Source organism: Theropithecus gelada, chromosome 20 (genome assembly GCF_003255815.1).
Source record: "Theropithecus gelada isolate Dixy chromosome 20, Tgel_1.0, whole genome shotgun sequence".
In the NCBI taxonomy this organism is placed as follows: Eukaryota; Metazoa; Chordata; class Mammalia; order Primates; family Cercopithecidae; genus Theropithecus; species Theropithecus gelada.
The window spans coordinates 8,388,090-8,532,268 of record NC_037688.1 but is presented as its reverse complement, the minus strand read 5'-3'; the positions used below and the strand labels follow the sequence as shown (position 1 = coordinate 8,532,268).

General features: G+C 43.1%; 2 protein-coding genes and 1 long non-coding RNA gene across 7 annotated transcripts; all 3 read right to left on the bottom strand.

Annotated features, from left to right (window-relative positions):
• Positions 1 to 25,277: 25,277 nt before the first annotated feature.
• LOC112613698 lies at positions 25,278 to 26,225 on the bottom strand. The gene is made up of 2 exons (XR_003117000.1): positions 26,090 to 26,225; positions 25,278 to 25,490 (listed from the first exon to the last, which is right to left on the bottom strand). It is a non-coding gene; the product is annotated as an uncharacterized LOC112613698 (long non-coding RNA).
• An 8,795-nt stretch (positions 26,226 to 35,020) lies between these two features.
• On the bottom strand, positions 35,021 to 91,896 carry CYLD (CYLD lysine 63 deubiquitinase). Of its 4 annotated transcripts, XM_025370734.1 has the most exons (19): positions 91,825 to 91,896; positions 91,106 to 91,185; positions 83,653 to 84,279; positions 81,636 to 81,938; positions 79,026 to 79,131; positions 58,091 to 58,099; positions 56,978 to 57,076; positions 55,319 to 55,435; positions 53,223 to 53,602; positions 51,849 to 52,014; positions 50,789 to 50,930; positions 48,480 to 48,602; positions 45,981 to 46,072; positions 45,078 to 45,144; positions 41,258 to 41,390; positions 40,245 to 40,353; positions 39,322 to 39,440; positions 38,546 to 38,762; positions 35,021 to 36,610 (listed from the first exon to the last, which is right to left on the bottom strand). In XM_025370734.1, the coding sequence occupies exons 3-19, from the start codon at positions 84,154 to 84,156 to the stop codon at positions 36,426 to 36,428; spliced, it is 2,871 nt and encodes a 956-aa protein (XP_025226519.1). In that variant the 5' UTR covers positions 84,157 to 84,279; positions 91,106 to 91,185; positions 91,825 to 91,896; the 3' UTR covers positions 35,021 to 36,425. The 4 variants fall into 4 exon arrangements, with proteins under 4 accessions (XP_025226519.1, XP_025226521.1, XP_025226522.1 ...); XM_025370736.1 differs by lacking the exon at positions 58,091 to 58,099; XM_025370737.1 differs by lacking the exon at positions 58,091 to 58,099 and having other exon boundaries at positions 36,044 to 36,610; positions 91,733 to 91,833.
• A 9,295-nt stretch (positions 91,897 to 101,191) lies between these two features.
• On the bottom strand, positions 101,192 to 140,369 carry NOD2 (nucleotide binding oligomerization domain containing 2). Of its 2 annotated transcripts, none has more exons than XM_025370862.1 (12): positions 136,506 to 136,679; positions 133,867 to 134,333; positions 125,682 to 125,787; positions 121,277 to 123,092; positions 117,615 to 117,698; positions 117,308 to 117,391; positions 114,277 to 114,360; positions 111,626 to 111,709; positions 110,900 to 110,983; positions 108,701 to 108,784; positions 104,355 to 104,438; positions 101,192 to 102,523 (listed from the first exon to the last, which is right to left on the bottom strand). In XM_025370862.1, the coding sequence occupies exons 1-12, from the start codon at positions 136,588 to 136,590 to the stop codon at positions 102,451 to 102,453; spliced, it is 3,135 nt and encodes a 1,044-aa protein (XP_025226647.1). In that variant the 5' UTR covers positions 136,591 to 136,679; the 3' UTR covers positions 101,192 to 102,450. The 2 variants fall into 2 exon arrangements, with proteins under 2 accessions (XP_025226647.1, XP_025226648.1); XM_025370863.1 differs by lacking the exon at positions 136,506 to 136,679 and adding an exon at positions 140,312 to 140,369 and having other exon boundaries at positions 101,198 to 102,523.
• Between the last annotated feature and the right edge of the window lie 3,810 nt (positions 140,370 to 144,179).

The window sequence follows — 144,179 nt, the reverse complement described above, 5'->3', positions numbered from 1 at the left end:
TCAACTGTGTGAGGCCTGCCTAGGAATGGGAAATGGGAACGTTTCTAAGTAAAAGATTCTGCAGGTACTAGTGGACATGCCCTGGCAGGACTGGGAGGGCATGCCCAGGAGTGGATCCTGGGGATGCTGGGTCAAGGTGGACAGAATTTATCACTGAATAAGGGAACATTTGTTGACAAGGGAGCGCTCTCCTTTGACATGGAATTTAACACCCTGGCGAGGCTTCCAAGGATGGGTCTAATACATAGCTGGGATGGCTCTTAGAATCTTGGAAAAAGCTCACATTGGCCCTCATTAAATGAAGCTGAGATGCCAGAGCTCTCACTGCAGATGATGGACGAAAGGATCAACCAAGTGGTAGCTGAATTGCAGTTCCTATGCCAAAGGAGGTCTGTTTACTACAGCAGAGTAACACAACCTTGGCTATGTGGCTATTTATTTCTGATCTGCCAAACGTGTTCTTTCCAATACTATGTTTGTTTCCTGGGGCTGCCATAACAAATTACCACAAAGTTAATGACTTAAAACAACAGAAATTTATTCTCTTACAGTTCTAGAGGCCAGCAGTCTGAAGTCAAGGGGTCAGCAGGCTGCCTCTGGAGGCTCTAGGGAAGAGTCCTTCCTCTCCTGGTGGCTGCCGACTGCCCTTGGCATTTCTTGGCTTGTAGACACATCACTCCAATCTCTGTCCTCTCCTGTATGTATTCCTCTCTCTTCTCTTATAAGAAAATTTATAATTGGATTTAGGGCCTACCCTAATTCAAGATGATCTTATCTTGAGACCCTTTATTTAATTATATCTGCCAAGACCTTCATTCCAAATAAGTCCACAGTTCTAGGTTCCAGGTGGGCATATCTTTTCTTTGGTGGGGTGGGGGGAGGTGCATCATTTAACCCCCTATACGTGCCCATCACAAATGAGGATCAGAAACTGTTTGCATCTATATCCAATGGATAATAGCATACATCGATAATCTTGCCCTGGACTATGGTAGTTCTGATTTCTGCCATAATGTAGTCCATAATGTGACCTAGGCCATCTGGACACTTCACAAATAACCTGAAATTACTTCTCTGTATCAGTGATATGTTAATTGGATCAGATGAGCAAGAAGAGACAAGTCATCAGGATGCCTGGGTAAGATACATGCTGTCCAAAGGATGGGAAGTAAGAAATCCCAGGCATAGATCAGCAAAGTTTCTAGGGTCCAGTGGTCTGCAGCAGTGGAGCATCTCTGTATTATGTGATTCTTGCATTGCTGCAAAGAAATAGCTGAGCCTAGGTCATTTACAAAGAAAAGAGGTATAATTGGCTCATGGTTCTGCAGGCTGTACAGGAAGCATGGTGCTAGCATCTGCTCTGCTTCTGGGGAGGCCTCAGGAAGCTTACAATCATGGCAGAAGAAGGGGGAGCAGGCATATCACATGGCCAGAGCAGGGAGGAAGAGAGAGAGAGAAGGTGCCACAGACTTTTAAACAATCATATCTCGGGAGAATTCACTCACTGTCACCAAGACAGCACCAAGGGGATGGTGCTAAACCATTCATGAGAAATATGCTCCCATGATCCACCAGGCCCCACCTCCGACATTAGAAATCTCTAATTTCTAATTTGACGTGAGATTTGGGTGGGCACATGCATCCAAACAATATCAATCCCCTCCAAAATAAAGTAAAGTTATTGTTCTGTGCAACTCTTACCACTAAGGAAAAAACCCCAGTGCTTGGTAGACCAGTCTGAATTGAAGGATGCATACTCCCACACTTGGGAATACCTCTCTTGCCCATTCAATGACTTATGAGGAAAGATGCCAGTCTTAAGTGAGGCTCAAAGCAAGAGAGGGCTCTGCAGCAGGTCTAGGTTGTGCTACAAGTCCTGTAGCTTGGACCATGTGACTCCATAGACCCCCTGGTACTGGCATTAGAAAAGAAGTAAGATCTCGAATTAATAACTTCAGCCTCCACCTTAGGAAACTAGAAAAATGTGGTTCACGCCTGTAGTCTCAACACTTTGGGAGGTTGAGGCAGGTGGATCACAAGGTCAGGAGTTTGAGACCAGCCTGGCCAATATGGTGAAGCCTGTTTCTACTAAAACTACAAAAATTAGCCAGGTATGGTGACATGCACCTGTAATCCCAGCTATTGGGAGGCTGAGGCAGGAAAATCACTTGAACACAGGAAGTAGAGGTTGCAGTGAGCTGATATCGCACGACTGAGCACCAGTGGGGGTGACAGAAAAAAACTCTGCCCAAAAAAAAAAAAAAAAAAAGGAAGAAGAAGAAAAGAAAGAGGAGAGAAAGAAAGAAGGAAAGAAGGAGAGAAAGAAAGAAGGAAGGAAAGAAAGAGAGAGAGAGAAAGAAAGAAAGAGAGAGAGAGAGAAGAGAAAGAGAAAGAAAGAAAGAAAGAAAGAAAGAAAGAAAGAAAGAAAGAAAGAAAAGGAAGGAAGGAAGGAAGGAAGGAAGGAAGGAAGGAAGGAAGGAAGGAAGGAAGGAAGGAAGGAAGGAAGGAAGGAAGGGAGAAAGCGAGCAAAGTAAACCAAAATGGAAGAAAGCAAATAAAAATTAGGACAGAAATCAATAAGATAAAACATAGGAAAATAGGAAAAATCAATAAAGCAAAAACCTGGTTCTTTGAAAAGATCAATAAAATCAACAAACCTTTAGACAGAGTGATCAAGATAGAAGAGAGAAAACACAAATTGCCAATATTAGGAAAGAAAGCAGGTACACAATGATAGACCCTATGGAAATTAAAATGTTAAAGAGGTAATACTAAGGGTGACTTTGCCAACAAATTTGACAATTTAGATGAAATGGAAAAAAGCCTTAAAAGAGACAAACTACCAGTGTTTATCTGACAAGAAATAGCTTTTCATATAACTTTTAAAGAAATTTGATTCATTGTTTAAAACCTTCTCACAAACAAAACTTCAAGCTCAGATGGTCTCACTGGTGAAATCTACCAAACTTTCAATGAAGAAACACTACTTTTCTATAAAGTAGAAGAGAAGGTAATACTTTTCAACTCATTTTGAGGTCAATATTGCCCTGATATCAAAACCAGACAAAGATACCACAAGAAAACTACAGACAACGTCACGCATGAACATAGACTCAAAAATGTTTATTAAAACATAGCAAATAAAACTCAGCAATATATAGAAAGGATACTACATCATGACTAAGTGGGGTTTATCCCAGAAATACAAGGTTGGATTAACATCCAAAAATGTGTAAATTCGCCACATCAATAGGCTGGGAAGAAAATGAAATGATCATCTCAAAAGATCTAATAATAGAGATTCAAAAAATTCTCATTATCTGTCCGGTGAGGACCTGGTTAATATTTTAAAAGGTCAAAAACTAAAGAAAAAAATTCCCATTTTCACCACTTCTGTTCAACATCGTACTAAAGGTTCTAGTCAGTGTAATAAGGAAAACAAAAGAAATAAAAAATACGTGTATTCAAAAAGAAGAAATAAAACTGTCTTTATTTATAATCAATATGATCATATACATTTAAAGAAATCTATGTGAGTTTAGCATGGTCACAAGTTGCAAGATCACTATACAAAAATCAATGACATTTCTGCATACTAGAAACGAACAATTGAATATTTAAATTTTTAAAAATTACAGTTGCTTCAAAAAGCATGAAATAATTATGGATAAACCTAATGATATGTATGTGGGATTTATATGCTGAAAACTATAAAACATTGCTGAAAAAAAATTTTATAAAAGACCAAAATAAATGCAGATAAACCAGGTTCATGGATAAAAAAACTCAGTATTGTTAAAATGTCAATCCTCCCTGTGATAATTAATTCTAGGTGTCAACTTGGAGGATGTTTTTGGATGAGATTAACATTTAAATGGGTAGAGTTTGATAAGTGGATTGCATTTCTTCATGGGGGTGGATCTCATTCAATCAGTTGGAGCCCTAATAGAACAAAAAGTTCGACCTACCCTAGCAAGAAGGAATTCTGCAGCAGACTGCCTCCAGACCTCATCTGCACCAACAGCCCTCTTGGGTCTCAGCCTGCCAGACCACACTTCAAATTTGCAATTTCCAGCCTCCATAATCATGTGAGCCAATTCCTTATAATAAATATAAAGATATATGTTATACACACACACACACACACACATCCTATTGGTTCTGTTTCTCTGGAAAACCTTGACTAATACACTCCCCAAATATTTCTGTACATCCAATGTAATCCCAGTCCAAATTCTAGCTAGCTTTTTGTGGACATTGTCAAGCTGATTCTAAATTTACATAAAACAATGAATGACCTAGAATAGCCAAAACAATTTCAAAAAAGAACAGCAAAGCTAGAGGATTCATGCTATCTAATTGCAGATGAGATGGTGTAGTGTTTGCATAATGAAAGTCATATAGATCAATGGAATGGAATGAAAAGTCCAGAAATAGAACCACACCTCCATGATCAATTTATTTTTGACAAAGTACCAAGGCAATTGAATGGGGAAATATTGTATTTTCAATAATAGTGCTAGAAAATGGGGCATCCATTTCAAAAGAAATGGAACCTTAACCCTTTTGTTGCAGCATATACAGAAAGTAACTTGAAATGGTTACTTAAATGTAAGTAACTAAATGTAAGAACTAAAGATTTAAAACTTCTAGGAGAAAATATACGTGACCTGGGTTTTGACCAGTAATTCCTGGATAGAAAACAACAAGCGTAAGTCATAAAAAAGTTGATAAATTGGACCTCATAAAAATGTAAAACTGTGCTCTCCAAAAGATATTAAGAAAAATGAAAAAACAAGTCACAAATTGAGAGCAAATGTTTGCAAAACACATATCTGATAATTGTATGCATTCTCAATGGAGGCAATACCATTGAGGGGGCAAAAATTTGTTCTTGGGGGCTAAAAATTTTAGATATCATAATGATATGTGTACCTGCAAAGGATCATGGTATATAAATAGATATGTGGTATGTCTGTTATATTAAATTTCATAGAGGATGGAGGGAAACATTAGGAAAAAGTGTCTAAAAAGGCTCTTGAGGGGCAACATTTTAAAATATAATGAGAAAGTCTGGATAAAGAAAGGGCTTGTATCTAGAATAATATATAGAACTCTTGGCCGGGCGCGGTGGCTCAAGCCTGTAATCCCAGCACTTTGGGAGGCCGAGACGGGCGGATCACGAGGTCAGGAGATCAAGACCATCCTGGCTAACACGGTGAAACCCTGTCTCTACTAAAAAATACAAAAAACTAGCCGGGCGAGGTGGCAGGGGCCTGTAGTCCCAGCTACTCGGGAGGCTGAGGCAGGAGAATGGCGTAAACTCGGGCGGCGGAGCTTGCAGTGAGCTGAGATCCGGCCACTGCACTCCAGCTTGGGCGACAGAGCGAGACTCCGTCTCAAAAAAAAAACAAAAAACAAAAAACAAAAAAAAAAGAACTCTTTACCATGCAAAAAGACAAAGAATTTGATTTAAAAATTAGGCAAAAATATGAACAGATACTACACCAAGAAAGATGTAGGAATGGCAAATAAACCCATGAAAAGATGCTCAACACTGTTAGTCATTAAAGAAATGTAAATGAAAACCACAGTGAGATATTATAACACACATACTAAAATAGCTAAAATGAAAAAGACCGACAATATTAGCTGTGGTAAGAATGTGAAGCAACTGGAACTCTCTTGGAAACCATTTTGCCAGTCTTTGGTAAAGTGATGCATACCCTGACCTCATGGCCCAGTGGTTCCACTTCCAGGCTTTTACCAGGAGGAATGAAAACCTGTGTCCACACAAAGTTCTGTGGTCAAATGTTCATGACAGCATTATTTATATTAGCTTACAGTAGAAATAACCCCCAAACCCATTAATTAATGGATATGATGAAATACTGCTTAGCAATAAAAAGAATGAACTACTGATCTATGCAACAATATGAATAAATCTCAAAAACATTATGGTAAGTAAAAGAAGCCAGACCCAATTTGTATGATTTCATGAATATGATGTTCAGGAAAAGGCAAGACTGTAAGAACAGAAATCAAATCAGTGGTTGCCAAGGACTGTGGGTGAAGAAAGGGGACTGAACAAAAAAGGGACAAGAGGAACTTTTCTTGCTTGCAGGAGATGTTTTATCTCTCAATTGTGGCTGTTACATGGCTATATATATTGTTAAAACTCATTGAACTGTACACATTTAAAAAGCGATTTTTACTGTATGTGAATTACACCTTAATAAACCTGAAAAAATACAACTTTTAAGGCATTCTAGCTACCTGCAAGGCTCTAAGCTGACCCTATTCTCATGAAGCTTATGTGATTTAGTGATTTATCCTGCATATGGTTCCAAGACCAGGACTGAAAGCAATGAATGGGGAATGGATGGGAAAGCAGAAGTGGGCTCAGCGCAGGAGTCCTCCTAACGGCCACTGCGAACTGACTCGTTCTCCCTCCCCACCCGGAGCGTACTGACCACTAAGGCTGAGAAGTTGCTCTTCCCCCTTTTTCCTCAAAGTGTGATCTCCAGACCAGCAGGACCAGCAGGACCAGCACAGCCTGGGGGGCTTCATCAATGCAGCCTTGCACACCCCACCTCAGGCCAGATGACTCCGAATCTGCATTTTCAATCAGACCCCCCAATTGTTCCCATGATATTTTCCCCAGATGTGTTCCTATATATATAAAACCCCCTCCCCAACTCCCCAGATACACTCTCATCATTCAAATCAAAGGTTGAGAAGCTCTGGTCTAGTCACAAACTCACTTCTGTCCCCACCCGCCATTTGAGTTGGAAGTTGACCAATATCAATTGTATATGTTCCCAGACCCATGTGATGCCAGCGTTTCTTACTGAGTTTCTGTGGCTTTTTAAAAAACTTTATATTCAGGGGTACATGTGCAGGTTTGTTACAGAGCATATTGCATAATTCTGGGGTTCAGGCTTCTATTGAACCCATCACTGAAACAATGAACATAGTATCCAATAGGCAGTTTTTCAACCCTTGCCCTCTTCCCTCTCTCTCCACTTTTGGAGACCCCAGTATCTATTGTTCCCTTCTTTGTGTCCATGTATACCCATTTTTGAGCTCCCACTTATAAGTGAGAACATGTAGTATTTGATTTTTTGTTTCTTCATTAATTCACTTAGGACAATAACCTCCAGCTGCATCCATGTTGCTGCAAAGGACATGAATTCATTTTCAATGGTTGTAAAGTATTCGAAGGTGTATATGTACCACATTTTTTAAATCCAATCCACCGTTGATGGGTGCCTAGGTTGACTCTATAACTATGCTATTGTGAATAGTGCTACAATAAACATACAAGTGCAGATATCATTTTGATAAAATGATTTCTTTTCCATTGGGTAGATATTCACAGGTAGTATTTATTGGGTCAAATGCTAGTTCTATTTTTAGTTCTTTGGAATTTCTATAGCATTAATTAAATAATATTCAACCAATGAAATATGAACATTTTTAAAACTAATTTGAATGTTTGTAAAAGATTCCATAATGGTAATTTGCTTTTAAAATGTTGTGTTCCCTAATGAAAGCAGTAGACAAAAAAATATTGTCATGGAAATAGAGATGAACAAGACAAGTATAAATGTTAGGAGAAAATGTCATAGAAATCCAGGCTTATGTATTCAGATTGCTTCACATGTGTCTTTGTCACTCAGGCTTTAAAATGCCGGAATTGGATGTAGCCAACCTGCATTGCAGATGTGATTTACAAAGGAAGACAACACTGAGTTGTAATTGCTATAGAACTCACCTCCACCCCAGGTCTTCCAAGGGGATTTAATAGTAGAATTTCAGGGTCTGCAATGGGCACAAAGGAGCTATTTGGAATCAGATGGGCAAGGACTCAGACCCAACTGGTCTTGGGGCACCCTGCAGTACCCCTCACAACCACCAACCCTGACCTGAACAACAGCCTCATTTTGGGGGTTCTCAGACTTCACAGCTCCTGTCACCCTTTTTTTTCCTTTCTTTTTATTTTTAGAGACAGCATCTCACTCTGTTGCCCAGGCTGGAGTGTAGTAACACAGTCACAGCTCATTGCCTCCCTGGACTCAAGCGATCCTGCTGCCTCAGCGTCCCAAGTAGCTGGGACTGCAGGTGTGCACCACCATGTGCAGTTAATTTTTTATTTTATTTTATTTTGTTTTATTTTATTTTATTTTATTTTATTTAGAGATGGAAGTCTCACTATGTTGCCCAGGCTTCAGAACTCCTGGCCTCAAGTGATCCTCCTGCCTCGGCCTCCCAAAGTGCTGGTATTACAGGCATGAGCTTCTGCACGCAGCCCTCTCCTTCCTTTTTCCCCAAACCCCCATTATTCTCCTTCCCGCCAGTGCCCACTCTGCCCCACTCCCTCTCCCTCCTCCAAAAGCTATCTTCCTTTGCCCTCTCAAGATCTGACAGGGCAGACAGCAAACCTGGAGGATACCTGGAGAAGACAGCACATGGGGCTTGAGAAGCTGTGAAGGGCACAAAAACACACCATCGTTTTTGAACCCCTGCTGTGGACCTCACAGTTCTGTCTCACCCCGAGTCTTTTAATCAGTGTGTTCACTACTGTGAGGTCAATAAAAATGGTGACCCAGTGTGTTCGTTTCCTTGGATTGCTGTAACAAATGACCACAAACTTAGTGGCTTAAAACAACAGAAATGTATTCTCTTACATTTCTGGAGGCCAGAAACCTGAAATCAAGGCATTGGCAAGACCACACTCCTTCTGAGGCTTGGCGGGAAAATCTGTTGTCACAGTCGGTAGTTAGTCAGATATGAGCAGAGCAGGAGAGGGTCACCCCCACCAGGAGTGTCAGGCGACCATCAGGTGATGGTCAGATGGTTACTAAGCTGTCTCTCTAAAATAATAATTGGTGACAGCCGGCACCAGGGAAAGGCTGTCTCCCAATAGACAGAAACACCTGAAACTGGTGATCAGCGGCTTCCCAATAAGATCTCAGGAGTGGGCGAGTTGGCTCAAGCATGAGCACTCAGATGCAAAATGGCAGAGTTTACCTGGTATATGACCTTCTAGGAACACGCCTCAACTAAGCATGCACACAACTTCAGTAAACACACACACACGCGGCCCCTCCCAAGTGCTGTCAGGCCACTGCACGCGCGGACAGCCCACCCTAGTGGAAGAATCAGGGGAGAAGGGACACAAGACCCCGGAAGTATGAAACCCTAAGTCAAAGGTCAAATCACACACTTGACTCTCTACCCACCCGCGTGACCCTCTTCCAAGTGTACTTTACTTCCTTTCATTCCTGCCCTAAAACTTTTTAATAAACTTTCACTCCTGCTCTAAAATTTGCCTTGGTCTCTCACTCTGCCTTATGCCCCTCAGTTGAATTCTTTCTTCAGAGGAGGCAAGAAATGAGGCTGCTACAGATCCATATGGATTTGCTGCCAGTAACACACTTTGATGCTACGTGACTCGGACAGGTTCCCTAAGTGCTAACGGTTCCTGTTTCTCTGGCTCCTGATGCCTGCTGGCAGCCCTGGGCGTCCCTTGGCTGGCAGACTCAGCGCTCCCATCTTTGTCTCCATTTCATATCGGTTTCTCTCCTGTGTGTCTCCTTTTCTTTTCTTTAATTTTTATTTATTTATTTACTTTGAGATGGAGTTTCGTTCTTGTTGCCCAGGCTGGAGTGCAATGGCGCTATCTCAGCTCACTGCAACCTTCGCCTCCTGGGTTCAAGTGATTCTCCTGCCTCCCCCTCCCAAGTAGCTGGGATGACAGGCACCCACCACCATGCCCAGCTAATTTTTGTAATTTTAGTAGAGATGGGGTTTCACCATGTTGGCCAGGCAAGTCTTGAACTCCTGACCTTAGGTGATCCACCTGCCTCATCCGCCAAAATGCTGGGATTACAGGTGTGAGCCATCGCGCCTGGCCTGTGTGCCTCCTTTTCTGTCTTATCAGGATACTCGTCATTGGCTTTAGGGCCCTAATCCAGGTGTAACATCACCTTGAGGCCCTAGTCTTAACCACATCTGCAAAAATCCTTATTCCAGATAAGACCACTTCTTAGGTTCAGAATATCTTTGGGGAGGCTGCTGTTGAATCTTATCCAGGCTCTACTTTTGGAGAATGGCTTGGAGGGATCAGCTCCTCCCTCCTGGTTTACCTCCCCTCCCTCCCGTAAGTAACCAATCAGAAAAAATCTCCATGTGATACTAGAACCCAGAGCTCAAATTATTAGAAAGCCAAAAACTGAATTTCCCATTTCTTAAGAGCAGGGAAGGCCTTGTCTTAGGAAAATACAACTGCTAGGTCTCCACTCTCTGAAGGAGAGGGTAATTTATATGTATCTGGGGAAGGTCCACCCTCCCCTCAAACCACTCCAGGAATAGGCCAAAACCCTCCTTCAAAGGGAAAGCAGGCTGATTGGTCCTTTTCAGGATGACATAAATTCTCATTCTCTGCACAGGTAATTTGCAGGATACAATGAATGAGACAAGTGGGGTGAGTACTAAGGACTGAGCGTAAGGGGCTGGGGGCAGGGGGTTGGTCCTCCTTCCCATTTCCACCAGCCCATCCCCCTTACTTTGATGTAAATAATTGGGCTTTTCTGACTCCTGGGCAAAGTTATGCAAACCCATCTCCAAGTCTCTTTCTTCTAGTGAGGACCCTTCCTACAGGGAAAATTTCAGAACCAGTGCATTGGTGCATGTGGAAGGAGAGATATTCTTTGCTTGGATAATCAGAGAAGGCTATACAGAGGGAGAAAGTAGACACCTGAACTGGGCTTTAAGAGCATTCCTAAGCAGAGGAAACAGAATTGAACCAAGCAAGACAGAAGCAACACATAACAGAGCAAGGTACAGGTCAGACACAATAAACAGATTTGTAGTAGGTACCAGGAGCGCTGTGTTTAGAAGGATTGTGAGGTCACAGCCAGGCTCCATGCAAAAGTTCGATGATCAGTTAATGATGTCTGCTGTGAGAGCGGTGATATACAAGTCATCCCTGACCTAGGGTGTCAGCAGAGTTCGATGTCACGGAGGAGAAAGCGAGATAACTATAACTCATTTGGACAAATAAAGTCGATTCCTAAAGCCACCTGTTATAGGTTAACTTGTTTCCCCTCCAAAAAAAATATGTTAGAGTCCTATTCCCCAGTCCCCTAGGTGTGACCTTGTTCGGACATATGGTCTTTACAGAAGTACTCAAGTTAGAACAAGCATATTAGGATGGGCCCTAATCCAACATGACTGATGTCCTTATAAAAAGGGAACATTTGGACAGAGAGACAGAGGCATTGACAGAAAGTCTCGTAAAGAGACACAGAGAGAAGACAGCCATCTGCAGACCCAGGAGAGAGGCCTGGACCAGTTCCTTTCCTGATAGCCCTCAGAAGGAACCAGCCTGGGAGGCAGCATACGTGGACCCCGATGGCCTTCCCTTTATGCTAAGGGTGGCAAACTTAATTATCTCTGGTGTCCAGGCCCTAGGAGGCAGCCAGGCGGGGACTGTGGAAAATGGCAGAGCTCAGGACTGATTGTGGGGGTCCTCTCCTGCCCCTGGATGCCCTTGTAGATAACAGCACCTGATGTGCCAACTCCTCCAGTTTTTCAGGAAAGGCTGGAGATTCAGATTTTGTGTGAAATCTTCCATTTTTCTAAACACTGGTTTAATTAGAGTTCTCCAGAGAAACGGAACCAATAGAATATACATGTGTGTGTTTCCGTATACAGAGAGAGAGTGGGAGAGACAGACAGACAGACAGACAGAGAGGGGTTTATTATGCGCAACTGGCTCCTTCTAGTAGGGAGCCTGAGGAGCCCCTCGATCTGCCATCTGCAAGCCCTTTGGGCTTGGACTTGAACTACACCAGCGGCTGTCCTGGGAGAGCAGGTGGAGTCAGTCCCAGTCTGAGGGCAGGAGAAGATGAGAACGAGATGTCCCAGCTCAAGCTGTGAGGCCAGAAAAAAGTGGGGATGGATTTCTTCTCTTTTTAAAATTCTATTCAGGCCCTCAAAAGATCGGATACCCCTCACCCACAACTGCTTAACTGAGTTCACGGATTCAAACGCTAATCTTGCCCAAAACACCCTCACAGACACACCCAGAAGCAGTGTTTAATCTGGGGACCCACTCAAGTTGACACGTGAAATTAACCACCATGGCTGGCGACTTTTCACAAGTTTTTGCAAACATCATGCAGGCAGGCCTTGAGTTTGCAGCCTCCGCTCTATGACGCACAAAGCAGGGAAAAGGCTATGGTTCGCAATCTCTATTGCTTCTCCTAGAAGGGGTAGAACTTCCTTGGAAACACAGACCAACCCATTCTAGCCCTTGAGGGAATGGTGTACCTTCAGGGGCGGGAGTGCGGCCCCTGAGGGTGCACTCTGAGCCACTGGTCTAGTTCAAGCCCAAGCCCAAAGGGCTTGCAGATGGCAGATTGTGGGACTTTTCAGGCAGACTGAGCTTGCAGTTCGCACCCACCAGAGTCTTCTCAACTCTCTGATGCACTCCCTGTTATATCCTCCATGGCTCCTGTTCCCTCCCTCACAGGTAACCACATGTCAGAACCCAGCCCTTGCTGTATCTGGAATAAGCTGATCAAAGTGCCCTTTCTTTGCCAGAGACACTGATCAATACAGGGCTGTGAAGTGCCTGGCACACTCAGGGGCCACTTATAACAGATAGGACTCCTCTCCCTGAGGCCCCTACTATCCCTCAGCTGTCCACCTGCCCACCGAGATCCCTCCCACACACCCCAGAAACCTCTTGCAAAGCAACATCGTGTTTCCTCCAGCAGCAGGTGTGGGGTGTAGGAGGATTCGGGTTTGATAAAGAAATGCTGGCCAGGCACTGTGGCTCACGCCTATAATCCCAGCGGGTACCTGTAATCCCAGCCTCTGGGAGGCTGAGGCATGAGAATTGCTTGAACCTGGGAGGTGGAGGTTGCAGTGAGCCGAGATCACGCCCCTGCACTCCAGCCTGGGTGACAAAGTGAGACTCTGCCTAAAAAGAAATGCTCTTTCCCCCAATGACCACTTGGCATGTGGGCAGATTTTCAGGACAGCCCAGAGTGAGTTTACTACAAAAAGCACCTGGAAAAGCCATTTCAGAGGAGGAGGGGGAAGAAGAGGAAGCAGCAGCTACAACCTGGAAACAGTCTAAATGGATAAATAAGTGATAGCACAACCAAGCAATAAAACAAAGCAACTACTTACAAAAGTGAATACACCTTTATGATATGCTAGTATTGATCGGCAGTCTCCGAATTGTGTGATTCAATGCATAAAGCCAGTCACGGAACCAACTGTAGAGACTGCACATGCAAGGCCAGGCGCAGTGGCTCATGCCTATAATCCCAGCAGTTTAGGAGGTCGAAGTAGGTGGATCACCTGAAGTCAGGAGTTTGAGATCAGCCTGGCCAACATGGAGAAACCTCGGCTCTACTAAAAATACAAAAATTAGCTGGGTGTGGTGGTGTGTGCCTGTAATCCCAGCTACTCCGGAGGCTGAGGCAAAAGAATCGCTTCAATGGGGGAGGTGGAGGTTGCAGTGAGCTGAGATTGCTGCACTCCAGCCTGGGCGACAGAGCAAGACTCTGTCTCAAAAACAAAAAACGAAAAAATGAGAGTGCACGTGCATCCTCAGAACAGGGGTGGGGTGTGCATTTGTTTGCCTATGTCTATACATGAAAAAACTATTTCTGGAAGGAAATAAGAAACTCAAAAAAAAGGTTCAACTCTAGGGACAGGAATTAGGAATTGGAAGGCACAGGGAGGAAGGAGATTGGCTTTTCACCTCTACACTGTGTGAGAGCTTTTTTTTTTAACTATATGGTTATATTAGGGTTTTTTAATAAACATTTTTGTTTATTAACATTTTCTAGGTTGGACACGGGTCCAACCTAGAAAATTAGCATTGGCACAATCCAGCAGGGCACAGTGGCTCACACCTGTAATCCCAGTACTTTGGGAGGCCAAGGCACGTGATCACCTGAGGTCAGGAGTTCGAGACCAGCCTGGTCAACATGGGGAAACCCCATCTCTACTAAAAATACAAAAATTAGCCAGGCATGGTGGCACGTGCCTGTAATCCCAGCTACTGGGGAGGCTGAGGCAGGAGTATTGCTTGAACCCAGGAGGCGGAGGTTGCAGTGAGCCGAGATATCGTGCCACTGCACTCCAGCCTGGGCGACAGAGGGAGACTCCATCTCAGAAAGAAAGAAAGAGAGAGAGAGAGAAGAAAGAAAGAGAGAGAGAGAGAGAGAGAAAAGAAAGAAAGAAAAGGAAGGAAGGAAGGAAGGAAGGAAGGAAGGAAGGAAGGAAGGAAGGAAGGAAGGAAGAAAGAAAGAAAGAAAGAAAGAAAGAAAGAAAGAAAGAAAGAAAGAAAGAAAGAAAGAAAGAAAGAAAGAAAGAAAGAAAGAAAGAAAGAAAGAAAGAAAGAAAGAAAGAGAGAGAGAGATTGGCACAATCCTATTAACTAAGCTATTGCCGAGACCAGCTCAGTCGGGGAGACCCTAACCCAGCAGGGCTAGAGGAATTAAAGACACACACACAGAAATATAGAGGTATGAAAGGGGAAATCAGGGGTCTCACAGCCTTCAGAGCTGACAGCCCCAAACAGATTTACCCACGTATTTATTAACAGCAAACTAGTCATTAGCAGTGTTTCTATAGATATTAAATTAACTAAAAGTATCCCATATTATGGGAAACAAAGGGATGGGAGGAATTAAATGAATAGGTTGGGCTTAGTTCACTGCAGCAGGAACACGCCCTTAAGACACAGATCGCTCATGCTAATTGTTTGTGACTTAAGAATGCCTTTAAGTGGTTTTCCGCCCTGGGCGGGCCAGGTGTTCCCTGCCCTCATTCCCCTAAACCCAAAACCTTCCAGCTTGTGCGTTAGGGCCATTATGAACATGTTACAGTGCTGCGGAGATTTTTTTTTTTATGGCTAGTCTTGGGGCCAGTTTATGGCCAGACTTTGGGGGGCTTGCTCCCAACGGCTACAGGCTTTATTGAGATTTCACCCGTTTTTATGCAAAGGCCCTTTTTCTGCTCCAGGATCTCACAGGCATTTAGTCATCATGGCTTCAGTCTGTGCGTTTCTGAATCTTTCCATGTTTTTCGTGTCCTTGACACTTGGGAAGGAAAATCAGAGGAAAGGAGCCTGTCCTCCAGTTGCACCCCAACTCTGGCTGTGCTACCTTGGGCAAGCTGTGTCCCACTCTGGGCCTGCGTTTTGTCATCGGTGAGGAAGGGCTCCAGAAGCCGCTGCCCTACCTTCCTCAGGGATGGATACCTAAGAGCTTTGAAAACTGCTGAGCTCAGGGAACATGAGGTTGCATCCCGCTGATCCTCAAAGCTTTATTCCCTGTGCGGGGAATCTGAGTGCCTTTCCCAGCCTGGGCACCTCGGTCTGTTTAAGGACCCCTCTTACAGGCTTCAGCAGGCTTAAAAGATCCCAGCCTGCTGACCACCTCCATTCCAAGGTGCCAAGCAGAAGCTAGGTAAAGGGAGAGATCCCCACCTCCTGCCGCTAATCCAGGGTGACAGAAGCAAGGGGAACAGAGGAGAGGAGGGGCTTCCCCAGTGCACTTCATGAGCCTGCTCCCATCATGCCTTTCCCCTGAGCAGGGCTGTGGCTGGGGACTCATTTCACAGTCCTGGAAACCGAGGCCACAGTGATGCTCCCAAGGTAACACAGTGAAAACGTTTCCCATCGAGGACTTACCGCAGGTCCGGATGTCGGGCGGGAATTCCACCCTATGCACCACCCCATCCAGGGACCACCCTTCTGGGCTGGGGAATAAGCAGGGGCCACTAGAATGAACCAGCTCTTTCCTCTCCCCGACGTCTGCTCCTCCTGCCCAGATTTGGTTCTCTAGGGAGTTAGCCCAGAGGATCCATTCGGCCTCCCTCTGGAAATCCAAACCTTTCCTCGAGGCCCCCATGCTGTTTCCTGCAGGGATCTCGGCTGACCAGGCAAAGGCTTCAGAAAGGGTTTTGGATTCTCTTGGACCTGAGTCTTTTTGTTTATTGATTGACTGATTTTTAGAGACAGGGTCTTGCTCTGTCACCCAGGCTGGGGTGCAGTGGCACAATCACAGCTCGCTGTAGCCTCCAACTCCCAGGCTCAGGCGATCCTCCTGCCTTAGCCTCCCCACTAGCTAAGGCCACAGTTAATTTGTTGTTTTGGTTTTTTGTCTTTTGTTGTGTAGAGACAGGGTCTCACTCAGTATGTTACCCAGGCTGGTCTCGAACTCCTGGACTCAAGTAATACTCCCACTTCAGCCTCCCGAAGTGCTGGGATTACAGGCGTGAGCCATTGCACCCAGCTTGGACCTGAGTTTGAATCCTATCTCCTTCACTGCTTAGCCAAGACATCTTGGATGAGCTATTTCCTTTATAAAATGGAAGTACCAAGCCCCATCTCTCAGGAATGTCTCAAAAATTGGCTGAATGTGTGTAAAACACTTGGTGTTTGGTAAATGTTCTGTAAACAGTAGCTGACATTCCCCAAGTAGCTCAGTATCAGTCCTTCATCCTTCATGCCTTCATTCATTCAGCAGGTCTTCATGGCACTCCATCAGGGCTCAGAATCCGAGACCCAGGGCTAAGGAAGTGACACAGGGTTGCTCTCATGGGGCTTGAAGCCTGGTGTTGGAATTACACGGATGGAAAACGACAGCTGGGAAGGGTACTCATGTTGTCCTGGCAGCTCATCCTTGGGAGGTTGATGGAGAATGAGGGTGAGGGAAGGCTTCCCCGAGGCAGTGATGCCTGAGCAAAACCCAAGGGATGGTGAGGGATTGTCAGAGACGTATGAACCAGAGCAACTCCATCTTGAATAGGGGCTAGGTAAAATAGGGCTGAAATCCACTGGGCTGCATTCTCAGATGGTAAGGCATTCTAAGCCACAGGATGAGGCAGGAGATCAGCACAAGATACAGGTCATAAAGATCTTGCTGATAAAACAGTTTGCGGTAAAGAAGTCAGCCAAAACCCACCAAATCCAAGATGGCGCTGAGAGTAACCTCTGATCGTCCTCACTGCTACACTCCCTCCAGGGCCAAGACAGTTTACAAACGCCATGGCAACCTCAGCAAGTCACCCTATATGGTCTAGAAAGAGGAGGCATGAATAATCCACCCCTTGTTTAGCATATCATCAAGAAATAACTATAAAAATGGGCAGCTAGCAGCCCTTGGAGCTACTCTGTCTATGGAGTAGCCATTATTTCATTCCTTTACTTTCTTAAAAATCTTGCTTCCACTTTACTCTGTGGACTTGCCCCGAATTCTTTCTTGTGTGAGATCCAAGAATACTCCCTTGGGTCTGGATCAGGACCCCCTTCTTGTAACAGGATGAGTAGGGGTGGACGGGGCAGACGGGCGGCTTCCTAGTTCCGAGAGGAAGGCCAGAGCACTAGAGCCTGAGAGAGTGGGGACAGGGCAGGGAGGGAATGTGGACTAGGTGAGCATCCAGAGAGGTGAATGAGGAAGCTAAGAGGCATTGGGTTTAGGTTGGGGAAACAAAGACCATCCAGAGGGGAGCAGCCAGGGGCTCAGGTCTGGAACATTCTACCCCATTCACACCAGCTGCCAGAGGGGAGTCCCCGTGCTCCCTATTCATTACCTGACATAACTAATTGCCTGGTGACATTTCCCATATTATAGACAAATGTGACTTATGGGCCCAGCTGTTCCCCTTCTCATCACCAGGAATCGGTTGATAAATATGTTTATTCGAGGTCAGCCTGGCCTCATCCATTAGAAATATTGTTTTTCTAAACATTACATTGATTTAATTTAACTCTGATCAATTTAAAATGGTTCTGACAATTAACAAAAGCTTCAAATATGACCTTAAAGTAATAGGATTCATTAGCTATGTTTAGGATTAAACTTACCCTAATAGGGCAATTTTTCTTCCGAGGGTATTTGGTAAGCGACTGGTGGTCAGTCAAAATGAAATCAATTATTATAAATTATACAGTTAAAGTTGATTATGTATCCCCTGCTAATTTGTATAAATAAGGGCCTCTGACAATGGGAGTAATTTATTAATAACTATCTCTACCCCAGCCCGGTATCACACTTCATGTTACAGCTGCCAGGGCATCTATAACCCATGAAGTATTATTTTCCAGGGCTGCTCACGATGTATGCTAATTACACCCATAATTAATTGGAACAGTTATAGTTAAAGACACAATGCTGACGCCCTTTGCCCTATTATTCATGATAGTCAACTCATTCAAAAGGCAAGCTAATCAAAAATTCATATGCTAGCTCGGGCGCCCCGAAAGGAAGGCGATCGCACTGCAGAGGGTGCCTGCCACATGACAGCTGGCGTGTGGGGAGGGGCGGGTGTAGTCAGAATTCAAGCCCTGCACCTTTCTGGGGTTCCTGCCCTGCCACCACCCACCAATCCCCCAGATGGAAGGTATATAGAGCAGGATGTCTAGGCCAGAGCTCAAAGAGCTGGTCCATATGTTACAGGACGGGGGCCCCAATCCAGACCCCAAGAAAGGGTTCTTGGATCTAGCACAAGAAGGAATTTGAGGTGAATCCATAGAATAAAGTGAAAGCAAGTTTATTAGGAAAGTAAAGGCATAAAAGAATGACTACTTCAAAGGCAGAGCAGCATCACGGGCCGCTTGGCTGAGTACACTTCTAGTTATTTCTTGATCATATGCTAAACAAGGGGTAGATTATTCATGAGTTTTCCAGGAAAGGGGCAGAGATTTCCCTGAACCGAGGGTTCCTCCTCTTTTTAGACCATATGGGTAGCTTCTAGATGTTGCCATGGCATCTGTAAACTGTCATGGTGCTGGTGGGAGTGTCTTTAACATGCTAATGCATTATAATTAGTGCATAATGAGCAATGAGGACAACCAGAGGTCACTTTGGTTGCCATCTTGGTTTAGGTGGGTTTTGGCCAGCTCCTTTGCCACACACCGTTTTATCTGCAGGGTCTTTGTGACCTGTATTTTGTGCCGACCTCTTATCTCATCCTGTGACTTAGAGTGCCTTAACCTCCTGGGAATGCAGCCCAGTAGGTCTCAGCCTCATTTTACCCAGCTCCTATTCAACATAGAGCTTCTCTGGCTTAAACGCGTCTGGCACATACAGAGTTTTAAAAAAAAAAATTGCCAGATTTTTACAGATTGGGAACTTTCACTTCTCTTAGAAATTTCTGACTTGGTCTGAAAAATCAGAATATACTGGCCCGCTTCTTTCCTTTACCACATCAGCTCTCTGCCAACACTCCAACCCTCTCCCTTCCCTAAGGTACCTGCCTGGCCCCTGTAGACAAGTGGGCTTGAGAATCCCAGTCTAGCACACCTCATTTTACGGACAGAGGGACTGAGGCTCACAGACAGACAGTCTTGCCCAGGAGCACGGAGTGACCAGAGTCCGGTAGCTTGGGTGTGGCTGGTTTCACAAAGCACCCAGCTTGACCTGGTGGCCCCCCGGGAGGTGGATCAGCTCCTGAGTGGGCACTTCCCCTGCCTGGCTCTGGCCAAGGCCTGGGGGAAATAGACTGCCCATAGTGAAGCTAAGCTCAAGGCTCAGGGGCTCCCAGACAGTGGGGATGAAAATGAGCCAACACCATGCGTTGGAGTTTGCCATGGAAAGCAACAGGCTGACCTGGGTAACTCCAGATGCTCCAGATGTGGGTGAAGGAAATTCTTCTGTGGCATGCCAAGGAAAAAGGGGACTGGAAAAGCCTTCCCGCCCAAAATAGCATGGTGCAAAAAGCACCCAACTTGGAAATGCCCATGTAAAATGACCGGTGGCTGCACAGCTTCCTGAGAATCATTCAGTCTCCCAACAAACATGGAGGGGGGCCACAGTTGGGGCCCCCTGTGCTGGTTGCTGATGAGACAGGGACAATGTGGCTTTCACCCTCTGGGGCCCCACTGCTGAGCCAACAGATGAGTCTAAAGCACTGCACAAATGCAAGGACTCCTGGAGGGGTGTGGGGACCGTGGGCACCTCGGGATCCCCTAGCAGTGAGCTGAGACTTCATCTCTACCCAGGCAAGTGCCTGGGAATATGGCGTTTATATAGGGACAGGCTTGAATTCTTCCTGAGTGTGTCAACCTGAGGCAGGAGGTGGCAGGTTGGCGAGGAGGGAGAGGTGGGGATGGTCAGGCCTAAGGCCTGGAAGAGCACTGGGGAGCTGCTAAGGGACAGGGTAGAATCAGGAACTAGAGCCCTCTTGGCTTCAGAGCGTGCGGCTGAGGCCACTAGCCCTGCCAGACTGTGGAATCCTCACAGCCCAGGAAGCCCAAGGAAGGCTGGTGTTTGAGTCACTTAGGGAAGGCCTGGTGCGCATGACAGGAAGAGACTCCTCTCCACCCAGGAAAGCCTGCAGAGCTCAGACCAAGCGCCAGCCCCAGGTGCTGGGCCTCCTTAGTCAGAGCCTCGGGCTGCTCTACAATGTCCCAAGGTGAAATGGCCCCCGTGAACACAGACTTCCCATGCTGGGGTTCTACTCCAGCTCTGCCTCTAACTCTGCCCCTGGGTGCAGCCCTGCCTCACTAGACAACAGCCTTTAAAGTTGGAAAACTTTAGAAAATTCTCCAACTTTAAAAAGAAAGGTTGAACTGGGCCTGGGAGGCTGAGATGGGAGGGTTGCTTGAGCCCAGGTGTTCCAGCCTGGGCAACATAGTGAGACAGACCCTGTTGCTAATGAACTAAACAAAGAAAGAAAAAGAGAGAGAGAAAGAAGGGGTGGACCCATCTCAATGGCTCCGGTGACTGAGGTCCCTGATGCTAATGGTAGTCCAGACTAGCTTTCTACACTGCTTTCTGGGCCAACTTTCAGTCTCTTTCTCCACATGGAGTGCATGGCACAATCTCAGCTCGCTGGAAGCTCCGCCTCCCGGGTTCACGCCATTCTCCTGCCTCAGCCTCCAAAGTAACTGGGACTACAGGTGCCTGACACTACGCCTGGCTAATTTTTTGTATTTTTAGTACAGACGGGGTTTCACCGTGTTAGCCAGGATGGTCTCGATCTCCTGACCTCGTGATCCACCCGCCTCAGCCTCCCAAAGTGCTGGGATTACAGGCATGAGCCACCACACCCAACTGAACCTGGGTTTTATCAAAAAAAGGAAGGAACATGCAGGCACATGCACCTTGAGCTGGAGGTGACTACTCCAAGTCACTGAACTTCAACACTAAAAGAAAGTTTGTCAGGTCCTGGTGTGGTTGCTCATGCCTGTAATAGAGCTTCGGGACACCCAGGCAGGAGGATCACTTGAGGTCAGGAATTCAGCACCAGGCTAGGCAACATAACAAGATCCCCAACTCTACAAAATTTTCTAAAATTGGCTGGGCATGGTGGTGCATGCCTGTAGTCCCAGATACTTGGAAGGGTGAGGCAGGAGGATCGCTTGAGTCCAGGAGTTTGAGACTAGCCTGGGCAACATAGTAAGACCTTGGTCTCATAAAAAATAAATTCATGAATGTGTCAAAACTCATCTAACTGTTTACTTAAAAAATGTGTGTGTTACTGTATGTAAATTATACCTCAGTGGAGTTGGTTAAAAAATAATAATAAAAGAAGGAAGGAGTGTACACTTTGGAAAAGGCTGTAGCTGTCTCTCCTAAAGCTAAAATCCACCAACTCAAGAAGGAGCACAGTGGTGTCATGTGTAGTAGCCCCGAACTGTCAGCAATGCCCCTTTCCATCAGCAGGAGAACCATAAATAAACGATGGTGTATTTACATAAGAGAGCACATAGCTATGAAGTAGAATCGCGGACATATACAACAGACACAGCCCACAGGATGCACACAGCATGACGTCAGACACTACCTGAAGTGTGCACGATCCATGACTCTCCTTAAATAAGTTCAAAACCTGATAACAGGGATCTACAATGACGGAAATCAAAATAGTGGTGATCACTGGTGCAGGGAAGTAACTTGACTTGCAGGAGCAGAAGGAGCGTTGGAGGTGCTGGGAAGGGTCCCCAGGCTGACCTGATGTATGGCTGCAAAGGCGTGTGGAAATGTAAATTTCCATGAGCCCTATACAGGGGCCCAGTGCCCTTTAGGATAACAAGATGCATCTCAATAACAAAGAAAGAAAGGAAAAGGGAGCAGCCCATGCTTCCCCAGGGTCATCCAGGGTCTAGATTCTGGGCCTCCCCTGGCAGCGCCCCTCCCCACCGGCACTGCGGCTCTGTGCATAGCCCTGGACATGGGCAGAATGTGATAGAACTGGAGCTGCGCCCACAGCAGATAGGCTGGCAGGGGTGAAGGGGCTACCAGGGGCTGGAGGAAATAAAATTTAAGCTGAGCACAAGGCCGCCCTCCCAGGCAGGGTACATGGCATGCTGTCTTGGCACTCTGGGTTAGAGAATGGGTACCAAACACAGGCCACATCAAAGAGCAGCAGGCCCTTACCTGACTGAACAGTGGGAACCCTGCCAACTGCTCCCTAGCTGAGGGGACAGTGCCGAGGCCCAGCAGAGCCTTGCAGCCACCTCCAGAGAGACCGCAGAAGCAGGCAGGAGCTGAGGGAATCATCTTGGACCAACCTGCCCTCCTCCCACTCCTCATTTTTAGAGTCAATGCCAGGCCAGTAGAGGCAGGTGGCCTTGACTTCAAGTCCCACTGGCTCTGCCTGAGCCTCAGCTTTCTCATCAGATAATTGGGAATGAGGTTCTCACAAGAATAAGAGAGCATATATCGGAAGTACCTAACACAGGGCCCAATGTTCACCAAGTGGGGAAACTGAGGCCCAGAGAGCAGACACACCACACTCCAGGTAGGCCAGGCACAGTGGCTCATGCCTGTAATCCCAAGACTTTGGGAGGTGGAGCTGGGAGGATTGCTTGATCAATTTCTTCCTCATCCCCTGCTCTGGGGTCTCCAGAACGCAGTCCCTCCCACAGTTGCTCTTCGTCTTAGCCCAAACCATCTCCTCTCTCCCACCTCCTCTGTCCACACAGCATGTTCCAGGCACGCGCCACTCTCCACAGCACCCTATGTTCAAGGTGTCCCTCTGTCCCGGAACCCCTATCATCTGAGGCTGGGAAAGGGTGATGGCATTTACCTATAGGGCAAGGGGGCTCCCCATGGTCACTCCTAGCTGCTGCTTTCGTCCTGCGGGACAGTCCCACAGCATAGGTCTGATTCGCAAGTAACCCCAGTGAGATCATCGAGCTCCTTTAGCCCTAGTTTCTCCAGCTGTGAAATAATACTCTCCGTTCTGTCTACTCAGAGGGTGGGACAATGGGTGTGAAAAGATTTTCTAGGCGGCTACCTGGAGGGCTGAACATAGAGCAGAGGGCGATGCTGGCTGAGTCTGATTTTTATACCAACTGGACAGAATATAGTCTTCCTCTTTCTTCCTCGCCTCCTGGCTCAGCTGCCTCAGTCTCCCGAGTGTGACCCTGACATTTATGCCATATACTATCCTCTACAGGACCCCCACCACACGGAATGCTCCTCCTGATCTGGAGATGGCTTCTGTTTTGATCGAAACCGTTGGTGCACCCCAAAGCCCCCCACTGCCACGCCCACCCCTTTGATGTGGTGAGCTCTTGGCAGCCTCACCCTCCATGCCAGCTGCAATGCACTCCCTCCAGGGACCCATGAAAGCCTCTGATCTCCAGGGGCCCAGCCACAGCCCTCCCAGACAGTCTTTTTCTTCCCAGGATGGCCAGGTCTCTTTTCAACACTGGTGGAAGTCCACGTGGGTCTTTATCATGCAGATCACCTCGGAGGTGACCATTCCACACTCCCAAACACCTCAACAGTATTTGATTGACAGCCCACACCCTTTCTGGTGTCCGTTCTCTCCTACTGATTAATGGCCCCTTCCTGACCATCCTCCCTACACATCCTGCCATTCAGTCAACCACAGGTTTTAATTTAGATAATACTGACAAGAAAAAAACACAAACATGAAAGTTATCTGCACTCACTGTCACCTCAGGAATCAGCGTATTCCCTGCAGACAAACTTTTCAGTACCTGCACAATTATTTATGTATGTATTTATTTATTTATTGAGACAGGGTCTCCCTCTGTCACCCAGGCTGGAGTCCAGTGGCGCAATCTCAGCTCACTGCAACATCTGCCTTCTGGGTTTAAGCAATTCTCCTGCCTCAGCCTCCTGAGTAGCTGCGATTACAGGCATGCCACCACAGCCCAGCTAATTTATTTATTTTTAGTAGAGACGGGGTTTCACCATATTGGTCCGGCTGGTCTCAAACTCCTGGCCCCAGGTAATCCGCCCACCTCAGCCTCCCAAGGTGCTGGGATTACAGGGATGAACCACCATGCCCAGCCACAAATTTTTGTATACACGAAATTAGATCTATTATGATACATAGGTTTTTAATAATCCACTTTTTTCACCTAATCTATTGTGAAATTTTGCTCATGTCCTTAAAAATATTACATTCCAGAAGAATCATTAATGACTGCACATGGTTAATGGTTACGCTATAGTCTAGCTGTACCATCATTTGTACGGTCCTGCACATTTAACTTTTTCAAGTGTGGCCCCCCTTATAAGCAGTGCTGCTTGGAGTCTGATGGCTAATCTTGGGCACATCTGTGATCATGATTGCCTTAGAAAAATTTCCTAGCAACAGAATTGCTGGGCATGAGGTACGCAAAACATGAAGGCTTTTGAAAAACAAGCACCTACATGACTCACAATTTGTGCAAAATTGGTTAGGGGTAGCAGGTAGAGAAAAAACCAAAGCAAGAGGAATCAGCATTCTGAGGAGGGGTCTCTGCATACACCAGACCCAGACACCACGGAAGTGCCACATGGGGCAGGGGCTTCCAAAGCCCTGAGCCGCCCTGAACGTCAGAGCTGGAAGGGACAGCGCAGACTCTAATACAATTCTCTGTATTAGGAATGGGGAAACTGAGGCTCAGAGAGGCACCACCCAGGAAGGGGGTGACCTCAGTACTGGAATCTTTCCAACACAGCTGTGTGCTTTGTTTGAAGTGAGCCCTGCTCTGGGAGAAGAGCCCGAGGTGGCAGGTTGAGCGTGGGTATGAAAGTGTAAACCATTTTCCCTCACCTCCCAAGCAGAGGTGGATGGGAGGGCGTGAGGAATGCAGAGGAGGCCTCCAGCCGGCCTCACACAGGTAACAGCAGCAGTAGTGACCCATTTGAGCCCCCATGGTGTGCCAGGTGCTGGTCTCAGGACTTTGGGTCTGTTATCACTGAATCCACACATAAAATGAGCGACAGGGGCACTGTGGCTTTGTGAGAGATGCTCGCTCTCATTTGCACAGAAAGGAGTTCATGCAAGTCTTTTTATTATTATTACATGTCACCGCAACAGGGTCTTGCAGTGGGGGAGAGAGACTGGACTCAACTCCCCACTTATGCAAGTCTTAATCTAAGTGGAATCTCTTCTCTGGATTTCTAGAGTGGCGGGTGAGCGGGGCGGGAAGCCTCTTCTCCATAATGGCAGTGGTTCTCACACTTCAGCGTGTGCCCGATTCTCTTGGTGGGGAAAGGGGGAAGTATTCAAAATGCACATTCCAGGGCCCTCCCTGAGATCTTGATGCTGTAGGTTTTGCACAGGGCCTCCAAGACCAAATTCTCTTTTTTAGAGACAGAGTCTTGCTCTGTCGCCCAGGCTGAAGTGCAGTGGTGTGATCATAGCTCACTACAGCCTCCAATTCCTGGGCTCAAGTGATGCTTACGCCTCAGCCTCCCAAGTAGCTAGGACTACAGGCGTGCGTCATTACACCTGTCTAGTTTTTATTGTTATTATTATTTTTTGTAGAGACAAGGTCTTGCTGTGTTGCCCAGGCTGGTCTTAAACTCCTGGCCCCAAGCCCTGCCCGCCTCAGCCTCTCAAAGTGCTGGAATTACAGGTGAGCGCCACCACGCCCAGCCAGAGCCTGCATTCTTAAAGGCCCCTGGATGACTACCACGCAGGCTGGTCCAAAGACCCCTCCCTCTCTGGGAAGCACTGAAGACAGTGCGGTTGGTTTTCATACTAGGATCCTGACAAAGTAACCTGTACTAAAGTTAGCACAGTAGATATGAGGCTTACACCGAGAAAGGGTCGCTAATAAAGGGAGGGGACATCAGACCGACATTCCCCCAGTAAAGCCACAGATTTGTAATTCATTCATTCCTTTGCAGATTTCAGGACCTCACAACAGACCTTACGACATTCTCCCACTAGATGGCGCTAGCTCATTTTAAACCCCGTTTGTAGAAGATGCCTGAAAGCTCAAGCCAGAGGGAGCCGCAGATACAGAGAAAGGGCAAGACAGAGCCCATTATGAGAGAGGACAGCCCCAAACAGAAATGGCCAACTTAACTGAGCAGCTGTCCCGAAATGACTCAGAGGAAACTTAATCCGTCTTGGATGTAGTGTGTAATCTAGTGTGTTGCCCCGACTGCCACATTGGCTTTCAAAAATCCCTGCTGCCTCCCAAGGCTGGGTTCTGGTTGCCGCTCGGAGTTCGGGAGCTGAGATCTGGGACAGCGCCATAACCAGTAATGACCACAAGATGGTGCTGCTGCACTCAGGAGGACAAGATGCCTGAGAAAATCTCAATCTCAGAAAACCATCTAAAGACTCAAGAGTGTGCCTTAAAATAGGATCGTGGAGGGAGATGAGAGGCAGAAAGAGACCTGCTGATTAGACTTGCACCCTGTCTCTCAAGTTCATGTTTACGATGTTAGTACTAATGCTGCTGCTGCTGCTGCCACTGGTGGCTGCTGTTTACTGAGGGGCTACGGAGTGCCAGGCACTGTGATAAGCACTTTCCGTGCATGGTTTCATTCAAAGTTCATCAAAGCCCGAGGAGGGGAGTTCTACGATGTCTCCACTTCTGAGAGGAAGCATTATGTGGGGAACTAGAGACGGAGATGTCTTGTGCTTTCTCGAAAGAAATGGGGACAGTGATCTAATTCTGAGCACAAGGACAATAGTGAGTGGGGCTTCTACGAATAAAAGGCTGAAACAGCCTGGACAACATAGTGAAAGCCACTCCCTACAAAAATGTAAAAAGTCAGCTTGCGTGGTGGTGTGTACCTGCAGTCCCAACTACTCAGGAGGCTGAGGCGGGAGGTTTGTGCCAGGCACTCATCAAGGTGGTAAGGAAAGACAATTGAAGGGACTACGGGAAGTCCTGAGGAGCCCACGATGAGCCATGCGGCCAGGGGATCAGTGCTGTGGAGAAAATGAAGCGCGCAGGAGTCTATAAGTGCCCGTAGGTGCGTTTGAGATGATGGCAGAAGTAAACTGGAGCTGGCATCCATGGCTCACAAGAGCCCGTTATAAAATTTTCAGGAATTTTGCGAGTCAGTTCTTGGATGGATCTATTATCGAATTATTAAACTACCAAATTATATAAACTTAAAATGAAATTATATTTAAAACAAAGGTAACAAATACTCACAACTCATTACTTCCTAACTATTTTACATTTTACCGTTTTCTATGCCAAAGGTAAGCAAACTGTTTCTGGGAAGGGCCATTTAATGACTGTGTGAGCCATAAGGGTTCAGTCAAAACTATTTGACTCAGCCATTGTAGCACAAAAGCATTGATAATATAGACTGAACATCTCTAATCTGAAAATCTTAAATGCTCCCTAATCCAAATATCTGAAATGCTCCAAAATCCAAAACTTCTTGAGCACCAACATGACACTCAAAGAAAACGCTTGTTGGAGCATTTTGGATTTTGGATTTCTGGATTAGGGATGCTCATCCGGTACTGCAAATATTCCCAAATCCAAAAACATCTGAAACCTGAAACACTTCTGGTCTCAAACATTTCAGATAAGGGATATTCAGCCTGTACTTAGATAAATGATCATGACTGTGTTCCAATCAAATGTGGTTCATAAAATCAGGTGCTGAGCTGGTTTGGTTCATAGGCTGCTGTCTGACACCGTGGTTCGTGCACAGGTATTTATTGTATCTGTATGGTGGAAACGCTATGTACTTGTGTTAATCCCACTATGTAAGTCTTCCCTAGTTCCTTCAAAGGTGTCATTTTGGTAGCTTGCAATTGGCCGTGGTGGGGTATTTATACCACCAAATGAGCAGAGGCTACAAACAGGGTTGCCTCTCAGCCCCCAAGAGTTGGTTGTTAAACATTTGCCAGCACGCCCCGGCTAATGTGGTCTGTGAAGGCCTCTTTAGGGAGGTGACCTCTGAACAGAAACCTGAAACTGCACTTAGTCCTTCCAACCTGCAGCGGCCCATCCCACCCCCAGTGGGCGACCTACAGGGCACAGTTCAGAAATACGTCGGAACAAAACAGTCTGAAGTTTGCAGAGATGGCCAGACCCAACAAAATACACATTTGTTTAAAACACAATATATTCCAATGTCATCGCCCCGCCACGCGCTAACCCAGGAGTATCCTCGCCTCTCTGGAGCCAATAAGAAGGCACGGCTAAGAAGTCACTCTTCATGGCCTGAGGCCTGACTGCATTTACTGCAGGCTGCTGAGTCCTGCCTGCCACCAAATAGAACCTGCAAGGCAAGGCCTGAGGGGTCGCTTCCAAAGTCTGCTAAAGTTGGGGAGGACTGGAGGAGAGGGACTCAGGAAGGCATCTCCAGTACAGTCAACTTCGCCAACTCTTCAAACCCCAGTGTAACTTCAAACTACTTACTTTGGAAAAGGCCATATTGGGTGTGAAAACAGGTTTGTGTGTTATTTGTAAGGTGACTTCACACACAGAATTTAAAGGTTTTCATTAACTTCTAGTAAAGTGGTACAGTCAGAAGAGTGGACGCAACTTGCAAATTTCAGTCACACTTTTGTAATAAGGGTCAGCCTGCTGGGTGAATTACACTATTCTTATCATATCCCTTTCAGTCTCCACTCATCTAATTACTCTAATTAGACCTCAGAATCTACCTCCTCTCCAATCAAATCCACACTCCAAGGGGTCTACCGAAGCTGGCAGCCCACGGAGACCTGACTGCCCACAGTTCAGTGCGAAGACAGGCTCGAAAGCTTGCCCCAAAACAGTCCCTCCCCAAGAATTCTCCTACCTTCTTTCTTCCCTAATCAACTTGGTGAGCTCTCTCTTTTCTTTTTATACATTTGAGGTTTATCTCTGAAATATTTCCTAAACAAAGAGAATAGCACCGTCATCATGCCCCTTTAAGGATATCTTTATGTCCTCTTCACAAATAGTGAAATTTTCATCCTACTTCTAAATTATCTGTCCCGCCTCTGGAACACATTCCTCATATGTTCCTTGGGCCCTTCCTTAAGGGACTGGGCTGGTAGCTTTACAATAAATTTTCTACTTTCCCCCGAGGAGCTTGTTCATATCCACATTCTCTTTCTCGAGGGCAGAATGTTCCACCAGGGAATGCCAAGTTGATTCTGTCTCCCTCAGAAAACTCCATTCCTCCTGACAATTTGTTCCCAATCCTGGCTGCGCAGAGTCACAAGGAGTGGGGACTATGAGAAAGTGTGCCAACCCTTGAATGTGACAAGGAAGAGCAGTGCTGTCAGAACAGCATTGTTTGGCCATCAGCATGTATATCCACCCATGGGGTTCTGAAACAGAAATGCATAAGGAGCTTTGACAAGGACCCACTCCTGGCCCTATCTTCAGATTCCAATAGGTCCGGGGTGCACACAGGCACTGGCATCTTTAAAATCTCCCTATGTGAATTCAACATGCAACCAGGATTGAATGGAGAACTGCTGCTCGAAGGCAGTGCACACATGTTCTTCAGGTGAGAATGAGGGAGAACATGCCTCAGCAAGTCAGGAAAAGGGGCTTAGGGGAGGGCCAGTGGCTCCTCCTTTTCAGCCAGGCCAGCTTTCTTCTGACAAGGACTTGTTTTCACTTAACTGTCCAGATCCGCAGAAGGGCACAAGGAATGTGCTGTCACCGTCACATTAACAGACCCAGAGTCACAAGGAGTGGGGACTATGAGAAAGTGTGCCAACCCTTGACTCTGACAAGGAAGAGCAGTGCTGTCAGAACAGCATTGTTTGGATATCAGCATGTATATCCACCCATGGGGTTCTGAAACAGAAATGTTCTTCAATGTACTGTTAATACCACTATTACAAACTCAGACCATTCTAGCTTTCCTATCATGGCACATTAAGTGACTTAAACTCCAAATAATTTCCAAGGAAGGTTGATCTGTTACCTAAAAGAAGACCAAAGTAGGAATTTCAGTCCATAGTACATCATGTGACCATTCCTCTGGTCATCACAAAAAAGTAAAATATTTAACTGCCTCTGTGGCAGCTGTAGTAGGATGGGACACGCTACTGGCCAGGCGTGATGGCTCACACCTGTAATCCCAGCACTTTGGGAGGCCCAGGCAGGCAGATCACTCAAAGTCAGGAGTTCGAGACCAGCCTGGTCAACATGTGAAACCCTGTCTCTACTAAAAACACAAAAAATTAGCTGGGCATGGTGGCGCACGCCTATAATTCCAGCTACTCGGGAGGCTGAGGCAGGAGAATCGCTGGAACCTGAAAGACAAGACATTGCAGTGAGCCAATATCACACCACTGCACTCCAACTGGGGCGACAAAGCGAGACTCCATCTCAAAAAAAAAAAAAGAAAAAACAATGAGATACACTGCTCCTTAGTCAATGGTGTTGGGTTCATGTTTATAGATGATGGAATGAAGCAGCAGGGGACAGCTTCTGGTTGGAGTGGCTTGGAGGCTGGAGCAGCTGAGTTTTAACAAGCATCAGAGGTCGGAAATACTTGGCTAGATCAAGGAGCCACACAGCACCATAATGCCACTGGCACATCTCCCAGAACAGGGTAAGTGTGTGAGGTTTTCTGAAGCAATTGTAATGGTGGTAGAGGCCTGATCAAGAAACAGAGATATGGCCGGGTAAAGCATTTCCTCAAAGAAATCTCACCACAGCAAAAACTTAAAGTGTTGCAGAGACCCAATTCCAGCTTTCCCATAACCCAAAACCCTTCTCCCAAAGAAATCCAGGAAAAGGAACCATAAAAATGTAATTTTAATGATACAGAAATAGTATATGTACATTTCTTTCCACAGCAGCACTTCATTCATCTCTAAAAAATTTAACAAAATTAAGGCTAAATCAGAGTGAGCTGATAGGAAGGGGTATTCTATGTGGTGGTCTTCTTAAAGAATGTTCTCATAAATATAGGATGTTCTGCAGACAAAAAATAAAAATAAAACATGCTGAACAAGATACTAGAAATGGGAAATGCCGTAGAAAATGAGCCCCTTTCTACCTATCTACTAAGAATCGCAACTCCCCTGGGAAGTTTCAAATGGGATGTGAGTTCTTTTAATGAATGTTTATGATCTGATGCTAAGACTTTCTAAAATTAAAATTCCACAGTACTAGGCCATTTTATAAACTAAAACCAAGGGCAGTTGAGTCTCCAATATACTCCCTCTAGAAATGTTTAAGTTAAAGTGGACAGTATTTAAAAGTGCTAATTATATCTGAAGCTGTGGTGCTTGAAAGGACAATCCCTCCATTAGTGGCCCTTCTCCCTAACCCATGTTATAAAAATAAATGAAGACTTTAAAACACAGTGAAATAAAAATGCCATCACTGCCAAGGCAAAGGGCCAGGAAATCAAATGGGGTTCTTGAGTAACCTGGCTACAGAGACTGATGGATGCTACGATCAGGGAGGAGGAAGACCTTCCTTTCCCACTCTTCCACTATCCTTGGCCACACTGGCTGGTTAATGTGTTGCCACTGCATCCTGACTTAAGAGAAAACATTCAGCTGCTCCAGCATTGAGAATAAGATGAACAGTCTTTCTCCCCTCCTCCCATCTCTTCTCCCCAAAAAGAGGTCTGAAAAGGGAACGGAGAGGTGCAATGCGAACTCCCTGTAGGAAGCCTCAGTCTAAAACCCCAGTCTCTGTCAAGAGGGGAAATCCCCTGACACCCGCAGAATCCTGGCCTTCATATGGCCCCACACACATCTGCTTTAAGGGGTTTACATTCCTTCTTCCTCCACCTCCTCTTTTGCACGTGAGTTTTCATTTTAACATCCCTTTCTCCTCCCCGACTCCTCCCCTGCTTTGAGGAATTCAAATATTATCTTCATTAATGGAGAATTGCACCAACCCCTAGAGAAAGGGGTATTATTTTAAATTACAGGCCTTATAGCCTACCTACTTTAAAAAGACCTCTTACTTTATGACAAGGATTTGTTATCCCAGAGAAAAATCTTCCCATATAATTTTAAAATTTTCATTATAAAGTAGCAAATAGTAAGAAATAATGTAATTTTTTTCTTTAACTTTGCCTAAGGATTTTGTTTTCATTTTTTTGACTCCTAGAATCTCAATTTCCTCTAAATAAATAAAAGGGAAAGAAAATACCCAGGTAAATAACATCAAATATCCTCTTAAGTCTTATTTGTATTCAAAGACTACTAACACCTCTAGGAAACAGCAGGTTGAGGTACACAGACTAAAATGCATTTCTTACATAAATTAGTATGTAAACACAGAGAAACAGTATGATAAACATCCAAGTACCCACGTTTATGTAGAATAATACAGTAACGTTACATGATCACAAAATCACAAAAAGTGAAGGAACCTTTGAGATCTTCCAGTTAGCAGATTTCATACCTGGCTGGTCACGAGATTCCCCTGGGGAGCCTTCCCTCACAGATTTCCTAGGCCTCTTCCTGAACAGTCGGATTCAGCAGGCATGGCCTGGGACCCAGGAATTTGTATTTTTTTTCCTATAAAATTCAGTAGTCTAACCCTCTCATTATGCAGAGGAGGAAACTAAAGCTCAAGAGGGCAAGCTGTTGTCTAAGTGTACAGAACAAGTGACAGAAACAGGGCTAGAATGCAAGTCTCTCGTCCCTACTCTGCCACTTTTTCCATCACACCACACCACCTCCCAAAGCTTCCCCTACACCTGTCACCCTTACCCTTCAGCTAAGTAGCCTTTAATAGATATTCTGTCATCAAAACTAGGTAGGGCAGGGACACATCTCATATTCCCTCTGATACAATCCTAGATACCTAGTAAGTGTCCGATAAATACTTCTTGGTTGGCAGTCACTCAGCGAAGGCCTAATACTTTATCCTCCATTCACATCTCAGTCTACAATCATCCAAGCAGATGCAAAACTATCTGGCCAGATAATTTTCAAGATCCAGCTATAGAGGTTAGTGAATCCTGAATCTATGAAGATGTCATGTTCAAACAAGCAGGAATTTGGGTGACAACACAGTTCTGTAAGATTAATGGAATCTTAATCTTCCATACTATGTCTCCCCCTTGTTCTCAAAATCTGTGAAGAAAAAAAAAAAAAAAAGGAATCCTAGGGATAGGAAGAACCTGGCCATTTATCTACAGTATTTGGCAGACAGCAATTTTTGAAAATCCTAAATTATTCTAAGGAGAAAATCCTTAGCAACAGTAACAACATATTTAGTTGATTTTTGTTGCTGTTTTTCCTAGTTTTCAACGTGTTTTCCTAGTCTTATAAAACATTCTTCTGCGGATGGAGTCTAACTCCTTTATAAAGCTGACAGTGAGGGATGGGGCACATTTAGCCTGTCTATATATGATAACATTGCTCTCCTTCCCCACTCTCTCCCTCTCCACCGCGCGCGCACACACACACACACACACACACACACTTATTTGGAGGTGAGGAATATGACATATTTTCTACTTGTAATCATGAATCATGAACCATGTTATAAATGAGATAATTCAATTATATTGTCATCTTGATTGTAGATAAGGAATAAAAGATAACCAAAACCTTTAAAAAGTCAACAGGAAAATATTGAAGAAAACTTAAGGCTAAAAATTAAATAACCAGCAGGCACATCAGCCCCCGCACCATGCAGCCTGGCTCCAACTATGTCCCTCCTGAGAATCCAGGCTGTGCTGAAGTGCGGAACAGGAGGGGCTACCCAGAGGGAGCCAGGACAGACAGGTGCGGGGGGAACCTTCCTGCTGCCTCATGATACTCAGAAGCAGGGAAGGACGCAGCCTCCCCAGGAACCACCAGAGCTGGCCCTGGCATCCCCTGATGAGCACTCCCTCCCCAAGTAACGTTAAAAAGACGGCAAGCGCCACCTGAAGATGTCACCAGAAATCACTTATGGATGAGGCCCTCCCAATTAAGACAGTCTCCACACCTGAAACCAGGTGTCCATCCAAACAGGTCTTCTTCAAGTCCTCTACCATGACAGCCTGGGTAGCAGAGCTTCCTCAACTTGTATTTCGTTTTAATTTCTACAGGAAAGGAACTGTCTTCTCTCTCCTTTATTTATTTTTTTTCCAACTGTTAAATCCAGTCTCACCTAGATCGTCAGCCCTCAGTATCTGCAGGGGTTTGGTTCCAGGATCCCTGCAGATACCAACATCTGAAGATGCTCAATTCCCTGATATAAAATGGTACAGAATTTGCATATAACTGACACACATCCTCCTATATATTTTAATTAAATCATCTCTAAATTACTTATAATACCTACTAAATGTAAATGCTACATAAAGAGTTCTTGTATTGTTCAGAAAATAATAACAAGAAAAAAGTCTGTACATGTTCAATACAGATACGAATTTTCAAAATCCGTATTTTATTTACGGATTTTTAAAAATATGGATTTAAAAAAAAATCATATTGTCCATTTGCAGTTGGTTGAATCCACAGATGAGAAACCTGCAGATACTGAGGGCTGGCTCCATTTAGATTCCTAATCATTCCTCCAGGTAGTCAATTTTTTAAAATCACATTGACAAGCTCATTCATCCATTTCTGCATTCAACACGTATTTATTACAGGGTGACTGGACTTCTAGGCGGTCAGAGCTAGAAAAGGCCTTACAAGTCTTGTACCCCACACCCTTCATTTTACACAAGGGGGATGGGGGCAGGGCTAGCCCTAAACCCAGAGTCCCTCAGCCTCACCCCTGATCTAATAATCACCTCACCACCCCAACCAAGCACTTAGCAGTATAAAACCTTGTGCAAAATATATGTACTTTTTCATTTCAAAAATGAAAAAATTACAAGATGAGTTTTGTACCTTACTGTAATTTATAAAGCTAGTAAATATTAGCAAAATGGAATGACAAAACCAAAGAACAAAAGTGCCTTTAAAAAAGTAATCGCAGGGTTTGTAAAGATTCTTTCCACTTTTTTCACATTAAATATTTTATAAAGTCATATGCCATATACTTATGATGACTTTTCTGCCTTTCTGCACAGTTAGAAAGTCATTCAGGAAAGACAATGATACCACAAAACAACACTCAGAGAATGCACATTCCACTGCACTGACATGTATAATCTATGGTCCTAGTCTACAACATCCACTGTGGTCTAAACACACACTATGGCTATTATTAAACAAAACATCCCATTTCTACTTACTTTAGTCAGATGGAGGATGAAGCTGCTGCTAACATTTCGATGACATATCTGATTATCTCAAGTGAAACCACACTGAATTTAATGGGAGTACTGGCTGACAGATCAAACTTAAGTTCTGGACAATATTGTCTAAAGTAATAGAGGTTTAAATATCCATCTCTTCCAGGAAATTGTAATAATTCTATACGCCAAATTCATCCTTTTATGGACTGTATGTTTGTATAGGACTATTTACTTATCACTCCAATTCTTTCATCAATTTACTTTGCCCCATTCCGTAAAATATTAATAGTTAAAAGCCTTAAAAAAACCTGTTAGCTGACAGTAACTACTATGAATGAAGAGCTTCAACTGCTAAATACCCTAATCCTCCAGGAAAATCACTTCAAAAATGGATATTTTGGGACAGAATCACTCATTTATCTCAAAACCAGAACAAATAGAAAACAACACCATTAAGGGAATTTAAGTATTTTTCTGACCACTATTGCAGAAACACAGAAAAACTGAGCAGATTGTAGACATGCAAGGATCAGCAGTATATAGAAAGGATTAACAAATCAAACTCAGTACATCTTTAATAACTGGATTGAGAGTAGACTCTTAATAAAACCAAATTATTTCTTCCTCAAGGCAACCGTTAGCTACAAGGGAAAAATGATTTCATATCCTTGGTCCATAAAGAAGACACATTTATTTACATTCTCAATGGACTAAAAGAGGCTTTAAACTTTCACAATTAAAATTGTATGCTTCCAAAAATATCATATGATCAATGCACTTAACTTAAAGCTTCAGGTATTAATAACTTCATTTAGACTTCTTAAAAAACCAACACAAACATACTTTCTAGAGTGCAAAATGCTTCTTATTAAATACTTCAGGGACACAAAAGCAATTTGTTTTTAAACACAGGCATCCTTTTCTGAAGGATCATCACCACAAAGACATCCATTGCCGGCAATGGACGTGGAACAGAACTGCCAGCTTGAATAAGATGCAACGTTAGGACTCTGCCTTCAGTTTCTTCGCCTCTCCCGATGACCCCAGTTATTTGTACAAACTCATTGTTGGACTCTGGTACATGCACATATACGCATCACAAAGCAGTCTTCGCGCACAGCCTTGGATTCTTCTGGAGTCCAAGGAATGCAGGTCTTCCAGAGACATCTTCAAGTACTCTCCTACTTCCGGGCATGGGGTGACTTGAGGAATGTTGAAGCCGTTCTGACCACCTATGGCACAGAGGAAGAACTCTTTATAGGGCAGTCAAGTTCTAAACCCTTTTGCCAGTGATTTTACAATCCTATCATTTCCAAAAAGCTAATTTCAGGCTCTAAAAGCCTTTATTTTTCTTCTGATTTCTGGAAGTGAAAGCCTTCTTTAATTCTTGACATATTCTCATTTCTTGGTTTCTGAAAGGATTCTGGGTTCAACAGTGAATAAACCTGGTAAAATAAACCTGGTTCACATGAATTCTGAGGTAAGCCCCAAACCTACTTTCCAGACTTCTCTCTGTAGTCACTCAGGGAATCACGTTATCAATACATATGTAGACAACACTCCGTTCTTCACATTTCATTTCCTCCCAGACACAAGTCACCCAGCACACTTCACCAGGAGACTGTCCAATTAGGAACAGATCTAGTCAAATGAACACTATTGTAGCTCCCTACACTTGAAACACATCCTTACCCAAATCTAAGAGTTTGTCTGACACATGACCAGGCCCCGATAAAGGTGCTCTGGGGTGTGACTTCAGAGATTCCAGGAAAGGCTCCTCTGGGTTAGCTCAGTGGCTTTTCCAAACCTATGCTGTTGCGCTACGCTGTTCAGTACAAATGTTAACTGGGTTGGGGGCACATCTACAGATGGGGCTGGGATCCCTCAAGCATCAGAGAACTGAGAAAAGGTGGAGAACTCTTGGTCTAGGGCCTGGGCCTCTGTTCAAGAGGCTGCCACAGGGAATGTCTTAGGCTACTGGAGGGCCACGCCAGAAGATCGTGGGGGCTGGACCTGAGAGAGCAGCTGAAGGAAAAATAGGGTGTAAGAATGAAGGAACATGAGAGTCACACCTCACAACCTTGCCCAGGCCTGGTCTTAACCTGCAAACTCCTTATAGGGAGAGGCAGGGCTGCTTTAACAAACATTTCTTACCTGCAACCCACTATCCCCCCTGGCATTCGTTAAGCATTAGTTAAATAATGATTAAGCATCCTAGAAAGTGGCCTGGCAAGTGCAGCCTATTCCCCACCTCATGGAGAAACATACTACATGCAAAAGAGGCTTTACTTTTCTAAAGAGGATGTTTGTTTACTTCTGCTGTCAGCTTTTGGCAACTGGAAGATAACATGGTTTAGTATAAAAAACATAAGCACTGAGATCAGAAAGACTGAGTTAAACACAAACTACATGACCTCAAGCACCTTAAACCTCAGCTTTAATAACAGAAAAACAGGAATAATCCCCATCTTGCCCGGATTTAGGCAGAATGACTTAATGGTGCTCAATAAACAGCTACCGTGGCTCCTACAAAAATGAGAGGGGCCTGAAGGAAGACAACAAAGCTGGAAATAAGATCCTTCAGGGCTGAAATAAGACTTCCAGGATTCTTTTTTTAAAAAAGAGCATATGCATGTCAAAATATCACAACAATATGAGGTTGGGCACACCAGCTCCTCTTGTAAGCCCAGCACTTCGGGAGGAAAAGGAGGGTGAATCACTTGAGGCCAGGAATTTGAGACCAGCCTGGGCAAAATGGCAAAAGCCCATCTCTACTAAAAATACAAAAAATTAGCCAGGCATGGTGGCATATGCCTGTAGTACCAGCTACTCAGGAGGCTGAGGTGGGAGGATTGCTTGAACCTGAGAGGTGGAGGTTGCAGTTAGCTAAGATCATGCCGCTGCACTCCAGCCTGGGCAACAGAGCGAGACTCCATCTCAAAAAAGAAAAAAAAAAAACCACACACACACACAATAATATTATTCCTTAGTTCGGCTAGCAAGGTTGTTAATGCAATCCAAGACATAAGACTGTTGTCACCAGAATAATCCTGAAAGGATTTTCTCAGAAAATATCATGTCACTCAGAACAGGTGATCCCACTATGAACCGTCCCCACTACAAACCAGAACCCAGTGCCACATGCAGAAGAAAGGCATTTTCAGTACCATCCCGATCGGCCATGCTGTCAAAGAAGAGCCAGGCGGAGTCGTCCTTCCCATACTTCACAAAAGCAACATAGTGGCTTGTTTCTATGCAGAGAACAGCAAATAACTCCATCTTCTGGCAAGGGATGCAGCCGTGTCTCCAGTCCCAGTCAGGTAAGTCTTTGGGAAGTGACACTGGGTTATATTTATGATTCAGCCTCTTGGGATGAAGGTGGACCTAAAATGGACCATGAAAAGAATATCATTAGGTTGAGGTGGGTGGATCACAAGGTCAGGAGTTCAAGACCAGCCTGGCCAAGATGGTGAAACCCTGCCTCTGTTAAAAATACAAAAATTAGCTGGGTGTGGTGGCGGGCACCTGTAATCCCAGCTACTTGGGAGGCTGAGGCAGGATAATGGCTTGAACCCGGAAGGCAGAGGTTGCAGTGAGCCAAATCATGCCACTGCACTCCAGTCTGGGCATTAGAGCAAGACTCAGTCTTGAAAAAACAAAAACAAAAACACCCAAAAACAAACATGTCATTGATGAGCGAAACTCAACGTGTCAAGTGAATGGGCTTCCTTACTCTTGTTAAATGCATCCCTTACTCATAGTAATCAAGTACTTCACCAACAGCTCTCAAATAAACAGAAAAGGCAAAAGCAACACAATTTTATTATGAATTTTTAACTGTTAATTATGATTTTAAAAACTTTCCAAAACCAGCATTCTGTTTTCAACTATAAATAAGTTACTGTTCAACAAAAGTTAGTCCATTAAGTGAAGGGAAACTCACTTGAGTGTTGCAGGTTTTACAAAACTGCTTGATTTTTCCAGCTGAGATGTCCGGATCGTCGTAGCATTCTCTACACTCATACATTGCAAGCCCTCCACATATCCGGCACTGTCTGGGAGCTGAAATGTGGGGAGGGGGAGGGAAGTTAAGAGGGCTTTAAAAAATGTTTTCTTTCATTAAGAAGATGTAAAGAAAAGTTAGCCTGTAAAAAGGATAATGTTCATGGCTTCAAAAAAGTCTCTTTCTCTTCCATCCACTTAAGCTCTCAGTTAGTATCTGAAATATCTTTAAAAACATTTTATCAGACCAAATAATTTTTCTAAATAGTGTCTCCTAGAGTGTTTTCCCCTTCATTATAAAATGCCCATTGATGAAAATTCAAAGATACAAGAAAGTATAAAGGAGAAAACTAAAAGCATCTACAATTTCAGTTGGCAGGAGATAACCACTGTCAATATGATTATGAATTTTCTCTAATAATTTCGTATCTGAATATTTACATAAGTATATATGTGTGTGTGTGTATATATATAGCCCCTTTTGTAGAACATATCAATGTACTTACCTTTCCACTTAATATTACACCATGACCATTTTCATACACACTGGTCTTCAAAACCATGAATTTTAATGGCAGTAGTGTAATTGTTAGATACACACTCCTCTGGTTAATATTCAAGTTGTTTCTAATTTCTTAATCATATGATAATAAGTATGTTTGCATATCAAATTATTTTCATTTCTATTTTCTCAGAATAAATTCCTAGAAATAAAATGACTGGTTTCATATTTTCCAGGCTCTTCAGATACTCAATTGCCTTGGGAAATACTGTGTCCAGTTAGAGTCTAACCCACAACTGATGGGAATTATCTGACAATTTCCACAAAACCAACAAAACAAACTAAAAAAATCTCATACTTACTGTCTTCAAGTAAATCGGTTATATTTAATTCCAGAGAAGGAAAAATTTTTTTAAATAGTTTAAAGTCTTTTCCAAATCGAGGCATCTGAATAATCAGACATGATGGTGCCTATAAAAAAGACGGATATTTTTAGAATCAAAGTGTTAAAAAAAACTTTTCCCTATGAAACCAAAATAGTCATGGCTGTCAAACAAAACAGTGAGTTCTGCCTTAATATTGGTGTCCTATGAAATAGGATCCATATGTCACCATGGGCTGTGGACACAGGACACCAACAAGCCACAGGTCTTCAAGTGGCTCATGATCGCAGGGACACACTAGCACCTCGAGGTTACGAAGTTCAATAATCTCGGGTCTCAGATAAAATCATGGCATTTTATTTGGGTTTATATTTATTAAAGGTTTTGGAAAGGCTGTTTTTGCAAATATGATACAGAAAATATCACAGAAGGAGACTGCTCATTATATTTCAACAAATAAATAACTGTGGCTTTTCAGGTTTTATCAAAAATGATTTCAGAAATGAATACAATCAAAATAAACCACAAGCATATACTATTAAAATTATGGAGATTCTTAGACAATAAAAGAAAAATCATTTCTATCACTTGTTCTTTGGCAAATATAAATGAATTTATAGACATTTTGTCTCTTAATGAAGGGGGAAAAGTACACACTACATTTTGATATATTTGGGTAATATGCTTGGGTAAAATGGCATTTAAAAAAACATGTCTCCTTTTGCTTTAAACGACCTAAAATTTTTCAAGTTACGCAAATTAGCTTGGTGTTTTCTTTAGCAGCAGAAATCCAAAAAATTCAATCTTAATTCTAAGACATTTTCTGTAAAGGCAAAGTTGAAACACTGCATACTTTTTAAAATTTATGTTTCTTAACAGTTTGTGTTTCAAACTGTTCTCAGCTAGTTAAAATCAATAGACACTGAATCTACCAAAAGTCTTAAGACTCCCACAGACTTTCATATAAAATGCCACAGACAAGTAACACTAACCTCTGCAAATTTCAGGTTACTGTTGATGAAAGACCATTCTAACAACTGCTGAATTGTGGGAACTCCAACTTTCTCATTTTTTTCCATAAAAATTTGATAGAAGTAACAATCTTGTACCTTTTGACCTGCTGATCTAAAAACATGCAGAGAAAAAAATACATACAACCTATTTATTAAATGCTTAAATCAAAACGTGAAGTTGACCCAGCAGTATTTGAGAACAGAAAAACCATAAAATTGATGGTGTAGCTTTGGATAGTCAGAACAACAGAGGGAAATAAATGATTTGAATAAAATAATTAAATGTGCTTAGGCACAAGACCTTATACATGATTTGTTTAGTTTTTAGATTGGAAAGTTCTCTTAGTGATTAGGAAAATAATAATGGAATAATAATCCCAATCAAGAAGCACTGTGCGAACAGAACTAACCAAAAGGTAAATCACTTAGTACAATTTCACTGCCCAAATCTAGAAAGCAGCAAACTGTATTTAATGCCTGAATATAAATTATTATGTGCCTGGATGTGACACATTCTTAGCAGACCTTCTAGACCAAACTTTTCATTTCTAAAATGAAGACGCTGAGATCTAGGGAAGAAGAATGACTTCTCAGCAAGTCAAAAGCAGAGCTGAGTACAGAACCCAGAGGCCCTAACTGCTGCTTACCATTCTTTCCGCTAAAGCATGCTGATAGTCACTCGTTTATTCAACAAATACCAAGTAAGCACCTACCATATGCCAATCATAGTGTTACTCTTATATTTTCAGCATCTTTCCTTCTAAATATTTTACTATAGCATGGCATTAGTCTTTAAGACTAACTGTACCAGAAGGACTAATAATCCTTAAGTTTACTATTTACCTTTTCAGCACAATTTCTGGATATAAAGTTAGACTGTTTATATCTAAACTTATATCTAGATTTCAAGATTTTTAGCGGGAAATATTAACATAGTTTTCACTTAAAAAAAAAAAAAAACTCAGCTATTCAGAGATCAGCCTACAGAAATCCTCAGCTTCCCAAAGCAACTTACATCCCCAAATAAACAAAACTTAACTGATAACAAAACAGGAGATTCTGGAGACCCACAGCAAATACAAACAGATGATAATCAAAAAACCTGAAGGCTACGCTATACCAATGTTTTAAGCAGTTGTTGATGACTATGACAAAAGACCAGAATTTTTCTGTGAAAGTCAAAAAGCATAGAAAATTAACAGTTTACAGGAAAAAAAAATAAGAGAGGAAAATAAGAAACCAGGAAGTAGTAGAGGTTAAGTAGTTGTAATCATAATAATGGCAGCAGGGGAGGAGGGCTGGTCGTTGAACGGAGCAGTGCATTGCAAACACTAAGAGAAAGGAGGCAGAAATGAGGATGGAGAAGACAATTTACTAATTTCTTGACTTTCCCTTGTTTCTTGCATCCCACTCCTTTATTCTAAACTCAGTTTTGTTTTACTGAAGCACATTCTATAGTAGGTCTCTGAATGGTAATTTAGTACTGGTTCTTCCTGCTCCGAAATTCTGAATATTTTTATTCTTAGAATTTCAGTCTATCAAAAATTCTAAAAATTCTTCAGCTATTATCTGTTGAAACATTGCCTTTTCCCTATTCTCTCTAGTATCTCCTTCTGGAACTCCAGTTAGAATCCATCTTCCATGTGTATTATGCTCGCTCTCTTGTTTTCCAACTCTTTATTCCTTTGTGCAACATTCTGGGTACTTTCTTCAGCTCTGTCTTCCCAATGAGCAATTCTCTCTTTAGCTGTGCACACTGCATCAATGAGGTAACATCATGATATAGTTTCTATTTCTGAAGATTCTGTCTTTGGTTATTTGATTCTGTTTATCAAATCTGTTTTACGTTTCATTGGCATCTAGTTCTTTTGTCTCTTCAATCATTTAAGAACATCTTATGGTCTCTTTTAGACTATCTAATTATTTCAGATTTTTTAAGGTACTCATCCTATTTGTCGCATCTGCTGACTCTGTCTGTCAAAACGAAACGCTAGTGGAGGGGAAGAATTACTCTGGAAAAAGAGCCAACTTAGAATATTTATAATCTTTAAAAAGTGATTCTCAATATGAAGAGGTTGTTTGCAGGTGTAAAGGGGAGAGTGTACCCTTCAGGGGGTGTAAGAACTTCCCAGGGCCCTTTCAAGTCCCACAAGGCATTCAGACTCTGAGATATATTCAGAGATGCCCTGATCCCTCCCTACCCGCTCTGAGGATCACTGCAGCACTCAACCTATGTTATTACTGGGTGTGTATTACATTCCATAAGTGTGTAGGCTAAAAAAGGGGGTAAAGAGGATGAAAACAACTGTTTGAAGCATCTGAAATTTATCTCTTTAAAATGAAAAACCAAATTGACTTTTTTCTCCCACAGTGCCTTCTAGGTTTCCTACATCATGTACTAAACATATCTTTCCTTTCCCATTTCTGTTTGAAAGTTGACTTATAAGACACTGAAATTCTACATGCAGTTAATTCTATTTCTGAGCTTTCTATCTGGCCCCATTGATCCATATTTCTAATCTTATGCTAGTATCACACACTATTTTAAAGTCTATTGCTTTGCCTTCATAGCTTATAATAGAAATCTATTTTAAAAGCATTCTTCAAGATTTTGGCCCACTTCATTTTGTAGAGAACTCTAAATCCACTTTCCTGAAGTATGTTAAGATCTTGCTTGTGTGCAAATTATTACGTAATCATCTTTAAATTATTTAATTGTCCTACCCAGAATGCAATCTTTCTCACTAATTAATCAAATCCCTTTTAGCTCTGTATAAGTCTTTAAAAAATCTATCTCAATAAAATTGATTTCTTGGTATTTTATACTTTCATGAAGTATGAAATTACTTTTTCATATCTGCTTGAAGGTATACAGAAATGCTATTGATTTTTCCATGGATATTTTACGTAGACAAATTATGAATTCTTTTTTAGGTCATTTTCTAGGATTTTTTAGGTGTACATATGGCTATTATCATCTTTGAAGAGATAATATGAGCTCTTGATGGTTATATATCATGTCTCATTTCATTAATTAGAACTTCCCAAACAATATCAAACCACAGCCATGGCACTGTCCACCCTTCCTCTCTTCTCCTCACCCATCAATTCAAAAGTGGCATCAAACAATATCACTTTAAGACATAGAGATGAGGAAGAGTGCTTGTCTATGCTTAGCTTTTTGGGAAGTCTATAGGATATCACTAAGATTCTCAACAGAGAAACCCAAGCTAAAATGTAAAAAAGGTTCATTGTTTAGACTGAGAACATTCAAACTACCTGGAAAGTTCAGTCATTTAGAACATTTCATTAAGAGCTTTACTACATTAAACAAGGCTTTCATTCAACATGGTGGGTGGGGAGGGGAGACAAAGTTATACAACTAAGAACAGGAAAGCTAATTTAAGACTAAATTTTTTGAGTGATGAGTAGACAGAAAACAGTGTTCCTGAAGTGTCTCATTAAGTTAGAATAAGATTTTTTTTTCTTAAAAGGTTCATTAATTGAAATTACGAAAATATATATACAGTATCAAAAGAAAATGATATGCAATAATACTTATCGCTAAGGTTAAAAATTATAGTACAAATTTACATTGGATTTGATCTTCAAGTAAACTATGGTACTGTGGCGAGGACAACAAATAAAATTAACTTGCATGATATTCCCCTAGCCTATTAAGAGCCCTAAACAAATACAATATTAAGAAATCATTCTGGAAATCATGTCTGTTGAACAATGGCAGTGGAAATGAGAATTGTCTATTTTTCCAACGCTTCTAGAACAATTTAAAGGTTACCTTATTTTTAGCAAAGGTTCTACCCTTAAAATATGATGAAACAGGATATTCAAGAATTCCTCAGGATCTAGGAGAAAATTTAAAAATCAAATAAGTCACAGACAAAATTTTTAAATCATTTTATTTTTTATTTCTAACAGTCATATTTTAATACTGAATTCTGTTTCATTCACCCAATATTATTTCAATTAAAAGCACAGTTTTCAAGTTTTCCTGACAAAGGAAAAACACAAAAGACATTTAAAAGTTATAATCAAGTATTATGTTTCAATTTTGTTGTAAGTTTATTACATTTGAAAGGGTGCAACAGATCGCACATAATGAAATAGCTGTTATTTCTTTTGGGGGGTTTAAGGTAAGTGGAGTACAATCTGAAGTATGCCCTGTTTTTTCCTGCAAGCTCTAAACATTACAGCTGGTTACAGTATGCTGCTGATAAGTTCAAAGTCAGGTGGTGAATCTTTGAGTAAGCCCATTAGCTAGGAAGAGATTGAAACACTGTTCCCTGACTATAAACTTAATCCTAGTCAGCAGCTTTCTAACTCCTTTTATAACAAGGAAAACTCAGTGGGAAAATGTAGAAAACCCAATGCAACTCTGCACCACAAGAGAGAAACAACTGAGAATATCATTGCTGGGTGGAAAGGAAAGGACTTTTTATTTAAGCATTTAGTATACTAGAACCAGCCAGCTTCTTAAAGGAGTTCATTATTCCACATCATCAATCACTTTTAGAAGAGAGGAAGAATTTACAAAAAGGGAAGATAACCATATATCACATAGAAAGAAATTTCTAATTTAAAATAAAACCCCCCAACTACACAGACACACATTTCAGTTAATACTTTGACATGTGAATATGCTCTTCAGTTATGTTTAATGCATGTAAGTTAAGATGGTCACCTTTTTCTTCAGAGGTAAATCCTGATGCAGCCTCCACCTTTTCAAGTATTTTCCTCAGTTTCATAATTTTTGTGGCACACACATATCCATATCTATGTTAGTAAAAAACTATTAATTGATATTGGCATGTATTAAATTATATAACACATCTTAATCACACAGTTTTTTTCTTTTTTTTTTTTTTGAGACAGAGTCTCACTCTGTCACTCAGGCTGGAGTGGTGCAACGGCCCGATCTTGGCTCACTGTAACCTCCGCTTCCCAGGCTCAAGAGATTCTCAAGCCTCAGCCACCAAAGTAACTGGGATTACAGGCGTGCACTACCATGTCCAGTTAATTTTTGTATTTTTAGTAGAGACAGCATTTCACCATGTTGGCCAGACTGCTCTTGAACTCCTGGCCTCAAGTGATCCACCTGCCTCGGCCTCCCAAAGTGCTGGGATTATAGGTGTGAGCCACCGTGCCCAGCCAACACATTTCTTATACAACTCCAGTATGTCATAAATCAATAGGTTAGACAATTAGTTTGAAGAAAACAATTACAGACTTCTTCTTGAAGCTTGCAAAATTAAAGATCTAGAACCAGAATTATTCTAGACACTATTATATGCTCTACAAGTAACTGTCTTACACTAATACAATACAAAAATTATTTTAAGTTTGTGGTGATTAATTTTTTAAATAATATTTGCTTGGGAAATTAAAGCATTTACTTTATAAAGCAGAATATACAATTTTGAGAGAGAGTATCCTTTTAATAGTAAAGTGTGAAACAGCCACCAAGGGAAACGGGAAAAGGAATTTATAAGAAACTGAAAATGTAAAATCTGCAATCAAACCAACTGGCATAATGATGACATTTTCTCTCTTCTTTGTCTGAATGCAAGACACATTCAATAAGTTTAATATCACTTTAAATTTGTAATTCTAAAAATGGCTTCAGAGGACAACTTAGTGGCTACCATAAGTTTACTAAGGACAAGTCAGAACTAGCTAATTTTATATCCACTTTTTATACTATTCATTCATTCGTTCGTTTCCTGCAACCAATGCAGACTGAGAATCTACCACTTACATAGTAATGTAACCTGTCAGCCACTGGGAATACAAAACGAGTATAAAAAGACAGAGTGTCTGAAGAAAAGCAGAGATTTCAGCACCAAATAAAACCAGCCAGCTATATACAGATATGAATGCTACAGACACAGACACAGGGAATCCTGATCACAACAGGGCATCTGACCAGTTTCTTACTGTACACAGGGTAAGAAAGTGTGATTAACTATGATTCTTAACCGGCTGAACAATAGAATCCGAAGAATGTTTATTAATGAACTTATGGTACTTTGGAAGGAAGGAAGGAGGTGGTAACATCCCTTAGAGTTTCGGGTTTGACCTGTCTTGTTCCAGTATCAATTAGTTGGGGAAAAAAAATAGTATGTTTAAAAAATTTGCATAAGATAAAATAATTGATGTGAAAATCAAGATTCACAATTATCTTAAAAGGTAAGATCATTAGAGAATTCATTACAGAATTTAAAGAAAGCAAAAGATTCAAGTGAGGAAATTTATTCTCTTATAATTTACTTTCCTAGTCATGTGATATAGCAGATAATTTGGGATGCTCATTGTATTTGAGTATTCTGCTTTTTTGGTTCAAATTTGATATAAAACTATTTTTTACTTTAATTGATAAATAAGAACAGTATATAAAAGGATTCAAATTTATCTTAACATGGACTTTAAATTATATCGCTTTCTCTCTATACTCCTGAATGAACAAATTTGTTTTATGATCTATCGCCCTAATTCTTCGTAGTTTAAATTTTATAATGGGACATTATCACATATCACTACTACCACTTATTCAAAGTCTTTACTAGATATCTCTTGTCACTTGTGCTTGTACCATTACAAATTGCTTCCTGTGGCCATAAAAAGACATATTTATAATTCCTAAATTAGGAAATGGAAAAATAATCACCTTTTTAAGGCAGGTGGAAAGAGGCCAAATATATTCCTTTAACCAAAAAATATGGCACTAAAATACATCTCATCTGTTGCTAGTCCAAAGTATTAAACATTAGCTATTCTATAAAGAATTTCCTTGGTTCCTTTTCTTTCAGATTTAAGAAGCTAGACTATATCAATTTAACTAATAAGCATGATTACTTGTAGCAGAGGTGCTGGAATAAACTATTTCAAAAGATAAGAATTCTAAGTATTATGTATTAGCTTTCCTAAATGTACTGCAATTGCTAAATTATAGTTTACTCTAGCAAAATGGGTTAAGTCATTTCATGGAATATGCTATCAGATTTAAGAAATTAAGTAAACAAAAAAGTACAAGGACCAAAGGTTTAAAAATGTAATATTTTACCATAAGAACTAATTTTCCCCCATCTCTTATATGAAGACAAGGTATAAATTAATTACTATACCAGAAAACAGCAAATAGAACACCATGTAAAGGCAAAATAGCAATATGTCTTCTACTTACATTCTCAGAGGATTAACAATTTCTGTCCTCAGTAACTCTTGGGTTTCACTATAATATTCTACATCATTCTTTTCTTTGGGTCTAAGTAACACAGTGTCCAGAACAGAACTAAAAGCAAATAAGCTGCAAAAGAAAAAGGATATTTTTCTTCATGCTATAAACATATTTTTCAAGAAATAGATTTTTTAAAGAATTAGAAGAGGAAAAGAAGTAAAGTCTAGAGAAGAAATAACGTAACAATTTGTGTTTTTCGTTAACACAGGTATCAGGACCCCTGTGAAGATGCCCAAGGTTCAATCATCAGGACCTACAGATCTTTCCATGTTAAGGACAATACCAATAATACTGAAAAAGCAAACTGCAGATCAACGGTGTTAAAGGATAACAATGTGCCCATAGAATATTAAAAAATAAAACTTCTTTGCAAAAGTTGAAAGAGGGACTACAAATCTGTCAAATTACAGACAACAGAGGACATCATTTATAAACAACTTCCCGAAGCAAGCACTACTCAGTGCCTCACTTAATATCACTTATGAGTGACTAACAGGCCAGGTGCGGTGGCTCATGCCTGTAATTCCAGCACTTTGGGAGGCCGAGACGGGTGAATCACCTAAGGTCAGGAGTTTGAGACCAGCCCAACTAATATGGTGAAACCCCATCTCTACTAAAAATACAAAAATTAGCTGGGCATGATGGAGTACACCTGAAGTCCCAGCTACTTGGGAGGCTGAGACAGGAGAATCACTCGAACCCAAGAGGCGGAGGTTCCAGTGAGCCAAGATTGCACCACTGCATTCCAGCCTGGGTGACAGAGCGAGACTCCATCTCAAAAAAATAAATAAATAAAATGAGTGACAGCAGTAACTTGCTGGTATCAAGGAAAAAGAAAATTTAGGCCGGGCGTGGTGGCTCAAGCCTGTAATCCCAGCACTTTGGGAGGCCGAGACGGGCGGATCACGAGGTCAGGAGATCGAGACCATCCTGGCTAACAGGGTGAAACCCCGTCTCTACTAAAAAATACAAAAAGCTAGCCGGGCGAGGTGGTGGGCGCCTGTAGTCCCAGCTACTCGGGAGGCTGAGGCAGGAGAATGGCGTGAACCCAGGAGGCGGAGCTTGCAGTGAGCTGAGATCCGGCCACTGCACTCCAGCCTGGGCGACAGAGCGAGACTCCGTCTCAAAAAAAAAAATAAAAAAATAAAAAATAAAAAAAAAATAAAAATAAAATAAAAAAAAATAAAAAGAAAAAGAAAATTTAGCTAATACAGATTTTTGTCAGGAAATCTAAAGAATATATCAATGCTGTAAGGCTTGTTTTTATCAAAGTATTCTGCAAATAAAATGACCACCACTTTATTCTCCCTACTTTAAAAATGTTAACATCCCATATTAACTTCCTAATTCTTATCATCTGGCTACAGAACTGGCAGGCTACTCTCAATTTAGCTCAGTCTACAATCCTCAGAACCTAAAGATTCTTGGTTCAATCTCCAGAGCTTAAAGATCCTTGCAATGTTAAGGCTGGGCATGGTGGCTCATGCCTGTAATCCCAAGCACTTTGGGAGGCCAAGGCAGGTAGATAATTTGAGGTCAGAAGTTCAAGACCAGCCTGGCCAACATGGTGAAACCCCATCTCTACTGAAAATACAAAAAAAAAAAAAAAAAAAAAGTTAGCTGGAAGTGGTGGTGCAGCCAGTAATCCCAGCTACTCAGGAGGCTGAGTCAAGAGAATCGCTTGAACCTGGGAGGCAAAGGTTGCAGTGAGCCCAGATTGTGCCACTGCACTCCAGCCTGGGGGACAGAGTTAGACTCTGTCTCAAAAAAAAAAAAAAATATTGCAATGTTAAGTTGTTCCACTTTGGAAAAAAATTGCATATATGAGGGCAGCAGTGCTGCTACTGAAAATCGTTTTTTAAAAGAAAGTAGTTTTATGACTGCCTTTACCTACTAAAAGAAATACAGCACACAACAGCCAATGGCTTTACTGCAAGTTATGTTGTTTGACACTTGCACAACTATTTCCCAGATACCTTCTGTATATCTATTTGATTTGTAACAATTTCATTTGTAACAATATCATTCACCTTTCTGGATACAGAAACATGAGAGGACATTCAAAAGCTTCCAAGGAGTATGTCATGAAAAGCAAATTTGCCTTTCGATCCTGACCCATGGTCATCAAGTTTCTCTGCTCAGAGGCAGGTGGCAGTTTCTTGCACACACACTCACACACGCACACACACACACCCCCATATGCGTCCCTGCCCTCATGGCACTATCTATACCTATTGTATTTATTGTACACTTACCAGAATAAGGTTGAGTCTAAGTAACAAGAATTGTAATGACCCTGAATGCCTTTCTTCTTCCCAATCATTATCTCCAAGCCTTCTTTTTCCATTTTTGGCGGAGTATTTTCTTCTACTACTTCACTTAAGTAGCCTCCAAATGCTGAAAAGATTTTTTTTTAAAAAAGTAAATGAAAAGAATTCTTTTAAACTATTACAATATGTATTCCCATAAATGTTTTTTCATTTTAAAATGGTTTTGTATTTTGATGCAAAATTTGTTTCTTAACTTTAAGTGGAAAGTAGGCTTTGGTTAACTGCTATTCAACTTGGCTTATAAAAACTGCTATTGTTCATTTTCAACTTCATTTCCTCCAAGATTTAAAAACACACTTTAGGGTATTATGTGTAAAAAGCATCTGTCAAGTAAAATATGTTTCCCAAATATTTTACTATTTATCTGCAGATGCTTCAAGTTTGAAAAGAAAATGAAAATTCCAAAGTACTATTTCAACATAATAAGAAGTGTTTTTCATAAAGATGGCTTTCCTGTTTGCACCTGCTGAAGCCCCAAGACTCTTTTTCACTATTATGTAAAAGTGGAAAGGAACAGCACCAGGAAACTGCCACCAATTACACGTGATGAGGAGAGCTGTCCTCCAGCAATCAGTTGAAATCTACTTCCTTCACCAAAATGCTGATTTCTTTGTAAGATACACTCACTGCTGTACTTAAACAAGATACTGTGAGGGAAGTCAGTTAAAAAAAAAAAAAGGTCACATTTCAATTTCTACCACTAGCATTGCTGAAAACTAAATGTCTGTCACCAACAGGAAGAGAAAAACAAATCACACTATTATTCACTTTATAAGTCCCAAACACACATCCTAATACTTTTTAAAGAGGTCCCCTCTTAAAACAACTTTCTTATACACCATGCAACATTTTTACTGATTTAAAGCTTAATGAGAGTTGGCAAGAAATATATTAAAACACTGTCACCATCACCTAATATAACATGATATGAGATTAGAATTAGAGTCATTCCAGGTTGTTAAGTAAACGAAAAGCATCCAAATACCTAAGGAGTTACAGCGCTCGATCTGATTGGAAACCGGCTGCAATGATGCAAACCTAGAGTCAGGCCTGCAGCTCTTCAGTTTCACAAACAGCGCCTTCTTCAGGGCACAGGTGAAATACCGAGTGCCTCTGAAGGTTCCATCCGTACAGCCTGCACACTCATCTTCCTGAAAAAGAAATGCTTCAACATGCATTATACCGTGCCTTACAGAGACAGTATACAAAGAACTAAGGTTTCTAAGACCTGTTTCTAGTATACCCTTTCCCACCACTCCCTCTTCGCACCTGTACGGAGAACCTCGTCAAGAAAAAGTTGAGTAATCAGTGCTTCAGCCCACAGCTACTGATTTAAGGAGTGAATTCCTTAATCCAGCATAAAGCCCTTCTTGTATTTCCTTTCAGAATATATGCTTCAACCTCCCCTGGTTAAACAGGCTTTCCCGCACCATTTCTACAAGCATTAAAACAGGCAGGGAAGGAGAAGGCTATTTATTTTAATCCTCATTCTTGCCTTCCCGCCATGCCCCACAAGATAGTATTCACTAGCATGGAAACAAATAAAAAAAAAAAAAAAAAAAAAAGAAAGAAATATATTTAAATTGGCCAGGTGCGGTGGCTCATGCCCATAATCCTAGCACTTTAGGAGGCCGAGGCGGGCGGATCACTTGAGTCCAGGAGTTTGAGACCAGCCTGGGCAACATGGCGAAACCCTGTCTCTACTAAAAATACAAAAAACTAGCCAAGCATGGTGGTGCATGTCTGTATTCTAGCTACTCAGGTAACTGAGGCAGGAGAACAGCTTGAGCCCAGGAGGTCAAGGCTGCAGTGAGCCCTGACCGTGCTACTGCACTCCAGCCTGGGCGATAGAGTGAGACCCCATCTCTAAATAAATGTTAAACATACTCAACTTCTCCTTTCCTGATTACAAAATATCAAACGATATGTTCTCCTGATCTCTAAAGGGAAAACCTTTCCCTCTAGCAAAGGTCTCAAAAGATCTCTAAAAATGGTGATTAATTTTAAAGCCAGTGATATAATTCTTAGAACTGACCAGGGGAAGTGGCTGAAGAAGAAAGACAAAAGATTATGGCAAATTTGTTTGATTTACTAAATTTGGTTTAATATAAGGAGCCTAAATCGATTGGCCTAAAAATCAACTTTCATTCCTTGAACGTAAATCAACTAACATTAGGACAAGTGGGTCGCAAGCCTCAGGGGTGGCAAAGGGAAGTCAGGCAACACGGTGAGAAAATTCTTCTGCAGTGATAGCTTTTCTGACAAATATAACAGTTTGTCAAAAAGCATATAATAGGGTGAAATCTACATAAAACCTCATAGAGAAAAAAATTGAAATTTTGGGGTCAAGTTAAATTACCAGTTCCAGTCCAGCAAGTACTTCATTCAGTCCTGGGGGCTGACCGATCCAACGGATTACCCCGTAGAAAGGAGGGTTCTCCTTAACTTCAGCCAGTGAGCCCACTTCTAGACCATGTGAGTTCCCAGGAGGCATAGCCAAGGGTGGACTCTCTTGCACGGGTGCAGTGTTTAGCTCTTCCATCACAGACTGGGCTGACAGAGAAAGTGGACTGTGGCCAATACTTCCATTGGTATTGGGCATCTTTGTGAGACTGAACGGTAAAGAGTGGAATCTGTTCTCGGTGGACAGTGAGTTCACAGGAGGAGGCTGGAGTGGTGGTGAAGAGCGGTCGAAGTCTGTAGATATCTCTGTAAGAGATTTTGCAGGGTCTTCTGCAACTAAAAAATTATTCCTAATTAGAGAAATGTATTCAAGGATATCGACTCTGTCTTCCATTTCTAAAACTTCATATACAGATATAGTCCAACCGCCCACCTGACCTCCCTGCTATTAATAGTACTCTCATAGGCACAAAGTTACTATCTCCAACAGTGTTCTCGCTTCTCCCTCCACCCCCATATTTATGCACCTCAGTCAATGGCACCCAATTGTTCAAACCAAAAAATCTTCATCAGTGGGTATCGTATAGGTGATAGTCTTTGTCCAAAATACAATTAATTGAGAAAGCAGTACAAAAAGATACCGAACACCTTAAGAAACGCTTCTAAATAACTAATGGATCAAAAAAGAAATAATAAGTTTTAACAATAAAGAAAAAAGAGAAAAAGAAACAAAGAAAGAAAGAATCCTTGCGGAACATGGCTAAATTAATACTTATAAGGGAATTTTATAGGCTTAATTGCTTATTTCAGAAAAAAACAAAAGCTAAATATGAACTCAGCATACAACTTGGGAAGTTAAAAGAACAGAATAACCCCCAAAAAGGTAGAGAAGAATAAACTAAAGAACAGAAACAATAGAAGAGAGAAAACAAACATACAATAAGAAGTTCAAAGCCAGAACAAACACAAACACACAATGTAATTTAAGAGAAACCAAACACATGATAAAGAGAGCCACGGCCAAAAGCTACTTCCTTAAAATGACTAATACATTTGACAGGCAGGTACTGCAGATCATTGAGGGAAGAATGAACTTCTTACTAAATGCTGTTGAGATAACTGGTTATCCATATGTTTAAAAAAAATTAAACTGGAATCCTACTCATACTCTACATGAAAATCAGCTCCAGGTGGCTTAAAGACAAATGCGGCAGGCAAAACTCTAAAGGCTGGGAGACCACAGAGTAAGGCCTGTTTGCCTTTCCATTCTCATCTCGTGAGTGTCACGCCTCTTTCTCTGTTCCAGTGCCTGGCAAACACTAGCTTCCATTCTTCCACGAGGACTTTCCATATGCTAGTTCTTCTCCCGAGGAGGTTCTGGCCCCTTTCACTTTGTCATCTGTCACTCCTCTGGTAAACCTAAGCATGTGTCACTGCCCCAAAGAAACATACATCTCCAAGACGCTGAGAAAAGTCATCTTTGGTGTATTCTCACAGCATCACGCACCTTCACTGCACACAGCACCAAGGCAACTCTACTTCTGTGTCTGTGGTTGTTTGATTAATTTCTGTCTCAACAACTTAACTGCAAACTCACAAAGGGCACGAACCATGTCTACTTTTTCTCACCATTTTCATCTTGATGCCTAAAAGAATGCCTGGCAATCATAAGCACTCAATAAATATTTGTTGAACAAATGAACAAAGAAAAGAATAAACTAGACGAAAATGATGTCCCAGGACCAAGGGAAGATAAACTTTTTTAAAAGGGAGTGCTTTAAAGAGGTCAGGAAGGAACCAGACAGAAATCTTCCACCCTAAATAGATCGGTTAAAGGAAAAGAACAAATTACTAATCCACTTCTTAAACATTTTAATAATCTTAACAGCAGTACAGTTCAAACTGTGTACAATATTTTAGTTCAGCAATATTACAAAGAGTGGTCTACTTACTCTGTTTCCAAAAACTACAAATATTGCTATAAAAAGCCATTTTTATTTGATGAGTTAAAAAGAAAGGATCATTATAAAGAGCACTAAAGTTACAGATTACCTTCATCAATGTACCATGTATTTTTTGATTTGGATTGTGGTTGTGAGTCAACGGAAGACCCATTTAAGGTATAAAATAATTCAGATCTGTTTCTATTTCCAGGGTCTGAGGTAGATCCTATAGAACAAGAAAAGTTTCATTTAAAAATAAAGTCAATATAGCATCAAAGGTTTTTCTAGTAAGACAAATTAATATGCATATGATGTTAATAACTGTTTACATAACCAATAAATGTATATATAACACAATATGTTTTTTAACTATCTTCAGCTTTTAAAAATTTGGTAACCATTTTGGCAATATTAAAAATATTCTTCAGCCCAAAAGTCAATATAGGAGGGAAACAGGAGTAAGTGAAAAGAAAGGTCCGCTCATTTAAAAAAAAAATGAACTGCTTTAAGACATTGTTCCATGTACCACAGCTTATTTTTAAATGTCAAAATCACCATTCCCCAGCTTCATTTGATAGACCCACTGGTTCACAAATTTAACCTATTATTTTAAAAGAAGGTAATCCTCAAATGCTATATATAAATCGATACACAAATTATGTTTAAAAATAGTTAAGTTTTAAACATTTTGGAATTTTTGGTCATCAAATTCCTTGTATCTTTGAAAAAATCAAGCACTATTATTTCTTATAGATTGGATTTATTGTATGTGAGAGGGCAAGTGTAGCTATGCCACAGCCATTTCAAGACATTACCTTGCCTCAGTATTAATTCAAGGACATGCCACACACAGTGGGGGGCAGTGGGCTCTCCAGAACCCACAAAAAAACTGATTTTCCTTTTCAAATTAAAGTAGGTAGCTGTACATTTTATAACTTTAAGATCTACTACAATACAATTAACACGACATATCTTAAGAAAATCTTTAGTCTGTTTCTATTTAAATGAGAGTAGCAAGTTTGAGCTATCCTGTATAGATCTATAGGTTAACACAAAAAAGACTGTTACCTATATATCCTATAATTAATCCTAAGTCTCCCAGGCTCCAATGTCACACAAAATAATTCTTAAAGTACAATTTCCTTTTAAATGAGCCAAAATTGTAATAATTGAGGAAAAAATATTCTTCTTCTAACCTGTATCTGAGTTAACAAAAATTCTTAGAGCCTTTTTAATGAGCTGTTTGGCTTGTATAACTACCATTCTATAAATCTATGAAGTATGTGAAAGCTAACAAAAAAAGAGCTGTAAGCTCCACACATATTGTGAGGAAGCTTCTGGGAAAGAGAATAAATTTTTGCTTAGCAGTTTGAGATTTAATTTGTGCCACATCTAGTCAGTAAAATCCATTTAATTAATCTCTATTATACTTTATCCTATATAACATTATCCATAAAGGATTATTTTACACAGTTGCAATCCTAAACTACACATACAAATATTCCAAGTAAGGAGTTCCAAAAACCAGTTGATTATAGACCAGCAAAACACACAAGTCCTTATAGGGAACTCTTCCTGAGGTAAAAAAGGCTGGGAACAGTTGGCTTAAACAATATTTATATACAAGCTTTAGTTTCACTACTAAAAATGTTTGAAAGAAAAAAAGTCTACATACATGTTCAGAAGTAATAGCTTATAACGTTTTTTAATACTATGGCAAATTAGGCATTATGTAAATTACTAAAGGTTATATGCTATTAATCCATACCTGTAGCCTTTGGTTTATTATGACTGGATGAACCTTTGTCCCCAACACCTCTTGACATAAAGGCAAGTTTGGGAGGCCTCCTTTCCTGTGTCACACTCTCTGAAACAGTGAACATGTTTTTTAAAGATAAAGGCAAATTCTTACAGAAAAGAAACAATCAAGAAAGCAATGACAGTAACAAAATTAAAAAAAAAAAAAAAACCCTCTTTCCACAAAAAGGCAGAATTTTTAGTTTTACAAATTATTTTTAAAGGCCATCAAAAGTATTGAAAAAGATAATACCATGGGGGAAAAATCAATGCTGTATTTCAAAATGTAATTTCTATAAGAAAATACCCTCTCAAAATACAATTCAGCTAAATGCTTTAACCTCCTGAAAATTTAATTGCTTGTAGTCAATTTTATTTGATCTCTTAGAACACAACAAAGAAAATCTTACTCAGTTTTTTTACAGCATTTCCCAAATCAGCAGGCCTAGAACACCCCTGTGTATTATAAAGTGTTTCGAACTCAAATATTTCTTGAAGATGCTGAGATAAACAAAGATAAATAATTTCTTTACTGCATGGAACCAGAACCTTTAATATGCTAATGCGCATTGTGAATTGCTCAGGGAGAAACAAAATAAATTTACTGATAAAAATTTTTATGCCACTTTGCTTAGCATCTTAGATTAATATATTTCATGAACATAGTTTGAAAAAAGCCTGGTTAGGAATATGTGTCATCGTTAGGAAAGTTCTGGTTAAGAACATGTATCTGCTTTTAAAAACATATATGTTAAGAATAACACAGATGTGTATACAAACACTTATACATATACAAGAGGAAAACATAGAGAATTACACACAGATTAAAAATATAGAAAGCCAGAGACATAACAATAATATATGTGAAAAAACACTCACAATTATTTCTGAAATATAGGTGTAATAAGTGTGGCAAACTTGTTTTGAATACAAAGACCACTCTAGACCTTAAAGCCCAGCAATGATCATAAAATACTCCTAAATACTGATCAAGGCAATGTAGAAGAGGCAATGTGGAAAGTTCTTCCTTTGAAAAATTCAACAACACATCCGTGGAGTCCAACACGACACTTTGGAGTCATACCTGATAAAGCTGTGTGTCAGCAAAAACGATATCACCCACAGTGGATTTGAGGACAGAAAGAAAGAAATAGGAAAATTTTTACATTTTAAACACAAGGAAAAGACTTTTCTTTAAAAAAAGAGGAAATCATACTAAATGAATTATATGTAAATACTTGGTAACTTTTTCCATGGTTGAAGGAGAAGGGGGATGTATTACTAAACTATATCTTAAACATCTCATAATACGATCCAATAGAATATGAAAATATTTTAATTCAAAAATTATACCAGTTAACCATGATTTCTATCAAGTGATATAAGAAGAGAAAAGCTACGTACTAATACTGTGGTCCCCACTTATCCACACTTTTACCTTCAATGGTATCAGTTACCCACAGTCAACCACTGTCCAAAAATATTAAATGAAAAATTGCAGAAACAGACAATTCGTAAGTTTTAAGTTGCATACTGTTCTGAGTATTATAACGAAATCTTGCACCATCCTAATCTATAACCCCTGGACACGACCCATCCCCCTGTCCAGCATCTCCACACTGTGTCTACTCCCTGCCTTGGTAGTCACTTGGTAGCCACCTCAGCCATCAGATCAACTACTGCAGTATCACAGTGCTCACGTTCAAGTCACCCTTATTTTACTTAATAATAGTTCTGAAGTACAAGAGTAATGATGTTGCCATATTGTTATTATTGTCTCTTTTCCGATTAATTATTGTTTTTAATATCTTATTGTGCCTACTATATAAATTACACTTTATCAGAGGCATGAATGTAGAGGAAAAACACAGTATATGTAGGGTTCAGTACTATCCATAGTCTCAGGTATCCACTGGGGGTCTTGGAAGTATCCCTTGATGAAAGAGGAGACTACTGTTCTTTTATGATGCTGTCATTCAGGTATCTTTAAATAGCACCCATGACAGCTACTTCAGAAGGAAAATCTTAGTCACTGAGAAGAGTTCCCAAATTATAGCATGTAAATTTACCAAAGAAAAACAACTCCCACTATTAACTGTAATTAACTGCATATAACATTTTTTAAGTATGTTCACATGTATACCACGATATAGATCCATTATATAGTTAGTAACCATTGTAACAAATGCCGCAAGTGCTCTTCCCTTTGTTAGGCTTTGAAGGCAGCCTGGCAGGACCAGAGGGCCAACTGGATGGCCAGTGGTGACAGTTCTGCAGGTGACACTAGGGAGGAGCTCCAAAGATTAGGAATGTGAGCAGGAGGGCACTGGAGTTGGAAACTGTGGCTACCTTCTGCCAAAGGCTGTCTGAGAGGGGGTCAAATATCAGCTCTGAAGAAGTGGACATTCCATCAGAATTCTATACAGACAAAGGGGCACAAACCACCTCTAACTGCCCTCCAGCAATTACACATCAAATATTTCTTGTTCCTTTGTCACAACTGTGTTCATGGCCCAAAACTACTTGGGTCAAAGCAAAAGCTTTCAAACTTAAATGAATTATAAGTGATTACCAACTCAGGAAAAGATAAATATGGGATGAAAAACAAGGTAAGAAATAAATTCAGCTGGCAATTTTGTGTGATTAAAACAATCCTGATTAAAGATATTAAAAGATATAGAAGATAAGTCCACCAAACAGCATGTGTAAAAATGTACAGAACAGCCCTATTCATTATAATCAAAAACTGGAAACAAGCTATTTCGCAGAAGAATAGAGAAACAAATTATGGTCTATTCATACAATGGAATACTACACAGCAATAAAAAAGGAATAAACGACTGATAAACAGGGCAACACGGACATTGTGTTCAGCAAAAGAAACCAAACCTAAAGTATCCATTATATATACACAGCAAGACTGCATTTAAATGATAAAATTCAAAGCTTATCCATCACTTGTTGAGTTAACCAGGAAAAGAAAAATCCTTTGGAGAATCTTGAGCTGGAAATCATAACAATAAACTAGTGAACAAGTTATTGTTCAAATCAAATGAAATGTCTATGAATTTGAATGACCCAGTAAATTAAGAGAAATTGTTTAATTAATGTGCTGCTTAACATCAGCAGCCACAAGAGCATAATTCAGACTCAAATGAGAATTTAACATCCACAGAACTCTTGTGAAGAAAATACAGTTTACTTGAGTAGAATGAGGTATTATTAAACCCGACACCAGAAATATCCTAATAGCAACTATTCAGAAATCTCTAAAAGGTTGGGTTCCTGATCAGAATAAATATTTTCCATAATAGTATATGAAAAATTGTTCAAGAAATGCTGGAAGATGACATACAGATAACACCAAAAGTTGCATGCTGTAGACCTGGTGCTTCAAATTATCCTTCTTCAGGGCTCCAGCTCTGTCTCATAGGACCAGGAGTTCTCCCTATACAGGCAATATTCATGGTGACTCTGACTGACAAGCCATCTCTACAAAAGCCATGTATTACTGTCTATCAAAATGTAAAATGCACATAGCCTTTGACGTAGCAATTCTACTCCTAGGAAGTTATCATTTTACACTGGCACACATGCTAACTGATACACAGATACGAAATTATTCACTGAAGCACTGCTTATAACAGCCAAAGACTGAAAACAACCTAAATGCTCATCAGTAGGAGACTGGTTCAAAAACTATGATACATGCATAAAATGAAATATAATGCAATGATTCAAGCAAAAGACTAAGTATACAACTTATATACTAATATTAAATAATCTCTAATATCTATTGTTAAGTTAAAAAGGAAGGTGCAACTTCCACTTCTGGAAAGATAAAGTAGATGTACGTCCTATTTCTCTTGCTAAGTACAACTAAAATCTCTAGACATAATATATAAAACAAATATAAGAAGACTTTGAAAGGTAGAGATGGGAAGGTAGACCAGCTAGGAACCTCAAGACCTAAGAAATAACATCATGGAGATTTCCCTCTGGGTTTTCTTCTTGACTACATTCTTATCTCATACTCAGAGCTAAAAAACTCAGCACCGTGGAAACATCAATAGGCACAGACTAAAGAAGGCCCCAACAAAAGTTCTGCTCTCTCTAGCCAAAGGATATCAATTCTCCCCAAAGTCATATACAGGTTTAATGCAATTCCTATCAAAATCTCAAGAAGATTTTATATAGATGTACACAAGATTACTCTAAAATGCATACAGAAAGGCAAAAGATCTAGAACAACTAAAACAATTTTGGAAAAGAAGAATAAAGTAGGAGAAATTAGTTTAATAGATTGCAAGACTTACTAGTTAGCCACAGTGATCGAGACTGTGGTATTATGGGCAGTAGGACACACAGATCAATGGAACCGAATGGAGAACCATGAAATAGACCCACATAAATATACCCAACTGAATTTTGACAAAAGCAGATAAATAATTCAACGGAAGAAAGAATCTTTTCAACAAATAGTGATGGAGCAATTAGATATCCACAGATTTTTTTAAAAATGAAATTCTACTTACATCTCACACCTTATACAAAACTAACTCAAAATAGATTATAGACTTAAATGTAAAAAGTAAATCTATGAAAGTTTTTGGAAAACAGAGAACAAGGATGCAAAGAAATTAGAACCCTCATACACTGTGGCTGGAAAAGTAAATGGTGCAGCTCCTTCGGAAAACCATCTGGCAGTTCCACAAATGACTAGACACAAGGTCACCATATGACCCAGCAATTCCACTCCTAGACAGTACCCAATAGAACTGAAAACAGGTGTCCACAGAATAACTTGTATATGAATGTTCACACAGCATTTTTAATATAGTCAAAAACTAGAAACTGATGTCCATTGGCTGAAAAATGGATAAACAAAATATGGCAGATCCATTTATTGGAATATTATTCAACCATAAAGAAGGTTAGAGTACTGATTTTGCTATCACATGGATGAACCCTGAAAAGATTATGCTTAATTGAAGAAGCCAGACACAAAAGCCACACATTTTTTATTCTATTTATGTGAAATGTCCAGAATGGGCAAGTCTGTAGAGACAGAAAGCAGATCAGTGGTTGTCAGGGTCTCAGGGTAAGAGACAATGGGAAGTAACTGCTTAATGGGTACTGGGTTCCCATGAAAATGTTCTAGAACTGGATAGTGGTAAGGGTTGCACAACATGCTACATTTCAATTTTCAAAAGCTTAGGAGAAAATCTTTCATATGTAGAGCTAAACAAAAGTTGTTGAACTTGACATAAAAGCTTGATCCATACAAGGAAAACTTTATAAACTTGACTTCATAAAAATAAAAATCTTGTACTCTGTGAAAGACCCTATTAAGAGGATGAAAAGACAACTACACATTGGGAGATAAAATGTATCAAAGAATTCGTATTGAGGATACATAAAGACTTCTCAAAACTCAACAGTAAAAAAGCACAGGATCCAATGAAAACCTGGGCAAAAGAGATGAGGACACCTTTCACTCAAGAATATATATGAAGGCTGGGCATGGTGGCTCATGCCTGTAATCCCAGCACTTTGGGAAGCCGAGGCGGGTGGATCACTTGAGGTCAGGAGTTTGAGACCAGCCTGGCCAACATGGTGAAACCCTCTCTCTACTAAAAACACAAAAATTAGCCAGGTGTGGTGGTGCACACCTGTAATCCCAGCTACTTGGGAGGCTGAGGCAGGAGAATCACTTGAACCCAGGAGGCAGAGGTTACAGTGAGCCGAGATCGCACCACTGCACTCCAGCCTGGGTGACAGAGCAAGACTCCATCCCCCCCAAAAAAGAAAAAGAATATATACAGATGACAGTGAGCACACGGAACGATGTTCAACATCAGCAGCCATCAGGTAAACTCAAATCAAAATCACGATGAGATACAACTACAAATCTCTCTGAATGGATGAAATTTAAAATAGTGACAACACCAAATACTGGAAAGGATACAGAGAAACCAGATTACCCATATATTGCCAGTGGTAATGTAAAAGAGTATAGTCACTCTGGAAAACAGTTTAGCGGTGTCTTACGAAACTAAATTTGCAAATATCAGCGAGTATGCACTCGGACAATTATGTCCAAGAAATGAAGATTTATGTGCACTCAAGAAACTGCATACAAATATTCACAAAAGCATTATTCATAATAGCCAAAAACCGGAAACAAATCAGATGTCCTTCAATGGGTAAACAGTTAAACAAACTGATACATCCATAATATGGAATATTACTCAGGAATAAACAGGAACAATCCATGGATATATAAAATAATATAGATAAATCTCCAGAGAATTATGCTCAGTGAAAAAAGAGCCAGTCTCAAAAAGTTACATACTGCACAACTCCATTTATATAACATTCTTGAAATGACTGAATTATAGAAATGGGGAGCAGATGAGTGGTTGTCAGAGGTTAAAGATGGGGCAGGAGTAAGAGGGAATTCATGTGGCAATAAAAGGGCAACATAAGAGATCTTTGTGGGATGGGAATGTTCTGTCTTTTGATCGTATCAGGGTCAACATTCTGGTAGCACACGTCTTGTTTTACAAGATGTTACCACTGGGGAAAATGGGCTAAAGGGCACACAGGATCTCTCTCTCTCTGCATGTGAATCTATAATAATCTGAAATGCTGTAAATCATATAGCTGAAAAAGGGCTTGTATTCAGAATGTATAAATAACTCTCAAAATCCAATCATAAAGAAATAATTAAAAATTGGCCAAAGACTTTCACAGACACTAAACCAAAGAAGATACATAGATGACAAATACACACATGGAAAGCTGTTTGATATCACTGGCCACCAATGAAGCGCAGAGTAAAACCACAATTAGATGTTAATAAAATTTTAAAAACTGATCACACCAAGTGTTGGCAAAGATATGGAAGAATCATCTCTCTCATATACTGCTTCTGGGAATGTAAAATAATGCAACCACTTTGGAAACACAGCTTGGAAGGATTGGAGGTTTTATTTAAATTAACAATCACCTATGATATTACCGGCCATTCCACATCTAGATAGGTACCCAAGTGAAATGAAGGCATACGTCCATACGAAGATTTGTACACAAATTTTCATAGCAGCATTATTCATAATAGCCAAAAACTGAAAACAACTCAAGTGTCCATCAACAAGTGAATGGATATAGAAACTAGTATAACCATATCAGCAATAAAAAGGACAACATGGATGGATAAAAAATAATTATGTCGCCGGGCGCGGTGGCTCAAGCCTGTAATCCCAGCACTTTGGGAGGCCGAGGTGGGCGGATCACGAGGTCAGGAGATCGAGACCATCCTGGCTAACATGGTGAAACCCCGTCTCTACTAAAAAATACAAAAAATTAGCCGGGCGAGGTGGCGGGTGCCTGTAGTCCCAGCTACTCGGGAGGCTGAGGCAGGAGAATGGCGTGAACCCGGGAGGCAGAGCTTGCAGTGAGCTGAGATCCGGCCACTGCACTCCAGCCTGGGCGACAGAGCGAGACTCCATCTTAAAAAATAATAATAATAATAATAATTATGTCAAGTGAAACTAAGCCAGACAAAAAAGAATGCATCCTGATATATTCCATTTCTGTAAAATCCTTTAAAATGTGAACAAGCGTATACTGACGTAAAGAAGACCAGTGGTTGTCTGAATGTAGAGGGTAGGAGGACAGCAAGAGGCAGAGGGAGGGATCCCAAGGGACATCCTTTGGGGTGATGGATATGTTCACGATCTTGATTGTAGAGATCGTCAAAAAAAAATTGCATTATACTCCCAATCCCCACAAAGAACAAAAGACACAGGTTGAACTAGAAAAGCAGAAATGTATAATTTTGGGGTGGTGCTAATTGATATGCTTCATCATAACAACTTCAAGAACCTGAACATAATGTCAAATTAGATATGTTAGCAGTGTTTTTAACCATTTAGAACAAATTAGATATGTTAGCAGTGTTTTTAACCATTTAGAACAGAAATATAAGAGAGAAACAATTTTATAACAGGTTTAAGATTCCTGCATCTTTTAATCAAAGGTATCCTTCAGAAGCCAACTATTACAAGCAATTGACTAGAAAGAATTCTTTCCCAAGTTTCCCAGCTATTCAACTGCTCCAAAAAGAATCTTTTTTCTTTTTTAAAGGCTGGAAATATTAGTTTTGTCTTACAAATGAAGGCAATTGGGCAAGAAAAAGAAACTAAGGAACTAAACGAGACACTTTCACTGTTTTTTTCCCCTCAAGAAAAGAGTCCTAATGATGACATGAAAGGCAGACGAAGACTCATTTAAATAAACTAAATTAATTTTCATTTAAACAACTTTAGTTTTTAAAGTCTATTTGCAAGCTTTATTTTGTTGACAAATAAGTGTAATTTATGTATTATGTTATAAAAGCTGGTATCATTCTTAATTATCTCCTATTGACGGTTTATGAAAATCAAGCTTTAAAAGAAAAAAAAATACCATTCTTTTCCTTTCTCTTCACTGCTCTGAGCCAGCAATAATGACAATGATAACTACTGATTTAGAAGATCAAAGTGTGCCTGACAAGTGACGCCCAAGATATTCATGTAAGTAATTTTTATTATTTTAATCCTCCACCAATATTTTAATAAAACAAAACTGTAAATGTTTTTAAGATAAATACTAGTAATGAAGAATTCTTTGTCAGGTTATATTCCAGGAAAAACAGAAAGGGTGGTTTTTTTCTTTGCTTTTCTTTTTTAGTGCTACTGTAGAACCCAAGATAATTTACATTTCAAACCAAATTGAGATGTGGAAAAAATATACAGAAGGAAATACAGCTCTAGAGTGTGTGTGTGGGAGAAAGCACTTCAAGTATTTATTTTACAGCCAAGTAAGAAAAACAATCAATTATACATAAGTCAACTTCATAGTTCAGGTATCTCAATCTTAAATTATAATACTAAACTAATGATTTCCCTAGTCTCCTAACCCATTCAATATAATGAATTACATTCAGTTGTAAAAGGTAAAATTCAAAGAAATGCAATTAAGGTAAGTAAAGAGAACGGTTACTGTCAATTGAAAATGCTTTTTTTTTTTTTTTTTTTGAGTTTTCAAAAGTACCCCTTGGAATTTAAAAAAAGAAAAATTGAAACCCACAAACCCACACAGGCATACCCCGGAGATATTGCAGGTTCTGTTCCAGACCACCACAATAAAGCAAATATTACAATAAAGCAAGTCACACAAATGTTTTGGTTTCCCAGTGCATATGAAAGTTATGTTTACACTATACTGTAGTCCATTACATGTGCAATACCATCATGTTATTAAAAATAATGTATATACCTTAATTTTTTAAATATTTCATTGCTAAAAAATGTTAATGATTATCTGAGCCTTCAAGGAGTCATAGTCTTTTTGCTGGTGGAGGCTCTTGCCTCAGTGAGGATGGCTGCTGACTGATCACGGTGATGGTTGCTGAAGGCTGGAATGACTGTGGCAATTTCCTAAAACAAGACAACAACGAAGTTGGCTCTTTCTTTCATAAAAGATTTCTCTGTAGCATGTGATACTGTTTGATAGCATTTTACTCACAATAGAAGTTCTTTCAAAACTGGAGTCAATCCTCTCCCAAGCCCTGCTGCTTCTTTACTAAGTTTACAGAATATTCTAAATCCTTTGTTGTCATCTCAGCAACGCTCACAGTATCCTCACCAGGAGTTGATGTCATCTCAATGAATCACTTTTCCTTTCCTCATCCGCTCAAGTTTTATCATGAGACTGCGGCAATTCAGTCAAGTACATTTTCAGGCTCCACCTCTAGTTCTAGTTCTTTTGCTATTTCCACCACATCTACAGTTACTTTTTCCAGTGAAGTCTTCAACCCCTCAAAGTCATCCATGAGGGTTAGAATCAACTTCTCCCAAACTCCTGTTAATGTTGATATTTTGACCTCCTCCCATGAATCATGGATGTTCCTAATGGCATCTAGAATAGTGAATCCTTTTCAGATAGTTTTCAATTGACTTTGCCCAGTCTATCAGAGGAATCATGATCTATGGCAGCCTTACAAAATGTATTTCTTAAATAAAACTTGCAAATAGAAATTACTCCTTGATCCATATGCTGCAGAACGGATATTGTGCTAGCAGGCATGAAAATAACATTAATCTCCTTGTGCATCTCCATCAAAGCTCTTGAGTGACCAGGTGCACCATCAATGAACAGTAATATTTTGAAAGGAATCCTTTTTCTGAGCAGTAGATCTCAACAGTAGACTTAAAATATTCGTTAAGCATGCTGTAAACAGACGTGTTGTCATCCAGGCTTTGTTGTTCCATTTAGAGAGCACAGGCAGAGTACATTTAGCGTAATTCTTAAGGGCTTTGGGATTTTCAGAATCCTGGCTTCAACTTAAAGTCACCAACTGCATTAACCCCTAACAAAAGAGTCAGCCTATCCTTTGAAGCTTCGAAGCCAGGCATTGACTACTCCTCTCAGCTATGAAAGTCTTAGATGGTGTCTTCTTCCAATAGAAGGCTGTTTTGCCTACACTGAAAATCTTTTGTTTAATGTAGCCACTTTCATCAATTAACTTAGCTAGATCTTCTGATAACTTGCAGCAGTTTCTATATCAGCACTTGCTGCTTCACCTTGTACTTTTATGTTATGGTGATGACATCTTTCCTTAAAGTTTATGAACCAACCTGCGCAAGCTTCCAACTTTTCTTCTACAGCCTTCTTACCTCTCTCAGCCTTTACAGAATTGAAGAGAGTCAGGGTCTTGCTCTGGATTAGGCTTTGGCTTTGGCTTAAGGGAATGTGCTGGTTTGATTGTCTATCCAGGTAACTAAACCTTTCTCCATATCAGCAATAAGGCTGTTTTGCTTTTTTATCATTCATATGTTCACTAAAGTAGCACTTTTAATTTCCTTCAGGAAATTTTCCTTTGCATTCACAACTTAGCTAACTTTGGCACAAGAGGCCTAGTTTTCAGTCTCTCTCAGCTTTCAACACACCTTCCTCACTAAGCTTAATCATTTCTAGCTTTTGATTTAAAGTGAGAGATATGCAACTCTCTCTTCACTGAAATACTTAGAGGCCATCATAGGATTATGACTTGGCCTAATTTTAATATTTTTGTGTATCAGGAAATAGGGAGGCCCAGGAGCGAGAGAGACAGAGGCCCCACTGGTCAGTGGAGCAGTCAGAACATACACAACATTTATCAGCGGAGTCTGCCATCTTATATGGGTGTGGTTTGTGGTGCCCTAAAACAATTTCAATTGTCATATCGAAGATCATTGATTACAGATCACCATAACAGATATAATAATAATGAAAAAGTTTGAAATATTGCAGATATTACCAAAATGTGACACAGAGACACAAAGTGTGCACATGCTATTGGAAAAATGGCACTGATAGACTTGCCCAAAGCAGGATTGCCACAAACCTTCGATTAATAAAAAACACATATCTGTGAAGCACAATAAAGAAAAGCGCTATAAAATTAGGTATGCCTGTATTTGATTTCATAAGACAAGTGAAATTACATTTAGCCATGTTACTTTGGGAAAAACAATATTGGCACGGAATTGGTTACCCCTGCAAGAATACAAAAATAATCAAAGGAAAATTATTTCACAAGTGATTCCCCCATAGCTATCCAGCAAGTTAACATTATAAAATAAGCATAACTCCTAGAATTTGCTTAGGACAGAATGTCTCAAGCTCAGTTTTACTGAGGTTCTGAACCAGATAATTCAGCGTTGTGCAGGGCTGCCCTGTGCACTGTAGGAAGTTTAGCAACATCTCTGGCCTCCACCCATTAGAGGCCAGTAGTACTCTCACCTCAGATGTGGCAATCAAAGATCTCCAGACACTGCCAAATGTCCCCAGGAGACAAAAGCATCCCAGGCTGAGAACTACGGGCTTAGACCTAAAAAATGCACTAGTTACACAGTAAAAAATAATAGCATATTTTAAACAATAACAAGTATATCTAGAAAGAATTTAAAAAGCCAAAAGTTGGTCCTTTGGAAAAATGCAAGTCAGAAACCATGGTAAGATTGGTGAAGAATGTGAGAAAGCACAAATGATTAACATTTTGGATGAAAATAGGAACACAAGTGCAGGTGCTGCTGAGGCTGAACAGAAAATTAGAGGCTTTTATAAAGAACATGACGCCCAAAGCTTTGAAAACAAATTAAATGGATACATTCATAAAAAACAAAACTTACAAAAGACAATAAAAAACAAATAGAAATGTTAAAGGATATTTCATCAGTAGCTAAACATTTCCACAAAAAGAAGCTTGCCAAATAGTCAAGGAATAGGTAATTCTAATCTTACATAAACTCTTTCAAAGAACAAAATAAAAGAAACCTTTCCCAGGTACCTTATGAGACAAGCATGACTTTGATTCCAAAACCAGACAAGGAGAGCTAAAAGGGAAAAAGTATAGGCCAATATCTCTTATAAACAGAGATTTTAAAAACAGCATGCAAATACTAGCAAACTGGACCAAGCAAAGTATGAATCATGAGGAGGTTGGGTTTACATCAGGATGTAAGGTTGATTCAATATAAGAAAATGAGCAGATTAAAAGAAAATAGGATTATCTCAATAGAGAAAAAGGGTTTGATAATATTCAACATCAATTCATGATAAAACTATTAGAAAACTAGGAACCGTAGGTAACTTCTCTCACCTGACAAATGACAGATACAACAATAAAACTCTATAGCAAACATCACATTTAATAATGAAACGTCGCAAGCATTTTCTTTAAGATCAGAAAAAAAGGCCAAGATGCCAAGATGCCTTCCATCACTACTTCTATTCAATATTGTATTTGGAGGTCCTAGCTAGGACAGTAAGAAACCATTTTTAAAAATAAAAGATAAGAATTCAGAAGAGGCAAAACTGTTATTATGTGCAAACTATAATGACTGAGTATTTTACAAGTACTCCATAGATTGTGAGTAAGATATTTTAGTAAGACTGTTTGTAAGAAAAATCAATACATGAAAGTCAATTGAAATTGACTTCATTCCCACTAGGATGGGAATCAAAAAGTCAGATAATAACAAGTATTGACAAGGACATGAAGAAATCAAACCCCTTATACACTGCTAGTAGGAATGTAAAATGGTATGGCTGCTTTGGGAAATAGTCTGGCAGTTCTACAAATGATTAAACATAGAGTTATCATATGACCCAACAATTCCACTCCTAGATATAAACCCAAGAGAAACAAAAGCATATGTCCACACAACAACTTGTACATGCATGTTTGTGGCAGCATTATTCGTTTTAGCCAAAAGGTGAAAAAAAAAAAAAACTAAATATCTATCTACTGGTGAATAAACAACTTGTGAGGTATCCGTACAATGGATTATCATTCTGCCTTAAGAAGGAAGGAAATTCTGACACAAGCTACAACATGGAGGAACCTTGAAAACATTATGCTAAGTGAAAAAAGTCAATCACAAAAGACCACATATAATGTGATTCCATTTAAATGAAATGTCCAGAAAAGGCAAACATACAGAGACAGAAGTAGACTGGTAGTTGCTTAGGACCAACAAGGATGAAGGGTTTTGGGGGGTGATCACTAAGGGGTACAGCATTTCTTTTTGAGGTGATGAAAATGTTCTAAAATTATCTTGACAATTGCACATGTCTGTAAATGCATTAAAATGCACTGATTTGAACACTGAGTGAATTATAAACTAGATCTCAGTAAAGCTATTTTCTTAAAAAAAGAATCAATTGTATTTCTACATCAGCATGACACTGTTAGAAAATATGCTTTATAATGCATCAAAATGCATGTAAGCTCTTCATGGAGAAAATTATAAAATTTTACTAAAAGGAAATTAAATAAATGAAAGAATATACAATGTTCATGTATTAGAAGTCTCAATATCATAGAAACGTCAATTCTCCTCCAATTGTTCTACAGATTAATTTCAATTCCAAAATCCTAACATAACTCTCTTATAGTATTTGAGAAGTTGATAGTTAAACTTACAATGAAGCCCAAAGCTAATAATAGCCAAGACACTCGTTAAGAAAACGAACAATGGAAATGTACTCTCACAGCTACCAAGACTTCTAAAGCTATGGATAGACTTTAGTGTAGGGAAATAATAGGGCTCAGAACGATCCACACGTATACATCTGGAAATTTGGCTTATACACAGCAAGCATGGAAGGTCAAACTGGGTATCTGTACCCATATTTCATATCCTGTATAAAACCAAATCCAAGTGAATAACACACTTAAATGTGAAAATGCAAAACTATCAAGACAACTATTTTGAAAACAGTATATAGAACAGGAAAATTCAAAAGAACAGTGAGAGGAGACTAGTGTTAATAATATTAAAACACGTTATAAAGAATCACACGTGGAAGCAGAGTGTGGGATGATGAACAAAGGGGACTTGGCAGGTGGCGGGGTGGGTGATGGGAAGTTGCTTGGCGGGTACAACGTGCACTGCTCCAGTGATGGATGTGCTGAAGGCCCTGACCTCACCACAGTGCAATATAGCAGTGTAGCACAATTACACCTGTACCCCACGAATATATACAATTTTTAAAATATCATTAAGAACAATGTGGTATTGAAATGTGGGGAGATACAACAGAAAGTCCAGAAATATACCAAACTACACACAGAAATTTAGTATGATGAAAGTGGCCTTTCAAACCAGTAGGCTGGGCGCAGTGGCTCAAGCCTGTAATCCCAGCACTTTGGGAGGCCGAGACGGGCGGATCACGAGGTCAGGAGATCGAGACCATCCTGGCTAACACAGTGAAACCCCATCTCTACTAAAAAAATACAAAAAACTAGCCGGGCGAGGTGGCGGGCGCCTGTAGTCCCAGCTACTCCAGAGGCTGAGGCAGGAGAATGGCGTAAAACCCGGGAGGTGGAGCTTGCAGTGAGCTGAGATCTGGCCACTGCACTCCAGCCTGGGCGACAGAGCGAGACTCCGTCTCAAAAAAAAAAAAAAAAAAACCAGTAAAGATGGACTTTTTAATAAATGATACTAAGACAACAGAGTATCTTCTACCTGTGGGCAAACATAAAAACTAAACTGGATTTGTATTTCACATCATATACCACATAAAACAGAAATGGGTAGAAAATACAGATAGATAGATAGATAGATAGATAGATAGATAGATAGATAGATAGATAGATAGATAGAGATATGTACTAAAACCACAGAGTACTAGAAGAAAACACAGGGAAATTCCCTTATAACCTTAGAGTAACTCAAAATCTAGAATCCATTAAAACAAAAAGAATACAACAGCATAAAAATTTTATAAATCCTGCATGGCAAAAAGCACCAAAGTGAAAAGACATCACACTAAGTGAAATGTACCAGATACAAAGGACAAATGTATGACACCACTAATATGAGATACCCAGAGTAGGCAAAGTCATAAGGACAGAGAGCAGAGAACAGAGATGACCAGAGGCTGGAGGGAGAGAGGAACCAGCAGGTATCTCTTGATAAGTATAGAGTTTCTATTTGGGATGGTGAAAAAGGATTCTGGAAATAGTGGTGATGGCTGCACAATTGTAAACATACGTAATGCCACTGAATTATACACTTAAAAATTGTTAAAATGGTACATCTTGTTATGTATATTTTACCACAATAAAAACGAATGAGGGTGACCAGATAAATAAGCAATTTTTTAAAAAGACAAATGAGGGTGGAGGAGTGGGCAACATTTGCACCTTGCATCACAAAAGAGTTTGCCACCCTAACACATGAAGAAATCAGTGAGAAAAAAGACCAATAACCTAACTCAATTTAAAAATGGGCAACAGATGCAAACAGTTCACAGAAAGAAAAATTACCCTTAATCATATGCAAAAATGTTCAACATCACTCATCAGAGAAATGCAAATTTCTATTTGCAAATATATTATATACACTGAAATATATTTTTTATCTATCAGATTGGAACAAAAGTTAATAACACATTCTCATGGGAAAGCTATAAGTTACCCTTGTATGCTACTGGCAGGAACATAAATTGTTATATCCATGACTGAAGGCAATTAACAATATCTAGAAAAATACCAATGCATACACCCTTTCATCAAACAACTCCACTTCTGGGAATATATCCTCCAGATATGCTAGCACGTGTGGGAAACAGATACGTACAGGTTACAGTAACATTGTGTGGAATATCAAAAAGTCAGAAACAACCCAAATATCCATTGATAGGAAACTGGTTAAATACATTATGGAATTTTTTTTCCATACAATGGAAAATTATACACTATAAAAAACAAGAACCTCTGTTTGCATGTATACAAAGAGTTCTAACATATAAAATTAAGAGAATAAAGCAAACGGCAGAAGAGCACATCTAGTACACTCCCTGAATTAAAAGGGAAGGGGAAATAAGAATATTTATATTGTATAAAGAAACACTGGAAAGATACATAAGAAATTCATAAAAACTGTGACTAGTGAGAAACAAAGGATGGAGTAAGCAGACAACTGAGGCAGAGGGGATAAAAATGGAAATGAGATATTTTACTGTACTTTTAAATTTTGATTTGAGATATATGAATGATTTCTTATTTAAATTGTTTTAATAATTTGATAGAGGTTTCTAATTCAAGGGTATGTATGTATTAGTTAAAACCCAAATAAATCCATATGGTCATTATATGTATGACTTCTATCTGAAATGAAAAAGAAAACCCTAAATACTTATCTCTAGTTAATTAGATGCACACTGAAGTATTTAGGAGGAAGTGAACTGGTGTCTGCAGCTTAATGGGAAATGCACAAGAAAACGTGATGGATTAGTACGTGAATAGAGAGGTGGACAGATACATATAAAGCAAGTAAGATGTTGATTGTAGGATCTAGATGATATGCATAAGGATGCTTATGCAATATACAATTTTCAGTTTTTCTGTTTAAAATGTCATAACAAAATGTTAAAAGATGTTTTATTAAAATTCTCAAAATAGAGAACTCATGAATCAATAAATAAGCACCTCAACAGAAAAACAGGCAAAAAATACGTGTTTAATAGAAGACACAAATGTTGTATAAACATATAAAAGGCTGTTCGATCCTACTTGTAATCTGGGAACTACAAACTTTTAAACCACCTTGAGATACCATTTCTCACCTGTCAGACTGACAAAAATTTTAATCAGTACCAAGTGTTGAAAAGGAGGAGGAAACAACCTAAAACCCAAGCGTCCATGAATATTACAATGGGCACCAAACTGTGGGATAGTCACATAACGAAATATATTATGAAGCAGTGAGAGGGAACAAACTACTAAGACCCAAAAGAATCTCAAAATACATTTTAAGTAAATGATGCAAGTAATTTAAAAATCAGTAAGATTTTAACTACATTAAGTTCAAAAGCAGGCTAAACTAAACAGTATATTGGTTATAGAGATATAATTAAGTTATTAAAAGCAAGGAAAAAATTAATGAGCAAAAATCAGAATAGTGGTCACCCTAGGGAGAGATTGCAGTTATAATGAAGACAAGATATTGCAGGTGGTTTTTAAGGTATTTCTAATGTCCTGTTTCTTAACCTAGATGGTCAGTTTCATGAGTGTTCATTATTATTCTTAATATATGTTGTTACATACACTTTTGCAAATACATTCCACAATACAAAGTTTCTTTTTTGAGATGGAGTCTCGCTCTGTCACCCAGGCTGGAGTGCAATGGCACGATCTCAGCACACTGCGACCTCCACCTCCCGGGTTCAAGCGATTCTCCTGCGTCAGCCTCCTGAGTAGCTGGCACTACAGGTGCACGCCACCATGCCTGGCTAATTTTTGTATTTTGAGTAGAGACGGGGGTTTCGCCATGTTGGCCAAACTGGTCTCGAACTCCTGAAGTCACGTGATCTGCCCACCTCGGCCTCCTAAAGTGCTGGGATTACAGGCGTAAGCCACTGCACCCGGCCAAAAGTTTCTTAAATATGAAAATGATCAGCACATTGCCCGTTTTTTTCCTTTTTTTTTTTTTTGAGACATTGTCTTGCTCTGTCGCCCAGGCTGGAGTGCAGTGGCGCGATCTCGGCTCACTGCAAGCTCCGCCTCCTGGGTTCACACCATTCTCCTGCCTCCGCCTCCCGAGTAGCTGGGACTACAGGTGCACACTGCCCATTTTTAAGGATTAAAAATGAATTATTATAATATTAACATAAACATTCAAATGAAATCGTTTAATAGCTATCTCAATTTTAACACGATCAAAACCAAGATCCTGACTTCCAACTCTCACTCCCCGCCTCTGCCTGTTGTCTTTCCCACCTGGGTAAATTGCCCCTCCAGCCTACCAGTTGCTGAGTCCAAACCTTGGAATCATCTTTGATTCTGTTCTCTCTTACTCAAACCTCACACCCAACCCATCTGCAAATCTTGTTAGGGATCTTTACATTATATCCAAAATCCTTCACTTCTCACCATCCTCTTTATACCACCCCAATCCCAGCCACCACCGTCTCTCACATGGATAACTACAACAGTCTCCTTCCTGGTCTCCCTGTCTCTGTCCTCTGTCTAGTTTACTCTCAACAGGCAGCCGGAGAGATCATTTTAAAATGCAAATTAGGGTGAGTTGTCCTTTGTTCAAAACCCACCTAGAGCTCCCCACCTCTGTCACTGTGAAAGCCAAGAATCCACACAACAGCCCACTTAGCGCTACCTGTTCCAGCTCCCACTGCAGCTCCTACCACTTTCTCCCTCACTCCATCTGCTACTACCACAGCCAACTCTTCACATTGCTCAAACTGGCCATGCTGGCTGTGGCCTTGGGCTCTCCCTTGGAATCCACATGGTCACTCCCAAATTTCCTTCATGTCAAGAGCTCATATATCACCCATTTAGAAGGTTCATCAGAACTACCCTATATGAAATTGAAAAATCCTGCCTTACAACCCAGTGCTCCCTTCCCCCTCACCTTCTTTATCATTCTCCATCTTATTATCATGTAATTAATCACATACATTATATACTTACTCTCTCTACTCACTAGAATGAAAACTCCACACAAGAAGAATTTTTACCAGTTTTTCTTCCTACTACATCCCCAACATCTAGGTAAGCACTTAATAATATCTGAACGAAGGAAAGGCCTTTTATTAAACTCTTTTTTAAATGATAAGCACTTATTATAATAGTTAAAAGTATTTTAATTCATAAAATAATAAATTGTATTATCTCCATTAACAATCATGAAAAAGTAAATTAAATTTTGCCAAATAAAATATCAAGCACATACATGCTTTTTCCTGAATATACACCATTTGTTTCCGGAACCAAAAACAAAAATAGCTAGGAATTCCATTTGCAATAAATTAAAAATTGATTTTAAAAAAATCAAGTAAAGTATGTCACAATTTGATGAAGTAAAATTGAAATAACGCTACAGTTGGAATCCTATACCTCCAACTAAATTAATGTGCTCTTGCTGTAAAGCTAAAAACTAAAGCAGAAACCATGCCCTAATGTGAAAAACAAGCATTGATTACTTGCCCCAGCAACAGGAAAACAGGAAGGGCAAACAGTGCAGGCTAAAAGGAACCTTAAGAATCATCTAGTATTAGTCCCTTCATTTTTACAACAAAAGAAACTAAGGACTTGAAATGACCTGAAAAAAAAAAAATTTAGTTTGCTTATTCAATTGTGATCCTTGCTATAGCAAAATTCAGCTTTTATAGAATTAGAGACAAAATATATCTCCATGGAAACAATATTCCCAAGTACATATGTGAGACTGAGAAGTATGGTTTTCTATGCAGGTCTTCACATCCTAAATATACAAATACGATTTGGGGTGGGGAGGTACTGAAAAGAGCACAGTTCTAATCAGACAGGTCTGGATTTAAATTCTGGCTCTACCATTTACTTTGATTTTGGTAATTTTTGTCCATCGGAGCCCCAGCTTTTTATCAGCAAGATGGGGATCATTAAGACCTACATTATAAGTTTGTTAGGAATGTAAAAAAGTATTAAGTCATCTAACTCAGGGCCTGGTACATTCCTGGCTACAGTCTGCCTGCAGGCCTTCTGACATTTTAATCAGAGTTGCATAATGCTCAGTGAGAATCACCATCTCTGACTGCCACTGTTGACTTTATTGCACTAGCCTATATCACAGAGAGCTCCACTAACAGCAAGGCAATGAAACTGTTGATGCTGTTATCAAGAGAAATTGTCAATTACCTGACAACAGATGCTAGGCGCTACTTGTTTGAGGCAAAATAAAAGACTGCTTGATTTTTCTTCTAAATGTAAAGTTGAGCAATCTATTTCTTACTAGAGTCCTGATCCCTGATCAATCATGCCTTCTCAAAACCAAAAGGGATCTCGCAGGTCATCTAGCAAGAATATTCTCCACAGTACATTGGGTTAGATTAGATGACCAATTTCTGTGTAAAGCCTGCTAGTTTAAACCAAGCTCTCACTCAGGTAGCAGTTTATTACATTTTCTGATCCTTCTAATTACCAGGAAGTGTTTTTTCCCCCACTAAGAATGGACAGGTAATGAAAAAGTGAATGAAAATATATTAATGCCACCCTTATACTCATATACTTCTGGAAACAAAAATCTTAATTATTTTCATTTGAGGGTAACAAAGGATATCCTATTTAATAACAGTTCCATAATATAAAAGTCAAGTTCTAAAAATACACCTTGAAGCTTACATTTACATTCTCAACATATATATTAGAAAGTTTGTCTTATACAAAGACTTAAATCTAAGACCTGAAACCATAAAGATTCTAGAGGATAACTGGAAAACTCCTTCTAGACACTGGCTTAGGCAAAGACTTCATGACCAAGAACCTGAAAGCAAATGCAACAAAAATGATAAATAGATGAGACTTAATTAAACTAAAAGGCTTCTGCACAGCAAAAGAAATAATCAGTAGAGTGGGAGAAAATCTTCACAATCTATACAAAGAACTAATATACAAAATCTACAAAGAACTCAAACAAATCAGCAAGAAAAAAACAAACAATCCCATCAAAAAATGGGCTAAGGACATTAGCCCACTTTTAGACAATTATCAAAAGAAGATATACAAATAGCCAACAAGCATATGGGAAAATGCTCAGCATCACCAATTATCAGGGAAATGCAAATCAAAACCACAATGATACCACCTCACTCCTGTGGGAATGGCCATAATCAAAAAATCAAAAAATAATAGATGTTGGCATGGATGTGGTGAAAAGGGAACACTTTTACACTGTTGATGGGAATATAAACTAGTACAACCACTATGGAAAACAGTGTGGAGATTCCTTAAAGATAAAAGTGGCTCTACCATTTGATCCAGCAATCCCACAGCTAGGAATCTACCCAGAGGGAAAAAAGTCATTATAAGAAAAAGATACTTGCACATGCATGTTTACAGCAGCACAATTTGCGATTGCAAAAATATGGAACCAGCCCAAATGCCCATCAATCAATGAGTTGATAAAGAAAATGTTGTACATATATATATATATAAAAACATATATATAGTACATACATACACACACACACACACACACACACACACACCCCATGGAATACTACTCAGCCATAAAAAAGAATAAAATAATGGCATTCGCAGCAACCTGGATGGAATTGGAGGCTATTATTCTAAGTGAAGTATAATAACTCAGGAATGGAAAACCAGATACTGTATGTTCTCACTTACATGTAGGAGCTAAGCTATGAGGATGCAAAGCTGTAAGAATCATACATTGGACTTTGGGGACTCAGGGGGAAAGAATGGGGGTGGCAAGGGGTAAAAGACTACACATCGTGTACAGTGTACACTTCTTGGGCGATGGGTGCACCAAAATCTCAGATATCACCACTAAAGAACTTATTCATGTAACCAAATACCACCTGTTCCCCAAAACTTAAAGAAATAAAAAAAAGAACAAAAATGTTTAAAAAATTGTAAAAAAAGAAAGTCTGCCTTATAAATGTATAAAACAAAGAAAACATACCTGGGATGATATCATTGATGTGCAACAGAATTGTACTTTCAACACACGCAAAACTGCAAAGCTGCACTCCGTCGAATCTTCCATCCCAGTTGCCAATAGGGTTATCCTGCAAATTAAATAATAAACACTAAAATCCTCCTCAATGAAATGTAAATGTGAAAGTCTGTATTTTCCAAAAGAATCCTCCAAAATATTTTACATTGGTAAATGTTAACAATTTTACCTAAAAGAAAGAAAGAATACATTAGGAATAGTTGCCATAGTAATAAGGCTTTGCTTTTTTCGTTTGTTTGTTCATTTTTTTTCCTTAGGGAAATGAGATCCAAGAATAACCAAGTTATATAGTAAACCCCTAGATAAGCAAAGAATCAAAAGTGTTTTTTGTACTTTACTGAACAATATATACTAGTCTATGGAATAACACCCATTTGAGGTTTTAAAAGACAATGTTTTGCATAGAAAGATTCATTAATAATATATTATTTCACCCAGAAACATGCCTCTAATTAGCCCTAGGCTCTTCATATTCCCTGAGTACTTAAATATTGTCGATCTGAACTTCTGTATGCCTTTCTGTACATAAAAAGTCTATTTTCTAATTGTTCTTTTGTCATTTTATGCGCATACAGGAATCTTCTCCAAGATGGAGATGTTTATATTTAATTATTTGATATTCTAATATAGTGCCAACTAGCACTGTGCTGTTCAGGGAACTACATCAGTAGATGGGCCAGACAACTGCCCTGGGCACGAATGTGCACGGCATGCTAAAATGCCCCTGGCAATAGAAGATGAATAGAAGGAAAAGGAGATAAAGAAAGAAGTTCTGGCATTTGCTCTCAAGGACTATAATAGAAGTGTTTGGAATAAATGTCTACACAAGTCAACTATGGGACAGACGGAGGCAGGAAGAGAAGCTGGCAGGGCAAACCTCTAGGCAGCTTGCCCCAGGTAAACAAGCTGACCCCAGACTGCCATCTGAAAAAGGCAAGGCCTAAACCCTAAACAGCTTCTGCCAAGTTTGAGGCCCAAGGTAAAGAACCTGACACAAGGGGAGACCAACCCCGATGACTAGTGGCCCTGTTTCTCCAATCTTCCCTCCATGCAGGCCACAATTCTTGAAATAAAGACAGAATTACTCTTTAAAGAATATTGATTAAAAGGAGTGCTTTATTGTCAGCTATCCTGAGAGGCATACATGTTTTACTCTGGTTCTAACTTTTCACATATTAAGAGTAAATGTTTAGTAACTAACCAATGAGTATCAAATAGAGTTTCCTAGAATTTTCAAGCACAGGAAACACTACACTAAAACAAACATTACCTTACTAACCAAAAGGTATACCTGAATAGATAAAAACGACTAAAAGCATCCCCATGGTGAGTATAAGAGACTACTACTCACGTCCCCTCCTAACTCATTCTAGTATTCAGTAATTCCATATGAATTTCTTTCTTTATACATAACAAAGTCTTGCCAATATGTTCCATATATGATAAAAATGGTCTCGGCCTTTCTCTTCTTATTCTCTCAATGCCACAGGTATAAGTCAACCTGCCACACTGGAATGGATCCATTATTAACAAGTATGATTGTAAGGAAACATTAAAAATAAGTGACAGAAACAAAAGGTCAAAACTTGTATGATTCCACTCTTATGAGGAGCCTAGAACAGGCAAATTCACAGATACAGAAAGCAGAAGAAACTGTGGTTAGCAGAGGTTGGGGAAAGCGGGTAGTTACTGTTTAACAGGCACAGAGTTTCAGTTTGGGGATGATGACAAAGTTCTGGAGATGAGTAGAAGTGACAGTACAACAACGTGAATACACTTAATGCCACTGTATGCGCACTTAAAAATGCTTAAAAAGTAGATTTTGTTATGTATATTTTACCACAATTAAAAAAGGTTTTTAAAATGAATGAAATCCAGTGAGATATTCTAATTATCTATTCCTCAAAATCAATGTGGTTTTCCTCTACTCAGATATTTTCTATAAATGATTTTTATACTAATTATTAAAATATACTAATTATTAAAATGGTAATATTATAATAGTAATAATATACTATATTAGTATATAATAATAGTAATAATGTGCTAATTATTAAAATAGTAAATATACCAATTATTAAAACCAGATCAGCCATTAAATTGTGTGGAATATCATAAAAAAACATAGATTACCCCAAAAAACTTTTTCAAAATAAAGAAAAATAGGACATCATGTAATATATGTGCATTTTGTTTTGTTTTGTTTTGTCTACTGGTCAGCTACAATAAGGCAAATTTAAAGATTGAGAACATTACTCCAGTTTATTCAAATGGGAAAAAAAAAAAACTAAATGTAATTCTACATCTAGACCCCTGTTCTATTTCAATGCTCCTTTAGCAAAGATAAATTAGAACATGTTCTTTAAAGTATTCCAAATTAGATCATGTTAAATATTCGAAGTGTTCAATTTGCAAGTAAATTGGTCCTAAAACTAATACATATATATATAAACTATACATATATAACATATAGGCGTATATATGTTTATGTATATATATAAATATATACAAACTAATACATATATCACAAAGATATTTAATCCAAAATTTTCTTACCATGTCCACACCAACAAAATATCCTAAGCTTTCTTTTCCTGGCAAAACATCACAGAATATAACTGTTCCAGATTCTATTGTTTCTCCAACCTTCAAAGAAACTCTGGAGTTTATTTCCAAAGGAGGAAGTTCGACCTGCATTGTGTCCACAGGACCTGCATAATCACTTTCCAACGCAGTGTCATCATCTTCTATGAGTTCTAGCTTGTCCAATGCAACAAACACGCCACAGTCTTCATCACACTGAAAAAGCTGTTTCCCTTGGTACACCCCGTCAGTGAAACCTTGGCCACGACCTTCTTCCTAGTTTTTAAGAGAGAGGGGAAAGAAATAGATATAGAAAGACTACTCATAGGGAAAGGGGTTCATTCTAGGGATTTCAGGAAAATCACTCTGGAAAAATTCTAAATGACACATATAATAAATAATATAATTATTAGCAGTTGCTGTTGGATTTAAGGTGTTTAAAAAAATAAGAAAGAAGTTGTATCTGATGCTGAAATATTATCTGATAATTTCAATTAATAACTCTATTATGAAAAAGCTAGGCTGAATTCCACGTTGTGATTCTAACATTAATTTGGTTATGAAAAGAAAATGTTACTTTAAAATAGCAGTAATGTTAGCTCCATTCATTAAGCACTTACTGCCAGCCACTGTGCTAAATCCTGTATCAATGTACCACAAAAATACTACAAGTCATGTACTATTAACACCACTGTACTGGTAAGCATGCAGAATGAGAGAAGTTAAGTAGCTTTGTTAAGTAACCTGGCAACCCAGCTAGTACATGGCTTAACTGGGATTCAAATTCCTAATTGTTTACAATCACTGCTTTAAAAAAAATTAAATCAAGAAGCAAAGAAGACATGCAATTCTACTGGCAATGTCAAAATGTAACTGGCATTTCAGTTACTGTGAATGAATATTAAGTTTGGAAACATATCACAGCATTCTTGGGTCTCCTTCCAGTAGAAATAAATTCCAAGGATGTTCACATATATTATCAGGGACAATCACAAGCAAGTTTAAATTTCTGCAACTTTTTTTCAAAAATTTTATATCTAAATTGTTATTACTTAATAACATACATTAAGAAGAACTAAGAAACCTATAGATGATAATGAAAGGTAATTAACACGGCCGGGCGCGGTGGCTCACGCCTGTAATCCCAGCACTTTGGGGGGCCGAGGCGGGCGGATCACGAGGTCAGGAGATCAAGACCATCCTGGCTAACACGGTGAAACCCCGTCTCTACTAAAAATGCAAAAAATTAGCCGGGCGAGGCGGCGGGCGCCTGTAGTCCCAGCTACTCGGGAGGCTGAGGCAGGAGAATGGCGTGAACCCGGGAGGCGGAGCTTGCAGTGAGCCGAGATCGCGCCACTGCACTCCAGCCTGGGTGACAGAGCGAGACTCTGTCTCAAAAAAAAAAAAAAAAAAAAAGAAAGGTAATTAACAACTTTTGATGTAACTATTTACAACTGGTAGTGTTAATGCTTAATATAGGCAATGTTAAAATTTCTAAAATATAAATGCCTGCAATAACCAGGTGAACCTCTTTGTATGTTCCCATCATAGCACATAGCTTTTTAAAACTTTCAACATCATCTTTACAGCATCGCAATTCATCATTAAAAAGTAAACAAAAAAATTAAATCAAGAAGCAAAGAAGGCATGCAATTCTATTTGCAAGAATGTCAAAATATAATTGACATTTAAGTTCTTGAGAATGAATAGTAAGCTTAGAAACATATCACAGAGTTCTTGGGTCTCTTTCCAACAGAAATAAACTCCAACGTGATTTTCACACATATTACCAGTGATAACTATAAGCAAGTTTTGGATTATGGATTTATCCATAACATGGATTCATCAGCAAGGATGATGAATATTAAAAATTACAGAAGACTCTTGGGAAAATATTTTTGTATTTAAAGGAGAAAAATACATATGTGCATACAAATACACATAGACACACAAACACAAACACACTACTAAAATGGTTTATCAAACTTACCAGCAATTCAACTCCAAAGAATATTCCAGAGACTGTCCTCTCTGCTAACAGGGGTCCTCTGAAGCGCACAACTCCAGGAAATTTTTCTTCCCCAGATCTCAACTGTACTTTCACAGGGCAGCCCACGTCTATTTGGAGGCCTTTACTTAGTCTGTTTCTGTTTTTAAACAGGCTGAACCTCTCCTCACAATTGGTAATTGCCAAAAGTAACTCTGTGAACTTTTCATTTATCTCTGCAACATCCTTTTCATCAACAAAGAGAACTGCATGAGGTTGCTCTAGAATTTTTAATCCAATATGATTTTTCTTGCCTTTTGCAGAAGGAATCCTTGAATGCCCCACAGAACGATCTTGAATATACTGTCCTATACTTCCCTTCGGTACTTTAAGGAGCTTTTGTGTTTGTTTGTCTGTAACGCTGCATTCTTGAAGAAGCAAATAAAAACTCCGCTCTTCCCAGTAGGGCGAAGTAACTTTTTCTTGGCTCCATAAGCCTGAACTCATTGTGATATTAACTTCAAAATACTAATTCAAAAAAAGGAAACTACTAATAACTTTGTCATAAAACCACAAAAAATAAATTCAGTGGCAGTCCCAAAGCATGTTTTCAGCAACGTGGTGTCCATGCTGTAAAAAGAAAGGAAATCTAAATGCCTGCTGAAGAAGCAAAAATAAACTTTAGACTTCATTCTACATGACTGAAAATTAAGACTGAAGACTTTTAAAATTTTCATTTGACCGGTAAACACATAAATGAAATATTTTCAAAAAAACATCTAAAAGAGTTAAAGACATACAGTATATTACTTCTATCTACTGCAACTGTGCATATTTAATTAATGAAATCCAATTATAAGGTACTTTCAAAGACAACACAATAATGTTTGCTTCCAAGACAGTGAAATTTATAAAATCAGATTCTAGTAAAAACTTTTAAAGGTTACCCTTATATACATATTCTAATTTTTAAAAAATTTATTTTTATTTATTTATTTATTTTGAGACAGGATCTCACTTTTGTGGCCCATGCTGGACTGCAGTGGCACAATCATGGTTCACTGTGGCCTCGACCTCCCAGGTTCAAGTGATCCTCCTACCTCAGCCTCCCGAGTAGCTGGTATTATAGGCACGTATCACCACACCCAGCTAAGTTTTCTATTTTTTGTAGGGACAGGGTCTCACTATGTTGTCTAAGCTGGTCTTGAACTCCTGGGCTCAAGTAATCCTCCTGTCTTGGCCTCCCACTGCGCTGGGATTACAGTCGTAAGCCACCAGGCCGGGCCCATGTTCTGACACTAATAAACTTTTAAAAGTAGCATTTGGGGCTGGGCTCTGTGGCTCATGCCTATAAATGATAGCTATGATATGGCCATATTTTGATAATGGAACATTTTACCTCTGACTAAACTTCATTTCATATATTTTGTCTGAAGATGGGCAATGTTCATCACATTAATCATAATTATCATCTAATTTCTCAAATCGCAAATATCAGATATTATAATGTGACTATATTACAAATATTTTAAAAATCAATTTTGTAGCATCAAAACTTGTACCATAGAGCAAGAGAATATCATGATACAATTGCATTCTAATTTATTTCTATGATTTCTTTTTCAAATTTTCATTTATTTTATTTACTTATTTATTGAGACAGCATCTTGCTCTGTCACCCAGGCTTGAGTACAGTGGTGTGATGATAGCTCACTGCAGCTTCAAACTCCTGGGCTCAAGTGATCCTCCCGCCTTGGCCTTCCAAGGTTCTAGGATTACAGGCATGAGCAACTGCACCTGGTCCTCATTTAAAATTTTTACAAGAATAATAATCTTTCCAATGAAGTAGCCTTATTCTCAAACCTATTTTAACTGATGGTTAAAAAACTACACAATTTCATTAATTCAAACGGAGACTTTACTTTATTATTTTAATTAATTTTCTGCTGAAAACAATAGTTCCCAGGTATCCCTGTCATAAGAGTGTGGCTATCTGGTTTCCAAATACAGGACTTATTTCATCCTTCCTTGAGATAGAGGTATCCATTTCCATTATTCTGGATAATGGCTGCAATTGATAGCACTATCATATTTATTTTATTCTAGCAATTCAGAAATAAATACTCCTAAAACTAAAGAACCAAATTTTAGATTTAATCACTTAATGATCAAACAACCTGGCAAATCTATATACAGAGGAACGCTTCTTTTAGAAAGCACTGCTAGATAATGAAGTATTCCATAATGGTAACGTTTTTAAAAGTCTCTCCCTCTACAAGACAGCATGAGACATGTGGTTTAGCCAAGACAGGATACAGCTTAGGCACCCCCTTCAAACCAACCTGACTGAACTATCTGTGTAACACTCAGTGAGGGTAAAGGCAGAGGTAGCATGAAGTGGTTCTCTTTTTTTTCTTCTTCTTTGTGGTGTGTTTGTTTTCATTCCACTTGAGGGCACTGTCTACTTCAGCAAGAATGGTATCAATTCATATCTGCCACTTACATAAGACACCTGTGGAAACCTCTATCTTGACACCATATAAACAAAACTCCTTTTAAGGGCTGCCCAAACAGCTACCCAACCCCTCAGTTTGGTTCTATTCCTTTAAAGGACCAAACTGAAGTGTTGGTTCTTTTTGACCAAAATGCTTTTAACACATCAACACTTTCCACAAGAAAATGTCCTTAGTTTTTTCTTGATCGTTGATGTATCATTATGACTGTAAATTATTTTGCATAACTCTTGATCTGCAAGGCTGTTATTTTGTTAAAAGGCTGTACCTTATGCTTCCTGAGGTCACGAATGCTTTCTACAGATCTACTGTCTAGAGTTTTCCCTTGCAATCAGCCATTTTCTGTGGTTTCCTGCTGTATGCATTTGACTCCTTTTACGGCCTTGTTGCTTTTCAACTTACTGCTTCAAATCAGTTCTGAGAAGCCAGGTGGTGAAACATGTTTGTGTGTTTGAAAAACAAAGCAACAATCGTGAAAAGAGGTACGCATACATTCTGAAAGGGTCTTTCGGAGCAAAGTGCACATAAGCTTTACTGAATAGAGATTTTGGTCACTTCCAGAAGGTTATGATAGTCAAAAAGCAACATCCAAAACACTGAGCTGTGGTTTTGGTTCTCTTTAAAACGTATTCAGATTTTTTGGACCAAAAGTTTTTTGAAAAGGGTAAAGCAATTCTATTTTGAAAAGAAATTCTTTTTTTAAAATTCCTAAGATTAATGTCTTCAAATATTACAATCAGAAACTTCCTTGAATCTTAATTATTGCTTTATACCAACAGCTCTTACTCTATTGGTCCTCTAGCTTAACTATTCATGTCACAATTCAAAATAAAAATCATTAGTGCTAATAATCTATTATTAAGACAAAACTAAATTACTACATGTGCATTAGGACACTAGGTTAAATAAATTTGATTATAAGCTTGCTTTCTGAAATAATTTAAGGGAGGGAATCCACAGTAAAAATTGATATAACTGCTAGGTTTATGAAAATGCTTTGGGTAATAAACAATAGCTTTCAAGTACCATATTTTAAAGTGAACTCTACAAGGAGCAGTAACTTTTTCCCTAACTTTCATGAGTACAAGTGGAAATGAGCTTAGACTTAGTAACACGATGGGTCATGTTAGACAACTAGAACAGTCAAGCGCAAGTTATCAAATATTTCAAAAGCATTATCCAAAAATAAAGGATACAGCCTTTCCTCTTTCAGAAAGAATACATTAAGAACAGGTTTGAAATTATCTGATTAAAAATTGATTCTCTTCATTGTAACTGATAGAGAAAGTTGAATGGGAAACTTCACAGCTCGAGCCTAGAGATATACAAGGCAATAAACTGAATGATCATTAATATTCTCAGCCAGGCGCGGTGACTCACGCCTGTAATCCCAACACTTTGGGAAGCCAAGGTGAGTGAACAGGTTGAGCCCAGGAGTTCGAGACCAACCTGTGCAACATAGTGAAACTTCATCTCTACAAAAAGTACAAAAGTTAGCCAGGTGTGATGGCATGTGCCTGTAGTCCCCGATACTTGTGAGGCTGAGGTGGGAGGATGGCTTGAGTCCTGGAGGGAAGGGCTGCAGTGAGCCATGATCCTACCACTGTACTTCAGCCTGGGTGAAAAAGCAAGACCCTGTCACGTACTCTCTCACATATACACACACACTCATATATATATATGTATGTATGTATATATATGTATGTATGTGTATATATATACACACACTCATATATATGTATGTATATATATGTATGTATGTGTATATATATACACACACACTCATATATGTGTGTGTGTGTGTATATATAGTACTCAAAAGACCAGTATTACAATAAAAATATGCTAACATACATTTCTCCCCACTATAGAGGTGAATATAACGCCAACATTCTACTTTCACTAGGATGTGCACAGTAGTTAAATAGTTAAAGTCTTAGGTACCCCAAGCAGTAAACACTGACTCAACACACTATGAAGGGAAAGATCTAAATCACATTGTAAATGAGTTATTTATCATCAAGAAGGTTGGTTTGTTAGTTTGGTATTTTTCATGCTTTCAGTACAGAGTTAGATAGTGAAAACTACATCATCTAGGCTAGGCACAGTGGCTCACTCCTGTTATCCCAACACTTTGGAGGCTGAGGTGGGAGCATCCCTTAAGCCCTGGAGTTCAAGGCTTTAGCGAGCTGTGATAGCGCTACTGCACTCCAACCTGGGCGACAGAATGAGAGCCTGTCCCAAAAGCAAGAAAAAAAAACCAAAGAAGATAAAATTAGCATGGTGTGGTGGTGTATGCCTGTGGGCCCCGCTACTCGGGAGGATGGGAGGATCGCTGGAGCCCAGGAGGTCCAGGCTGAAGTGAGCTATGATCACGTCACTGCACTCCAGCCTGGGTGACAGAGCAAGACCTTGTCTCAAAAAAAAAAAGGAAAGAACAACAACAACAACAACAACAAAAAACATCAATCCACATTCACTCAGCTTCTGCCTTTAAGTAAAGGCCTAGGGAACAGCAAGACAACGGAAGGAAAAAGAAGCACAGCTAAATTCAAAGTCACTGTAGGGCAGGTGGGGATGAGGGGTCAGTGTGAAGGGAGAAATTTTCATTTGTATTCTCTTATTACTTTGCAGGTTGAATCACTTTGAGTGAGTATATTACAAATGACTCATCTAAATACTGTCTTACTTCAGGCTGGATAACTGTGTGATTATAAATATCCTGCTAATAAATACTGAATGAAAATTACCAACGAGTTGAAACACAGTAATATGTTTAACCCTAAAGCCATGTTGAACACAAGGCCTTTCCTTTGGGGACACTGAAGAAGGAGAACAGTTCAGGTTCACATAGATTTGAAAACATTTCTGGTTATCTGAGCTTGTTGATGGTCTGGATTCTAAGTAAAGGGGAACTTACTTGTATTAAGATAAAGTCATTAAACCAAGATGAGGGTTGGAAGGCACAAATATTTATCAATTTTCCATGAAGGCAATGGAAAGATGATCAGGAAATAAGTTTTACATGAAAATGTTAAAAATTACAATTACCACATTCTGAAAGGCAACATACACTACAAATGAACATCAGTAGCTACAGAAAACTAACAATGGTTAGCTTATCCAGAAGATACAGTGTCTTTCTGATTCTCAAGTTATCAGGTTATATTGTTCATAAGGATCTCACAAAGACAGATCCAATTCAAGAGCTTTTTGCATCTCTTGAGATATCCTGCTTGTTCTAAAAAGGAAGCTACCTAAATTAGAATAAAAATTACAATACTAAATTCTGCCCCTAATTACCAATGGCAAAGAGGTAGGAAGGTCAGCGTGGACACCAAAGAAAGAAGACATGTGGGCCTTTTCCCAAAAGCTTCTAGATAGCTAGAATGATTATTCTTTTAAAAAAGAACACCTCTCACTAAAAGACAAAGTTGTTATATTTCTAAACAGCTAAAGAATAGGGATACAGAGATTCCGTGGCCAGAAAAAAAGACTGAGTCCGTTTTAATTTTCCTCAATGACTAATTTGTGTCACAAGTACACAGTCCCTAATATAAGTGGGATTTATAAGGTTAAAAGAAAAGCAAAGCCTCTCAGATCTGCATATTCCCGCCGGAACACGGAATACTGCTGCCTCTCTAGTGTTAAACCTAGCCACTCCACCGCCAAACTGTGAATTCCCCAAGTCCTTCATTTTTATATTATCCAGTGCCCACACGAGAGCCTGGCATATGCTAGGCACTGAATACGGAGAAATGAATGAAAGACTCAAGTGCCAACAGTGAAAACAAAATTGCATTTCCTCCTCCTGTTTAAGGGATTAAAACAAGAGAAAGAGAAAAGAAAAAGACTAAGGAATTGGGAATATTTAATGAATTTTGCCTAAAACTTCACTAATTCTCTGGATAAAATGAAATCATGCTAAACCACTTCATTGTTACACATATAAGAAACAAATACAGAAAATTTCACAATTACGAAACCAAGTTGTTTTGAGGTTTATTTGAAACTAGCTTCCTAGAGCCTCACTAGCATGTATCTACTTAGAAATTCTGTTCAACCAATCGGAAAAAAAAAACTAATTTAAGATCATAGTGTGAAAATCAGGAACAAAATACTAATAGTTCGATAAACAACATAAGTATTCCTTTCTCTCTCCTTGTGCTGAAGACTTCCTTAAATCAAACAAAACCACAGTTTAGGTGTGCCAGACTACAAAAATTATTGCTGCTTAATGTTAGTTGTTGCTTTATACAACAAGTCTTATCTGCTTCTCACAAAAGTTACCACCCAAAGGAAGGTTTATTTGCAAGAATACTATACAATTTTGCAGCAGAATATTAGAGAATGTTCTGGGTGTTATCGACATCCAGAGTACATGAACTTCAATAAGAATTTCCAGCAAATCATTTTCTCCTAATACTGTTCTAGTTCAAATCCACCCACTACTCAGTGGGGAATGGCAGGCTAAATTCTTAAGGCCATTCAATCTACTTGGGGCATGAGGGGGTGTGTAGAAAGCCAACAATCAAATGAACACCCTCTCAAGGCCTGGGTGCTTCTGAGAGCCAATGATTGCAAAATGAACAATCCTATTAAGATCTCTAGCCCATATTCAAAAGCAAGGTAGGCATGCTCCTCAGCTGAGCTAAGGATACAACTTTCCAGGAAAAACTGGAGAAAAGAAAGTGGCGGGGATGATGGGGGCTGGGAGATTGCAAGGCCACAGGCTTGGTGGCTGGAAGATGACAACTATCCTAAAACATTCAAATGCCAAGGGGTGGAAAAGAAACGATGCCAAGTGCATGAATAACCGGCAGCTGACCCAGCTGAGTACCAAACTCAACACCATCTTCCTCAAGATTTCATGACTTCCCTTCCGCCCCCCTTCCGCTCCCCCCCCCACCATTGTTAACATGAAAGAAAAACATAAAGAATACCTGTCACAACAGGGCGCACCTTTCAACTAAGGAACTCCAGGTGGCTGTGTAGAACCATCCTCACCCTGGAAAGGGGGAAACTGAAAGAAAAAGCAGAACACGCCATTAACGAGGCCAGAACCCCGACTGCGATTTCTGGACGGGAGCCACCAACACCCGCAAAATCGATCGCTGCATACGCCCCGCGGCGCGGACGGTAGGAATCATAGCCCCGAGCTCCTGAGGCCAACCGTGGCCGTCGGGGCCCGCCAGCGGCCTGTGCCTCAGTCTCCCCATCTGTAAATGGGGTGGGGGGCGAGGAGGGGGACAGTGTCCCGCGCGACTCCCGCCCCAAGTCCTCTCTCCTCCGAGGGTCCCGACGGTGGAGACCCGGCACGCTCCCCGGACTCGGAGCCCTCCCGGGAAGCCTCGGGGGATGGGGAAGCCCCGGGGATGAGGAAGCCCGGGCTGACGTCAGCGTGCTCGGCACCCCACTGGCCCGGCCGGCTGGGGCCCGGGCAACTAACGGGCCGGCGCCGAGGGCCCGACGGTCGCCGCAGCGGCTCCGGACGCCCTGAGGCCGGGTGGCTGCGCCGAGGGGATCCGGCCGCCCGCCGCCCGCCGCCTGCCGCCCGCTCACTCACTAACCTCGGGCGGCGGGGCGTCGCCCCTCGCCCCGGCTCCCCAGCCTGCGTCCCGGGCCGGCCCCGGCGCCCCACACCCACCGCCCTAGTATTTACCTCCGACGCGCGGCCCCCGCGCAGCCGAACCTGCTACCTGGGCCCGCCCCCACCTGCCCCGCCTCCGAACCGCCCAGAGGAGAGGGAGGGAGCGGGGGCGGAGGGGGCAGACGCTGCACTGGCCAATCGCAGGCCGAGCTGCTCTCTTGAGCGGGCCCTGATTGGGCCTCCCTATGACAGACCTTCCTCCAATGGCTGCCGGCCCGGCGCCGGCCGAAGGGACTTTCCGCTCTGTCAAGCTCGGTGGAACCAAAGGGAAAGCGGAGGGGCGGGGCGGAGAAGAGCGGGGGATGGAGGCGGGAAGCTCAAGCTGATTGGGCGAAAGGCTGTGGGTGCCGCGTCACCATTGGCTGGTGCCGGAGACGGGGCGGGGCGGGGCGCTGCGCTGTCACCAGCTCCACCTCCCGTGCTCCTGCCTCAGCTGTCAAAACTGTAGACGCTTAGGTTTGGGCTGGGTTGAGAGTCCAGATGAAGGTTGGGAATAGGATTCCAGGATGCCGTGAGAGAGCAAAGCTTTAGAATCAGACCTCACTTTGAATCTTTGGCGCTTTCATTCAGTGGCTGCGTGACTCGGGGAAGTCACAACCACACTGTGCCTCAATGTCCTCATCTGTAAAATGGAGATCATAGTATCGGTTGTCGTACAGGATTGTGGCAAAATACTGAGTTAAAGTTTCTGGCACGCAGTACCAGCTCAGGAAAGGTTCATCTCTTCCTCCCCCGCAGATTCGGCCTGGGACGCTTGCTGTTTCCGAACCTCTGTTGCCACCTATCCCAGTTAGGAGGGAATTTTCCCAAGGATGGTGAAGAAGGGATTTCCACACGCCGCCTCACTCAGCCCTGCACCCCTGGCCACCAGCCAGGACTTAGGGTGTAGTTAAGGATCTTTCAATTAGAAGGGAGGCTTCTGATTCCCAAAAGTACTCAAAATATTTAAGGAAGTGCTTTTTATAATCAGTCCCAGAGCCTTGCTGCACTGGATACTCCTGTTAATTAATTTCTTCTCCTTTGACATTTTAAGTGCTAATTATAGGAGAAGGTGATTAACACTGAGAAAGGAGGAGGGGTGTGTGTGTGTGTGTGTGTGTGTGTGTGTGTGTGTGTGTATGTTTAACCATGACACAAATTTCCCCCAGTGGAAAGTAACATGTTTCTGGAGATCCAGGGAATTTAAACCAATGAATACATAAAAGTAGTCACATGAGTGACGAGTAACAGTAGCAGCAGACAGGCCACCACTCTTCCCTGCCATAGTCATCCAAAATGAAATGAGCATCTTTTGAAAACCTAAGCCTCTTTCTACTCCTGTCCCTCTTTTGTCACCCCTATCTTCCTGTATTCCAAACTTCACGACCACACTGCCAAAGGAAGCCATAAGTTGGAAATCAACAGGCCTGGCTTGTGTGGCCTTAGGCAACACCGTTCTCCTCTACATCTTTATTCTCCAACAAAGCTGGAAGGACTCTGAGGTCACAGTCCAACTGTCTGGAAGAAAATTTCAGCTGAAATTTGGTTTTGCCTAACCCATACAATAAGAAGGAGGAAAGAGAAAAGAATGTAAAGGAGAGAGATTTGCGGTCCTTTTAGGCAAGGCAAACATTCTCATGCTACGGCTGGGAGCACTTCTCTTATCTGCAGGATCTACATCCACTGGTCCCTTAAGGCATTTGAGTTTGTCACTCTGGACTGGAATATTTTCATGTCCCTTCTTTTTGTTTTTGTTGTTGTTGCTGCTGGGGATTTTTGTTTGTTTGTTTGTTTGTTTTGAAACAGAGTCTTGCTCTGTTGCCTAGGCTGGAGGGCAGTGGTGCGGTCTCGGCTCACTGCAACCTCCGCCTCCCAGGTTCAAGAGATTCTCCTGCCTCAGCCTCCCAAGTGGCTGGGATTACAGGCGCCTGCCACCATGCCCAGCTAATTTTTGTATTTTTAGTAGAGACAGGGTTTCACCATATTGGCCAGGCTGGCCTCAAACTCCTGACCTCAAGTGATCTGCCTGCCTCGGCCTCCCAAAGTGCTGGGATTACAGGCATGAGCCAACGTGCCCGGCCCATTTTTGTGTCCTTTCGGTTGATGGCGTTTGGTGCTGCTGAGGTCTCTACTTCCATAGGGCTTTCTTCCCCAGGGTCTGTCCTGTCATATGTTCACTGACTCAGTGCCGGGGCCTGACAACATCTAAGGGATCTTCATCCAAGTCAAGCCTGACAAATAGGGCTTATCTCAATTATCGTTTCCTATCAATTGGGAATGGCTGCCTAGAACATTGCGTTAAAGCTAATTCTGAACTTGTATTCAGGCTCACAGGCAAGAGAGATGTCTGCCAGGGGATGAGATGGGGAGATAGTGTCATGGTGCTATTATTTGCAGTCTTTGGTAAACCAGCCTCTCACTTTACAGATGGGAGATGAAGGCCCAAAGACAGTAAATTACTAGCCCCCTGTCACTCAGGAGATGGGCCGACACCCTGATTCCAAGCCAAGGCTCTTTCCACCTCTGTTAAAAATGGATTCCCCAACTGAAATGCTCATCCTCTCTGCCTTCCAAATCCTCCCTTCATGGAGGACCTAGTCAAAGTCCTTTACAGACATGTCTTCGCAGAGGGCTCCAGCCCTCACTAATGACCTCTCTCAATCCACCACCCCACAGCCTCTTCCATCCAACCTGGTCCTGGGTTCGTGGAACTAGTGGTTGAGTTATTGAGCAGGTACCAGGAAACAGCAATGTACAAGAGAGATACCACCCTCCCTCTGGCAAAAAAATGCAAACTAAAATACTCATTAGATGATCACTTACTTAATTAAAGCTGTGATAAGCCTCAGAAGAAGAATCTCTCTGAGCATGCCTAAGGGGAGGTTGGCCACTCAGGGAAGGCCTGTTTGAGGAAGTCACCTTTGAGATGAGATGGGAAAGATAACTGGCAGGCAGGAGTGAGGGGGAACACTCCAGAAATAGGGAACAGGAAAGTGCATGACCTGTTGAAGAAATGAGGGCACAAAAGGGCCTTGGGAGCCAAGGATAGGGGTTGTTCTCCATCCCAAGAGCAATGGGAAGCTTTTGAAGGGTTTTGCAGGGAACATAACGCTGGTTCTTGTTTTTTGTTTGAGACGGGGTCTCACTCTGTTGCCCAGGCTGGAGTACAGTGGCACAATCATAGCTCACCGCAGCCCTGTCTCCTGGGCTCAAGTGATCCTCCCAGCTCAGTCTCCCAAGTAGCTGAGACTACAGGTACACACCACCATGCCCAGCTAACTTTTCTCTTTTGAGTAGAGATGAGGGTCTCACCACGTTGCCCAGGCTGGTCTTGAACTCTTGGCTTCAAGAGATCCTCCTGCCTTGGCCTCCCAAAGTGCTGGGATTACAGGCATAAGCCACTGTGCCTGACCTAACACTGATACTAAGCTGTCTTATGTCGTTCTGTCATTGCACACAGCAGGAACCTAACATAAAACTATTGAATTGAATGGCGCTTTCCCCGCGGAGGATGGTAAACTCCAGGTAGCCTCGTAGGGGCATGGGACATAGAGTAACAACACATGGTCAGGACTCAAGGAAACCTGCTCAGTAGCACCAGTCATGGTTATTGACTAGACTCTGCTCCATGCTTCCCAGTGCCTACCATGGGGTACCTCCTATTTGCATTCTCTCCAAATTTGATGTCTCTTTTATATCCTACCACCTGCTCAGCATCTCCACTCAACACAGCCAGAAGCGAACTCCTGATATTCCCCACCAGCACCCCCTGCAATCCCTCTGCACTCCCCATCTTAGTAAATGGCAACTCCCAGATGTCCATCCAACCTCCCATGGCTCCAGCCATTTCCCACCAATCCTGTGAATATGGGCATTCAGAATGAACACTGGGCCAAGGGGCTAACTGGACCAGGTATCCACACAAGCAAGGATACGTCACAGGCGCTTTCTCCATGGTAGCCCAGCACAGTGTTTTGATCCATGGATGACGGGTTGAGGTCTTCCATCTCTGAGATGTGCTTATCTCTTAGGCAAGGGAAATTCCAAGTGCGACTGAACATTCTGTCTGAGGACTTTTACTCTGACCACCTAAAAGCTCTTTTTGATAAGATAAAGGGGATTACTTTAATCATCTTTAAACTAATCCAGCTGAACTATAAATCCATGCTCTCCCATTTGAGCTATTTGCTGGTATCAATGACAAATAATTTCTATGTTTGATTTTTAAAACACACACAGAAAGCTCTTTATTAAAGGGAACTCTCTGCTACATCTGGATCCCATTTTGGGCAGTTGATGCATTAGGGATTGTTCCATGTCCCAGGGAATCTTCCTCCTTTAGAAAGGAGACAGAAACGCTGTCAGAAAAAGGGTGACTCGTTCTTTTTTTTTTTTTTTTTTCTTTTCAGACAGAGTCTTGCTCTGTCGCCCAGGCTGGAGTGCAGTGGTGCAATCTCGGCTCACTGCAAGCTCTGCCTCCCAGGTTCACGCCATTTTCCTGCCTCAGCCTCTTGAGTAGCTGGGACTACAGGCACCCGCCACCACACTCGGCTAATTTTTTGTATTTTTTAGTAGAGACAAAGTTTCACCGTATTAGCCAGAATGGTCTCGATCTCCTGACATCAGCCTCCCAAAGTGCTGGGATTACAGGTGTGAGCCACCGTGCCCGGCCAGGGTGACTCATTCTTATAAGCTGCCCCAACTTCTATTTTCTGCCCCCTTTAATAAAGAAAGTGGATCCTTCCTTCATTCAACAAATATGTACTGAGCACCTACTATGTGCTAGGCACCTTTGTAGACTCTGAGGACACTGCAGTGAGCGTGGTTCCTGTTCTCCAGAAGCTGACATTCTAGGGGAAGGGAAAACTGACCACGTGTCAGGTAGTTCATGCACAGAAGACAATACAAAGGAGGGTAGGCAGTGATTGGAAACTGCTATTTAGGTAGATCGTTCAGGGAAGGACTACCTCATGTAGGTGGCATTTGAACTAAGACCCGAAGGCAGTGAAGAAGCCAACCACACCACCGTCTCAGGGAACAGTGTTCCCATAGGAGAGGACAGGTGAGTGCAGACGTCTGGAAGCAGCAATGTGCCAGGTGTCCTCAGCAATGTGCCTGGTATGCTCAGGGAACAGCAAAGAAGCCAGTGAGGTTGGAGCCCAGAGAACAGGTATGAGTGGCAAAGGGGAGGCCAGAGAGGACACAGCGGGTCCAAGTCAGATGAGACCTTGACTTTTCCCCTGCACCAGACAAGAAGTCCTGGAGAGTTTACATCAGAGCAGTGGCTGATCTGACTTATGTTTTAATAGGTTCACGCTTCATGTCAAAGGCAGTAACAGGGAGACTGATGCAGTAACCCAGGCAAGGATGGATCCCAAAGGGAACCCCTTGTTTCCTGGGGGTGGAGGCAGAGGAGGAGAGAGGGAGGGGTGCAAGGGGATGTGGAACTGAAGATATCAAGAGATAAGTTGCTACAAAGCAGAAAGAGATGTAGCACTCCTGAAAAGAAGCATTTTCAGGGTAAGTGATCGGGGAGTGGTGATGCTTAGGGGACTGGATCTGTGGATTGTTCAGGAAATAATAATAAGTTGTGATTAAATTTAGAGGGAAAAAAACTGTCCAAGGGAAGCCAATCAAAGAACCTGGATTGCCGGTCTTCCCTGCTGTGATCTCTGCCTGTGATTCTCCAGGGGAAATGTCCTTTATGACCTTACAGTTCACCGGGAACCCTCCACCCAGGGCCTGAGGCAGCGCATTCTCTTGTGCCCAGGCACTGCCAGGCATTGCCCTGAGTACTGGGCGCCTCACACACTGGGCTGGACCACTCACCCGAGTGAAGAAGGAGGCTTGAAGCTGTCCTGGTACAATAATGGAATGAAGGGTTAGCCTCAGCTCAGCCGCTTGGAATATGACTCCACCTCTCACATTTCTGTGGGGTGTATTCATTTCAGCTTTTTGTTTGGTGCTATGGGGAGGGAAGGGCCCTCAGATTGGCATCCTTTTTCATCCAGGATGGTGGTGAATATTATGAAAGTCTGAGGCTGTTTTTAAAATTCTGCTCTAATACCTTGTTTTTCTGTGCATGAGAATTATGTATTCTTGGCTGCAAAACTGGAATCTGTCTGCTCATGGATAAACTTCTGGCCATGAGCATGTACCTTTCAGGTAACCTTTCTATCAGAGAAGCTTACAATCAAGAATCCTACTTCCCTAGTTCCCTACACCGGCCCAGGAGGCTTTTGGTGGTATCCGCTGGACTTTTGAAAATTAGGGAATTTCTCCTATTCTGAACTCTACCAGGAATCACATATCAAGATCTCAGTACCATCTTACCTAGGCCCTCTTGACCTCTTCTTTCTCCATAATCTCTTTCTAGCTCATGTCATCCAGACTCAAGGGCCCCATTCTCAGTTTGACACTAAGGACGCCCACGCTGTTACCTCTGGCTGTGACCTTTCCCATGAGCTCCAAATTCACACCATCTTTTGACGTCTCCACTTAACTTCTCCATTTCGGTGTCTCAAACTTGACAATTCAAAACAGAACTCCCTCCCACTTCCAAACTGGTTTCCTACCCAACTTTCCCAAGCCCCCAGTTTCTCAAGTCAGAAATCTATGAGTCATCCTTGATGTCTGCCATTCCCTCATCCCTCCCATCCAACCCATTCGTAGGCTCTTGGGAATCTACCTCCAGAATGTCTCTGGAATCCATCCTCTTCTCTCCACCTCCACTGCCAACCGCCTCTCACCTGCAATAGCTCTGAGGCAGCCTCCCTACTTCTTCTGCCTCCCATCCCCATCCCTACATATTCCTGTCCCATCTCCACCCAGGAGCAAAGAAGGTCTTCTTTAACTGTAAATTGGTTCACATCTCCCCTGCTTAGAACTTTCCAAGGCCTTGATGTTATTCCAAGATCAAGACCAAACTCTTGACTGTGGCCAGTGACACCTTTCCTGAACTGGCCCTACCTACCTCTGCAAACTCATCTAGTGACACCTTTCCCTTAGCTTGCCTCCAACATAGCGTATTAGTTTCCTACGGCTGCTGCAGGAAATGACACAAATTATTCCCTTATAGTCCTGGAGGTCAGAAGTCCAAAATGGGCTGGAGCCAAGGCAGGCAGGGCTATGCGGCTTGCGGAGGTTCTAGGGGATAATCTATTTCCTGGTCTTCTTCACCTTCTAGAGCTGCAATCCTTGGCTCATGGCACCTTCCTCCACCTTCAAAGCCAGGAGTGTAGCATCTTACTTGGTGATCACATTGCTTTCTTCTCTGGTGTCATATTTCCCTTTGCTTTACATTGTCCTTTAAGTTTCTCTTATAAGGAAACTGCGATTGCATTTAAGTCCCATCCAGGTAATCCAGGATAATCTTTCCATCTCAAGACCCTTAACTGAATCCCACCTCCAAAGTCCCTTTTGCCATGTAAGGCAACATTCCCAGGGTCCCGGGAATTAGAATCTACGTATCTTTGGGAGTGACTATTGAGCCTACCATGCATACCAGGCTCCTTCCCCCACGAGGGTCTTTGTACTGCTTGTCCCCCATGACTAGAATGCTCCCTTGTTCCCTCTCACTCTTTGCTTGGCCATATCTTTGTCATTCTTGGGGACACAGCTTACCTGGCACCTCCTCAGACAACCTGTCTCGGACCAGGCCCTCAACAGCCTGAAGACTTTTTTTTTTTTTTTTTGGATATAGAGTCTTGCTCTGTTGCCCAGGCTAGAGTGCAGTAGTGTGACCTCAGCTCACTGCAACCTCTGCCTCCCGGGGTCAAGCAGTTCTCCTGCTTCAGCCTCCCAAGTAGCTAGATTACAGGCACCTGCTACCATGTCCGGCTAATTTTTGTATTTTTAGTAGAGACGGGTTTTCATCATGTTGGCCAGGCTGGTCTCGAACTCCCAACTTCAAGTGATCTGCCCGTCTCGGCTTCCCAAAGTGCTGAGATTACAGGCATGAGCCACAGTGCCTGGCTGAAGATTTTTTCATATCTTTTTCAACTGACTTGTTTTCTGCCTGCCTCTCCCTCTACCCTCACCTAAGCACCTTGAGGACCATGTCTGTTTTGTCCATCCACTGGTCGTCCTTATATAACTGGTTAATAAATCATTGCTGAATTAATGAATTAATTAATTTATGACAGTCTCGCTCTGTCGCCCAGGCTGGAGTGCAGCGGCATGATCTCAGCTCACTGCAACCTTCTCCTCCAAGATTCAAGCGATTCTCCTGCCTCAGCTTCCCAAGTAGCTGGGATTACAGGCGTGCGCTGCCACACCCAGCTAACTTATTTTTTTCTTCTTCTATTTTTAGTAGAGACAGGGTTTCTCCATGTTGGCCAGGCTGGTCTTGAACTCCTGACCTCAAGTGATCCACTTGCCTCAGCCTCCCAAAGTGCTGAGATTACAGGCTTGAGCCACCATGCCTGACCTCATTGCTGAATGAATTTAAAGATGACAAATTGACAACCCAATATAGTGCTATGCAAATGGGCTGCTGTGGGTTCACCTCAGCGAAAGGAGACTCATCGCCACCTTCCTTCTGATCTGCTATATTAGAAACAATGGTCTGGGCAGAACACGGCACCAATCACAAAGAAAACCCACAGACACATTCCCACACAGGGTCCAGGGAGATGCTGCAACACCGAGTAAGCCAGACACGCACAAATGCAATCGCAGTTTCCTTATAAGAGAAATTTAAAGAGAAATTTCAAGGAAGTAGCATTTCACCTTGCTGGGCGACCACCTGATCCCTTGCTCATTAAACGCAGCTAAGCATTATTTTAACACAAGGCCTGCATGAGAGGCTGCTCGCTGTGGAGAGCCAGCCGTAGGTAAACCTTCTCCATCTTTCTCCTGTTAAAGACTCCTGGAGCCACTTTGAGGGAATGCAGGGCAGCCAAGGGGCCTTTTCACATGTGTTGCAGCCTTTTAGGCTGGGTATGGGGCGGCTCCTGCACAGCTGAAAACTCCACCGGGTTAAATTTTTCTAAACTGAAGCCAAAAGTGTTTTGATTGCCTGGCTATTTTCTAAGAATTGCTTTTGCCTTAAGCTATACAAGATCGGGTTGAAAATATCATTTTCCCCCCTTCAAATAGAAAATTGTGCTTTAAAATTTGATAAGCTTTAGGAATATTTTTATTTTTTATTTTATGTATTTATTCGAGACGGAGTTCCACTCTTGTTGCCCAGGCTGGAGGGCAGTGGTGTAATCTCGGCTCACTGCAACCTCCGCTATTTTTAGTAGAGACGGGGTTTCTCCATGTTGGTCAGGCTGGTCTCAAACCCCCGACCTCAGGTGATCCACCCATCTCCGCCTCCCAAAGTGATAGGATTACAGTAGTGAGACACTGTGCCTGGCCAGAATATTTTTAAATGTTTGGTCACAAGGAAGATGGCTGTTTTGACTCAATACTTTATTCCCCTCTGATTATTTACAGCATCAAGTTCACGGCCATGTTGTCTATAAAAGTATAAACTTAAGACAATAAAACAAAGTGATTTATAAATATTAACCAGTTTTCACACATCTTAATGTTGAAAATAATAACATTTACACAGCATCTGACAATTTACAGAGGCTTCGACATGCATCATTTTGAATAATCCAGGAAGACATTTGCTTAGAAGGAAGGGCTTAATTTTTTTCCTGTAAGCTTTCAATCCATAACTGTACATCCTAAAGCATTCTAGCACAAATGAAATGGAACTGCCTCTTGTGAGTCTATTTCAGAAGTCTGTTGTCAGAGTTCAGTTCACAGGCATCAACCAGAAACCTAGTGAGGCCGTTTGAAATTCTGGCCCAGATTAATTTTTTAAAGCTGCATTTGGAGCTTTTTAAAGTGGAGCTGTTTCCAAAGGCTTAACTGAAGAGTAATTGATTTCACTGGAAATAAAAGTCCACGTGTGATCCCAGCTGGAGTGTGGTCATATTTTTCTTGCAAACCTAGAATGTCTTGGGGGAACAAACGGCTGTCATGTGTCCCCTTCCAAAAATGTCTTAAACACCGGAAAGGAGGGCAGGCTGAGGTGTAGCCCTTCCCACCCTGGGTGCCAGGGTTGGGGGTGCTGTAAGTGAAATATCAAAGCCGAGGTCACTAATATTCTGAATCTCAGCCTCAGAGGAAGGAGCGTGTGCAGGAGTCCAGGAGGAGGGAAGGAACCAGAGATGGGGAATGGCCTGGATGGATGAGTCGAGACATGGAGAAAGTTGCTTCCTGAATTGTGTTCTGTGTACTCCTCTTCATCAGAGCAGTGGGAAGCGGTCTTTTGTGATAGTCCAGGCCTCTCCACCAACAGGCACCCAGTTCACAAGCACATCCATGGGCCCCACTGACCCACAGGGAAGCCTGGGAGGATCAGTAGAGGCCAGCCCCATACCGTGGAGGAGGGGCTGTCCCTCTTGTACATCCTGCGATTGAATCTTGGGAAGAAGTCGATGGCAAAAGTAGCCTTGGGAAAAGTCTATCCTGGGAGGCACGGATGCTCCCTCCTCTGCCAGAATAAAGGTGACCTATGGTGTTCCCAGAAAACAAGCTCAGCCTTAGGCGGGACAGGGCTCATTTTGAAGAGGCTGCCAACAGATGTCACCCAGCCTCTGGGGCCCAAACTCACAGCTTGCTCACAAACAAACTGAGATGAACATCCTCCCGGAGACTTCAAAGCAAGAGTCTGGTGTCCCTGCAGCCAAGCTTGTCAGCCTCCTCCAGAGAGAAAGTGTTCCCTCGGAGCCTAAAGGAGATCAAGTGAACAGAGGTTTGAGTGAGGACAAAATTAGAGCAGGGCGTTCAAACAAAAGCCTCCACTTTTTAAACCCATGCCTGGCATGGGCTGACCCTCTGGCCCAGCTGCAGTGTTTCTTGCAGGGAAGTCAGGGCCGTTTTACCCTCGGTCAACCAGGGCAGCTCATGAAGGATTCTGAACAAGGCTCCATGACTCTGCAGACAGAGAGAGTCCACAACGCTGCACCCAGCCAGCCACAGACTCCCCAAGGCCAGTGATTCTTTTTAAGGCAACAAGGGAATCTGTCAAGAATGCAATGAGCAAACCCTGGTGCCCTCCCAAGTTCCATCAACAGGCAGCAAATAGCATCAGATCCCTTAAAATATCAACCTGATGTTGGCTGGTGCCCAGGACACAGAAGGTGATGTTTCTTAGGACTGAGCAATGGTTTCAAAAACAAAGAAACAGAAAACCTACGCTCTGCCCAGAACCTGATGATGTCATAGGCCACAGAAATGTCACAATCTTACAGAAGGAAAAATCTCTCCATCACAGCATAGATTTTTGAAGTCACTTTTAAATTTTTTATTATCGTAAGAGACCGGAATCTAATTCTGTCGCCTGTGCGGTGATGCAGTCGTGGCCCACTGCAGCTTTGAACTCCTGGGTTCAAGGGATCCTTCCATCCCAACCTCCCGAGTAGCTAGGAACTACACCGCACCCAGCTGAATTTTTTTTTTTTTAAGAGAAGAGGTCTGATGTCGAACTTCTGGCCTCAAGTGATCCTCCTGCCTCAGCCTCCCAAAGGGCTGGGATTACAGGTGTGAGCTGCCACGCCCAGCAAAGCTTTTGTGTTTAACTTCATCATTTGATATCTGCATTTGCTGCAGCCTTGGTATGCTTTTTGAAAGAAGACAAGGCCTGCATATTTAAAGCAGGGATGACAAGCTTATGGGAATGAGTTGCCAAAGGGTCCTGGTCTAAGGCAATAGGCTTGGTGGATCTGCAGTCAGCCAGAGTGGGTTTGCCCATCTGAGAAGACTTAGCCCTTCTTGTACTCTGGTTTACTACTGGAATCATGAATGGGCATCCAGAGTTCCCAGCTCTTTTGAGAAAACCCTGAGATACACATTTTTTATAGGAAATGTCCTGGCTTTTAAATATTAGTCTCTAGCCCAGTGCCTGGAACATACATAGTAACATTCACTTATAGCACATTAGGCCAGGGAAAACCTTTACTTATTGTCTGAGAAATAGATCCCTGGAAGTAAGAACAAATCTTTGAAGCTGTGGCTCAGCAGAGAGAAAGTCCACAACACTGGACCCAGCTGCCCAGACTCCCAAGGCCATTCTTTTTAAGGCAACGAAAGAATCTGTCAAGAATGCAATTCTTGCTTTTTTCAAATACATGAAGGACTATGGCTTTCTTATAGAGAACTGGATACACTGTGCAACCTGCTCCTAACCTGTGTAACCTCCATTCAGAACCACAGAAGGTCTGATCCAGTATCTTTGACCTGTGAAGGCAGATGCAGTTCCCAGGAGGGCAGGAGCTGACTCTTCTTTTCATTCTTCAACCACATCCCCATTCCTACACTATCTCATAGAACAGAGAAGTTGCTGAATAAATAGTCAAGGTTTAAAAATGAAATCATTGCTTCCTACAGAAAGATGTAAAGACTTCTTAGACAGAGAACCAGATCCCTCACATGCAGAATCATTCTCCCTGAATGTGAGAATCAGAAGGATCCTCGAAATTTTCCTCTCTCCCACCACCCCATTTTACAGATAGAAAAACTGAGGCTCAGAGAGCTAAAGCAGGCCTGCTCAGGGGCCTTACCAGACTTCCAGGATGGTGTCATTCCTTTCAAGGGCCTGCAGGAGGGCTTCTGCCCCTAGGTAGGTGATGCAGTTATTGGACAACCTGGAGAAGAAGACAGAATGGTGAGCTTCAAGGATTCTTGGTTTTCCTCTTGAAACTGTCCAGTTAAAGAGACTTCAGGAGTTATCCAGCCTACTGAAGCCCACCTGTCCCCTAGACACCTCCCACTCATGTCTGAGATTCCCAGTGAGCTCATCAGCGAAGGCTCAGTACCGTCAGTGAAATGTACCCATCTCTCTTCCATTCACTAGATGAGTTTATCAAATTAAGTAGCCACTCCCTTAGGATAGTAGTTAAGTACATGCATTTTAGTGCTAGATGTCCTGGGTTTAAATCCCACCTACACCACTTCTTTTTTTGATCTTGAGCAAATTAGTTCTAATTTCCTCATTGGTAAAATGGGCCTAAAAGGGTACCTGTGTCATCAAGCATAAGAATCTAAATTGTAATGAGTGTAAGCAGGCTCCTGTTCACATCCACCATCCATCTCCTTGTGGCATGGGTCCTGGGCCATTAAGTCAGCCACCAGTCCCAGCATTATCTCCCCACACTCTGCTTGCTGGGCAGACCCACCACTCTCTGCAAACCTAAAACACTTGCGCAGTACTCGATATGGTTTTACTGTGTCCCCACCCAAATCTCATCTTGAATTTCCACATGTTGTGGGAGGGAGCCAGTGGAAGGTAATTGAATTCCATCCTGTTCTCATTATAGTAAATAAGTCTCACGAGATCTGATGGTTTTAAAAAGGGGAGTTTCCCTGAACAAGCCCTCTTCTCCTGTCTGCTGCCATGTGAGATGTGCCTTTCACCTTCCGCCATGATTGTGAGACCTCCCCAGCCATGTGGAACTGTGAGTCCAATAAACTCTTCCTTTCAAAAAGTGCCCAGTCTTGGGTATATCTTTATCATCAGCATGAAAATGGACTAATACAGTACTTAACTGATAGAAAATAACCAATGAGCAGTAATATTTCCATTTTTAGGGGGGTCTTTGAGGGCACAGACACAGAGATTAGAGAATATATGAGGTAGCTGACAACAGGGAGGGGAGACAGAATAGGGCCAGGGACAGTAACGGAGGAGTCATGTGTTTCCCATGTTGCTCTTTTGCTTATAGCTTTGCCTTCCGATAATGTCCACTCTAGGTCCTCCCCCTTTCCCACAATTTTAGGAACGTCTTTCAAGTTGACCCTAAGGCAATGCTTGTAATTGCCAGTATTTGTTGAGCTTCTATTAGGTTGGTGTAAACGTAATTGCAGTTTTTGTACTGTTGAAATTTGCCATTTGATATTGGAATACATTCTTAAATAAATGTGGTTATGTTATACATCGTTTTAATGCAGAATTCTCACTTTATGATTTCTTGCTAATGACTTAATACTTTCTGTTTATTTTACATTTATTTTAGACTATGAAAATGATGTTAGACAAAAAGTAAATTCAAGCAATTTTCTTATTCGAATTCAAAATGAGTCATAAAGCAGCGGAGACAACTCACAACATCAACAACGCATTTGGCCCAGGAACTGCTAACGAACGCACAGTGCAGTGGTGGTTCAAGAAGTTTTGCAAAGGAGACGAGAGCCTGGAAGATGAGGGGCTGTGCTGGCAGGCCATTGGAAGTTGACAATGACCAATTGAGAGCAATCATCAAAGCTGATCTTCTTACAACCACTTGAGAACTCAACATCGACCATTCCATGGTCGTTCAGCATTTGAAGCAAATTGGAAAGGTGAAAAAGCTCGATAAGTGGGTGCCTCATGAGGCTGAGTGAAAACCAAGAAAATCATCATTTTGAAGTGTCATCTTCTCTTTTTCTACACAACAACAGTGAACCATTTCTTGATCTGATTGTGACATGAGATGAAAAGTGGATTTTATACAACTGGCAAGGACTAGCTCAGTGGTTGGACCCAGAAGATGCTCCAAAGCACTTCCCAAAGCCAAACTTGTGCCAAAAAAAAAAAAAAAAAGGTCATGGTCACCAGTGGTCTGCTGCTGGTCTGATCCCCTACAGCTTTCTGAATCCCGGCGAAACCACTACATCTGAGAAGTATGCTCGTCAAGTCAATGAGATGCACTGAAAACTGCAACGCCTGCAGCAGGCATTGGTCAACAGCAAGGGTCCAATTCTCCACGACAATACCCGACTGCACGTCGCACAACCAAAGCTTCAAAAGTTGGATGAATTGGACTATGAAGTTTTGCCTCATCCGCCATATTTACCTGACCTCTGGCCAACTGACTATCATTACTTCAAGAATCTCCACGACTTTTTGCAGGGAAAATGCTTCTACAACCAGCAGGATGCAGAAAATGCTTTCCAAGAGTTTGTCGAATCCCGAAGCACGAATTTTTATGCTACAGGAATAAACAAACTTATTTCTTATTGGTAAAAAATGTGTTTATTATAATGATACCTATTTTGATTAATAAAGATGTATTTTAGCCTAGTTATAATAATTTAAAATTCATGATCCGAAACCACAATTACTTTTGCTCCAACCTACAACTTACTTTTATTAACTACATTCTCTCAGTGAATGCTCATGGCCTGTAATGAAGGTCCAGACATTATCTCCATTTACACTTGAGGCAACTGAGGCACTCATCCAAGAAGAACTGGCTGGTAATGGTGGAGCAGGGGTAAGACCCAGGCTGTCTGGTTCTAGAACCTGGACTCTTTTTTATTATTATTATTTTTCTCATCGTTTTTTTTTTTTTTTTTTTTTTTTTTTTTGATGGAGCTTCTCTCTTGTCCAGGCTGGTGGGGAATGGTGTGATCTCAGCTCATGGCAACCTCCACCTCCCGGGTTCAAGTGATCCTCCTGCCTCAGCTTCCCGAGTAGATGGGATTACGGATGTGTGCCACCAGGCCCAACTAATTTTGTATTTTTAGTAGAGACAGGGCTTCTCCATGTTGATCAGGCTGGTCTCAAACTCCCCACCTCAGGTGATCCACCCGCCTCAGCCTCCCAAAGTGCTGGGATTACAGGTGTGAGCCACTGCACCTGGCAAGCCTGGACTCTTAACCAACTCTTGGCAGAAACTAAGCCTGGAAAAGAAAAATGCAGGAATTTCTCTTTTTAAAAAAAGATATATCAGAAGTTCAATTTTTGTGGGGGATGATATAGTTTAGGATGCTGAATAATAAGGCTGATGACAGGGTGGCATGGGACAAACCCTGGCCTCATTGCCTGGCATCCACTTGAGTCAAGTGGAGTAAGGCTGTGACAAGGAGGGAAGACAAAACTGCCATATCCACACCTGGTCAATAATGGGCCTGGTATTCCCAAAGGCCCATCCTCAGTGCAAAGCTGGCATCTAGCTCAATAACTGGGCTTCACCCCAACTTCCCAGCCCACTTCCACCCAAATGATTAGTGGAAGTGTTTTCACCAAATATTTGGAAATTTCCTAGCTTGTGAAAGCAACACAAACAAGTGTTGCCAGAGTGGATAGCAGCCTGGCAGCAAAGCTGGCACTCACAGAGGCAGCTGTCTGTCTGTCTGTTTCTAAATGGCAAGCGTTTTCCTAGGACCACATTTGCCTAGGCAGATGACACTTTCCTCCAGCCAAAGGAGCCATCTGATGGGGTTCCTGAGGTCTCCTTGAAATAGGAATTTCGGCATCAGCCTCAGAGAGCACCCTGACAAGCCCGTGATGGTCACTAGGTGGGTTCATGTTCACCTCAGTTGTCCATCTCTTCGTGGCACAAGTCCCAAGCCACTGAGTCAGCCACTGGAGGAGGCCACAGTGCTCCCCATCACATCACCTCCCCAGCCACTGCTTGCAGAAAAGACTTGCCACTCTCTGCCTAAGACCATTCTCCTGACCCCAGAAGCATGTTTAGCTGGGTGAGGGTGAGCTGGAAGTGCTAGAGAATCAGTGCCCCATGAGTGCACGTCAACACAGGAAGGACAGACGGTTGGTGGATAAATGCCATGGCTTTCTTGCCCATTGGTTGGGTAGGTGACCAGGTGTTTTCTGCACTGGCTCCAGGAGTGCCCCAGAGTACTGAGCTCCAATTTCCCTCATTGATAACTCTCTTGATCACTCTCCTTTATTGGTTACCTTCGCTTTCCCATCTCACTTCACCACTCTCCTATCAGCATTTACTGGGACCACCTCCCAGATAAACAACTTGCGCTGGAATCCTTGTCCACCTAGACCAGGGCAAGCTGTTCTACCAGGCCACCACATGTGAGTTACCCCAGCGGGGAGCTGCCCAGATCTTAGTCAGAAATGCCCCTTCCAAAGATCAGCAATTATTGTCCTGTTTCCTGCTTATGGGTTCCTTACTTCAGGATTTTCAAACTTGAATTTCTCTTCAGTCCTTCTGCGAGACAACATACACCTTCATCCTGGAGATGGTTCTCCTCCAGGCTGGTAAGAACAAGAGAGAAAATCCAGTTGATATAACATTGATTATGGAAGATGATGTCAATAAAGATGAACTCACATGCCCCCCATATAGGAAATCCAACATCTGAAAACCCAAACTCAGGATAAAGAAAGAACAGATAAAGTACGTTGTGGGGATTCTCAATTCCAGGGACATATTTGCAAGAGAATTCACTCCAAGGGCTCTCTATGTAATAAGTTCCCTCATCCCCCAGCTTCCCAATATCCATCTTTCCTTTCTTCCTTATTAATGGAAGTCTCATTTCATTTGGACAGCCATGCACTTGGTGAAAAAACTGTATTTCCCACTCTCCATTGCAGCCAGGGCTGGTCAAACAACATACATGTGGGTTGGTCAAGTGACATACACATGGTTGATACAAAAGGGGAAGCTGACAGGTGGGACTTCCAGGAATGCTTTTTAAAGGAGAGAAACGCAGATGGCTTTCCCTGGTATATAGACCAAATCCTGGAATACAGAAGTAGTGCCGCAGCTGGAGCAGCCATCCTGTGATCATGAGGCAACCAACCATGTGAATGAAGTCACAGGCTAAGGATGATGGAACAGAAAGATAATGAGACAGAGCTGAGACCCCTCCTGGCCTCTTGTAGCCACTGTACAAACCCTACACTGCCTACTTCCAGCTGCCTATACAGGAAAAAATAAACCCTTTCCTTGTTTAAACCTCTATAGATGAAGGTATTCTGTCACCTGCAGCTTAACGTATAGTTAAACCAAATTTGGCCTGAGACTGCCTCCGTACTTTGAGTTCCTATGTGGCAAACTGCAACCTAACGATATATCCTTGTAACAAACAGCTAAGTCTCAGTCAATCACAGCAGCCAGGCTTCAGTCAGTCACAGCCTACCAGCTGATCAGACTATGTCTATATAAGGAAAATGCCTCATCACATCATGCCCAAACAAGGCAAGTGCCCAGCTGCAACCAATCAAGCTGTTTTGTACATCACTTCCTTTTCCTGTCTGTAGATAGTGCTTGCCCACCTTGCTGGGTGGAGCACTCCCAGTCCTGAATGCTGCCCAATTCATAAATTGCTGTATGCTCAAATCAGCTCTGCTAAATTTAATTTGCCTGAAGTTTTTCTTTTAACAGTAATCATAACTGATGCTCTCACAATAAGGTTCTCCTCTACTAAGAAATTCCAAGTGGCAAAATCCGGTCAGGATAGAATCAAATCATAGTTTAGTGGACCTAGTAAGCCCTGCAACAGCCGAGGTCCATCCACAAAATCTGTTTATGTCAATGCCCATATGTTGCAGTGCCTTTCTGCTTCCTGGGAAAATCAAACATTCAGCATTTTACCTCCCTGACATAATCTGAAACTGCCCAGAACATGTCAGAAAACTATACTAGTGGCATCTAAAGGATGAGAAACTTAGAATCTGCTTCAGGTCAACAGTATAAGCATGATTCATGGTTCCTCTTTCAACTATCAAAACTCCATTACACCTTCCAAAGTGACCTATGACTTGAACACCCAGTACTCCTAGGAACTCAAATTCACTTTAAAATAACAAAACTTTATTATTAGTAGTAGTCACAGTACTAGTAGTAGTTGTAGCAGCAGCAGCAGCAGCAGCAGCAATAGTAGTAGCAACCCTGTCACTATTCTAATTTAACATTTATGGAGCACTTACAAATATGCCAGACACTATATTAAGGTCTTCACAGGCACTACCTTATCTAATTCTTGCAAAAATCCTTTATGGTTGGAAGTATTCTTACCCTCATTTTACAGACATGAAACTTGAGATTCTGAAATTGTTATTTAACTTGCTTAAGATCATGGCCTGCTTGATTCCAGAGTCTGTGCTCTTAACACTTATGCCATGTGGAGGCAGTCATCAAACGAGCAAACCAATATATTTTATTAAATTAAAAAATTAGCATGTACATACCAGGCTCTATAAGCTTCATACCACTCAGTACATATAAAGACAAACACAATCAATCAATCAGTCAATCACTCAATCATTGACCTTTGTCTGTCCACACAACTGCTCCTATGGATGAGGCCAGGGGATCAACAGAGATTGTGATCCACCTCCCCAGAGCAGAAAATCCCCCAAACTCACCAGAGTTCTTCTAGCATGACATTCTTTGCCAGCATCAGTGCTAAGGCTTGGGCACCCACACTGCCAATGTTGTTCCCCACCAGGCTGGAGGTAACCATGGAACAAAAGCATGTCAGAGCAGGGAAGGACCTCAGAGATGAACTAACCTATGGAGGACAACATTCATGGTGCTCTCCTGGTCTGCTCCATTTCAGACATCACTAATAGATTGTGGTGCTCTCTTTCTCTCTCTCTCTCTCTTTTTTTTTTTTACACTTTTTAGACATCACTAATTGATTGCAGTGCTCTTTCTTTAAATCTTTTTTTATATTACTAATTGATTGCAGTGCTCTTTTTGTTTTGTTTTTTACCTTTTTTAGACATCACTAATTGATTACGGTGCTCTTTAAGCCCAGGTGCAGCCTTAGAATTCTTCTTAACGTTGTGCACCAGGCAGCCACTACCAATGGATTGGAATTGGTCCTTAAGATAAAATGTACCTGATCCAGCCCAATATCTTCAATTTACAGATACTGTATCAAAACCCTGAGAGGACAAGGGACATTTCCAAAGTCACCCAGAAAGACTCAAGTGTCCTGTCTTGAAATCCAATGGTGTTTTTTCCTTACTCCATTGCCTAACATTGTGGGGTAGAAATGAAGTTCAAAGACCTTCAAAATTGGCCCAAGTTCCTCCCTCTTTACCTGATCTCTCCAAGAAAACTGCATGATAGACTCTGAAGCTTACCTGAGCCACCTCAAGCTCTGGTGATCACCCAAGGCTTCAGCCAGGGCCTGGGCCCCCTCGTCACCCACTCTGTTGCCCCAGAATCTGAAAAGGCCAAGAGTCAACAGACAGTGTCAGTGAGTACCTCATATGTATTCTAGACATGAACTAACAGTCCTCCTTCCTCTGCAGTCCCAGCCAGAGGGGCAGGACCACTCAATCCCAGAGTGGCCTCACTGGGGCTCCTGGTCCCAGCAGAGTGGACCTGTCTCCATCTTTTGGGTGGGATGGCCAAACTTAACCCAAGAGTTTTCAGTGGTTTTACATTACAGACTTAGAGAATAGTAGAGGCCTACCCAGCCCCAAACCTTTAAGGACAGGAACTCACTGACAAGAGTAATTTACAGTTGAGACACTTTTTCTGACACTTAGTTCAGCTTCCTAGTAACTGCCACCCACAAATCCTTAGCTACCCTCCAGTACCTGCCCATAACAAAGTCTAACGCTTCTTCTGCAAAGCTCTTTATCTCTTGCTTCTTCCTAACACCCCGCCACACCATCAGCTTCAACACCCTCAGCTTCTGGGCCATTCTCCTCTGACTCACTGTAGTTTGAAAACATCCCTTTCCAAAAGGTAGAGCCCAACTCACACCTTCTGACTTATCAACTGTATTCTAGGGACCTACCCTGGACAGGTATGTGCACAAGTTAGCAAAGGATGGCTGAATTAGGATGTCCACTGCACTTTCATTCATTAGGTACATATTTATTGAGCTCCGGCTATGTGCCAGCACTGCTCTGTGCCCCAGGGATATGGCACTGGAATAACAAAAAACCTGAAAACAACTTAATAGTCATCAAAAAGTGACCAGTTAAATAGATTATGTAACACTCTGTGGCTCTTTGAAAAATGAAGTCAGGCTGAGCAAGGCAGCTCACATGTGCAATTCCAACACTTTGGGAGGCAAGGAGGGAGGATTACTTGAGCCCAGGAGTTTGAGACCAGCCTGGGCAACATAGTGAGACCCCGTCTCTACAAAATATTAAAATATTGGCCAGGCATGGTGGCGTGTGCCTGTAGTCCCAGCTATTCAGGAGACTGAGGTAGGAAAATCGCTTGAGCTCAGGAGTTCAAGGCTACAATGAGCTATGATTGCAACCACAGCACTCCAGCCTGGGTGACAGAGCGAGACCCTGTCTGTAAATATTAATAAAATAAATAAATAGGTAATTAAGTAAAGAGGTCATAATGACCTAAAAAAATTCCTATAATATATTGTGAAGAAAAAAAAAAAAAAAAAAGAGCAAGTTACAGAACACTTTGTATCATATGACAGCGTTTGGGGGTTTTAGCACAATGCCTGACCCAGACAGGTACCCTAATAAATACGTGTTGAAAGAGGTAAATACCCCCGATGTGGCAGATGTGACCTCAAGCAGAAAAGAGTTCAGTGGGGCTGTAGCCTCCTTTGTTCTAGACTCTCTTGCTACTAAAGCAGTGTGGAAAAGATGTTGATTTCTAGAGCAACATAGTCCCATTTGTGGCTCAAACTGAGCTTGAGGGCTGGGTGCGGTGGCTCACACCTGTAATCCCAGCACTTTGGGAGGCCAAGGCGGGTGGATCACCTGAGGTCAGGAGTTCGAGACCAGCCTGGCCAACATGGCGAAACCCTGTCTGTACTAAAAATACAAAAATTAGCTGGGCGTGGTGGTGGGCGCCTGTAATTCCAGCTACTTGAGAAATTGAGGCATGTGAATCGCTTGAACCAGGGAAGTGGAGGTTGCAGTGAGCCGAGATTGCACCACTGCACTCCAGCCTGGGCGACAGAGTGAGACTACGTCTCAAAAAACAAAACAAAACGAAACAAAAACCTGAGCTTGGGAGTAACTTGCCTCCCCGTGAAATGGGCTAGAACACTTAGGCCCTAAGGTTGTTCTCTCTTCCTACAGTCCCAGGTTCTAAAACTCCCAGTTCTTGTCAAATGGACCCCAGTTCACACTAGGGCATGAGAGGATAGGAGAGCGGCTGCTGGGAACAGCACAGGTGCAAGCCTGGGTGCCTAGCAAACAGAGGAAGCCCACCCTGGGGCTGCAGTTTGGGGTACACCCCTCCCTGGCAGGCCCTAGCATGGTCCTACAGGGAGCAAGAGCTCCGAAGGACCTTGCACAGCCCCCTCTTACCCTGGGTGCCTTCCTGTCCTTCCCCATTTCCTTCTCTTTCTTAGGTCAGGGATCCTCACCCCTGGATGTCCATCCCCTGGGAAGCTTTTTAAAACTCCTGATACCTAAGCCCTGCACCTAGATATTTGCATTTCATCAGTCTGGGGTGGGGGGCCTGGCAATAGTGTTTAGAAGCTCCCAAGTGGTTTTAATATGCAGCCAAAGTACAGCCCTAGCGCCCCTAGAGGCCCAGAGGGCTTCCTGCCACCAGCTCATGGGCACTGCCCTCCCCTAACCCCAACATCCCAAACTTCCTGTTTGTCAGGCCTAGACCAAGTGTGAAGGTGGCAGTCAAGGGCCACCCACTCTTTCCCTGGCTTGCCCCGCCCCCCTCGCCACACTGGAGCAGGGCTGCCTCTGGGGCCTCCTGGCTGAAGAGTTTCACCTACCCCTAAATCCTCAAAAGTCCCAAGCCCCTCCATGCAGGTCCCTCTTCCTGAAATCCAACCTACCCCAGGAACTGCAAGGAGGCATTGCCTCGGAGCCCCTCGGCCAGCACTCGGGCTCCCGCGGCGGTGATGTGGTTATTCCCCAGCCTGGAAGGGAAGATAGAGGAGGCTGAGAGAACACAGCAGCAGCCAGAAGAGGAGGGCCATCTGTGCCCTGGCCAGGGAAACACAGGAAGAAAGCATTGAGGACCTGCCCAGGAGGCAGCAGCCACAGCAGGTGCCCTTGCCGCTCGGTCCAGTTTACTCAGCGGCTCCCACAACTTGGTTTTCCCCCAGCAAAGGGAAAGAGGCAGTCGGATGCTGTTTCGCACAGCAGTGTGACAAGTCCTGGCAGGAGCCACAGTAGGCAGCTGTCCTGGGAGGTGGTTTCCCTGGGACAGCAAGGATGACTCAGGGTCACACCTTTCCCTCCGGCCTCAGCCACCATCGATCCAGATCCCATCGTGCCCTCTGCAGCCTTCCCAGATCTGCTGTTGCTACAGGTAGGCTTTACCTGTTGCACAAGAGCCCTGGGCAGGTCCAGGTGGGTGGGAGAGAGGGGTGGGGCCCGCTGAGCCTTCCAGGAAGGAAGGAGAGAGGAAGGGCCAAGGCTAGGGATGGGGAAAGATCCCAGCAAGGAAGGATCCTGCTGCAACCAAATCCAGACACCTCGGAGAGCTTCGGAGAAGCCCCAGAGCTCTCACCTGCAACCCCAGGCTTCCTGGGATAACTATATGTCTTCATTCTTTTAAGGAACTTCAAGCTACTCAGCTTACAGCAATCCTATAAGGCAGATATTACTGTAGCCTTGGAGAAGGGGTGTGGCAGCTAGGAGAACTCGCCCTTCAGGTCTCCAGCCTCAGCTCCCTGGAGGTAGCCAAGGGCCCCAGCTGCTGTGCTCCAAAATCTAACATCCAGGTGTCTGCACTTGCCAGCCCCTGCCTGAGACATCAGGCTCCCCTGCCTGGTGAATTTGGTTCAAGAACTCCTCATCAGCCTTGCCAAGATGTCTTAGGACTGCACGGAAGTCTAAGGTGCCCCGTCTCAACCTTCCTTCCTTCCCTCTCTTCTTCACTCAGGGACACATCCCCCAGCCTCCCCCAGCTCCCTTCCCCATTTCCCCTCTTAGGACTCTTCCCCAATAAATGTGTGGCACATCGAATCCCTGCTTGGAGGACCGGACTCATATAAGGAGAAGCAAGCTGAGTGCTTGTGTAATTTACCCATCATCTTTCAGCCACTCGCTTACTATATAAAGCCCCTGCCAGACGGTGTAGCCCTTCATGTGGATTAACTCGCTTGCTCATCACTACAGCCTGTGAGGTAGCCATGGTTATTACCCCCATTCTGCAGAAGGGGAAACGGAGGCACACAGACATCGGGCTGACCTGAGGTCATGCAGCTAATGAGGGTTCAGACCTCAGGCAGTCTGGCTCCAGAGCCTGTGCTCTCAATTACAATGATATACGGTAGTCTCCGCCCCCTGCTTATCCGCAGCTTCGCCTTCTATGGTTTCAGTTATCTGAATTCAACTGCAGTCCAAAAATATTAAATGGAAAATTCTAGAGAAAAACAATTCATACATTTTAAATTGCATGCTATTCTGATCACACGCCATCCGGCTCCATCCCACCCAGGACGTGAATCAGTCCCCCGTCCGGGGCATCCACGCTCTATACGCTCCCATTTGGTAGTCATCAAGATCATCTGCTCCTGACATCCAGCCGCCGACCTCATCGTTGCTCAAAGATTCAGGATCTCTGGGAGCAGATGATTCTCCTCCTGACATGTGGTCAGGTCAACAGCAGCCCAGCGCTAGAGCACAGTGCTGCGTGCGTCATCCACCTCACTTCCTCCCATCACACAGGCATTTTACCACCACACATCTTCCCAAGAAGAAGGGTGAGTACAGTACAAGAAGATATTTTGAGGGAGACGGAGAAAGTCCATATTCATATAGTTTTTATTATAGTATATTGTTATAATTGTTCTATTTTATTATGAGTTGCTATTACTCTCTTACTGTGTCTAATTTATAAACTACACTTTATCACAGGTGTGTAGGCACAGGAAAAAGCATGGTATGTGTAGGGCTTGGTATTCTCCATGGTTTCAGGCATCCACTGGGGTCTTAGAATGTTTCTCCTGCACATAACAGAGGACTATTGTGTTGGCCACAAACTCAGCCTCCATTTCTGAAACTAGCACCCTTCTCAGGGATGGGCCAGCCAGGTCTGGCCACAGCCTATTCCAGGCTTGTGAGTCTGAGGGAGCAGGCAGTGGTAGCAGGACTGAGTCCTTTGTACAAATTGGCACCTGTGGTTCTGATCTCAGTAGCCCTCGCTGAGGCTGAGCTATGTGGCCAGCCATTTTAAGATGGCAGCTCCCATCCACAAACCCAGCCCAAGGGGTAAAAGAATAGATGGAGGCAATTCTTTACTTTGTCTTCTTTTACTGCCTCACAAACCACAGGAGGCAAGAATATCTGAGAGAGGGAAAGAGAGAGAAGCCAGGCCAACCCAGCAGCCAGCTAAAGGGGCGATTTAATGGCATCAGGCAGGAGACAGAGAGACTCCAGTTGAAACTGGGAAACACTGGAGCAGCAGAAATGCAGACCCAGATGGACTGCAAACCTTGCATGCTCTGAGTGGTGAAAGGACCTCCTGGGAGTGTTATAGCAACTGGCTGCCACAGCTGGGGTGGCAACTAACTGTGTATGCCTTCCCCACCGGGACAAGCTCAACGTGCATCGCGGAACTCAGTAACCCCACAAAACTGTGACACTCTTAGACACAGAAAAAGAAAGGGGCCTAGAAAAGCTTTTTTGCCCTAAGGGCCAAAGGTCAAAAGACAGGAAGTCCTCAGCAGGGCTAGTCCAGAGTTTACTGGGGAGATCACAGCATTAGATAACCCCTGCTTAAAATGAGCCACTGTCCCTGCATTCAATCAGGAGGTCAGGAGTCAGTGTGGGCAGCGCCAGGCCAAGACCAGATCAGACTGACTCAGGAATGGGGCAAAAAATAGTTTCCAGGGAATAAGGAAAACCTGGGCTCACCTCAATGCCAAGAAGTTCTGCCTGCATGCAAGGAGCTTAGCCATGGAGTGTGCACAGCCGTCAGTCAATTTGTTGTTGAATAGACTGTTCGGTTCCAGAAGAGAGGAGACACAGAAGCAAAGCAAAATGGACAGTGAGCACCAAATCCCAGGGTTGCCCTTCCCCTCTGGGCAGGAATCACCGGCACCCCTCCGCACCATGCAAACAGCCCCTGCCCCAGCCCATCACTCACAGCTTCCCAGGCTGCACGACCTGGGGTGAGACCAGGGGACTTGGGGTCCATTGTCTACAGCCCAGGCTGACTTACGCTAACTTCTGCAATTGCTCGCAGTGAAGAGCACATTCAATGAGCTTGCAGATGCCTCGGTCTGAGATATTGTTATCGCGCAAACTAAAGAGACAAAATAAATACATTTGAAAATGGAGCTAGTAAGACAAGAAAAAAATCTACAACCCCCCAAAAAGACTTTCATTCATCCCTGATGACATCCCCAATGACACCACTCCAACAGGCTAGTCCCTGCTGAGCAAGCCCTGTCTGCCACTCCTCTTGGGGCACCACTCCCAAAACTCACCTGATCACAACATCATCTGAAAGCTTCCCTAAAATACAGATTCTCAGGCCCATACCCTGGAGCTGGCAATCAACTATCTGCGGGGTGGGGCCCAGGAATCTGTATATTTTAACAACTGTGCACATGATTCTTTATCTTCAGGCAAACTTGCGAGGCCCTGACTGAATGGTTAACAGCTCAGGCTCTGGAGTGCCTCAGCTGGATATTGGGATCGTGATCAGCCACTTACTAGTTATTTGCTGGTCTCTTCATCTATAAAAAAGGGAACAATAGTATTATCAGCCTCACCAGTCTGTGCATATAAAGCCTTGTGAGCACCTAGCACACAGTAAAAGTCACCTAGAACCATGATCGCTAGCATTGGTCAAAATCCTTAGCACTTCCTAGTAATAACATTATTTCCTCCTCACGACAAGCCAGTGAAGTGGGTACCATTATTATGTGCATTTGTGAGAAAGAAACTGAGGCACAGACAAGCGAAGTGACTTTGCCAAGGTTGTACGGAACATAAAGGCTTTGAGCCTAGGCAGCCTGGTTCCAAACCCCACTCTTAACCATGACATTGTGCAGCTTCTCCCTTAGGGCCTCTTATGGCCACTTCTCTAGTGCAGGGATTTTTCAGACTGCAGGGTGCAGGTCATGCAAACCATTTTGAAGGTCCTGAGCAGCATTTCTAAAATGGAAATAGAACAGAACAGAAGAGAGCAGAGTGCCTCAGAGTTCACAAAGCAAAGTCATTTCGTAAAGCTTTGGTTCCATGTTTACACGGTGGTGCGCTCTCTCTCTCTCTCTCTCTCTCTCTCAATCACTGTGGGTCACATTCAAAAAACTTTTAAAGTCATCACTCTAGAGTCTGAGAGAGCCAGAGTCTAAAGAAACCTATATAGGGGCACTGTGTATATAGGATTTCCTAGAGGCTGAGGATTTCAGTTGGCATGGAAACACTTCAAGTGGGAGAGAGGCAGGTTGGCACTGTGGGAGAGGAGCCTGTGCCCTCCCCCTTCCTCCCTTCCTCTCTCTCTCTCTTTCTCTCTCAATCTCTCTGTCTCTCTCTCTCTCCCCCTCTCTCCCTCTCTCTCTCTCTCTCTCACACACACACACACACACACACACACACAATGCACTCACAGCAACCTCATGGTTGCTTCCCCTCCCCTACGGCCTTGGCAATTTTAGTGTGTGTAAGGTGAAGAGCAGTAAAACTCGCTCAAGGACAGTAATTGCTAACGGAAAACCAAGCTGGTTGCTGCAGACCAGTAGTTCTCCCAGAGTGAGACCACTTGTATCAGAATCCCCAGGGATGTTTGTGAAAAATATAGATTCCCTGGGCCCCACCGCAAACCTACTGAATGGGAATCACTAGAGGCAGGCCCAGGAATCTGCATTTCCACAAATGCCTTTACACACCACAGTCTGAGCACCAGGAGCTAGAACCAGGCCACCCTCGCCTTTCTCTGAACATACAGACAGACCTACAGTTTTCCCAGAGCCCTTCTGCACACCCTGGGAATCATGGGGACATCCTTAATCAAGGATGGAAGATCCATTCAAGAATTCCAGAGATGGACTGGCCTATGAGGATCACACAGGCCAGTGATGGCTGGCCTCTTAGGGTAAAAACTGTGAGTCTACTACCCAGGAAAATGCACATTCTTATTTCTATCAGGGAAATTGCTCCAACAGACAGGTTTCCAAATTCCCACTCAAAATATCAGGATCCTCCCTCCTAGGGAAATACAGTTTGGTGCTGGCTGTCTTCCACTTGCCTGGCCAGATCCACTCTCCCCCTTCTCTACCCATCTCTGGCTCCTGGGAGGCTGATGCCTGGGGACGACTCCAGCAGGCAGCCCACTCGATCTACCTGATGGGTCCAGTCAGTGGAAGGCGCTGGCCAGGGGCAAGAGTCGGGGTGGGGAGTTAGGGCCAAGCGGTATTCTTCCAGGTTGCAGAAGCTCAGGCAGCCCTCTCCATACCTTCCCCGCAGCTAATTAGTCTCCCTCTCCTTCCCCCTTCAAGTCTACCCTCCCCCAGCTGTTACTAACCCCAGGCCCCTGCACCAACCCTCTCGCTCTTCCTAACTCCTGCCCATGGCTTGTAAACAATCTCTTTATTAAACTCTCCTCAAATCATCCATTTTAAGTGTATCATCTGTTTCCTCCAAGACCATGATGGGTATAATCATATTTATATTCATTGTGTATAACACATATATATATATTCACTATATATGTTATGTATTATGTTGTTATTATGCTTTAACCTTATGACCATGGTCCTTATGTCAGGGTTAACAAAAGTCACTGCACGGTTTCTAGTGGATATCCATGTGTTCGGCCCATAGTGAAAAATAAATCTTGTTGCTTTGCCCCAGAGAAGATGTATACCATCCTAATACTCTCAAGAAGAGGTTTGTCCCATGCTTAGGGTCAATTAAGGTCATCCAGGTGTAGCCTAAAGCCCCTGGAGGCTGGGAATCGATTTTAACTTCAATCTAGAACTTCTGCTTTCCCATAGGTTCTAAATAGAAGCAGGGCGTCCCCTTTCAAGCTGGAAGGATGTTGGGGAATCTGTGGCATGCTGATCCCCAGGCCTAGGCACACCCTCTGCCCTTGCCTGCCCCCAAGATGTGGAAAGAGGCCACTGAGTTCAGGGGCACCGATTCTCCAAAGGGCAAAACCTCATATCTTTGGCTGGGGCTCTTAAGCAATACAGGTAGTGCTGAAATCCTGTTTGGACACTGTGCTACCTCAGGAATCCAAGAGTGGCTCCTCTTCCATTGTTGAAAGTGGCCAGGCAAATGAAAGATAGCCACTGTTGAAATCCTGCAGCCACTTTCTATTTCTTGGGCCCTGACATTCCCATCTGACTGGGATGTTAAAGTCTCTGATGGGGCACTAGTCGCCTCTGATTTGGTGACACATAGTACACAAAACTTTCTGCATGTGACCTCAAGGTTTTCAGGGAGCCTCTGAAGTGTATCCAGAGACTGGTGGGAGGCAGGAAACCTGTTATCAGAAAGATGTGATCTGTGAACCTCAACTCTGCCATTTCCTGTGTGACCCTGGACAATTTACTTCACTCCTCTGAGCCTCAAGTCAAGGATACTGGAGATAATAACATTCCTGCCTACAGCCCAGGGTAGTTGTAGAGATTAGATGAGGTCATTCCGGAAAGTGTAGCACCAGACCCAGCACAGAGGCCAGTCAATAAAGTATGGCTGTCATCACCACATATTGAAATTAAGACCCAGAAGGGAAGGGATCTGGACAGGGGTGCAAAGAAGGGTGGCAAAGGTGAAGCTGGGCCCAGATTTCTAGATCCCAGCTCGGTGCTCCCACGCTTAGCCTTGATGATGCTTCCCCATGCCTGAATAGCAATGCCCAGTAACACTCACTACAGAGCCTTGCAGACACCAAGGCAAGGCAGCAGCTGCTCCACGCCAATGTCACCCACAGAGTTGTAGTCCAGCTGCAGGGCCACGGGCTGCCGGAGGTGCCGCAGCACAAAGGCCAGGGCAGCACACTCGGCGGGGCCCACACTGCAAAATGTCAACTTGAGGTGCCCGACATTCAGGCCACGTGCAGCCTTCCGTGCCAACCGCTCCTCCTGCATCTCGTATAGGCTCCGGATAAGCCAGATGAACCCGGGCATGGCGTGCATGCTCTTGGCCTCACCCGGCGCAGCTGGCGGGATGGAGTGGAAGTGCTTGCGGAGGCTGCGGGCCAGACACCAGCGGGCACAGGCCTGGCGCCGGAGCAGGGCCTTCTCAGATGCCTGGCACTCGGCCAGCAGGTCCCAGTGCTCCCGGGACAACAGCCCCGCCAGGAAGGCTGCCGTGATCTGAAGGTTGTGCGGCTCGGCCTTCTGCAGCAAAGCTGCCACACTGCCGTCCTTTCCCTCTGAGCCCTGGATGCACAGCGTGGGCAGGAGCCTGGCCATCGGTGAGTTGCCTGGCCTGCCACAATTGAAGAGGTGTCTGAGCAAAGCTGGTGGCACATCAGCACTGAATGCCAGGTAGAATGCAGCAAAGAAGCACTGGAAAGTGATGTGCAGGAATTCCAGGGGCGCCGTACTCCCTGGCATGACACCTTTGGCACGCACCAGGAAGCCAAGAGAAATGTCATCAGGGCTGACCTGTGCTGCCTGGAGCTGCTGGGCTGAGAACACGTAGCAGCACATGCCCAGGCCCCACAGGGCTAGTCTGCCCAGGTGCAGAAGGGTGGGGAGACGGCCCCGAAGAAGACTGGGTCCCAGACCCTGGGAGGCTGAGTCTGGGGAGGTGGCATGCAGCAGAAAATGCTGCAGGATCAGCAGGTACATATCTGTAGTGGTCTTTGGGGACACCCCCTCCTGCAGCAACAGTTCCTGGTGGCATTTGGACACCATCCACGAGAAGACGGGAAGGTGGCACAAACCGTGCAGGGCTGAGGTCGCTTGGAGCAGGCGGATGAGGCGGTCCGCCACCCCAGGCTCACGATGGCGCTTCCTCAAGTACAGCTCGATGCCCTGTTCAGAGAAGCCCTTGAGGTTGAACTCGGTGCGGATGTACTTCCTGAGGAATGCTGACACAGCGGCTGGACGGCTGGTCACCACCTTTCGGGCATTCTTCAGCAGGTTGCCCTGCAGAAGGTTGAAGAGCAGGGTCTGGACAGAGGTGGGGTCGGTCGGGGAGCAGTGACGCTCATGATCCGTGAACCTGAACTTGAACTCATCAAAGCCATCAAAGGTTAACAGGACACGGTCAGGGTGGTCAAGGAGGAACTGGAAGACGTCCTCTTGATCAACATCAGGCCAACAGCAGTGCTCAAAGAGTAGCGTCCGCACGGAGAGTGGTTTGGCCACGCACTGCAGCTGCCGGCAGCTGAATGGGAAGACAAAGAGAAATTCCTGGAAGTCTCGCCCTGCAGCCCACAGCAAGTGGAGCCGCTGCAGGAGCGTGCTCTTGCCGCTGCCCGCCTCACCGACCACCAGCACGGTGTCTGCATCGTCGTTGAGGTGGCTGCGGGTGCTGAAGAGCTCCTCCAGGCCCAGGGTGGCCGGGCTCTTCTGCGGGGGTCCAGCCATGCCCACGTCTGCCCAGACCTCCAGGCCATTCTCTGTGTATATGTCCTCCAGGCAGAGCGTCTCTGCCCCATCATAGGTACTGAGGAAGCGAGCCTGAGCAGACACCGTGGTCCTCAGCTTGGCCATGTACTTCCTGCATGTGGCAGCTGGAAGGCAGAAGAAGAGGCAGATGAAGGTGGCACCATGGTGAAGAGGGGACCTAACCAGACAGTGGGCTGCTGTGGGGGAAGCTGACATAACTGAAGGGATAGGACAGCCAGCAAGCGCCCATCCTGGCTCCTCCATTCACAAGCTGTGGACTTTGAGGACAATCAAGGAAACTTCCTAACGGTCAGTTTCCACCTCTGTAAGGTGGGAGAAATGTTGATCTCTACCTTACAGACTTTTTACACGGATCAACTAAGATGACGTATGTCAAGTGCTCAGCACAGTGCTCAACACAAAATAAGTCCAAAGACATCAGTGACTGCCGTTATCATTACTCACACCAAGAGGAGTTGTAGATGATGGGAAGGGGCTCTAGGCTGGGATCAGAAGACCTGTATTCTGATATCTGTCCTGCCATAATGGCCAGGTGGCTTTGGATAAATCCCTTCACCATTCACTCTCAGTTAACTTTTTCTAAGGGGAACAAAGGGCTTCAGGGCTCAGGAGCCCAGTCTCTGAAGTCAGACACACCTGAGTGTGAAAGCCTGCGTCCACCACACACTTGGGCAAGCCATTTAGCCTTTCTGGGCCTCAGTTCTCTCATCTGTAAAAAGGGGGACAATATACACCTGGAAGGATTGTTTCAGGAGGCAGTGAGATAAAATAGAGTTTAAAAGAATATCTGACATGGCAAACTCTCAAAAAATGGTGCTTATTATCATTATTATTCATGGCTATAGTAGGCACAACAATAGACCCTCGAAGATGTCCGTGTCCCGATCCTCAGAACCTGTGAATATGTTACCTTATGTGGCAAAAGGAACTCTGCAGATGTGATAAAGTTAAACTTCGAGATGGGGAGATGAGCCTGATTGATCTGGGTGGGCCTAGCAATAGAAGGCCTCGGGGTCACCAGGGTGCCCCAGCTGAGCACTAGAATGAGAGTCTGTGATCCTGCCTCCACTTCCTCATCCTCCCCATGCACCCCACGCAGGGAGAGTTTTCATGCACAGGGTGTGTTTGGAAGGCTACTGCTCTTCCTTTCTCATCCTGAAAGCAATGCGAGCGAGCCATTTCCTGTGTCAGGGTTTAGTTCCCCTTTCAGGAAACGGGGAAGTGCCGGTTTAGAGTCCCCGGCTGGTAGGAACTCAGCACGGTCCCCCGCCATCACAGCCTCACTGCCCCCAACCAAACACTGGCCCACTTATTTTCAACCCAAAAACTAACAAGTAATTTCCAGAGAGCTCTGAGCTCACTGATGACTATCTGCAGTCACACAAAGGGGACGCCCTGTGTTTATGTCACCTCTGTTGTTCCCAGAGTTGATGATTATCGCTGAGCTTTCTACCCTCTGAATACACCAGGATCCCTGAACTTAGACCATAAGGTAAATATCTTCCTCTCCAATACATATCAGATATATATCTTCCTCTTCCGACCTGATTTCCAATGCAGGCTTTCCAGCCATCACCAATGATACTAAAATTCTCCGGAAAAAAAGAAAATGTCATTTTACAGAGAAATAAACACACCTTTAGAAGTGTGGGGAATCCTGCACCCTGGCCTGGTCTTACAGTGACCAGCTGTGCTTGATGATATCAACGGCAAACCTCAACCAAGGGCCAAACCAGGCCCCGCGCTCCATGCTGCTCACCCCGCTGTGGTGCACTGATGTTTAGATCCCATTCTTTGATGAGACTGTGCACTTGCGAGTGCCAGGCACAGACTTACAGCCACCCCTCCCACAGGTTTGCTTGCTGCCCACAGGGCAGGGCCCAGGGTGATAGACCCATCTGCCAGCACCACGCACAGCTCAGGGAGCTTCAGTGCCAATGAGCTTTCCCTACAGTGGTATAGGAAAAAGCCCTAAAGAGTGCCAGACTTTTGCACCCTCTCTTTACAACTGACATTTCTTCTCCCAAGAAAAGAGAAAGTGTAGGTGGGGACAATTTACAATCAGACCCATCTCCCCCTCCCTTGTCACTTAACCTCCCTGCCCAGTTTCCACATCTATAAGGTGAAAAAACCACCACCTACTTCTCAGGGTTGTTGCAAAGGGTAGACATTGTCCATAAAGCACCTGGCAGGATGCCTGGTATGTTCAAGAGGTGCTGTCCAAGCCCCTCCTGTTCCTGAGTTTGGGTGGTGACCCTGGGCACTGAGGGATACCAGAGTCTCTAGATCCACTTGGTTCTTGAGTTTCCGATTGTGAGCTGCTAAATTTCAGAGATCAAGAGGTACCAGCCCTAACTCAAAACATGTGTCCGTATCTTTTTGGTACAGATAATGAGAGTTTGGATGGTAAGTAACACCTTTGGTTAGCCTTCAGCATATGGTAGCTCCAATTGTCAGTGTACTGTGTGGGAGATAATGAAAGCTAATAGCTAACATCACACGCTTTTGTCCTTTTAATCCTCCTGAAATTGCAATGAGATAGGGGGTGGTGGTAGCCTTAAAACAAGGAAACTGAGTCACATGGAGGCTACACTGCCAGCATATGGGATGCTAACCGAGGTGTGTTCTACTCTTAACCATGGATCTGCACTGACTGCCCTTCCCTTTCTGATTAACTGAGAACATATACCTACCTTCCAAAGGCAGGGCCAACGGGACTGGTAATTCCTGAACATGTTGTAGAAGGAAGGCGGCCAATCCATTCGCTTTCACTGTGGCAAGATCGAGCAGCCTTCTTGCCTACGGGAAAGACAGAAGACATTGTTCCTCCAGGAAGGCTGATGGAGCAGTGTGGGAAGGCTTACTGATTACTACAACTTCATAAGCATCTCTCTTCCGTCCAGAATAAAAGGTCAGAAAAGCAACCGAACAACCACAGAAGTTTCAAGTCGTTAATAGTGTTGGATAGTGAACTGGACACACGCATCCAATCTGGCTCCTACCCAAAACTCACTGAAACAGTGAATAACAAAAATAAATGAAACAACATGAAGACGTAAACCTACAAAGATAGGGAAAATGATTCTGTAGGCTGTACACCATTTGGAAGAGAAGTGATTTCGTCAAGTCTCATGGATTGAATATTTGAATACAATCTCTGCTCAGACTCCCACATCTTCATCTCCAGCCTGAACTGTCCCCCTGAACCCTGGACTTACACATCCAACTGCCTAGTTTCCATTTCCACTTAAAAGTTTCATAAACACCTCCAACATATTCAAAACTAAACTCCTAACCTGCCCACGCACCTGCCAAACCAACAGCCTTCCTCATCTTGGCTAATATTAACCCCATTCTTCCAGGTGCTCAGCCCTGAAGTCGTGGAATCACCCTCAAAGTCTCTCCTCTGTAATCTGTCAAATCCTGTTGACTCCACCTTCAAAGCATGTCCCAAAGAGCACTGTCCAACAGAAATAAAATGCAGGGCACAAATGCAAGCCGCATGTGGAATTTCAAATCCTCTAACAGACATATGTTTTAAAGTTAAAAGAAATAGATGAATTAACTTTAATCATATATTCTATTTAACCCACAATAGTCCAAACATTACCATTGCAACATGTAATCCATGTAGAAAATAGCAAAATATGGCCGAGCCTGCTGGCTCACGCCTGTAATTCCAGCACTTTGGGAGGCCAAGGCAGGTGGATCCCCTGAGGTCAGGAGTTCCAGAGTAGCCTGGACAACGTGGTGAAACTCCATCACCACTAAAAATACAAAAAATTAGCCAAGCGTGGTGGCATGTGCCTGTAGTCCCAGGTACTCAGGAGACTGAGGCAGGAGAATCACTTGAACCTGGGAGGCAGAGATTGCAGTGAGCTCAGATCACACCACTGCACTCCAGGCTGGGTGACAGAGCGAGCCTGGGTCTCAAAAAAAAAAAAAAAAAAAAAGAAAAAAAGACAAAGAAAAGAAATAGCAAGGTATTTTTCATTCTTTCTTTCATATTAAGTCTTTGAAATCTGGTGTGTATTATGTGCTTATGGAAATTCCATGTGGAACAGCCGGGTCTCTAGTGCTCAAATGCCATCTGTGGCCAGTGTCTACATACCAGACACACAGCTAGAGAGCCCTGCCACTTCCTGTCACCTCCTCTATACCATCCTCCTCCAACCCACAATCCCTGCTCACCTAGAAAGCTGCACAGGCCGCAAAATTGGTCCCCCTGCTTCTGTTCCTGCCCCCACAGTCTAGCCTTAATGCCACAGCCAGAGTCTAATCCTTTACAAACAAAACTCAAGTCACATCGCTCCTGTACGAACGTCCCAATAACATCCCTATTTCCTCAGAATAAGAGTCCAAGTCCAACAGTAAACTTCAGGGCCCAAAACAGACAAAAATACCTGTCTAGAACCACGTGGACCCAAGTTTCTCCTTTCATGCCCCCTGTTACTCCACTCAGCATCCTGGCCTCCTGTTTCCTAAAACTACCAGGCATGCTCCTGCCTCTGGGCCTTGGCTCTGGCTGTCCCCTCAGCTTGGAAGCCTTCCTCCAGCCATCCATGTGGCTAATTCACTGTCCTCCTTCAAGTCTTTACTCGAATTTCACCTTCTAAGTGAGAACTCTGACTACTCTATTTAAAATTGCCATCATTTATCCCCTTCCCAAACTCTCAACTCCCAAACCCATTTTACTTACTTTCTACAGCACTTATCACCTTCTAGCACGCTCTGTAATTTCCTTCCTTTGGCTTATTGTCCCTCTCCCCTTACTGGAGTGTGCGTATTTCCAGGACAAAGATTTTTGTCTATTTTGTTCACTGAGATATCCCCAACACCTAGAAGAGTGTCTGGCACAAATCGGGTGCTCAAGGACTTGCTGAATGAATACATGGTAATGGACTGGGGGGACTCCTGAAAGTCAAATCTTAATGTCAAAATGAGAAAGTTGAAAACCATGCAGTGTGTATCCTAGAATCTGTAAAGGGCTCTGGAATGATCAGCATGAGGGACCTCCGGAACTGAAGAAAATGACTAAAACAAGGAGGACTGAATCAAAGTGTTTTCTGAAACACATTTCTGGTTTATCCCCAGGCAAAAGTCTGTGGTCTACTCAGACAACTTGATTAACCCAGGAGGCAAGATCTAAAGATATAAACACTGTCATTTCCCAAAATGTCTACAGTGAAATTCATGGTAGACAAGTTTCACCCACGTGCTCAACAAGTTTTAAAGTCCTACCTGTTAGTCTTGAGAAAGAAAACCAAGGAGTATCATGAGCTCAGAGAAAGCATCTAATGTGGGAGACAGAAGCCAAACAAGGGAGGAAGGGGAAAACTACTTGTAGAAAAGGTTTACATAGGGTGAAAAACAGTCAAACAAACAAAGAACCCACCTATCTTATGATCCTTAAGTCAAAGAAGATGTTGCATCCATGAAACAACAGTAAGATACTACAAAAAAGAAACAGTCAAACCTACCTCTTGCAAACTAAAATCATGACATCAAAAATGAAAAATTCAAGAGTTTAAAGATAGAGTTGTGACTATCATAGAAAAGTAGATCAAAAAGACACAGAGATGGAAAATAGAAGAAAATTAAATGATCGGTCAAGGAGTTCTAACATTGAAGTAATAGTAGTTTCATAAAAAGAGAAGAGATAAAATGGAGAGGAAGAAATCACCTATAAACTAATCAAGAACATTTCCCAAAACATAAAGACAGAAGTTTCCAGATTCAAAGTACCTCTTGGGTGACCAACACAATGGAAGAACATCAAGGCACATCATTGAAATTTTAAAATGCTGGGGACTAAAAGAAAATTTTACAAGCTTCCAGAAAGAGTTTTAAAATGGTTTTGGAGGCTGGGTGTGGTGGCTTACGCCTTTAATCCCAGCACTTTGGGAGGCCAAAATGGGCAGATCACCTGAGGTTAGGAGTTCAAGACCAGTCTGGTCAACATAGCAAAACCCCATCTCTACTAAAAATATAAAAATTAGCTGGGTGTGGTGATGAGTGCCTGTAATCCCTGCTACTCAGGAGGCTGAGGAAGAAGAATTGCTTAACCCCAGGAGGTGGAGATTGCAATGAGCCAAGATGACACTACTGCACTCCAGCCTATGTGACAGAGTGAGACCCTGTCTCAAAAAGAAAAAAAAAAAAAATGGTTTTGGAATTCTTAGAAGCAATATTGAAAACAGATGATAATGGAATAATGCAATCAAAATTCTGAAGGAAAATGATGGCCAGCCCAGAATTTTTATACCCAGCTAAACTATCAATCCAGTATGAAGGAACTTTTAGAAATTAAGAGCTCAGAAATTTTAACTTTCATACTTTTATTATAAGGAATTGACTGGAGGATATGGTCTAGCAAAATGGAGTAAACCAGGAAAGAAGAGGCCACAGGATTCAGGATATAGGAGACCAACTCAGGAAGACCATGTAGGGAAATCTCAGGTTGACGGCTGTATACTATAAGTAGACAGCCACCAGTTCAGACAGAATGGAGTAGTGACTCAAGACTCAGACTTGTTGAGGGCAGTTATCTCCTAGATGTCCAGGCAAGCCTGACCCTAACCTTTTTCTATGTTTGACTTTTCTTCACCATGAACTAATATCATTTCTTTTTGACTCCTGCTGCCTCAGTCAGCTGAGGACATTCATTTTACTCCACAGAAGTGCTTAGCCTTGGCCTATTCCTAGACTAGAATAGCCTTTGGCAAGTTTACCACTGACTGTACAAAGCAGCCTGCTACCTCTGGACATTTTCCTCTGGACAGCACCTAATTCACATCAGCCGTACCAGACCCTCCAGTTGCAATGAGCCCAATATTTCCCCAGACTCATTCATGACATTGCCTACTGACTTCCCAGAAGAGGTCCTTATAAATTCCCAGGGAAGGCAAAGCCAGACCAAGTCCCTGGGACTCCACTTAGCTTTCCCTGCCTTGGGAACCTTCATCTAAGAAAAGGTAATAGTGACCTTTCTTTTTTTGAGACAGAGTCTTGCTCTGTCGCCCAGGCTAGAGTGCAGTGGTGTGATCTCGGCTCACTGCAACCTCTGCCTCCCAGGTTCAAGTGATTCTCCTGCCTCAGCCTCCTGAGTAGCTGGGACTTCAGGTACATGCCTCCATGCCTGCCTACTTTTTTGTATTTTGAGTAGAGATGGGGTTTCTCCATGTTGGCCAGGATAGTCTTGATCTCCTGATCTCGTGATCTGCCTCCCTCGACCTCCCATAGTACTGGGATTAAAGGCATGAGCCACCACACCCAGCCTATTTTAAGTGACCTTTCTTTACACAGTTATTTTTGGCTTGCTACTCAGTTTTTCAAAATAGAACAATACATTGTTTGGGGATTTATTTTAAACGATGCTAAAACATTAAAGAAAGCAAAGAAATGATTTACACAAATCATTTTTTTTTACCAGTGTCTACCTCTAGTAGCTGCATTTTTTACCAGTGTTTACCTCTAGTAGTTGCAATTAAAGAAGGCCCCAGCTACTGACAATGTCCTGTTTTTTAACCTGGGTGATGGGAGCAGTTTACACCATACATATGAAATATACACACTTTTCTGTATGCATGGTGCATTTCCCAATTTAAAAATGTTTAAGTTAATATTGTTATAGGAATCAGGCAATTCAGAGCTCAGTCTGACACCTCAGCCCTATCAACTTTAACAGTTGCATGAGTCAGACGGACAGCTGGTATTACAGCTGGTGTTACCAGCCTCAGGTTTCCTAACAACTGCTATGCCCAACTGAGCAAGTTTACCACACAAAGCCCCCACATTTTATGACAGACAGAGAATAGCACAAGCTCTGGAGGAAAACAGGCCTGGATTCAAATTCTAGCTGGGCCACTTCCCAGATGGGCGATTTGGGCAGTTTCTTCATTGTTAAAAAACAGTGTAGTCACACTACACCCTTGTGGGGCTTAAATAAAACAATACAGGGAATGGACTGGGTACAGTGCCTGGCACACAGTAGGCATTCACTCAGTCAGTAGTAGCAATGGCTATTTTTGGAATTTAGTTCTTTAACTTGTATTTTGTTTCATTCCACAGCATTTTCTGTCCCTAACCTACAATCAATGACAACTACTTCTTCATAGGAAATTAAAAGGCCATTTGGGAAGACATATTGGTTGGATATACCACAAGCACCATCCAGATAAAATCAGAAAGGCCACTAAGGGAAGGCTACCAAATCAGAGTCACAGAATGTCAGAGCTCAAAGGGGGCTCAGAGAGAGCTGGATTCTAAAGGCTTAAACCTCAGACAATGCAATCCCTTCAAAATCTCCTAGTATCCTCAGATCTGTTGCCCCCTATCCCTGCTACCCACTCAGCTCAGTCCCAGCCTTCAATGTTTGCTTTTGCTGTCTATTTAGCCCTTTCTTAAGATGAATTCTTAGCTCATTAAAATCCAGCCTTAGATGGGCACGGTGGCTCATGCCTGTAATCCCAGCACTTTGGGAAGCCGAGGGAGGAGGGTTACTTGAGCCCAGGAGTTTGAGACCAGTCTGGGCAACATAGCAAGACCCCGTATCTACAAAAATAAAAATAAAAATTTAGCCTAGTATGGTGGTGCCAGCCTGTGTCCCACCTGCTTGGAAGGCTGAGGCGGGAGGATCACTTCAGCCCAGGAGTTCGAGACTTTAGTGATTTATGATCGTGCCACTGCACTCCAGCAGCCTGGATGACACAGTGAGATCCCCATCTCAAATAAATAAATAAATGCCTTTCTTCTTTCCTAATCTAGGCATCTAAGGTTGTGAATTTCCCCCTATGTTCTGCTGTAGCTGTATCTGATAGATTTTGATAAATAATATTCTCATTATTTTTTGGTTCTGAATATTTTCTGATTTCCATCACGATTTCTTCTTTCACCCATGAGTTATCCCATTTCTTTTCTTCACCAATTCGGAGGTACTTCCTCTGCTCATATCCTGTCTTCTCTGGGCCCTAGGGATCTAGGCTACCTTCTCCAAACCCCTCAGACCATCTGTACCAGACCACATGGCTGAACTTTTAAAGATGACAAGACACAATCTTGTAACTTCTCAGACGGGTTGATTCAATTCCCCTAATAAATTATAAGAGAAACTAAGGTCAATCCAATAATGAATATATCTTCTGTACGTGTAACTAATCAGAGAGGACTGCACCACGTCTGCTCTGTAAATACCTAGCCATGTGAGCCAGCTTTAGTGCAGCCTTGAAGACAAATTCGTTTATTTCATCAGTCTCAACCTAGGGTTACCCAGACTCACATGAACACCACATACATTTTTGGAAAACAGACAAAAATAAAAACTAAAATGTTCCCCAATCCAGCCCAATTTAATACTGCAGTGTCATTCTAATTCAATCATTCATTCAATAACTCATTTATTTCATCCACAAATATTTATGGAGTACCTACTATGTGCAAAGCTCTATGAAGACAACAAACTTTAAGCAAATATGTATGAAGCACCTAGTAGATTCTGGCTGAATAAATGAATGAATAAATGAATGATGGATGAATAAGCCAATGACCAATGTTGGCCAGCTGGTCCAGCATTGGCCCTCTCATTAACTATTGTGAGCTTATTCAAACTACTTTACTTGGTCTCAGTTTCCTGATTTATAAAGTGGAATGTTAGTGAGTGTTCCGTCTGCCTCTCAGGAGCCCTAAGAATCACTGTTTGGAAGAAAACAAAAGAGTTTCAAAAATATTCAGTGGTCATTTCTCTGACCTTCTGGTCTCTGTTGAGTCATTACCTTCTTGGGGCAGTTATATCCCAACTCTGAACATCTATGATCTAATGCAATTTCATATCAGAAATCCTACATAAACATTTAAGCTATATTAGTATATAATATGCCACGTTAATTATAAAATAGAGATTCAATATACTACAATGTTATGATCTGTTGTGCTGTTAATTTAAAACAGACAGAAACAAAAGTGTACAAGTACAGAGTATCACTCATAACAGAAATAATCAATAGCAGCCAGTGGTAATAGACACTATCCTAAGCATTACTCAATTTAACTCACTGAATCCTCCCAAGAGCCTTATAGGATAGGCACCATTTGACTATTACCATTGTTTTATAGATGAGGAAACTGAAACAAGAGAGACTGAGGCTGGAGAGGCTCCATAGGGAAGCCTGAGATCACACAGGGTTGACCTTGAGCCTGCACCATTCTGGCTTCAGAATCTGAGCCCCTGGCCACCACACACTTCCTCTCGGCAGAAGTGGTATGTTGGCCAGGCAAAGCGGTTCATGCCTGCAATCCCAACGGTTTGGGAGGCCAAGGCGGGAGGATTGCTTAAAACCAGGAGCTGGAGACCAGCCTGGGCAACATAGCAACAGCCCATCTCTAAAAGAAAAAAAAAAAAAAAAGCTGTGCGTGGTGGTACAGCACTCATAGTCCCAGCTACTCAGAGACCAGAAGATCATGAGTGCAGGAATTCAAGGCTACAGTGAGCTATGATTGTGCCACTGCATTCTAGCCTGGGTAACAGAGTGAGACTTCAAAAAGGAAAAGAAGGGAAGGGAAGGAAGAGGAGGGGAGGGGAGGAGAGGGGAGGGGAGGGGAGGAGAGAGAAGGGGAGGGGAGGAGAGGGAAGAGGAGGGGAGGAGAGGGGAAGGGAGGGGAGGGGAGGGGAGGAGAGGGGAGGGAAGGGAAAAAGAAAGAAGGAAAGAAAGTTGTATGTTGCCTTCCAAGAGTCAAGAGCAAATTTTACCTGCCTGGCTACCTTTTTAGGGGAAATCCCACAGACCAAGTTACCCCACAGGCTGACTTCACGAGGACAAATCAGTCTTGGTGACTAAGCACCCCTTTCCTGGGAACTCTGTGATGCATGCAGGAGTGCCTCACCCTCTGGGACGGTGTGAAGATTGGCAGCCTGATTTCGTCACATTCGTACTGGCTGACGAAACCCCGCTCTCGTGCCAGGTCCAGCACGCCCTCCACATGGCTGTGGAGCCTCCTGACAATGGCTGGCCGGTGACTCTGCAGGTCTCGGGCTGGGTGGAGCGAGTGGGGGTCCCAGCAGCCATGCAGCTTCGGGGATTGGCTGTCGGCCTGGGCTTCCTGGGCAGCGGTGACGAGTTTCTGACAGGCCCAAGTACCCTTATTCCAGACGGTGTCCAGGAGGCGCCTGGCCAAGTGGGAGAGAGGCTGGCCCAGGAGGTGGATGCCCTCGTAGTCTTCCCAGGAGAGGACCTCCCAGGACAGCAGCCAGTCCAGGACACTCTCGAAGCCCTCCAGGGACCCTGAGACCAGCAGCTCCACCAGCTGACTCCTCTGTGCCTGAAAAGCCTCCTGCGAGCACATTTCACAACCTGGGGAGGAGAACAAGGTCAGGGCAGGACTTCTCCAGAAGTCAGACGTGGGGTGGCTGGGGAAGGCCAGGGCAAGTCAGCCCCAGCAGAACCCGAGTTGGCCATGGTTCTAGCCTCAGACATTACCCAATCCAAGCTCCCCACCATACAGATGTGAAAATTGAGACCCAGAGAAGGCAAGAAACACCTCAAGGTCCCACAGAGAGTTTGAAGCAACCAAGAATTAAATCAAGACCCCTAACTCCCACATCCATGCTTGGTCTCCGGCTTAAAACGTTTAAAAAGGCTTGAGGTAATATGAGGAGCAAGAGATCTTCCAAGGTCACTTGAGATCAGGAGTTCCAGACCAGCCTGGCCAACACGGTAAAACCCTTTCTCTACTAAAAATACAAAAATTAGCCAGGCATGGTGTGGGCACCTGTAATCCCAGCTACTCAGGAGGCTGAGGTAGGAGAATCACTTGAACCCAGGAGGCAGAGGTTGCAGGCTGCACTCCAGCCTGGGCAACAGAGCAAGACCCTGTCTCAAAAAAATAATAATAAAAATGTAAAAAGTAGAGAGAGAGAAAGAGAGATCTTCCAAGCAGTCAGGGAATTCATTCTCTTCAAAGCAGGGTGAGAGGAGCTCCTTCACACTGGCTGGATTCACGCTACAGCAGTTTCAGTAATGGCTAATATTAATTAAGCATAAACAACACACCAGGCGCCATTCTAAGTGCTCTCCTGCGTGAATTCACTGAACCCTCCCAGCCACTCTGAAGTAGTGCCTATGATCTGCCCATTTTACAGAGGAAGACACTGAGGCACCGAGAGGCTCAGTGATTTGTACGACATGTCACAGCTAGACAGGCAGAGTCAGGATTTCAACACAAGCCGTGTGCAACTCCAGAATGCATGTCTCTAACTCTTACATTTGGGTTCCCCACGGGGGCCCCAAGCCCGTGCTGTGTGTTTTGCACACTGCTACTCCAAGGGGTACACTCAGAGTATTATTCTAAAGGTCCTATCCTAGGCTAAGTGAAAAATTACGGTGCAAACTAAGTTGTTTCCAAGCATTCTCGTGCCTTGTCCCCCATCAACACTTCCCCCACACACTTGCCCTAGGGCCCTCACCTCCCTCCCACGCCCTCGAAACCACCGTGCACAGACTGCTGCTGCTGCTGCTATCGTTAGCCACCTGCTGTGGGTTCTGGGAATTTGAGGGCAAGTAACCCTTCAGGAGCTTCAAGCCCTGGGAGGATCTCTGAGCAGCTGAGAAAATCTCTCAGCATGGTCAGTTCTGCGATTGTCGTGGGGTCCGTGGACAAGAGCTGGTGCAGTGCCTCGAAGAAACAAAAGTGAAAGGGTGTAGGCATGGACAACAAAGAGAGCCATCGGCTTCTTTTTATAAATCAGGGACATTCCCAGCCACTCGAGGGAGTAGATGCCAAGCGGCCTGGGGATTTTGCCTCTTTGCTGATGGTTGTTTATGTGTCTCTCTCCCTGCCTGGGTCACGTGGAAGCCTGAGTCTTACTCGTCCTAGCATCCCTGAGCCTGGCACGGCACTGTCCCCCGCAGAGACACTGTGGAAATGTTCATGAATCAAATATCCCCTGGGCTGGGGGTGGGAGGAACACTGTAACCATCCTCATACGGCAGCCAAGGTAAGCAAAAGGAAAAACCTCCAATCTCTCAGAACGCTGCTGGGGCACAGGAGGCCCTGTGCTGGTCAGATGGGGAAACGGAGGCAATGAGGTTATTTGTGTGTCTGGCTGCTTGGGAGAGAGAGTGTCCCCCCCTGCACAGGCCACTGGAATCCAGGAACTAAGGTAGTTCTCTCAGGCCAAGGAGGTCTCCTCCCCGTGCTCACCTCTAAGCAGAGGAGACAAGAGGGTGGGGTGGCGGGGGACGGGGGAAGAGAGGACCAAAAGGGGGTAGAATAAATCTCTGGGCTTGGCCCTGGAGTGGTTCTCAGCTGTGGAAACATCAGCCAAGGACGCGCGACAGCAGCCCCCACCATCACCCCTGCCAGGGTCCTGGGGAAAATAACCACCCACCCACTCTCCCCAGAAAACAGCCCAGAGACAGGGTCAGCACTCCCCATCTCACCCCAGGCCTGGGAGCATGCGCGCAGCCAGGGATGAAAGAAGGCTGAGAGTCAAGCTGAGACAGGACAATGCCTGCTCCTCTTACCCAGAAAATGTCCGAGGAGGACACTTGCTCTTTCCTCCTCATCAGGAGAGACTGGACCACCCCCTCTTCCCCCATCAAAGCCCATTAGGCTGGGGGAGCAGGCATGGCATCTGTGGGTGGGCCTTGTGCAGAACACCAAAAGCCCAGTGGCACAGGACTGGTGAGCCTGGATCTGTCTACCAACCCCACCTTCAAGGGAAATTCCCAAAGGAAAAGCCAGAGGCCAGAGTTGGCCAACCAGCCTTCCAGAACTAGGTAATTCCAGGCAATTCTGGCACAAAGCCTTGTGCATCCTGGAGACCATGACCCTCCCTGAAAAACCCCACTGGGGACATGAGACACATTCACGAGGGGACAGGCCACAAGTAAGTAGGGGCCCCTCCCTAGCACACCAAGCCTAGGGCAGCCTGGCCTACGTGTGAGCCATACACACCCCGGCTAGTGACGTCGGGCTTCTGTGGGCACCAGGAAGGGGAGGGCCGCCCAAGTCACGTGACTCAGAGCTCTGTCCTCCCAGCAGCTGCATCACCGCACCTCTGCCCTGGCCTTCTTCCAGAAACCTCAGAGCAAAGAGAATCCTGAGGGCCAATTCAGCCAGTCCCCCGTCTCTGAGCAGGCATTGTCCTGTCTCATATTAAACATCCGGAGAGGAGGGCCTGGCCTTAGTGCTGTCCTCACTAACCAGCTCAGGAAGCTCACCAGCTTGGGAATTTATTCATTATGTCTAGCTTCAGTTTCTCCTGCTTCAGTTTAACTTGGGAAAGAGACAGAAAAAATATTCACTCATTATCTGTTTCCTAAAAATTGTCCTTCACATCCTTCCTCTTACCCCTTTATTACCTGATCGGGCTTCCCCTCTTCAGGCAAAATCTATTAGTCTATCTGCATTGCCTTTTGATCTCTACTTCAGTTACTACAACTTCAAAGACACCATTGTCCTCCCCAGGGTGAGGCCCATGTAGAGAAAGGAGCACTTCCTCGCTGAAAGAGAAGGTCAAGGAGCGACCCACAAGGGCCCTCCCTGAAACCCAGGCCCAGGCCTGAGCCTGGACAGCTCCTTCCTTCCTGAGACCACAGCCAGCCTGGTTTCTCTGGGGCCAAGAGCAAATGCTTTGCTTAAGTGCTGAAATCTCAGCCCACTGACCCCTTGCAGACAGGAGAGGAAGGGAAGCCCAGGGAAGCTCAACTTCCCAAATATCCCGGGTCTCTGCGGGGGCCAAGCACCCCCACCCTCCCCCAGCCATCCTGCATTCTCCCTCCCCGGCACTGAACTTCTCTTCCTAAGAGACCAGTTCCCCCCACCAGTGCACAATGCACTATAATTCTCCATTGTAAAAGTAAAGCCCTCTCTTGACACCCACCTTCTTCATTTGGCTCCAATCCCATTTATCTGCTCCCCTTTATAGCAGACCCCCTTGTCTGTTGCCTGTACTGCTGTCCCCAAGTCCTCCCATCCCCTCCCTCACCCTCAAGTTCCCCATCCAGCTCCAGTGAAACTGTCACCAGTGACCTCCCGTTGCTCAATCCTCAGCCCTCAGCCTGCTTGCTCTGCCAGGGGCATTGGTCATATTTGTTCCCTCCTTCCTCTTTGGGGCATTTTCCTCATTTCCTCCAGGGCACCCCAACTCTCTGATTTTCACTCTTTCTGTCTTCTTGGCTGGTTCCTAACACTGGGGGCCTCAGCGCTCAGTGGTTGGACCCCTTCTCTTCTCCATATCACTCCCTCCCTAGATGAGACCACCTGCTCTTGTGGCTTTAAATACCAGCTATATGGTGATAATGCCCAAAGTTTTATTTCCAACTCCAACCTCCGCCCTTAACTTTTCCCAACTGCTTACTCATCACTGATGCCTAATGGACAGCTCAGACTCCACAAGCACAAAACCAAACTCTCAATCTCCCCTAAGCAACTCCCATTTCAGTTCATGGCAGCTTCAAACCTCCAGAAGCTCGAGCCAAAACCTCAGAATCGTATTTGACTCTACCTTTCTCTTACACCCCAAATCCTATCGACACAGCTTTTGAAATATATCCCAAATCTGAATGTCTTGTTTTTTAAATTATTATTTTAACTACCTCTGGGCCATGGTGCAAGCCACCATGGTCTCTCCCCAGAATGACAGCAATGATCCTCTCACCAGGCTCTCCTTCTGCCCTTACCTCACTCCCCACGACCCATTCTCCACCCCACAGCGAGGTGGGCCTGCCAGACCCCAAGTCAGAGCAGGGGACTCCTCTGTTCCAAACCAGTGCTCCCATCATGCTCAGAGTGAAAATCAAAGCCTCCCAGCCCCCCAGATACTCACGTGGCTCACCCCTCAACTCCTTATGACTTTGCCCAGCTCTCCTGGTCTTGGGGAAGCCTTCCCTGGCTGTGCTATATACAATGCAATACCCAGCCCCAGCACCCCATCCTGCTTCCCAGTTTTGTTTTACTCATAGCACTTCCCACCACCTGCCATGCAGTGTATTTACTTATTTCATTGCTGTCCATTCCTTTCTAGAATGTGCACTCCATGAGGGCAGGGAGTTTTGTCTGATTTTCCTATTGCTCTGTCTTGTGTCTCATCCAGTGCATGAATGATGATCGCCGGAATGAATGAAAGAATGGATGTGCTCTGCATGGCTCCGGGAGACAGAGGTGGAACCAAGGTGTAGAATCTGCAAGCCATAGATTTTAGCTAAAGAAAACAAGAGCTGCAAGGCACTGAAAAGCCACCTCACCAGTAGCAAGCTCCCCACCACTGGGCATGTGTCACAGAGGGGTTCTGCGAAGGGTAGGAGGGAGGTGGGTTGGATGAGGATGCTTCCAGCCTCAGATCCCAGGGTGCAGAGAGGTAAAGGAGCCTTGAGTGGCCAACAAACTCAGGGGCCCCAGCAGCCTCATGGCTGAGTGATCGGGTCAGGCAAGTACAGGTGGTGGGGATGTCACTCTGGTCTTCTTCACTAAAGGGTTAGAGGAGGGTGACAGGGCAGGTGTTTCCCCTCTGTAGAACAAGGACCCTGGAGGAGGCCAGGTCACAGCCCATGGGGAAACCAAGGCCATGGCAGGAAGGGCTCAGAAAGAGCGAAGTCAGAAGCAGGGGTCCAGCCCCCAGCCCTCATGCAGCTTCAGGAGGCCCTCCCCAGGGGGATTGAGGTGGAGGGCTTTTCAGTGTGTTGGGATGAAAGCAGGACCAGATGGCTGCTCCATCAACTTGCAGCTTCAGGAGGCCCTCCCCAGGGGGATTGAGGTGGAGGGCTTTTCAGTGTGTTGGAATGAAAGCAGGACCAGATGGCTGCTCCATCAACTTGAGAAGCAGAGGAGAGCAAACAGACAGGAGATGTGGCCTCGCAGGTCCTGATGTGGGCTGTCTGGGAAGGGATGGATTTAAACTTAGATCTCACACCCAACAAGGGAGAAGCAGGAGGCAGGAGATTCCCCTAAGAGGTGCAGAGAGCAGCAGTAGGATCCTCCAGGCAGACTCGCCCACTTCCACCCACCCACTCACTGGCAGGGTGAAGATGGGAAACTGAGTCCCACAGAGAGGAAGGAAACCAAAAGAGTTGCCCCCTCTGAGACCTGAAGCCCAGGCTCCTCAGGACTGCTCACTCCTGCCGGGGACCTCCCCCACCTCGAGATGCCCCCTTTCCGTCTCACTTCCCACCTACACCCCGGGACTCTCCCAGGAGAAACCGAGGCAACCCTTGCCCAAGCCCTAAGGCCAGGACGGCTCGGAAGCCAAGTGTTCAAGTCACGGGGGCGGGACCCTCGGCGCCCACAGTCTCCCCTTAGCCCACCCCCAGGCGCTGGGCACATCACTCACCGCGAGCCACCTGGGCGCCGACTCCAACGGGCCACGACTCCCGGCCCCGGCTCCGGCTCCGGCTCCGGCTCTGGCTCGGGCTGCGGCTCCGGTTGCGCGGGCGCTTGGCTCCGCCCCCGCCCGGACCCCGCCCCTGCTCTGCCCGGACCGCAGCACCCGCTCCTGTCCCGTGGCCCCGCAGCCCCGCAGGGCCGGCTCCAGGACTGGCCACGCTCACCTGGGACAGGGCAGGACCGGGGCTGCCTGCGGGGCTGGACGGCCCTGGCTGTGTGCCCTGGCCAGTGTGCCTCTCTTTCTGGGCCACGTTTCAACCAGGAGGGAACCGGGGAGTCGTCTGAACAACCCGCTTCCCAACACACACACAAACACACACACACACACACACACACACACACACCACACCGCTTCCCAACACACACACACCACACACCGCTTCCCAACACACACGCGCACACACACACCACACACACACCGCTTCCCAACACACATACATACCCTGCTTCCCCCAACACACACACCCTGCTTCCCAACACTCATACACACACACACACACGCCCTGCTTCCCCCCCACACACAAACATGCTTCCCAATACATACACACACCCCTCGCTTCCCCCAACACACATATCCTGTTTCCCAACACTCGCGTACACACACACACACTTCCCAACACACGCACCCTGTTTTCCCAACACACACCCCCCACACACACCGCTTCCCAATACACACGTGCACACACACACACTCCACTTCCCAACACACACACACCACACACCCTGCTTTCCCAACACACACACACCCCACACACACCGCTTCCCAACACACACACCACACACCCCACACACACCACTTCCCAACACACACACCGCTTCCCAACACACACACACACTGCTTCCCAACACACAAACATGCTCCCCAATATACACACACCCCACTTCCCAACACACACACACCACGCACCCTGCTTTCCCAACACACACACAGCCCACACACACCGCTTCCCAACACACACACACCACACACCCCCCACACACCACTTCCCAACACACACACCGCTTCCCAACACACACACACACACCCCTTCCCAACACACACACGCCCTGCTTCCCCCAACACACACACCCTGCTTCCCAATACTCACAGACACACACACACACACGCCCTGCCTCCCCCCACACACAAACATGCTTCCCAATACACACACACACCCCTCGCTTCCCTCAACACACACACCCTGTTTCCCAACACTCGCGTACACACACACACACCCACACACACTTCCCAACACACGCACCCTGCTTTCCCAACACACACACACCCCACACACACCGCTTCCCAACACACAAACATGCTCCCCAATATACACACACCCACCTCCCAACACACACACACCTCATTTCCCAACACACACACATCGCTTACCTACACACACACCTCGTTTCCCGACACACACCACTTCCCAACACACATACACACACACACACAGCCAAAACTAGGAAAGCTTTTCCAGAGTGTTACACGTTAGGTAAGAGTGGACTGGTCATTGAAGGTTCTTTTTTTCATTTTCCTTTTAATTTTTCTGTTTTTGGGGAGGGGGTTTTTTTTTTGGGTTTTTTTTTTTTTTTTTTTTTTTTTTTTGAGACGGAGTCTCGCTCTGTCTCCCGGGCTGGAGTTGCAGTGGCCGGATCTCAGCTCACTGCAAGCTCCGCCTCCCGGGTTCACGCCATTCTCCTGCCTCAGCCTCCCGAGTAGCTGGGACTACAGGCGCCGCCACCTCGCCCGGCTAGTTTTTTGTATTTTTTAGTAGAGACGGGGTTTCACCATGTTCACCAGGATGGTCTCGATCTCCTGACCTCGTGATCCACCCGTCTCGGCCTCCCAAAGTGCTGGGATTACAGGCTTGAGCCACCGCGCCCGGCCTATTTCTCAGTTTTGTACTAATAGGGCTGGAGTACCTCTCTAGCACTGCCTAGGCTACTTGGCTCTGAAACTATCTAATTAACTTTAATAGCATTGTTTTTGTTTCCATTAAACAATTTTATTTTACATTCTTCTGTTCTCTGGAGCTGATGACACCGGTTTTCCATTTAACGTGTTAATATAAATGCCCCTTTTTAAACTCTTATATTTCTTTTTTTTTTTAAATGTGAAGTCAATTTTTTAAACTAATGAAAATAACTGGCATCTAGAAAGTGCTTACCAGGTGCTAATCTTTACATACAGTAACTCAGTTACTTCCACCTCTAGGGTATTGACTATTATTGCCTCTAACTTATAGATGCAGAAACTGAGGTACAAATTTGAACTTGGATCTCACACCCACCAAGGGAGAAGGAGGAGGCAGGAGATACCCCTAAGAGGTGCAGAGAGCAGCAGTAGGATCCTCCAGGCAGACTCGCTCACTTACACCCACCCACTCACTGGCAGGGTGAAGATGGGGAAACTGAGTCCCACAGAGAGGGAGGAACTCAAAAAAGAGTGACCTCTCTGAGACCTGAGCCCGGGCTCCTCAGGACTTCTCACTCCTGCGAGGGGCCTCCCCAGACTCAAGATGCCCCCTTTCCTCTGGCATCAGAGATGGGGATTTGCCCCAAAGATGGGATTTGCCCCAGGCCTCTGACACAAATTAATGCTGTAACCGCTGCCCCCCACCGCTTTCAGGTAAATACCTGTACAGGTGGTGCACAGTCAGCCAACATTGGAAAATGCTGCATTAGAAGGACTGAATCTACCCTAGAAAACTCATTCTGGGCAGTGCACAGATCCATCTACGAGGATATTCACCACCATCTTGCCTAAAGCAGTGAGAAGCTGGAAATCTCCCTAATGCCCAGTAACAGAAAAGTAATTAAGAAAACTGACGGAACATCTGAACCTAGAACACTCAACCCGACCCATCTTCTCTCAATCCCACTATCCAATTTGGGAGCAAATTTTTCAACTTGGCCTTCAAATATTTCCAAGATGCAGCCCATCTTTTCCATATGCACCATTACCACCTGGGTCCACATCTCCATCATCTCTCACCTGGATGATAGCAGGAGCTCCTGGCCACTCTCCGCGCCTCCAACTACAGCCCTTCTTCAGTCCAGCAGCCAGAGTGAGTTTTTTGTTTGTTTTTTGTTTGAAGTCAAATTATATCACTCCTCTGCTGAAACTCCTGTTGATGACTCCCATCCCAAAGTAAAAGCCAAAGTCCTTACAATTGCTGTTTGGCCCCTGGCACCCTCTCTGCCCCGCTCCTTACACTCTCCTCTTACTCTGCTCCAGCCACACTGATCTCCTGGCTGTTCCTCAAATATGCCAAGCCTGCAGTTACACTCAGGCCTTTGCCTTTGCTGTGCCTGGAATGCTCTTTCTTTAGAAATTTACATGGCTCCCTCCTTCCTCTCCTTTGGGTCTTTGCTTCCATATGACTTTCTCAGCAAGCCTTCCTGAACTATTCTGTGTACAGCTGCAACACCCCCCAGTCCCTTCTCCTGCTTTACTTTGTATTTTTCTCCATAGCACTTATCTGCACACAACACATTATATATTCCACATATTTATTGCCTTTGTTGTCGGTCTCTCACCCAAAAGAGCATGAGCTCCAAGGGAACAGGGACTTTTTGCCTTGTTCCTTGCCTTCTCCCAAGGCCTAGAACAGGATCTGGCATGCAATAAAATCTTTGTTAAGTGAATATACTAAAAATAATGCTGTGATTCTAATAACCAATGAAAATAAATGAACCACTGTACCCCCACGAGAACTGCAGCCTTACAGACATAATGTTAGGTGAAAGAGGCTGAGTGCAAAAACATACATAGAGAATGGTATCGTTTCTATAAAGTTCAAAAGCAGGCAAAACTGCGTTACAGTGGTAGGAGC

Coding starts and splice junctions, on each gene's coding strand:
- NOD2 (XM_025370862.1), bottom strand. CDS start 136,590: ATGGGCTTTGATGGGGGAAGAGGGGGTGGTCCAGTCTCTCCTGATGAG. Junction 123,093..125,681: donor GTTGGCCCTGCCTTTGGAAG/GTAGGTATATGT, acceptor TCTGCCTTCCAG/CTGCCACATGCAGGAAGTAC. Junction 111,710..114,276: donor GCCTCCTTGCAGTTCCTGGG/GTAGGTTGGATT, acceptor TGGCCTTTTCAG/ATTCTGGGGCAACAGAGTGG.
- CYLD (XM_025370734.1), bottom strand. CDS start 84,156: ATGAGTTCAGGCTTATGGAGCCAAGAAAAAGTTACTTCGCCCTACTGG. Junction 45,145..45,980: donor ATTTACCTCTGAAGAAAAAG/GTGACCATCTTA, acceptor ATTTTCTCCTAG/ATCCTGAGGAATTCTTGAAT. Junction 41,391..45,077: donor GAACCTTTGCTAAAAATAAG/GTAACCTTTAAA, acceptor GCATGTTTTTAG/ATCAGCAGGTCAAAAGGTAC.